The 121,896-nt window shown below is 42.8% G+C and overlaps 2 protein-coding genes across 2 annotated transcripts; one reads left to right on the forward strand and one right to left on the reverse strand.

Annotated features, from left to right (window-relative positions):
* Positions 1 to 53,744: 53,744 nt before the first annotated feature.
* On the forward strand, positions 53,745 to 74,743 carry metap2a (methionyl aminopeptidase 2a). Its single transcript, XM_052033420.1, has 11 exons — positions 53,745 to 53,943; positions 57,726 to 57,833; positions 57,927 to 57,992; positions 61,248 to 61,350; positions 64,076 to 64,237; positions 65,196 to 65,377; positions 65,476 to 65,570; positions 67,196 to 67,292; positions 69,516 to 69,619; positions 73,243 to 73,358; positions 74,293 to 74,743. The coding sequence occupies exons 1-11, from the start codon at positions 53,775 to 53,777 to the stop codon at positions 74,543 to 74,545; spliced, it is 1,455 nt and encodes a 484-aa protein (XP_051889380.1). The 5' UTR covers positions 53,745 to 53,774; the 3' UTR covers positions 74,546 to 74,743.
* A 147-nt stretch (positions 74,744 to 74,890) lies between these two features.
* On the reverse strand, positions 74,891 to 121,645 carry usp44 (ubiquitin specific peptidase 44). Its single transcript, XM_052033418.1, has 6 exons — positions 121,503 to 121,645; positions 111,766 to 113,221; positions 98,572 to 98,770; positions 88,221 to 88,329; positions 87,929 to 88,134; positions 74,891 to 86,545 (listed from the first exon to the last, which is right to left on the reverse strand). The coding sequence occupies exons 2-6, from the start codon at positions 113,164 to 113,166 to the stop codon at positions 86,397 to 86,399; spliced, it is 2,064 nt and encodes a 687-aa protein (XP_051889378.1). The 5' UTR covers positions 113,167 to 113,221; positions 121,503 to 121,645; the 3' UTR covers positions 74,891 to 86,396.
* Between the last annotated feature and the right edge of the window lie 251 nt (positions 121,646 to 121,896).

The following is a 121,896-nucleotide window of genomic DNA, read 5'->3' on the forward strand; positions in this document are numbered from 1 at the left end:
AGACCTCACCGGCAAACTTCTGCCAGGAGGTCCTGCAGTCTCCTTATGCAAAGAACATGCTTCCTCCATGTCATGTTTTCCCAGTGGAGAACCCACCAAGCTCTCCCTCACACTTCCTATCTTTGTTTAAATTCATTTCAGGGGTTGCTTTCAGGGCCTGTATTTATTGCCATCCTTATGGTTGTGAGCTGCCTGCTTGAGCTGCTCTGGTGTAGTTATCCCACAGCACTGCTACGTAGGGAGTTCCAGGATTTAGACCCAGACGGCCAGTAATAGATTTCCAAGACAGGATAGTGTGCAACTTGGAGGAGAATTCGTAGATGGTGATGTTCCCATGCCCCTGCTGCCCTTGCCCTTCTCAGTGCTGGAGGTCACGAGATGCTGTGGCAGTAACCCGGGTGATTCACTGCAGTGCATGTTACAGATGGCGGACCCTGCAGCCGCTCTGTGCCTGTGGTGGAGGGAATGCACGTTTAGCAAGGTTGACTGGCAGTTTTGTCCCCAGATGGCACTGACTATCTTGAGAGTTACTGGCACAGCACTCACCTAGGCAAGTGGAGAGAATGCCATCACATTCCTTGTGGATGGTGAAAAGGCTTTGGGGTGTCAAGAGGTGAGTATTTAAGTGCAGGATACTCAGCTTCTAGTAGTCTTTGTATTTATGTGGCTGGTGCAGTTCAGTTTCTGGTCAATAGTGATCCCTAGGATATTAATGGTAATGCCATTGAACGTCAAGAGTAGGAGATTCACTTTTGTTGGAGATGGTCATCGGTAATTGGTTTATTATTTTCACGTGTACCCAGATACAGTGAAAAGCTGTAATCTAATGAATATGGTCATCTTCCATGAATTGCAGCATCCTTTCTTGAAGCGGCAGCACCCTCCAGCACTTGGAAGAGTGCTTCTGTCATGTGTAATTCCCTTAAGGGCTGGCTCCCAAGTTCACAGCTGTCAAGCTAAGAATTGGCAGCTACAAGATCCTGAAATAGATCAAAAGACTAGTGCACGCTGAAACTGACAGAGGGAAACCCAACAACACTGTAGTGAACAGTTTGCATTTGAAGACTGATCTTTATGGGACTTAAAAGAACAGTGTTAGTGGGCTACACAAAGCTGTCTTCATAGGATTTCTAGGCTACTGTCACAAAGGCAAACATTCGCACACTCATACACAACAGATTCATACAACCATTTACAAAGACACAAACAGATTTTTGTCTCTCACACAGACAGGCACACACACAACATACAAATATATTCTTACACCCACATTTCAGATACACAGATTCAGAAACACACGAATGAACACAAACTCACAAACAGAAGTTCCAGCTTATGAACAGATTCACAGATACCTCATAAAATCACACATACATGCACAGAAGGTATTCTCATACAAAGACACCATACACACATTTCCAAACACACTCAAAAACACATACCTGGAAATCAAATTTCACCCACTTTAGGTGTGTTGTGTTTACTACTAATGCTTAGTTGTGCGACCCATAAAATAGTCAAAGTTAACTTTCAAAAATTGTTAAGCTTTGAACTTCTTCCTTTGTTAAGACATTGCGTGTTTCCTGATGTTAGCAGTATGCAGAGCTTGTAGCTGCCATGACATTCTGTACTGATTCCTCAGAAGCGAGTTACTCCCTTAAAGTCTTTGTCTTCTCCTTAGGCAGTCCTTAGTGATTGAGTGTGACTTGCCTCCACTTAACCTTTACGGGTTTCTGGGTGGCCAAGAAGGCCAATGTGGGAACTGCTGACTCTTCTTGAGGTGGCTGACGGGGAGGGCGGGTGGGTAATTTGTGAGGTGGTGCGCTCCTTCCTCCACTTATGGTCACGAGGTTGTCAATACTATCCCAAATGCTCCTTCTGTACTTTGAGTGGTCATGGGCCAGAAGTTCTCAAGAGTCAGTGGGGATGTTGTACGGCTTCAAGAAAGCTTTGAACATATCCTTGGATCACTGTCTCCATCTGCCCGGTAATCAGAATCAGGTTTATTATCACTGACATATGTCGTGAAATTTGTCGTTTTGCGGCAACAGTACAGTGCAAGACAAAGACATAAAAGTTACAAAGATAAATAAATAGTGCAAAAGAGAAATAATAGGGCAGGCACGGTAGCGTAGCAGTTAGCATAACGCTTTACAGCACCAGCGACCCGGGTTCAATTCCGGCCGCTGTCTGTAAGGAGTTTGTGCGTTCTCCCCATATCCGCATGGGTTTCCTCCGGGTGCTCCGGTTTCCTCCCACATGCCAAAGACGTACAGGTTAGGAAGTTGTGGGTGTGCTATGTTGGTGATGGAAGCGTGGCGACACTTGCGGGCTGCCCCCTAGAACACTCTATGCAAAAAGATGCATTTCACTGTGTGTTTCGATGTACATGTGACTATTAAAGGTATCTTATCTTAGTGTTCATGGACCATTCAGAAATCTGATGGCGGAGGGGAAGAAGCTGTTCCTGAATCATTGAGTGTGGGTCTTCAGCCTCCTGTACCTCCTCCCCGATGGTAGTAACGAGAAGAGGGCATGTCCCAGGTGGTGAGGGTCCTTAATAATGGATGTCGCATTCTTGAGGCACCGCCTCCTGAAGATGTCCTTGATGGCGGGGAGGGTTATGCCCATGATGGAACCAATGAATATATAGATACAATCTCCCATGACAGAGCTTGGAACAGAGTGTCTGTTTGGAGAGTCTGGTATTGGATGTGGGAATGACATAGCCTGCCCAATGTAATTGACTGAGAGTAACTGGGGCCTCAGTGCTAGGGATGTTGACCTGGGAGAGGATGCTAATTATGGTTCACTTATCCCTCCATTGGATTTGGAGGATTTTTCAGAGGCAGCATTGGTGGTGACCCTCCAGTGCCATCAATTGCCTGCTGTATATAGTCCAGGTCTCAGATGTTTACAGGAGGGCAGGGATCACAGCTGCCAAATAGACCACGGTTTTGTGCCAGGTCTGAGACCTTGATCTTCGAATATCCTTTCCTTCAATCCACCAAAGGCTGTGCTGGTGCATTGAAGACAGCGGCAAATTTCATCATCGATGTCTGATGCCTCCTCCTAGAGCTGGCTCCAAGATAATGGGAAGTGGTCCGTATTTTCAGAGGTCTTGCCGTTAACTTTTATTGTCGGAGAGCAGTGTGGTGCAATCGGAAGCAGGTTGATAGAGGACCTTACTCTTGCAGAGATTGAATGTAAGATCCATCCTCTCATATGCTTTGGTGAATGAGTTTACAAATGGCTTGGTATGAAAACACAAGCATCATCTGCTTGTGGCAGCTCTGTTACTGAGGTTCAGGTGACCTTGGTTCTAAAGTGCAGTCGCCATAGTTCGAACAGCTTCCCATGAGACCTGAAGATCAATTCCACTCCTATGTTGCACCTCAACTTTACAGGGCGTTTGTCCAGGTTGAGGTGCAACTTTATGGCAAGAAAAATTGAGAAGAATGCTGGGGCAATGACACAGCCTCATTTGACATCAGTCTTAACTGAGATTGGCTTTGCTGTAGACCTATTAGTTAGTATCATGGCTTGAATGCCATTGTGGGGCAAACAATAAGATGGGGATGTATTGGAGGAGGATGTTCAACAGTTCCTCCCGAATGAGAGAGTAAAAGGCTTTCATGAGGTCAAAGAAGGCCGTAGCGGCTGGTGCTGCTCCTTGCATTTTCTCCAGGTGAATGGAATCTACCCTGTGCATCGCTTCAGCCACGGGGAGGGGGTGGTGAGGAGCACCCTGCAATGATTCTCCTGGCAGTCAGCAGGGACATTCCTCTGTTGGTGCACAGGTGGACTTGTCTCTATTTGTTCAACAGCGTAACACAGCTTGGTAACAGGGCCTTCAGGCCACCACACTGCATTGGCCTTCAAGTACTTATCTATTCTAATCCCATTTTCAAGTTCTCTGCTCATAGCTTTCTATGCCATTTCAGTTCAATCGCTCACTTAATCATTACTTAAATGCTGTGAGAGTACCTGTCACCAGCGTTCCCTCCAGCGATGTATCCCATACTTCAAACACCGGATGAAAAAGGTCTTCCTCAACTTAAACCTATGCCTCTATCGATGCCTCTGCTAAAGGGAAAAGTTCCCACTATCTACCTTTTCCATGCCCCTCAATTTTGCACAGGTCAATATGGTCACCCCTCAGCCTTCTCTGCTCCATGGAAAACAAAACCATCAAGTCTATCTTCATATCTGACACTCTCCATCCCAGCAACATCCTGGTGAATGTACTCTGCACTGGAGAGGGTGCAATCACATGCTTCCTATAGACCAGAAATGCACACAGTACTCCTGCTGTGGCCTCACCAGTGTTTTATGCCATTGGGCTGTAACCTCCCTGCTCCAATATGCTATGCTCCAGCTAACGAAGGCAGTTATCCTGTATGCCATCCTCATCACTTTGCCTCCAGGGACCTCAGACAAGGTGCCACTGTTCCTCAGTACTTCTTAAGATCCTACCATTCACGGTGTATATCCTGGTCTTTTTTTGTTTACAAAATACACTACCTCACATTTTTCAGAATTAAATTCCATGTGCCACTGCTCTGCTTGGTTTACCAACTCATCAATATGATCTGTACCCGAAGATTACCCTCCTCACTACCGATCACATTAACAATCTTCACAACATCTGCAAACTTACTGATCATACCTCCTTCATTCACATCAGATCATTAATGTATATAACAAACACCAGGAGTCCTAGTACTAACACCAAGGGTTTTAGCACTGATCCCTATGGTACACCAATAGTCACAGGCTTTCAACAGCAAAAACAACCCTGGTCAACCATCCTCTGCCTTCTATCACAAGCCAGTTTTGTATCCAACTTTCCAAAGAGCCCTGGACCGCATAGGCTCTTACCTTTTGGATCAGTCTCCTATGTGGAACCTTGTCAAAGGCCTAACTGAAGTCCACGTAGACTACATGAACTGCACTGTCCTCATTGACACACTTAGTTACCTCTTCAAAAACTGAATCAGATTAGTCAGACAGGATCTCTCCTTAACAAAGCAATGCTGACCACCCTTACTTCTCCAAGTGCAGATTAACTCTGTTCCTTGGAAATTTTTTTCCAATAATTTCCCTACCGTTGATGTTAGACTCATCGGCCTGGCTTACTTCTGCTGCCCTTCTTGAAGATGGTTTTGTTAACGGCTTCCTTGAGGTCCCGTTATACCCTCCGCTTCTCACATGTGGATCGTGAGATCGTGGACTTGTAACTGAAGCTCTTCACAGCTAAGTTTTAGGATTTCAGTGGGAACGCCGTCAATTCCTGAGGCCTTGTTACAGTTGAGTTGGGATATGACCCTCTTGACTTCTTAATGACCAGGAATGGCTGCAAGGCTGACCTGAATAGGTTGCTGTGGGATGGAGACAAGTACAGAGTTGTGGTTGAGGAGGTATTCGAGGCATTCCTCCCAGCTGGCATTAGATGTCTCTCTGTCCTCGATGAGTTCAACCACCCTTCTTGGCTGTCAGTAGGATGGGGCCTTGGGTAGCTGTACCATAGTTGGCTTTCACAGCACTAAAGAATCCAAACACATCAGGCATGCCGGCATGATGCTGAACCTCCTGTACTCACTCCATCCACCATCTGTTCTGTAGGTTATGGGTTTTCTGCAGGACCTCTGCCTTCAGGTCTCTGTACAGTGGCTTCTTTCCTCTTGAATAAAGTTGGAGCTTTCAATCCAGGACTGCCTTACATTTATGGCTGATTAATTCTTCAATCTCCTGGTCATTATCATCAAACTATTCATGGTTCTTTTTGATAGAGAAGCCAACTCTGATGGACTTCAGGACAAGGCCAGAAGCTGTGGACGACTTGCAGCTTCTGTAGGCTGGGCATTGACAGACTGTGAGGTGCTGAAAAACACCACGCTGGAAGAACTCAGCGAGTCATGCAGCATCTGTGGAGGCAAAGGTGCGGAAGTTAATGGTGTCTGTGAGGTGCTGTCTAAGGAGATCTGCCTTGGTGGGGTCCTTGACAGCTTTGATATTGATCTTCTTGTAGTAATGCTTCCGTTGATGCTGATGTTTTGGGGCCAGGCTGATCGAGGTAATAGAGCAAGTTAGGCGATGGTCAGTCCACCAGTTTCTTCATGGAGTTTCTTCCTGCACTACTCCCACGTGCAGGGTATCTGTTCTGGCAGTGAATTTACCAATCACCTCCTGTTCTGGGGGCCTCCATAGAAGCCTCCTCCTCTCAAGGTTTTAATTTCATAACCAAGCAGGCCTCAACTCATATAATCCCACATACTCACAAATATAGTCACTGACATTCACAAACACAGGCTCACAAAGTCACGCACAAGCACTTGGTCATACACACTTAGGCTAACCTACACACAAAGACATGTATTTGCAAGAGACTCACACTGACAAACAGGGATTCACACACACAGACACACACGTTCACAAACATTGAAATATTCTCAACAGGGCAGACATAAATTTAGATTCACACACACAGACACAGAATCGTAAATAGATTCACACACATTTACCTCCTCACAAACACACTCACTTACACAGATCCACTCACACTTAAAATCTCTCAATTACACATAACACATGGGAACAGGTTCAAATACTTGCAGGTGCTGAGTTCAGATCTCTCCATGGCAGCTGTGGAAGTTACATTCAGTTTATAATCTGCAACTTAGAAAAAACCCCAGTCATCAGTAACCTACATACACTCTGAATAGCCTAGTAAGCCACTCAGTTACATCATAACCATTACATTCAAATAGAGAGAAAATAAAACTAGACAGACTAGACAGCATTGACTTAGGATTTGGTCATGGCGATACTGTTCCCAGGAGAGTTGATCTCACAAAGTCCTTCGCACAAACACCAGTAGACTGGGGACAAAGTTGGCAAGTCCTCCTACAGCCTCGGCAGGGATAGCCTCATGTAATCGTACTTACAGAATCATACCTTACAGGCAATGTGCCAAACTCCTCTATTACAACCCCTGGGTACATCTTGTCCCATAGGCAGAACTGACTGTCTACACGAGGCGTCACAGTGATAAACAGATGGGAGGGATTAGTGCAGTGATTCCAAGACCTCATTGACTTCAGAGTCCATAAAGTCTCAAGACACCAGGCCAAACAAGAGCAAGGAAACGTCCTTCTGATTACCACCTACTGTACTCCCTCAGCTAATGGAAGAAACACTGAAAGCAGTAAGGACACAGAATTTACTCTGGTGTAGGACTTCAATATCCATCACCAAAATAGTGGCTCAGTAGCTCCACCACTGACTGAGCTGCCAGTCTGGATCTGTGACGGGCAACAAGTGAACCAACGTGAACAATAAGACAATCTAACTTTGTCCTTACCACTCTTCCTTTGCCAAATAAGTTTGACCATGATGGTATTGAGAACTGATATATGGGAAGTGCTCCATGTGTACTAGTGATCCAGGGTCTTACCTTGTACCTTTATTGTCAGAGGGCGCAGCTGTACAATGGGGGTAGGTGGGTAGAGGACCTTGGAACGGTAGATGTTGAGTTTAAGGCCCGTCATATCGTATGCTTCAGTGAACCAGCTTGGATTTTGGTCTCCTTACCCTGATCTCACCCTATCAAACGTATAACCATTGTCCTATCCATTCCTCACGCTGGCCTCTGTGCCACTTAAATCTAATTTGTTTTCTCAGTTTCCTAGTTCTGATGAAGGGTGTTTGATGTGAAATGTTAACACTGTTTAACTGCCCATAGATGCTTCCCGACCTGCTGAGAACAGGTTCTTATGATTTCGTTTTCACACACCAAGCCATGCACATATAGTCACTCACTCAACTTTCACTCAGACTCAAACACAGTCATTATCACACAAACTCAAATGTAGACACACTTACAGATTCACACTCAAGAACTTAAAATTCACATTTACTCATTCACTCGCTCCCTAACACATACTCAAAGGCTCATTCAAAAAAGTAGACTCAAAAACATGCACAAATTAACACACAACTCACAGAAATGTTCACACACATACAGACTCAGAATATATTCAAAAAGGAGAATTAGAAAATCAGAATAACCACATTCACAAACACAACTTACACACTCTCACTCAAAAAGATTCCCCAACAAACTAACACACATTCAGACGTATGCTCATATACTAACACAGTATACTTAAAATATAAACTAATGCACATAGTTGCACCTGCATTAACTCCCTCTCTCACACATTCACACACACCTATAGACACTAAAACAGACTCCCGCACACTGACAGAACACAAATGCATTACACAACACATATTAATACATAAATACACTATAAAACGAACATACTTTGACTTTACCCGAGGTAGATTGCGCTGGTGACCATCTCTGAGTGAAATCACGCCATCGCAGAATTAGACCAGGCACTTCCTAGTCACAATCCAAGCCAGTCCGTGTGATCTCACTGCAGCATTTGAGAGGCATGAAACGGTGTAACGTAGTGAGCGCTGCATCTTTGATCCTGTTCCAACGGGAATTCAAGTTCCAGCATTGGGAGATCGACTATTTATGGCAGTCACAGAGAAAGAAGGGGCACAACAAACTGAAATTCGCAGAGACACGAATTAAAACATCTGCATCCTGATCTCAACATCTGATAGACTTATATTCCAATAGTCAAAATATTTTTACAATGATTTTTCCATCCTCCTTCATTGTATGAACACTTCAGAACATCATCTGCAGCAGATTATAGTGCAGTCTCTGCCTCACTCATCACATTTACTCTCCCACATTCATAAATACAAATTCACACACACTCAGAGACAGAATGACGGACAATCAAAAAAAGAATCTCCTTCTCAAAGACAGATTCATGAACAAGAATTCTCACATAACTTTAAACAGCTTTACACATTCATTCATAAACAAACACACATTCATAGATTCCTGTACATAATTTACCACACACACTGATTAGCCTACTCAAATACACGCAAGCTTATTGAAAAGTATACACACATGGATACATTCAAAAGTATGCACACAAAAACAAATGCACAAACAAATTCTCACATTTCCCGAGTCACAAACATACAAACACACTTGGAGTCAAACAAATTCACACTCACTCAATGTACACGGGAAAAATGATGCATACATATTCAAGTAGATTCTCTTACCCACACAAATGCAGTCCTGCATACATTTAACCTCACTCACACACAACACAAATTCATGTTCACTGGCATACACACTAATGCTGATGAATATAGTCTCTCACACAAATACTTTCACTACAAACTTGCATGATTATACCCAGAGATTTATACATACTCATTCAAGCACACAAACCGACACTAATACATTGTCAAATATAATTTTCACTTACATGCAAACTACTGAGACAGACTCATTTAGTCACTATCAGGATGGAGATAGGAGATGACTTATTTATGGAGATAGTGACCAAATGAGCCTATCAGGCTGATGCAGAAGGATTGACTCACAATCACAGACTCCAAATACTTAAAAACTCACAGGCACACAGAGCACAGTCATAACACACACTCACAACACAATATCCAGACTAACATTCATACACACATAAACACAAGCTCACATTTTCACAAACATTGACCCACTCTCCCAATTCCAACTCTAACACATCTCTCTGGACCATGGGCCCATTATCATTTCTGAGATCAAGTATGCACATAGAATCATGCACATACCTAGATATTTGCATTAAAGCAGCACTATAGACCAATGCCAGTTTTGTGGAAAGTTCCAGGTTTAGATACTGATGTACACATCCAGAATTGGTAGTAATCTTTCAAACTCACACAAAGCTCCTCAATCTCCCATCATACAAAATAACAGCAATCATGAAGGGGGTTGTAGACTTATTTGGGGACCTGGTGGAAGATAACCTGGTGTCTGAGTGGGAAATGGGTTGTTGTGGGGAGGGATCGGCCAAACTGGAAAGAGACCTGGATGTATAGTCAATATACAGTCACATCTGGACAAAGAAGATCTAGTTATCATCTGGTCAATAATGAAATTCCATAATACTTGTATGGCTAGAAATTCATGATTTCCTTTTACCATGTTTCTGCAGTGTACTTTTGATGAATCTAAGTGGACATTGTCAATGGCCTCAGGAAGAGTACAGAGCAGGGCATTAACACTGGCTACGTATGAATGTCTTGCACTGAATCAATTGCCAGATGGTGCACCACTCTGTGAGACCCCAATATTGGGTGACATTGTGTCATTGCTGGAGTACTTGGGGAGCAGACCAATCACAATGCAGCAGCTTATTGTAGCGACTCACCGCACCGGCATCGAACCGGCTCCCGACATCGCAACGTCGTCGGAGGCCCCGATCCAAGAATGGCGCGAGGCCCTCCTTCTTCCCCAGCGTGGGGCTGGGAAAGCCCGTGCGCGGGAAGGTCAGGTGACCCGCGCGTGACGTCAGCGCGGGAAGTTTTCGGCTATTAAAGGCGCACCATGCCCTGAGTCTGCATTCGACCTCTGATTTCGAAACCAGCGACTCTGTGTCTTCATTTCGTGGTGTGTAGTTAGCCGCTACATTGGTGACCCCGACGGGGCCAAACGTCTTTGGACCCACGATGTCTGCACAGCAAGAGGTACAGGCAGTAGCCCTTAAACTGCCCACCTTCTGGACCCTCCGGCCCAGTGTCTGGTTCGACCAGGCCGAGGCCCAGTTCCAGGTTCGCCAGATCACCAGTGACGACACCAAGTACTATTACATGGTGGGCGCCCTCGACCAAGACACCGCCACCCAGGTCGAGGATTTCATCCAGGCGCCCCCAGAGGAGGAGAAGTACGATAAGTTCAAGACCCTCCTTCGAGACTTTCGGCCTTTCCCGACGTGAACAAGCCTCCCGCCTACTCCACCGCGATGGGTTGGGCGACAGACCCCACTCCGCGCTCATGAATGAGATGTTGGCCCTGGCAGATGGGCATAAACCCTGCCTGCTCTTTGAGCAGATCTTCGTGGAACAGTTACCCGATGACATCCACCTGCTCCTGGCGGATGCCGATTTCAGTGAACCCCGGAAGGTGGCTGCCCAGACGGATGTCCTTTGGCGGGCGAAAAAGGAGAGCGGGGCGTCCGTCGAGCACGTTGCTACGCCACGTACCCAGCGGACCAGCAGGCTGGCCACCATGCAGGTTTCCAGGAAACACCAGAGCCAGCTGCTGCTGATGGCTACGGCAGCTGGCCACCCAGATAGCCTCTTGTATGTGTGGGACAGACGTTCTGGACGTCGGTTCCTAGCGGACACTGGAACCAAAGTCAGCGTTGTGCCTCCAAACAGCCGCGAGACTCGCAACTGCACACCAGGACCCACCCTCAGAGCCGCCCACTGCAGCGCCATTCGGACCTTTGGCATCCGGTTGGTACACCTCCAGTTCGGCACCTGCAACTTTACTTGGAGGTTCATCCTGGCCGCCGTCGCACAACCACTCCTTGGGGCAGACTTCCTTCGTGCCAACAGTCTGCTGGTTGACCTGCGGGGTAAGCGTTTGGTACATGCCAGGACCTTCCAAACGTTCTCATTGGGTGAGGCCAAGCTGCCGGTTCTACACCTCGACTCAGTCACCACGTCGACCAACGAGTTTGCCAGGGCCCTGGCAGCGTTCCCGTCCGTACTAACGCCCCAGTTCTCCACCACCTTGCCCAAGCACGGCGTCCAGCATCATATCCTCACCCAGGGCCCTCCCCTCCACGCCCGTGCCCGGCAGCTACCCCCAGACAAGCTCCGCCTCGCGAAGGAGGAATTCAAAAAAATGGAGGAGCTGGGGATCATCCGCAGGTTGGACAGCCCATGGGCCTCTCTGCTACACATGGTCCCCAAGGCAGCCAGAGGCTGGCGGCTCTGTGGCGATTACCAACGCCTTAACGACATTACTACCCCGGACCGGTACCCCGTGCCGCACATTCAGGACTTTGCTGCCAACCTACATGGGCGGTCCATTTTTTCCCCCAAGGTCGACCTCGTCCGCGGGTATCACCAGATCCTGGTGCATCCAGACGACATTCCAAAGACGGCGCTGATCACACCTTTCGGCCTCTTTGAATTCGTCCAGATGCCCTTTGGTCTCAAGAACGCGGTCATGTTGGTGCATCCGCGCACGGACGTCCCGACAGCCCTCACGGTCGACGCCTCCAGCACAGCGGTCGGAGGCATGCTAGAACAACTTATCGAAGGGCGTTGGCAACCGCTGGCGTTCTTCAGCAGGCATCTTCGACTACCAGAGCTCAAATATAGCACCTTCGGCCGCGAGCTGTTGGCGTTGTACCTGGCCATCAGACACTTCCGTTACTTCTTGGAGGGCAGGCCATTTACTGCTTTCACCGACCACAAGCCATTGACCTTCGCCTTCGACAAGGTCTCAGATCCCTGGTCAGCACAGCAACAGCGGCACTTGTCGTACATCTCAGAGTTCACCACTGACGTCCGCCATCTGTCGGGGAAAGAGAACGTGGTCGCCGATGCACTGTCACGGCCCACCATCCAGGTTTTTTCCCGGGGGTGGATTTCGGCACCTTAGCAGAGGCACAGTGAATGGAGATGCCCAGCTATCGCACCACAGTCTCAGGCCCGCAACTGCAAGACCTTCTGGTAGACCCCGGTGAGCGCACCCTGCTCTGTGATATCTCCACGGGTAGACCCCGCCCCATCGTCCCAGCTACCTGGCGCAGACGGGTGCTTGATGCCATCCACGGCCTTGCACAGCCATCCATCCGGACTACTGTCCAGATGGTGTCAGACAAGTTCGTCTGGCATGGCCTGCGTAAACAGGTTTCCGAATGGGCCCGGTCCTGCACTCACTGCCAGACCTCGAAAGTACAGCAGCACATCAAGGCCCCCTTGCAGGATTTTCAGCCTACCCACCAGAGGTTCGACCACATCCATGTCGACCTGGTCGGCCCCCTTCCAGTCTCCCGAGGAGCGCGGTACCTCCTCACGATTGTCGACCGTTTTACCTGCTGGCCTGAAGCCATTCCCCTCGCAGATACCTCTGCCCAGTCCTGCGCACGGGCCCTTTTGTCAACTTGGGTGGCCCGTTTCGGTGTCCCGGCACATATCACTTCAGACAGGGGAGCTCAATTCACCTCCGGCCTGTGGTCTGCCATCTCCGACTTGTGGGGTTCCTGGATCAACCTCACCACCGCCTATCACCCGCAATCCAATGGGCTGGTGGAGAGGTTCCATTGCCACCTGAAGTCGACACTCATGGCCTGCCTTAAGGGGCCCAACAGGGTAGACGAACTCCCCTGGGTCCTGCTGGGGATACGCACTGCGCCAAAAGAGGACCTGCATGCCTCGTCCGCGGAGATGGTCTACGGAACGCCCTTAGTCGTCCCAGGCGAGTTCCTACCAGCCCCTTGGGGGCCAGAGGAAGGACCTGCCGCGGCGCTCAACCGGCTGCACGAGCAGCTTGGAAGCCTGGCCTCGATTCCCACCTCGCGACACGGACAGGTCCCAACCCATATGCCGACTTCCCTCCGAGACTGTAAGTTTGTCTTCGTCAGGAGGGGCGCGCACCGATCACCGCTGCAAGGGCCGTACGAAGGGCCATTCCGGGTCGTCAGGAACAATGGATCTACATTCCTGCTGGACATTGGGGGGCGCGAGGAGGTGTTTACGGTTGACCGGCTGAAGCCGGCTCATTTAGACTCGGACCAACCCATGGCGGTACAGCGAGCGCGGTGCAGGGGCAGGCCACCCGAGTCATAGTTTATTTAATTCTGGTTTTCGCGATGGTATTGCCGGTTCTGGGGGGGTTATGTAGCGACTCACCGCACCAGCATCGAACCAGCTCCCGACGTCGTCGGAGGCCCCGATCCAAGATGGTGTGAGGCCCTCCTTCTTCCCCAGCGTTGGGCTGGGAAAGCCTGCGCGCGGGAAGGTCAGGTGACCCATGCATGACGTCAGCGCGGCAACTGTAGCACAGGAAGTTTTTGGCTATCAAAGGCACACCACGCCCCGAGTCTGCATTCGACCTCTGATTTCGAAACCAGCGACTCTGTGTCTTCATTTCGTGGTGTGTAGCTAGCTGCTACATTATTAACCTGTTATAGTATGATCCTCTCTTTTAATGGGTGTGGTAATACATCCAGTGTGAAAGGAGAGGACAAAATGACAAACTGTTATCATTTCAGTACAAGTTTGCCACCCAGATAGGTATGGTTCCTCGGGGATCCAGGATTCTTGTTCTACCACAAGGAAGAGTAATTATTCTGAAGGTCTCCAGGTAAGTGAGTTTCTAGACGTTTTCTTATGGTGGCCAGGAACAGAAGAGCAACTGGAGGACACTGTGAAGGAATACATGTATCATCGAGTGCATTCCTGGCTGGACAACCAAGGTCCATTTTGCATGTTCATTTATGGAAAAAATTACCATGGTCGTAGTAGGTGCACATTCCAAGAGGATAGAAGCAGTTCCAATGGATACTTCTACATTTCAAAGTTGAGAATGATTTTCACTACAGGAATACAGAAGCAACTTCACTGCTACTGAGTTTGCTGAGTCCCTCAGAAGGAATGAAGCACGTGCTTACAGCTCTGTACCACCAGACTTCAGTTTCATGGAAAGTGGAGTTTACATTTTGAAAGAATGACTGAAAAAGATGAAAGTTGAAACTGAAGCAAAAGTTGTGCATTTCTTATTTCATTGCCAGATTACACCACATGCAATTGGTGGACAGACACCTGCAGAGTTATTGGTGGGGAGGTATGTCAGAACAAGTTTGGATTTGTTGAAGGAAGAGCTTAGTGCTACTATCTGTTCCAAACAAGCAAAGCAGGAGGAACAATGTGATGCTGGAGCTCTTGATTGCCATTTTGAAGAGATGTTCCTGAATTTGTATGAGATGTCACACAAGCAAACTAGTTATTTGGACGTATCATTGATTGTACTGGATCAGTTTCGTTTGTGGTTCATCTGGGTGAGAGGCACGTGATGATGTCTCATCAAGACCACACAAGACATCGTACTTCACTGTCATAATTGAATGAGGAGTTCCAGGACCACAAATTTCTTCACCTACTTTTAGAACTAATATAGTGAAGGAAAGCAAATCTCAAAAAGAGGTGGCTACTGTCTTCTGGTGATGCCCCAGTCCAACTCAGCTACATCATTCACAGTTGGTGAGGAAACTACCAGATAAATTAAACTTATAAATTTGTTAGTGTAAATTAGATAGTCTTGCTGTAGCACTGTATTTTCTTTTACTACGTTTTGTGCACATATGTTTTCATCCACATTAATGGGGAAGAGATGTGATAATAATTGGAGAGAAAAAAAGGATTTGTAATTCTATTATCAACTCCCTCTGGTGGTCATATCATGACAAATATAACAAGGTTTCACACGCACAGAAACGCATGGAGAAACCTGAACTGTGTTATTTTTAGTGGATGTTTGCTTACAAGGAATGGTGCCATTAGGACAACAGTCATACAATTCTATTATTTATCATACAAAAATGTTGAGTTACATTAAAGAAATTCAAGCCCAAACAGATATGTACAAACAATCAGAAATATAGACTGACAAATGCCCACACATACACAAAGACATTGACCACAGACCCTTACACTCAACTTTACAGACATCACACATGCATAAAATTAATTCACACACCCACAGTCACTGATACACACTCACAAATGAAGACCCACTGCCCCCCACACACGTGCACACTCAAACACATATACATAAAGTTACATATGATCATACGGAAACACAGTTTCAAACACCAACTCAGTTCACACCTGTAGATATAATACACACACATACACTCACAGAGGGTGTAATAGTTGATGGAATAATATCCAGAAACAGGGACTACTGATCTAGGGACAAGTTCAAATTCCACCATGAACACAGACATAGAACATAGGAGGAGGAGGAGTCCATTCACCTCTTCAAACCTGCTCCACCATTCAATTGATCATGGCTGTTCAAATTCAGTAGCCTTTCCATGCATTCTGCATATATCACTTGATCGCTTCAGTGTCTAAAACAATATCCAATTTCTTGAATACATTCAATAATTCTGCTTCATCACTGGTTCACCACTCTGGGAGAAGAAATTCCTCCTCATCTCAGGCTTAAGTAGCTTACCCCTCATCCTTAGACTGTGAGCCCTGGTCCTGGACTCCCCACCAATGGGAATATCTTTCCTGTATCTAATCTGTCCAGTCCCATGAGAATTTTGTAGGTTTCTATGAGATTTCCTCTCTCTAAATTCTGCTTATAAGCCTAATTGACCCAATATGTCTTCAATCATTAGTTCTGCCATCCAGGAATCAGTCTGGTGAACTTTCACTTAACTCCCTCCATAGCAAGAACATCCTTCCTCAGATACGGTGACTAAAACTGCATACATTACTCATGGTCTTGTCTCACCAAGATTCTGTATAATTCTGGTCACCTCACTACAGGAAGGATGTGGAAGCCATAGAGAGGGTGCAGAGGAGATCTACAAGGATGTTGCCTGGATTGGGGAGCATGCCTTATGAAAACAGGTTGAGGGAACTCAGCCTTTTCTCCTTGGAGCAACGGAGGATGAGGGGGGACCTGACAGAGGTGTATAAGATGATGAGAGGGATTGATCAGGTAGATAGTCAGAGGCTTTTTCCCAGGGCTGAAATGGTTGCCACAAGAGGACACAGGTTTAAGGTGCAGGGGAGTAGGTACAGAGGAGATGTCAGGGGTAAGTTTTTTTTACTCAGAGTGGTGAGTGTGTGGAATGGGCTGCTGGCAACGGTGGCGGAGTCGGATACAATAGGGTCTTTTAAGAGATTTTTGGATAGGTACATGGAGCTGAGTAAAATAGAGGGCGATGGGTAAGCCTAGTAATTTCTAAGGTAGGGACATGTTCGGCACAGCTTTGTGGGCCGAAGGGCCTGTATGTTCTGTAGGTTTTCTATGTCTCTATAACTGCAGCAAGACATCCCTGTTCTCACACTGAGTCCTCTCATTATGAAGGATAACATCCCATTTGCCTTCTTACTTGGCTGCTGCATCTGCATGCTTACCTTCAGCAACTGGTGCCCAAGGACACCCAGGTCTCATTCCACCTTCCTCATCCCAATCTATCGCCATTCAGATAACAATCTGCCGCCTTGCTATTTGCAACAAAAGGGTAACCTCATTTATCCACATTATAGTGCATCTGCCACGTATCTGCTCACTCCCTTTACTTGTCCAAATCAACCTAGAGCTTCTCCGTGAGGCTCACCCTCTCATCCAGCTTTGTGTTATCCTCAAACCTGGAGATGTTGCACTTAATCCCCTCTTCAAAATCATCAGTGTAAATCGTGAATATCTGGGGTCCCTGCACTGATCCCTGTGGAACCCCACGTCACTGCCTGCCACTTGGAAAAAGACCCGTTTATTCCTACTCTGTTTTCCTGTCAGCCAACCAGTTCTCTTTCAATATCAGTACCTAATCACCTAATCCCATGTGCTTTTATTTTGCATGCTGATCTCTTTTGTGGCACCTCATCGAAAGCTTTTAGAAGGTCCAGATATACTACACTCACTGATTCTTCCTCATCTATTCTGCAAGTTACATACTCAATAAATTCTACGTCAAAAACAAGACAGCATAGGTTTAAGGTGTGAGGAACGAGTTTTAAAGGGAATTTGAGGGTTTTTTTTTACACACACACACACACACACAGAGTCGTTGATATCTGGAACTTGCTGCCAGAGGAGGTGGTGGAATCCAATACAATGTTGAGGAGATATTTAGGCAGACACTTCAATGGGCAAGGCATGGAAGGATACAGACCTAATGTGGGCAAATAAGATTACTGTAGATGGGCAAACAAGAGTTGGGCAAGGACGTGGTGGGCTGAAGGGCCTGTTTCTGTGCTGTACAACTCTATGACTCTAAACACATGCATTCTTTCAACGAGCAAACAACAAGCTGCTGGAAAACTCAGCGGGTCAGGCGGCATCTGTGGAGGGAAATGGACAGTTGACGTTTTGATCTTTCACAGAGACCTACACATGCAAATACAATCTTATACGAACTACACACACACACACAGTCTCAACACAATAACTACACAGTCAGAAACATACTGTCTCAAACTGACTACAAATACACAAAAAACTCACATGCTGCAAATTTGATCTTCCTCCTGTGGAGAGACACAGACACAAAATATCTTGCACTACCTATCCACTTACACTAACTCAAACTAACTAAAAGATCATGCACATTCAGAGGCACACACAGACACACAAGCTCATGTCCACTTCAGACATACAATCTTGCACAGATAACACGCACACTCACACACAATTGCAAACTGTTTGTATGCTCATGCACACACCAGTACGGGCACGCACACACAATCGAGGTCACACAGACCACCACGAACTTGGAGTGTAGCACTACAATAGCGTGCAGGCTTTGGTGAGTGAGGGGGCTTTGGTGAGGAGGATCCGTAGCATCTTCTCAACACTGGCCTTTCGTTGGATTGTGTGACATTGGTACCACTCAGGCAGATGGTTGGAAAGTTTTTATAGTTTAAATAAAGTGTGGGTACTGATTTGATTACACAGTAAGGGGTTTTATTAAATTGAAAATATGGCAGTGAGCTCAGTGCTGTGTGTTGTACAGCTTACACCATATGGGAATTCTGAGACACTCCTTGAGGTCTGGATGACTACTCCTGTGGGAAATGCCTCCAGTTTGGCTTGAGTGCTGGTTTCAGAGCTTGAGTTTGGACATGAGGCACTGAAGTGTCACTGGGAGAGCACATAAGCTCACAATGACAAATAAACAATCACACACACACACACGTGCAATTGCAGAGCAACTATAAACTCACAACACACTCATGCACACAAACTCACACAGATTACGTGCACAATCTCACATTGATTATGCATTCAAACCTATAATCACACACTGACTTCACTTACCTGCAAGCATACACACACCAATATTACATGGATGACACACATACAAACTCACAATGACTAGACACATACATACACACACACTCATGCTCTCACACTGACCATTGAAACATCCAGAGTCAAACATATACACATTCACACACAACATCGAGTACTCACACACAATCTCACACCAACCAGTTGGAAATATCACACCAACTACAAAAGCTGATTACACACACACAATGTCACATTAACCGGTCAGACATGCACACACAATGTCACATTAACCGGTCAGACATGCACACACACACACAAACATAATCCTGCTCACACCCTCACATACAAGACACACAAACTCACTCATGTCACTCATATATTATATATATATATATATAGAATTTCACACATAATGATGCATACATAAATACATACACAATCTCACAGACTAGACTGAGACACATGCAATGTTACTGACTACATACAAGCTGGCATATTCTAATTCAGACACTATCTCACATTCATATAGGAAAAACATCAATAACTGCAAGATCAATCACACAGTGAATCTTACACTATCGATGCATGAACAAAAATTCACAACAAACTCACAAACACACAATCTCACATCAGCTACATGCACTCAGATGCGCACACAATGCCACACTTACCAGTTGAACACTAACAGATAAAATCTCACAAATAAATATCATCTCACACTGCCTACACTCACTCAGACACATACACTAACTACTTACTCATATACACACAGCTTAGTGATTCCACCTTCACACAAACTCACACTAACTGCACACACTCAAAAACATAATCTCTCACCACCTGCAAAAATACTATCTCATACTACCAGCCAGGCACACACTCACAGACATATGGCCAAACTCATACTTATCATTCATACACAGACAATTTTGTGCACTGAAACCCATTTACACATGTGACCTGTCCACAAAAACAAACTCACACACATATGCAACAGACATTTAGTCTCACACTGACTGCACACTCACACAAATACTCAATCTCATACGAACTACATGATCACGGGCTCACTATCTCTCTCCCCCACATTCACATGCACAACCTCACCCTGACTAAACACATACACACACAATATCACACTGGCTGCAAACTCACACTTCAAACTGACAACACACTCATATACATAAAATCTCACATTGACTGTATACTCACACACAAACATTCATCCATTGACTAACATTCAAATGAACATGCAGTCTCAGTGACAACACAGACACAATCTTACCACTAATTACAGAAAGATAAACAATCATACATGGAGTATATGTGCACAACATCACATGTAGAGAACGACACACGTGAATCTCACATTGACCATATACGGACACAAATTTACACTGACCATTCACACATATTAGTAAACAAACACAGACATGCACCTTGACACTGGTTACACAATTTCATACTGACTACACCTACAAAGGCAGTCTCATATACACATAAGCATATACCTCAACATATCCAGATATGCAGTCTCCATATTGACCACTCATACTCAAACATAACCTGACAAACTCACACACACCATGTCATACCATCAGTCAGACAAACCAACACAAATTCTCACAGACTACAAACATAATCATTATTTCACAATTCTCATGCAAACAGAAGCTCAGTGACTACACATTCACAGAAACTCACAGTAACTGAACATAGTCTCACATTGTGTACACAAACAGATGTCATACTGACAAGTCACACACATAGACACACCAATTTATACTTGTATATACAATTTCACATAATACACAATCTCAAACTATGAATTAAAAACAGAATTTTACATTGTATTTTCATACAATCTCACAGTCTACACATACAAATATAGACACACAGTGACAATCTCACAATGGCAACTGATTCACCTACATAATCTCAGTCCACACACACACACAAACATACACACAACTGAAGACTGACTGCAGGCACATGCACGTACACATACATGCACAAAATTTTACACAGCCAACACACACTCATGCTCACACTGACAGTATTTTCTGAAACATACAATTACACAATGACTATACACACGGACATATATTTTCATACTAACTCCATACACAAAGAATCCAACAGTCACTTCTTCTGAGGCAGTCCCTCAGGATCGAGAATGACTTGTTTCCACTCCAGTTTTGTGAATTCTGAGGTGTTTGATGTGGGAAACACACTCTTCCACAGATGGAGTAGTAGGTGTCTGACAGTTGGTTTGATGTGGGGGTGGGGGAGGAGTGGGTAGTTTGTGAGGTGGTGCGCTTCTTCCATCGCTTTTACAGAGATTCTATGTGCTCCCACTGCATAGACTTGAGGTTCTCAATACCATCCTGGCCACTCTCCACTTTGAGCTATTATGAGCCTGAGGTTCCTACATTTGCACTTCTTCGAGGAAGCTATGAGTTTTTCATCTCTCCGCACGGCAACTTCTTCCTATGAAAGAGCTTGGAATAAAATGTCTGCTTCTGAGTCTGGTGTTGGGCTTGTGAAAGGCACGGCCTGCCCAATGTAGCTGACCAAGTGTAATTCGTGCCTCAGTACTGGGGATGTTGGCCTGGAAGAGGACATGGCCATTGGTTCACTCATCCTTCCAGTGAATTTGGAGGATTTTTTGGAGGTAGCATTGGTGGTATTTTTCCAATGTCTTGAGGTGCCTACCATCAGGAGTCTAGGCCTCGGAGACACGTAAGAAGGCACAGATCACTGTGGTTGGTATACCATGAGTTTTGTGCCATGATCTGAAGTCTTGTTCTTCAAACACCCTTTTCCTTAATCAGCCAAAGGCTGTGCTGGTGCATAGAAGGGAGTGGTGAATCTCATTATCAATGTCTGCCGTCATCAAAAGGTGGCTCCTCGGATGTGGCCCATGCTTTCCAGGGGCTCACCGTGAACTTTGATTGCCAGGGAGCAGAATGGTGCAGCAGGGCAGGCTGGGAGAGGTCTATGGTTGAGGATGTTGAGTGCAAGGTGCATTCTCTTGAAGTCTTTGGTGAATGAGTTGATGATATCTTAGACCTCTAAGCATGCAAAAACGCAAGTATCATTTGCATACTGCAGCTCGACCACTGATTGGGTGACCTTGGATCTGTAGAGTAACTGCCATGGATTGGACAGTTTCCCATTAGTTTTGAAGATCAGCTCCTCTCCCGTGGGAAGTTTGTTGGAGGTGAAGTACAGCACTGTGATGAGAGAGATTGAGAAAAGAATTGGGGCAATAATGCAGTCAGTTTGGTCTTCACTGAGATTGGCTCTGTAGGGAACTCATTGGTTGGTATCATATCATGGAGAAGGTGCAAAACGGAGACAGATTTCTGTGGGCAGCTGAATTTGAGGGTGTTCTACAGTCCCTCGAGAAGTCAGAGGCTTTAGTGAGGTTTGAGAAAGGCCATTTATAGTGGCTGGAGCTACTCCCTGCATTTTATTGTCACACAGTGAAGATCATATCCACTGTGCCTCTGGATGGATGGCCACTGGGAGAAAGGAGCAGGAGCCTGGCAATCACTGTCCCTGTGGCTGACAGCAGGGACACCCCTCTGTGGTTATCATGGTCGGACTTGTCTCCTTTCTTGAAGATGGTTACAATTATGGCATCTCTGGCGTCTCTTGGTTTGTAGAGTTATGAAGCTGTACTGTACAGAAAAGGTCCCTTTGGACCAACTTTATCCCAGGTGCAGAAAATACGACTGTGGATTTGTTACTTCACTACCAAATTTTAAAATTCCAGTGGGGATATGGTCTGCTCTTGAGGCCTTGTTATTTTTGAGTTGGCATATGGCCTTAGCAACTCTTGTCAATGAGGGGTGGCAGCAAGACTGGCCTGAATGGGTTACTGAGGGACAGAGTTAAAGGTGTTCATGCCAAGGACAAAGTCACAGTTTAGGAGGTCTTCATAGAGTTCCATCAGAGGCTGCTGACTCTTTTGTTTTGTCCCTGATGAGTTTATTTTATGTTCTTGGCTCTCAGTAGACCTGTTTCAGCGGTAAGCAAATTGCAGTGGGTCGAGGTTGTCTGGGAGGCTGGAGATGATGTGTGCCATGACCAGCCCCTTGAAGCATTTCATCACGGTGGATGTCAGAGCCACCAGGTGATAGTCACTAAGGCACGATACCTTATTTTTCTTTGACACCGGGATGACAGTGATCTTCTTAAAGCAGGTGGGAACCTCAGATTGGAGTAGGGAGAGGTTAAAGATGTCTGCGAATACTCCCGCCAGCTGATCCCTGCAGGATCCGAGGACAAGGCCGGGGATTCCATCCACACCCTGTCGCTTTCCACGGGCTCACTCTCAGGAAGGCTGTTCTGACGTCTGCGATGGTGACCGTGCGTGCAGGTGCATCAAAGGTTGTTGAGGAGGGCGGTGTCACTTCACTGACCTTCTGTTTGATGCATGCTTAGAATGTGTTGAGTTCGTCAGGGAAGGATGCATTGTTGCCAGCGATACTGCCCGACTTCCCTTTGTAGCCCGTTATTGCATGCAAGTCTTGCCACTGTCGACAGCTAGTCTCAGACTCTAGCTTGGTCTTGTATTGCCTCTTGACCTCCGATGGCTTTGCAAAAGTGATACCTTGATTTCGTGTATAGGTCAGGGTCACAAGACTTGAACACCTCAGACCTGGACTTCAGTAGGGAGTGAACTCTCGGTTCATCCATGGCTTCTGGTTAGGGAACACTTGGATTGACTCCTTTGGCACGCAGTCTTCTATACACTTACTGATGAAGGCTGTGACAGCAGTGGAATACTCATTTCGGTTGGCCATTGAATCCTTGAATATGGACCGGTCCACAGTTGTATCATAGTATGGAGTGAAAGTTGCCTATGAATTGTTTCTTACAATGTGGGGTAAACCTTGCACACCAAGTACCCCACTTTCTTCACAGAATAAGATCTTGATCCGGTGGCAAGGGAAACAAGACAACTGGAGGCCACACACACAATTTCACACCTATTCGCACATATTCTCAAGCTGACCATTCAGGCACATGCATACAAGCAAACTCATTTAAGCAAGTCAAAAGTACCACATTGTGTGTATGTCTGTGTGGACAATCTCTCACTTAAGCAGATACATTCACACAGTCTCAAATAACTAGAAATAACTAATCACACATTCACATGCAAGCACTCAGATACGCACACAGATGCACAAACACGCATAAGCAAACTCATGGAGACATGCACATACAATCCAACATTCTCTGCACTTTCATACAATCTTACACTGACTACATATCCAAACACAGGCACAAAAATCCTCACAGTCTCACAATGACACCCATTCACCCACAAACACAATCTCACACCAAACATTCAAACACAACTGCGCACTGGATGCATGCTTAAACGCACATGCCTACACACTCATAATGACTGTGTTTTCAGACACATACAATCTCACAATGACTACACAGGATCAGATTCTCACACTACCTACATATGAATCTTATACCTACTACACATTGACCTCATACTCACATATAACAATACACTGACTACACTCACAAAAAACATATTGTTTACACTTTCACATACATGCATACAAGTTTACAATGACTACTCATTTACAGTACTCACACTAGCTGTACACAAACAAATTATCAGTGACCACACATACACACAATCTCACTGACTATACAAACACAATGTCACACTGACCAGTAACAACCTCCTCACATACTAGTCACACAATCTCACACTTATCACTGATGTAGACATGTTATATAATGATACATACTCACAACCTCACAGACAACAAATACAGAATCTCATGTAAACAACCACTCAACCTCACACTGACCACTCATACACACAATCATCAAATACACACCACACATACGTTATTTTGTGCAGAAATTGCCAAAACAGAATCTCTTACACACACATGAAAAGATTCAAGACCTTGCCATTACCACTCATACACACAACCTCAAATTACTATGTATATATATATATATATATATATATATATATGTATATATATATATATATATATATATATATAAAACAATATAAAAATACACGTTATCTTGTAATGATTCACTCAGACAGACATACACAACTTCACACCAACTACATGCCCATGCAATCTAATACAAACAAACAATCTCACATGCTCAGACATAGGATGTCACATTGACTCACTTATGGTCGTAAAATCTCACTGACCATAAACATAGTGTTCCTTCCAGTGGGCACTGATTTCCTCTGTATCCCTAATGAGTTCACCCTTGTGCCTTGCATGGTGGGATGGACCCTTGGCTGTTGGAGCCTCCTGCGTTCTTTCCATCCACCAGGCTTTCTGCTGGACCTTTGCCTTCAGGTGCCTGCAAAGCCTTCAGTAAAGGAGAAGTTTGCGATCCAGGAATGTCACGTTTGCTGTTGATTAGCTCCTCGATCTCCCAGTCGTTCTCATCTCACCTGGTTCTTGTTGCTAGAAAAACAAAGAATCTCTTCAGTGTCAATTATGGCAAATGTTGGGACAACCTGGAAGCTGCGGATACTTTGCAGCTACTGTGGGCTGGGAATTGACAGGTTGTTTCTGAGGCACTATTTGAGAAAACAGCCCTGTGAGAACTCTTATCTTTTTGTGGCAATGCTTCTGTTGATGTCGATGTGTTGGAGACATTAGAGTGGATTAGGTGCCAATTGTTTGCTTGGACGATGATATAACCTGCCAGTTCTTGGACAAGGGCAGTGTTGCCATGAAGTCACGAGAAGGACCTTGTTAGAGTTCGCCTTCCCAATTCCCTCCTTGCCGATCACGCCATGCCTGAGCTAAAGTTGCCCAGGATACAGGTTGTCGCTTTTTGGATGCAAATCAGGGATTTTTCAAGATCAGAGCAGGTCCTCCTTGGCCTTGATGAGGCTTCCAGGGTTGGGGTGTGCGCACTGATGACCACAGCGTGCAGGTTCCACATTAAGAGTGAGCCAAAGGGTCATATAGTGCTCATTAATTCTTCAGGGCGAGTTGCTGAAAAGGCAGACTAACTCAATCTTGATGAAGCTCAGTCCGTGCCGATGGGGTTCCTGTTCTGAAATGCCCCTCCATAAGGTGGTGGACCCACGACCTTGTTCTTTAAACTGGCCACCTCCTGCCCATCACGTCCCACTCAGTGCGACAAAGTGGCTGAGTTCCCGAGATATGACACTGACTGCAATACACTAACACCTGTACGTACTCACAATCTCACATGGACTGCACATTCACACAAACTCGCACATAAAAATATTCGTGACTACTCAAACTTTACATACGCAATCTCATGCTGACTTCACACACAATGTCGCACTGACAAGTCAGAGACAATCTCATAAACTACCAGACAGAATCTCACAAGATGACACACATTATCTCATTGATTACACATACAAGTTCATGTCTGTTTCAGGACTCTGGTGACAGGCATGTGAAAGATGTAGCCTGCCCAATGAAGCTGGCCGGCAGTAACCAGGGCCTCAATGCTGGGGATGTTGGCCTGGGCAGGCAAACAAGTATCAACGTGTGATCAATGATATTTTGGTGCACTCACCTTTCCAGTCAATTGGGAGGATTTTGCAGACACAGCACTGGTGGTACTTTTACAGTGTTCTGGGATACTTGCTGTAGGTAGTCAGAAGCTTACAGGAGGGCAGGGAATTTTGTGCCGGGTCTGAGGTCTAGTCTTCAAAGACCTTTCTCCTCAAGTGAACTAAGGCTGAGCTGGTGCATTGAAGCTGATGGTGAAATTCATCAGCAATATCTGCCTTTGTTGAAAGATCGCTCCCGAGATCTGGTAAGTGGTCCACATTTTCTAGGGTCCTATTGTGAACTTTTATTGTCAGTGGGCACCATAGTGCAGTGGGGGCAAGTTGGTCTTGTGGACTTGACTCGTTCATCAAAGCATACCAGACGATGGTCCTCCGCTCAACATCTGCAAGACCTATGGGCTCTTGAGAAAAATCACAACAACACACACACACACACACACACCATAAACATAATTTCACATTAAGATACATTTGTATACACACACAATCTCACAGTAACCACACACTTGCACAACTCACACTGACAGCACACAAATATCATAGTGACTACACACAGTCATGCAAAATCTCACAGCACGTACTCACGTACTTGAGCATTTAACTATACATAGATACAGATATGAGCATTCAGAAACAAAATCTTATACTCAGCACTCAGGCACACATGCACACACACAGACAAAAAATAAAAGCAGTATCTCACATCAACACATACAGCAAGAAACACAATCTGACACACATTATCTCACATCTATACATACACACGCACATAACACACAGATCAATTCGCATTGACTACAAACTTAATCATTTACAGAGAACCTTACATCATCCATGCTGACGCAAAACTATGCATACATACAGAAAAACTTATACTGAGCGTGCACACAATCTTATTCTTAGCACAGCACTCAGACACGCTGACACAAACGTGTGTTCAGTCTCATACTGACTACACCATCTCACATGCACTACATACTCAGACACACTACCCCACGTTGCTCATACTCACAGAAAGAAAAACTTACATTGCTTGCAAATTCAATCTCATAGACACACAAAATCCTACACTATCTACGTTCACACAAACTAGCTGATTACAAGCTTTCAGTCACAGACACACATATCACAACTACACATCCACGCACATATAATCTCATACTAACTATACATGCACAAACACAGTGTTATCCTGACTACACAGACACACAATCTCACAATGTCAGCATACATGTTCAGTATCATACCAACTATACAAACTCTCATGCATTCACACAATCCCACATTGACTACATATATACACAAACACACAATAGCACACTGAGAAAAACACACTGACTACAAACACACACATACATACACAGAATCTTACACCATTTACACACACACAAACTCAAGCTTACAATAAGTGTGTGCACGCACGTCCGCACACACACAAAATTGATTTTGATCCCATTTTGATATTTTCTTCTTAGGTACTCCTTCACGATCAAGGATAACTTGCTTCTACTCTGGTTTTCTGGATTCTGAGATGGTTAATGAGGCCAATGTGGAAACCACAGACTCTTCCACAATGGAGTGGATGTGGCTTATAGGGCGGGTGGGTTGGGGGGTTGTAGAAGGGTCTGCCCCTTCTGCTGTTTACACTGGGCTTCTGTGGACTCCCCATGCCTGACCTTGAAGTTGTCAGTACTATCCCAAAAGCTTCTTCTCCACTCTAGTCACTGGCCAGAGGTTCCCAATATTTAGTGGGAAAGTAGTATTTCTTTGAGGAAGCTTTGAGCACACATTTGAACCGTTTCCTCCTCCTGCCTGGTAAACAGTCAGTTTTAGGATTCTGGTGCTGGGCATGTAATTGGTGTGGTCTACACAAAGAAGTCAACTAATTCAGGCCTCTGTACTAGGGAGATTGGTCAGAGAAGGCACTGATGCTGATTTACTTATTTTTTCCTAATAAATTTTGGAGAATTTTGAAGGGATATCATTGGTGATAACTCCCCAGTATCATGAGATGCCTGCTGCAGGTAGTCAAACAGAGTCATAGGTCTCAGAACACTATATAGGACAGAGAGCAAAGCTACATGGTAGACCATAAGTTTTGTGCCAGGTCTGAGGTATTGATCTTCAAATCAACTTTCTTCTCAATTAACCAAAGCCTGTGCTGGTAAATTGCATCATTGTCATCTGCAATCACTGAGAACAGGTGGCTCCAACGGGATGAGAAGAGGTCCATGTCTTCCAGGGTCTCACCTGAACCTTTACTGTTAGAGGGCTGTATGGATGCAGCAGAGGGAGGCTGGTAGAGAATCGTTGTTTTGTGGATGTTAAGTGCAATGCTCAACAGAGTTCAAGCATATGCAACTATCTTCTGCATTCTGCAGCTTGATTACTGAGATTTAGGTAACTTTGGTTCTGGAGTATAGTTGCTGTAGGTTTAAAAAATGCACACACACACAAATATACACACACAGAAACATAAACAACACACACTGACTTCACATTCACACATTCTCACAACGGGTGTACATAGAAAGTCACATGCATCCACACAGTCTCTCACAGAATGAACAAAAACAGAATCTCACACATGTCCACACAACTGGGGACTCAATCTCACTGAACACTCAAACATACACAACTCACATAACCACACACAATCTCACACTTACAACAACCTCACACTGACTACACTCATAGGAACATTACCTCAAAATGAGCGCGCGCACACACACAGATCCTTACACTGAAAACACACTCAAACACTAATATTTGTCTACTGACCACACTCAAATGCACACAATCTCATATATGTCACATTCACTCTCATGCTGACTGCACACATACACAAAACATCAATCTTACTCTGACTACAAATCCACAAACACACACACCTACACACTGTCACTTACAATCAGACACAACTTCACTTATCATTCATACACAGAGACAATCTCACACAGTGACACAATCCCACTCTGAGCACAAAGTCATGTACTTATATACACAGTCTCACACATACACATGCAATCACACTGACAACAAACTCACAATTTTCATGCTGAGCAATCAGACAAACACACATATAATTCATGCTGAACTGTGTAGGAGTTCACTTAAGAGGGAAATCAGAAGGGGAAAAAAAGAGGACATGAGGTATCTCCAGCAGATGAAGTAAAGGAGAATCCAAAGGGATTCTATACACATGTTAAGAGCAAAGGGGTAACTAGGGAGAGAATAGGTCCCCTTGAGGATCAGTGTGGTCATCTTTGCGTGGAGCCTTGGGAGATGGGCTAGGTCTTAAATGAATACTTCTCCTCTGTATTTAAGGACATAGAAGCTAGGGAATTCAGGGAAGAGAATAGTGATGCCCTGAATTTATCCACATTACAAAAGAGGAGGTGCTGGCAGTCTTAAAGTGCATAAAGGTGAATAAATCACTGGGGCCTGACCAAGTGTAACATAGGACATTGTGGGAATCAAGGGAAGAAATTGCTGGAGCCATGACAGAGATACTTGTGCCACCATTAGCCATGGGTGAGGTACCAGAAGACTGGAGGGTGGCTAATGTTGTGTCTTATTTAACAAAGGTTGCAAGCACAAGCAAAGAACTACAAGCAAGTGAACCTAACACAGGTGCTGGGAATACTGGAGGGGATTCTGAGAGACAGGATCTACCTGCATTTTTGAAAGGCAAGGACTAATTGGAGATGGTCAGTGCAGCTATGTGCATGGGAAATCATGGCTTACGAATTGATTGTTCTTTGGAGGTGATCAAGAGGATTGATGAGGGCAGGGTGGTGATTGTTTCTACATGAACTTTAGCAAGGCTCTTGACAAGGTGCCACATGGGAGGCTGGTCTGGAAGGTTAGATCCATGGGATCCAAGGGGAGCTGGCCAATTGGATACAAAATTGGCTTGGTGGTAGGAGTCAGAGGGTGGGAGTGGAGGGTTGGTTTTCAGATTGGATGCTGGTGACCAGTGGTGTGCCACAGGGATCTGTGCTGGGTCACCCGTTCTTTGTCATCTATATTAACATTTTGGACAAGAATGCAGGTGGCATAGTTAGTAAGTTTGTGGATGTCACCAAAATTGGTGGTATGGTGGACAGTGAAGGAGGTTGTCTAAGATTACAACAGGATCTGGATCAACTGGGAAAGTGGGCCAAGGCATGGCAGATAGAATTTAACTTGGACAAGTGCAAAGAGTTGCATTTTGGGAAGTTAAACTCGGGCAGCACATACACAGTGAATGGCAGGGCCCTGGGGAGTGTTGTTGAACAGAGGCCTAGGGGTTCAAGTACATAGTTCTCTGAAAGTGGCAGCATAAGTAGAAAGGGTGGTGAAGAAGGCGGTTGGCACACTTGCCTTCAGAGTATTAAATGCAAGAGTTGGGATGCCAATGCAAGAATGTACAAGAAATTGGTTAAAATTTCTGGAGAAACAGATTAGTCTTTTCTTCAAAGAGAATACGTCAGAAGAGATCTATCGTCTTATTGTATGGGATGCTTTTAAAGCCTTTATTAGAGGACAAATTATTTCTTATACGGCAAGCATTAGGAAAAAAGCTAACAGAGAGAGAGTCAATCTAGTTAATCAGTTGAAATTATTAGATCAAAAATACGCTTTGGATCCAGATCCAGCTTTATATAAAAGGCGAGTTGAAATTAAAACTAAATACAATCTTACTTTCACATAGCCAATTGAAAGTCAACTTTTAAAAGATAAAAGTCAATTTTATATTCATGGAGATAAAACAGGTAAATTACTGGCTAACTAATTAAAAATCTCTAAAGCTAGATGGCAAATTAAAGAAATTTGCCAAGCCAATGATGAGAGGACAACTGATCTTTTAGAAATAAATGATACTCTTAGAGAATTTTATTCTAAACTTTATAGCTATAATTTTCCTAAACATGACACTGTAATGAATAATTTCTTTGACCAATTAAACGTTCCTACACTTTCTACTGATAACCGAAAACAGTTGAATCAATCTATTACATATGAGGAAATCGCCAAAGTTGTACGATCTTTACACTTTGGAAAGACTCTGGGTCTTGATAGATTTCCTGGAGAATTTTATAAGGCCTTTTCCTCTTTGCTTATACCTCATCTATGTTCTGTTTTTTTCAGACTCTTAAATTGGGTAGGTTACCACAATCTTTTTATGAAGCTTCTATTTCACTCATTCTTAAGAAAAATAAGAACCCAACGGAATGTGCTTCATACAGACCAATTTCGTTACTTAATGTGGATGTTAAAATTTTATTCAAAGTTCTGGCTCACAGATTGGAAAACATTTTACTTCAACTATATCCGATGACCAGACTGGTTTTATTAAAAATCAATATTCTCATTATAATATTCATCATTTATTGAATATTATCTATCCTCCCTCTAAGGAAATATCGGAATGTATGATATCTCTAGATGCTGGGAAGGCCTTTGATTGGACTGAATGGATTACTTATTTAAAACTTTAGAGAAATTTAACTTTGGGCCCGATTTTATACAATGGATTAAATTACTTTATTTATCCCCTTCTGCTCAAGTTCTTACTGACTTTCAAAATTTTAAACCTTTTAACCTTCAACGTGGAACCAGACAGGGTTGTCCTTTGAGCCCTTTGCTCTTTGCAAAAGGGAGGGCATACAAGGAAGCAAAATTTAGTGGGAAAACAGACTGGGAAACTTTTAAAAACTTACAGAAAGAAACAAAGAAGGTCATTAGGAAAGAAAAGATGAATTATGAAAGGAAGTTGGCAGATAACATTCAAAAAGATACTAAGAGATTTTTTTAAATATATGAAGAGTAAAAGAGAGACGAGGGTTGATATAGAACCAAATGAAAACGGTGCAGGAGAGATTATAACAGATAACAAAGAGATGGCAGAGGAACTAAATGAGTATTTTGCATCGGGCTTCACTGTGGAGGACATCAGCAATATACCTGATAGTCAGGGGTCTCAGGGGATAGAACTGAGTTCAGTCAAGATTACTGGAGAGAAGGTGCTCGGGAAGCTAAATGGACTAAAGACAGGTAAGTCTCCCGGATCGGATGAAGTGCACCCTCAGGTTCTGAAGGAGGCGGCTTTAGAGATTGCAGAGGCATTGGTGATAATTTTCCAGGAATCAATAGACTCCGGCATGGTTCCGGAGGACTAGAAGGTCACAAATGTAGTTCTGCTGTATAAGAAAGGTGGGAGGCAGCATCAAGGAAATTACAGACCTATTAGTCTGACATCAGTGGTGGGAAAGATATTGGAATCGATCCTCAAGGATAAGCTTATGGAATACCTAGAGGTGCAAGGCAAGATAGGTCTAAGCCAGCATGGTTTCGTGAAGGGAAGATCCTGCCTGACCAACCTATTGGAGTTTTTTGAGGAAATCTCAGGTAGGGTGGATAAGGGAGAGGCTGTGGATGTGGTGTATTTAGACTTTCAAAAGGCCTTCGACAAGGTGCTGCACAAGAGGCTGATTAATAAGATGAGAGCTCATGGAATTACAGGTAGGATATTAGAATGGGTGGAGCATTGGCTGGTAGGCAGAAAGCAAAGGGTGGGAATAAAGGGATCCTGTTCTGGTTGGCTGCCGGTTACCAGTGGTGTTCCGCAGGGGTCGGTGTTGGGGCCGCTTCTTTTTACATTGTACGTCAATGATTGGGAGTAGGGAGTATTGAAGAAACAGGAAGGTTGCAGAGAGACTTAGATAGTTTAGGAGAAGGGGCAAAGAAATGGCAGATGAGATTCAATGTTGAGAAATGTGCCACTGTACACTTTGGAAATAGAAATAAACGGGCAGAATATTATCTAGATGGGGAGAAAATTCAAAGGGGTACTCGTGCAGGAATACCCTGAAGGTTAACCACCAGGTCGGATCGGCGGTAAAGAAAGTGAATGCTATGTTGGCATTCATTTCAAGAGGTATAACATATAAAAGTAAGGAAGTGTTGATGAGGCTCTATGGGGCATTGGTGAGGCCTCATTTGGAATACTGTATGCAGTTTTGGGCCCCTTATCTTAGGAAGGATGTGCTGATGTTGGAGAGGGTTCAGAAAAGATCTACGAGGATGATTCCCGGAATGAAAGGGTGAGAGTTTGTCGGCTCTTGGACTGTACTCACTGGAGTACAGAAGAATGAGAGGGGACCTCATAGAAACATTGAGAATGTTGAAAGGACTGGACAGAGTAGATGAGGCTAAGCTGTTTCCCTTGGTGGGTGAGTCCAGGACTAGAGGGCACAGTCTTAGAATTAGAGGGTACCGGTTTAAAACAGAAATGAGGAGAAATTTCTTTAGCCAGAGGGTAGTGAAATTATGGAATTCTTTGCCACATACAGCTGTGGATGCCCAATCATTGGGGGCGTTTAAGGAGGAGATTGATAGGTATCTGATTAGTCAAGGTATCATGGGATATGGGGACAAGGCCAGAAATTGGGGCTAGATAGGAATAGTTTTAGTTTAGCTCATGAAGCAGACTTGATGGGCTGAATGGCCTACTTCTGCTCCTTTGTCTTGTGATCTTGTGATTTGGCTTTAGAACCTTTGGCTATTTCTTTCCGAGAATCTAGAGATATCGTTGGTATCTCCAGAAGAGGTATTAACCATAAAGCTTCATTATACGCTGATGACTTATTACTCTTTATATCTTCTGTTGAAACCTCGTTACCTCCTATGCTTTCTCTACTTTCTTGTTTTTGTCAGTTTTCAGGATATAAATTGAATTTACACAAGCGTCAACTTTTTCCTTTGAATAACCTGGTACCACTCGATATTAACCTTCCTTTTAGAATCGTAAGAAATCATTTTACCTATCTGGGCATATCAATTACTAAAAACTATAAATATTTATTTACAGAAAACTTCCTCATACTGCATTATGTGAAAAGGATTTTATCAAGTTGGTCACCCCTCTCTATATCATTGATTGGCTGAATTAATTCTATTAAAATGAATATTTTACCTAAATTCATATATCTATTTCAGGCTCTACCTGTTTTTATTCCTAAGTCCTTTATTGACTCTCTTGATTCAATTATATCTTCCTACATATGGAAAAACAAGCATCCTAGACTAAATAAAGCTCACCTTCAGAAGGTTAAAAAGAACGGAGGTTTAGCCTTACCTAATTTTAGATTTTATTACTGGGCAGTCAATATACGAAATCTTACGTTTTGGTTACATTACATTAATCAAGAGACTTGTCCAGTAAGGGTTTCTTTGGAAGCTAACTCTGTTAAAAAAATTTTCTATTATTTCTCTGCTTGGTTCTTCACTTCCTTTATCATAAAATAAACTGATAATTTGGTAGTTAAACACGCTTTGAGGATTTGGTTACAATTTAGAAAATACTTTGGCTTATCGAGATTTTCTTTGTCTAGTCCCATTTTTTCTAATTTTTTTTTAAACCTTCTATGACTGATGTAGTTTTTAAAAAAGTGGGACAAATCCGGTATCAGTTGTTTTCAGGATCTGTTTGTTGGAGGAAATCTTTCTTCGTTTGAACAATTGTAAACCAAATATAGTTTACCCAAAACTCATTTTTTCTGATATTTACAAATTAGAGATTTTCTTCGATCTCAATTACATTATTTTCCTATGAGTCCTGATAAAAATATACTAGATGCAATTTTTAATTTGAAGCCTTTTCATGATGGCTCAATATCCAATATTTATGACAGGTTATTAGCAATGAGTAAGGTTCCACTAGAAAAAAATAAAAATGCCTGTGAACAAGATTTGCGGATGTCAATTTCTGAGGAAAGTTGGAATGAAATTTTTAAATTGGTTAATACTTCATCATTATGTGCCCGTCATTCTCTCCTTCAATTTAAAGTGGTCCATAGAGCTCACTTGTCTAAAGACAAACTATCCTGTTTTTATTCGGATATATCTCCTTACTGTGATAAATGCAATAATGGAGAGGCTTCTTTAATTCACATGTTTTAGATGTGTCAGAGTCTTAAAAAATATTGGACAGGTGTTTCAAACTTTTTCTGTGCTTTTTAAAACAAATTTTAAACTTAATCCTTTGACTGCATTATTGGGGATTGTCAGAGAAAAAGATACAACTTTGGAGGCTTCTGATCTACACATTCTGGCTTTTATTTCTCTTATAGCCAGGAGAGCTGTGTTGCTTAAATGGAAGGAAGTTACTCCGCCTACTCACGCTCAATGGTTACGGGATGTTATGTCATACCTGAATCTAGAGAAGATCCGTTGCTCAATTCTTGACCCTAACTTAGACTTTCAAACCCTGTGGGGACCTTTTTTGAATTCTTTTCAAAATCTTTGACTCGGTGACTAAAGTACAGATATTGGCATGGCTTTTCCTTGTCTTTTTTTTAAACCAAACAACTCTGATTTTTGGTAGTGGGTGTAGATTTTTTTTAAATATAATAAAATTATTCCAATTTTTTCTTTATTAACTATCACGTGATTATTAATTTAGAGTATTGTGATCTCAAGTACTATTTAACACAATGTATTCAGTAGTATTTTTACTCTCTTTTTGATGCATGTACTCTATTTTTTTGTGGAATTAATAAAAAATATTGTAAAAAGAAAAAGGAATTGGTGCGACGACACTTGGAGTGTTGTGTGCAGCTCTGGTCACCCGGCTATAGGAAGGATGTCAGTAAAAATGGGAAGGGTGAAGAAAGATTCACAAGGAGATCGCTGGGACTTGAGGGCTTGAGTTATGAGGAGAGACTGGATAGGCTGAGACTGTTCTCCTTGGAGTGTAGCAGGCTGAACGGTGACCTTATAGAGGTATATAAAATCATGAGGGACGTAGATATGGTAAATGGTCAGCCTTTTTTCCAGGGTAGGGGAGTCTAAAGGGGACTTAAAGGGCAAGTTTTTCCACAGAGGGTGGTGGATATATGGAATGAGCTGCCAGAGGAAGTGGTAGAGACAGGTATAATTACAATGTTTAAAAGGCATTGAGACAGGTAAATGGATAGGAAAGGTTTGGAAGGATAGGGGCTAAATGCAGGCAAATGGGACTAGCTCAGGTAGGCACCTTGGTCAGCATGGATGAATTGCGCCAATGGCCCTGTTTCTGTGCTGTCTAACTCTATGATGCTATGACATCACATTGACAATACACACACACAATCTCACCTGACCCACTGACACATCCACACCCTCACATAATTATACATGCACATACAATCTTACACTGAATGTACTTACAGACACAGTTACGCATTCACAATCTCACACTCACTACTCACACACATGCACAATCTCAGACCAACTACAAACTCACACATCAAAAGGACCACACTCCCACATGGACACATACACAGAAAAACCTGCTTACTGCTAACTCAATCACACACATATTTAATATCTTACATGATCTATACACCCACAAACTCAAGCTGACCATAGCTTCACACATACATATAAATGTATATAAACAGGCAGACACACAATGCACATCGACTACATGCAAGCGCACACATACAACACTCTCATACTCTCTAAACACACATAACCTTACATTCACCAAACACATACATACACACAAAAATCTCACATTACACTGCAAACACATAATGCAATCTTAGATTACCAACGGTAAAGCTCCAATAATCCACTATCTGACCACTCAGAAATCCCGATGGTTCGGCATCTAGCTGACCAGGTAAGGTTTGTCACTCTTTCTTCTAACCTGCCACACGAACATATGACCATATGCTCCCTTCTGACTCGCAGGGGCTGCAGTTCCTGTGCTCTCTTACGACCCGCTGGGCCCAGTTCATATGCTCCCATCCAGCTCACTGGGGCCCCATTCCCAGCCTCTCTTTAAACTGACCAGGGTCCTGTTTCCCACATTCCCTCTAAGCTTATCCTACTCAATTGGAAATTTGTTATAACCTGGCGTTCGCATAGAAAAAAGTGAATTAAGTGATGAGGTATTAATAGGATCATCCAAAAGTCCGGAAAATCTGCTCATCCAGCACCACCAAAGTCTTGAAGGTGCCAAGTTATTGTTGTTTTACTGTACAACCTCACATAACATACAACCTACTGTACAAATCACTCTAGCGGACACACACACAACCTCACCCTCCTGACCACTGACAGGATCACTTTCACATGCAGTCGGAAACATCACACTGACTACACATGCACACACACTGAATCATTGTCTACATAGGCAGACACCAAAATTCATACACTCAAATGCACGTAATCCCAGTCACAGCACAGACACACACGTAATCTTACGACAACATAAAGACAGATATTCTCACACTAACTACACATGTACATCTACATGCATACATATACATGCTGTCACACTGACTGTACAGATACACCCACACACAAAAACACAATCTTACCCTGACTACACATATTCAAACACAATCCCACACTGACTGCACATGTACAATTCAGATACACATGCATATACACACACTATCGCACATGAATACACAAAAAGATGCTCACTCTCAGAATAACTACTTCACATAACATCCAATTTACATCAGTCACACACTATCTCACCCCGATTACACTTACACAAACAATCTCACATGTATTCACACAAATACAAATCCAGAAAACAATTACTGCAAATTCAATTCCACAATCGTTCAGTACCTAACATTTCCTATACACTCAAAGCTCACACTCATACACACGCACATACACACAAACTCAAACTACACACACACACACAATCTTAGACTCACCTCACGCATGCACACAGACATACACAAAATTTCACGATTGCGTAAACACACCCACTCCATCTCAGACTAACTATACACTCACAATATATCAGACTTACAACTCACTCTGTGGTCAAGCATGTACAGAGTAGTTCACCCTGACCACTGATAGATCTGCACGATCTCACATAATAGTGCACACAGGACTGCATGTTACACAGACAAGCACAAACATGCAAACCATCTCACATTGAACAGAAAGAAACATAAACACACACAATGAATCACTGACTACACAATCTCAGACTGACTACGCAAACTCTTACATATTAATTCACTGACTATACACTCAAAAGTACATACACTCAGTCATTGCACACACACAATCTTAGACTGACTGCACAAAGTCGAACCATCCCATATTGCACGTGCACAAACACATTCATATGTATATATGCCACACTGTCTCCAGTACAGAGACACAGACACATGGACAAACTGACATACTTGTGCACACAGGACACATAATCTCATTACCAGCACACACTCAATCTCACATTGACTATACACAGTCATGATTACGCACTGTTATGTATACACAAACGCTCACATATAGTGCAAACAAATTACAAATATCGCATGGACCACTCACAAAATAACTCTCAGTGACTACACACAAACACAGATACAAACCCACACAATGCCAAATTGACTATACCCTCACTTGTGCACACATACATTCACACAGTATGTAAGCACATAATCTCACATTAATTGCACAAACATATGATCATACACTCCCCAGGCATGGGCACACACACATATACAGTCTCACATAGCTCTACACAGACACATGCACAAACTCACAAGTGCTTATACACCATGTTTATGTGTGTGACTGTATGTGCACGTGGGGGCATAGTCAATTTGGCAAATTCACATGCACTACACTCAGATGCGAACGCACATTGACTTCCTACTCACACGCATACTCAGAATGTCACACTGACTACATTTACAGAACCTCAAACTGACCACATAGTACTTGTGTGTGCATGTTTTACTCTTTCAAACATGCATATACATATGATTTCACATGCAATACACACATGATCACACACAATCTCACATCCGCACAAGTACGCACAACTATATATTGGCTACACAGGCATTGATTTTACACACACACCTTACCCTCCCCAATCAGGCACATAATTTCACAGACCAGACATAAACAATCTCACACATAGAAACTCAAACGCACACAAATATACATATTACACACAGACACGCAAAACCTCACAACTATCCACACACAAACATCACATGCATTCAGACACAAACACGATCACAATGAGAACTGACACACAATCACACACCAACACAATCACCTCACAATGACAACACACAAATATCTCACAATAACTATACTAACAAACTGGCTCAAATTCACATATAGTACACACAAAGACTCAATATAGCACATACTCACACACAACTGCATGCACACTACATTAACATATACACAAAGAAATGCATACATTTAGAAAGAATCTCACATTTATACCCTCACCCATCATGGTGCCTACACGCTTACAGACATACAAACACAAGACACTCACATGCTTGTATGCAATCTCATAATGATCATACACACCTGTAAGGAAAGAGTTAAATTAACCAAAAATCATTTCTGATTCCTCTTTAGTGTGTGCAGTAGTGTGTAACACAAAATGGTGGTTGTAAGATAAAATGGTGTCAGCTCAGAATGTGGGAATGCTTTGAGAACTTACGGGAGTACTGATGCACATCCTTGAGATTAAATACTGGAGAAGAAGGTTTTCTTTTTTGCAGACCTGCTGTCTCTGTTTCTAAGTTATGTGCCTAGGCTGAAGATCGCAAGTGATAAGAACATACAGCTGGTACCATCAAGGAATGGAAATATACTGGGGTAAATGTTAAGTTTTTAAAGGGTATAAGAAGGGGTAATTTCTTTGTGCAAATCAGAATCTTCCCTTAGGCTGGGTCGCGACCAGTGCTGAGAGACAGAGAGAAGGCTGCATGAAAGGCTGTCGGGCACCTGAGGTTCCCTCCAGCATTATACAGATCAGTTCATTGATTGGTTGGTAAGTATTACATTGCTTCCTTCTGTATTTTAAGTATTCTGCCTTTCTGTATTTTATTCTTTATATAACTCTAATAAAGTAGTTTCTATAACCCTTAACACGTGTACAATATCTCCTTTGTTTGTGAATACCTCTTGTTGCTGAATCAGGAAAGAACAAGGAATGAATTTTAAAATATTTTCATTACAGCACCTCGCACTGACTAAAAACACACAATCTTACATAATGCAAATATAAAACACACCCAATCCACTGATGCATACACAATCTCATATTGATTACACATATACACACGCACACAATCTCAATGACTGTCGATAAACTGCACACACATCCTCACAATGGTGACAACTGCATATACACAAAATCTCACACTCTGCAAGTACACACACACACACCACATTGAATACACTCACATATGCATAAGCATGCACAGCCCAGCCTAAGTGGTACACATTAAAAAAAATGCACACTTACGCATAATCTCACACTGACCACTCATGCACACAATCTCAATCATACTGAGCACTCAGGCTCATATATACACACAAAATCTCGCACTACACATGCACACAACCTACATACAATCTTGTGCTGAATCCACACCAATACATGACGACCCATTCACACACAATTTCATGCTGACTACACACATACAATCTCGTATGCACTAAACACTCACATGTACAATCCCACATTGACTAAACACCAATACACATAACATCTCACAATGACTACACACACAATTGCACAATCTCACACACGTGTGCACATGCAAACACATAAAATCTCACATTGACTGCATGCTCAGACAGAATCTCACATCAACTGCACACATACATAATACCTCACACAGCTTAAACAGTCACATTGACACTCATTTACAAACATCATTTCTCATTCACTTTCAAAAACAAAGCTTTTCACAGCCTCACATTAATACTCCCAAACGCTCACTTGAAACAAATGCTGACTCACAATCAAACCTGGAAATTATATAGAAACGCACCCTCGTAAAACACAGAGGTAAGGCACAGTCATATAATGCAGAATACACGCAGCCACATACATCCAAGCACACACGTGTGCATGTGCACACACACACAACCGCGAACCCACAGAATTTATAACACACAAAGAAATACAAGGTCAACACACATAGTTTCTCACACACACACACACATTCATAAACAGAAATTTGCTCACACACTCATATATTGCCATGCTTATACATCTGAACTGACAGTACAAACACATACACCCACAAACACATACACCCACAAACACATACAGGTATGCCCACAGTGTTTAACAGTGGAGGACTCACAAATTTGTAACAGATATAAAGGTTCATTCAAGGAATATTCATACACAAATACACACACATATATTTATATTCTTACACACCGAAACACCAGAAAACAAGTACAATCTCACATACAACTGTAAACAGACACAGACATATGCACATTCAAAAATACACAAGACAGAAACACACAAACAAGCACAGGCACAAGCACACTAGTAAATAAAAACTCAATACATACTAAAAGTGCTTACAATTACACACTCAGTTTCCCATTCATAAACATATGCTTAACACAAGCATACTCAACACACAATCACAACCATATACTTGCACAGATGTATAATAACAAACAAAAGATTAAAAAAAGAGGTTCACACAAACAAGAATACGCATAAACACTCGCAAAAACTGGTTTTTGCAATTTATACTTACAAACTAATTTTAAAATGTCAGGGAGTATGAGAAAGAAATTTGTAGACATTACGAAAATGTGTGGTTGGCACTGACAAGCAAAAATTTACACTGCGGGAAGTTATAGATGTTCTGCTCTGTCAGGCAGGAAACTGGCAATACAGGAAAGTGTGAGGTAATGCTCCAAGGGATGTAACAAGGGGTATTGGACAAAATAACCTTCAAGTGTATGTCCACAGATTCTTAAAGGTAGCACGATAGTTCAATAGAGTAATTAAAAAGATATGCAGTTTTTGTCATTTTCTAGAACTGTATACAACAATTGTTAGACTACAGCTTATGTACTGCATTGACGGTTAATCACCAAATTATAGGAAAATTGTAAATGCACTAAAGAGAGGGCTAAAGGGATTCGTGATACTACTGCCTGGATTGGAAAATTTCAGGCATGAGGAAAGAATGAATAAACTAAGGTTATTTTGTTTGGAATAGACAATTTAAGCATATAGATTATGAGCTGCCTAGATAAAAAGGGAAAACCAATTTTCTATGCATCCAGAAGATTAAGATTCACGGGATCCATGGAGACTTGGCAGTTTGGCTTCAGAACTGGCTTGCCCATAGAAGACAGAGGGTAGTGGTGAAAGGGTGCTATTCTGGTTGGAGGTCCGTGACCAGTGGTGTTCCGCAGGGATTGGTGCTGGGGCATCTGTCATATATAAATGACTTGGATGAAAATATAAATTTACCAGATTGATTCCTCGGATCCCCGCATCACGGCCTTTCAGGTAATGGAAATTCACTCTTAGAGAATTCACAAATTGCTACCCAAAAATTTAAGAGACAGAATAAAAATCGTTCTCAGGCAATTTACATGAGAAGAAGTAAATAAATCAACAATTTTTTTTCAACTCACATTTCTTGACACGTGCAGATGACGGGGCTTCGCATTATGGAAAATTGTGGCATGGTTCATTTTCTACCAACACAACCCCTCCTGTAACACAGGGGTTGCCTGTAGACAGATGGGGACTGCTCTCTCTCTTGAATTTAGAATGGGAAGTGATCTCATTGAAAGATACAACATTATTAAGGTCCATAACCGGGTGATGCCGAGTTGATACTTCCCGTCTGGGGTGTCTAGAATCAGGGGCCATAGTCTGAGAAGAAGGGATGACCCATTCAGGACAGAGATGAGAATTTTTTCCCCACTTCGACCTGCAGTGAATCTTTGCAATTCTGTAACTAAGGAGGTTGTGGAGTCACTGATAGAAATCAATGTTTTTTTTAAAAAAAACTATTAAGAGAATCAAAAGGTATGAGTTTAGTACATGAAAATGCCGCTGAGGCAAATGATCAGCTATGATCTTAGTGGCCGAGGTAGACACAATCGTGGGGGTGGGGGGGAAATGGCCTACTCCTGCTTCTACTTCTAGCGTTCTTATATTCATTCGGACACAGAGTCACTGCCTCACCTAAACAGACCACAACATTCCGTCGCGATGCAGGGTCTTGTCCGGACCTTCTGTCCCCACCCCACCACCACAGACGCCGCCTGACTCATTGCGTTTTTCCCGCGCTCTGTTTCTTTCTGCTCCAGATTCCAACATCTGCACAACGTCCATCCAGCCCCTCACACGGCACTCACACACACTGACACACTCAGTTACACACCTCACAGCTCCGGGCAAAACACGCCCACGCCATCTTACAGGGAGCTCCCGCAAAATCACAGAGACACCAACTGAACCATTCATACTCTTCTGACCATCACGTCCAGTCAGGACTGAGCTCTCACTCTGCTGCTCCAGGATACAGGAATCCCATTGGTTTGTCGCACTTGGCCCCGTTTTAAAACTTCGAAGAACAGCACCGACCTTGGCTCAGGGTTCCAGCTCCCGGACCGCTTCTCTCCAGTGAAGCTGAAGCGGACTGGACTGGTGTGGGGTGGAGTGGAGTGTGGGGTGTAGAGGGGAGGGGAGGGGAGTGTGGAGGAGGGTAGGGTGGGGTGGAGTGGGCACAGCAGCTGTAGTCAATCGGTTGGGTCCACGCCCTCCCCGAGTGTTGCGACGTCTCTCCGTTGCTCGGTTGCCAGCGCCTTATATTCGAAAGCGCAAACGTATTGGGCTGGCGTTCCCAACTGGGCTAAAGGGTTGGATTGGACGTGGGGCTCGAGCTAAACTGGGTTTACGGAGGAAAGCCACGATGGAGAGCTGAGGGGAGGCGGACCGGTCAGCGAGACACACTGAGGGGGACCCAGGCGCCGCCGCCCGGGACCAGGACACAACTGTTACACCGCCTTTCACTGCAGGGCAACAGCGGCTGACGCCGCCCCTCTTCACAAAGCCCCCGGGAACGTCACCTGAGGCAGGCCTGCGAAGGGTTAAAATCTTGACACGACCCAACCATATGCATGATAGCAGTAACTGGGGGGGGGGGGGGGCAAGAATATGGTATTAATCATATTGTTTCATTTTTTAAATCAATTTTACATTGAAAATTTTAGAGTTACATTGAAAATTAAAAATTTCCACACTAGGGGGAATAGTCTATAAATTCCATAAACAGTAGCAATGTTGTGTGACGAAATATCAGGGCTTACGGGAAAGTCACCGCAATAATTGTGGGTGAATTCACAGAGTTTGGAGAAATCAACCTGCAAAGTTAGTCTTGTGGACGTTATATGTAGTCCTTAATGCATCCGGATAGGGTGCTTTTTATGATGCATCTATAAAAATTGGTGATGGTCAAAGGGAACAGTTGGCATGTCTCCTTTCACCCTCACCAATTTTTATAGATGCACCACAGAAAGCACCCTATCCGGATGCATCACCCTTGGTATGGCAACTGCTCTGCCCAAGACCGGGAGAAACTGCAGAGAGTTGTGGACACAGCCAGCACATCACAGAAACCAGCCTCCCCTTCACAGACTCTGTCTACACTTCTCACTGCCTGGGTAAAGCAGCCAGCATAAGCAAAGACCCCACCCACCTTGAACATTGTCTTGTCTCCCCTCTCCCATCAGGCAGAAGATACAAAAGCCTGAAAGCATGTACCATCAGGCTCAAGGACAACTTCTATCCCACTGATATAAGACTATTAAACTGTCCCCTAGTACAATAAGATGACCTCACAATCTACCTCATATGACCTTGCACCTTATTGTCTGCCTGCACTGCACTTTCTCTGTAACTGCAACATTTTATTTTGCATTCTGTTATGGCTTTCCCCTTGTACTATCTCAATGCACTGTTGAAATGAAATGGTCTGTATGGATGCCATGCAAAACAATGTTTTTCACCGTACCTCAGTACATGTTACAATAATAATAAACCAACCAATATAATAAAGTGCAGTTTCTTAGAACAATACATTGGAACCAACCAGTTATCTGAATACTTTGGATCTAGTCGGGGCAATGAGACAAGATTAATTAACAATCACTGGGGAAGAGTGATCATAACAGTGTGACTGCATATCCCAGAGTTCCTGTGGAGAGAGTGGAGACCTACACCTGTGTTCTGACCAGGGGCTGTGGCTCACCCAGACATCCAGCCAGAACAGCAACCTGCCTGCTCTGGAGCTCCAGCTGGGAGACTGGCCGTCCACCTGGCTGTGTGTGCTCTCGCAAGGGTGATCAGAGGGTCAGACCCAGGGCTAATGATGTATGCGGAGTGGGGATTCTGGGTGGGGCACAGCTACCAGATGATCGAGAGCCGATAGTATTAATTCCATCCTACTAACCTGTTTATGTTCAGTTCCATTCCATTAGTATCATCCTCACTGTTTGCTCCTTCTGTGTTCAGTAACATCAGCAAATTTTGAAATTTTACTCTGCAATGTCCAAATGATTTATCTGTATCAATAAACCATTGGCCCTTGGGGAATATCACTACCATTAACCATGCTGTTTTCTGTCCTAAAGCCAATTTCTTCTTCTAAGCTGGCACTGACCCTCATTTTCCAAGACCTTCAATTTTGTTAACCAGCCCTTTATGTGGTACTTTAGTTTGATTTATTGAGGAAAGGGGTGTTTGAATGTCAAGATCTCAATAATGGAACAAAACTCCTGGTCTATTGGACAGCAATGATCCCTGCCCTCCTATTTGTGTTTGAAATATGAACTGTCTACAGCAAGTATCTCAACATACTGGAAATGTACCATCAACTCTGATTCTGCAAAATAGTCCAAATTCACTGGAAGGATAAACAGACCAACATCAGTTTCCACTCACTCAGCTCTTAATGCAGGCCATATCATTACCGTGCCCAACACCAGATATCTAAAATAGACAATCTATTCTAAGGTCTGTCACAGGAAGACATTACCAGGAGGGCAGAGGAAAAAGATTCAAGACTGTGCTCAAAGCCACCTCGAAACAGTGCAACATTTCCACCTTCTCCTGGGAATCCCTGACCCATGACCACTGAAGGTGGAGGAAGCTCATTTGGATTAACATTGAAAACCTTGGATCCATACATCAGGACTGCACAAAGTGCAGAAGGATTGCTCCATCTTACAAACTGCCTACCCTGTCAGGCTCCTCTTGCCGGATCTGTGGAAGAGGCTGCACTTCTCACATTGGCCTCCTCACTCACCTCAGAGCCCACAGAGTGGAAGCAAGCCATTCTTGATCCCCAGGACTGCCTATGAAGAAGAATTCGTCAAACACGTCCTTAAAATCTGTACAGACAACATTCACTGCATTCATAAATCCCAGACAAACCGGCAATGGAGCTACAATTGTCAAAGAAAAAGCCACAGCATTGCTGCAGCTGACACTCACACCCACTAACTCAGGTCCCACAATTATGCATTAGAGGGGAAGGTGGATTAGAGGCATGACGTCTAACTTCCAAAGGCTAGGACATACAAATTGAATAGTAATGCCAAGGGTGTATTGAGGTAAAGAATGATATTTGTGTACAAGTCCAAAGATCCCTGGAGATGGCAGTACAGGTAGATAAAGTGGTAAAGAAGGTATATGGGATACTTGCCTTCATTAACCAGTTTCCAAAACTAGAGGGCACAGGTACAAGATAAGAGGGGAGAGATTTAAAAGAGACTTGAGAGGTAACTTCTTTACACAGAGGGTAGTGAGTACCTGGAACGAGCTGCCAGAGGAAGTGATCGAGGCAGGTACAATTGATCTGTACGAATGGTATGCAAGTCAAGTTTTTCACTGTACCTTGGCATAAGTGACAATAATAAACCAATACCAATTGCAAATTTAGGGCAACTGGGACTAACAGGGAGGATGCTGTGGTCGGCATGGACCAGTTGGGCCGAAGGACCTGTTTCCATGCTCTGTGACTCTATGACCTGCAGTTTATTCATTTACAAGATGTGGGTTTAGCTGGCAAGCCTAACATTTATTGCCCATCTCCAATTACGCTCAAGAAGATGGTGGTAAACCCCCCTTCTTGAACCACGGCAGTCCCCGTGGTGAAGGTTGTTGGTTAGAGAGTTCCAGGATTTAGATGCACTAACACTGAAGGCAACATATATCCAATTCTGGAAGATGTGGGGATTCAAGGGGAATTTTTAGTCAGTGGCATTCCAATCCAACTGCTGCCTCTCTGCTTTGAAATGGCAGAGGTTTACGGTTTGGAAGTTGCTGATTGCATTTTGTAGGTGGTATATACTGCTGTTAGTAAAGGAATAAACATTTAGGGTGGAGAACTGGTGTCAATCAGAGATGGAGAGTTTCAGCCAAAAGGTTAGACAAGGGAAGCTAAGGTTGTTTTCTATGGAGCAGAGGATTTTTCACAGAGATGTAAAATATATACTTTTTAACTTTAATTTAATTTTTTTTCTGATTTGGTGGCAAGGTCAGCATTTAATATTCGTCCCTATCTGCTTCTGAATTGATGGTTGCTGACCCACCTTCCTAAACTGCTGTAATTGGTCAGATAAGCAGAGCAATGAAATGTGATCCTGATAAGTGTGAGGTGATGCACTTTGAGAGGACTAATAAGGCTAGGACATTACAAATTGAATAGTAATACCAAGGGTGTATTGAGGAACAGAATGATACTTGTGTACGTCCAAAGATGGCAGCCAGATAGAAAAAGTGGTAATGAAGGTATTTGGGATACTTGCCTTCATTAACCAAGGATAGAATATAAGACCTGGCAGATTATAGTCCTTTGGAGCGGAGAGGGCTGAGTGGGGACCTGATTAAGGTACACAAAATTTTGCAGGACATACAGAGCTCAGATAGTAAGAAGCTTTTCCCCATAGCAGAGGTGTCTAAAATCTGAGGGCCTAGGATTAAGTTAAGGGTTGGGAGGTTTAGGGGATGGTTGGAATCTGGAATGCACTGCTTTTTGGGCGGTGGAGGCAGAGACTCTCACAAATTATCAGAAATATCTAGATGAGTACTTGAATCGCCAAGGCATAGAAAGCTACGGACCATTGCTGTTAAATGGTATTAGCATTGACAGGGAACTTGATGATCAGCATGGACATGATGGTTTCCATGAAGTATCACTCTCACACTCCTTCTGATAAAGGTACTCCTATAGTGGTGGTATTCCTACATGCTGCTGCCTTTGTTCTTTGGTGGTAGAGGTCACAGGTTTGGAACGTTTAAATAATGTAGACAGACAAAAACTGTCCCCTTTAGCTGCTGATACAAGGTCTAGGGGTTTTAGGCAAGCAATACAGTGGGATGGGCATGACAGTGGTACAGCTAGTAGAGCTTCTGTTTCCTCACAACTCCAGCAACCCAGTGCTGTCTGTGTAGGGTTTGCATATTCCTTCATGATAGGGTAGTCTAGTTATTCCCAACATGCTGGTTGACTGTAAATTGCCCCTCATGTATTGTTTGAGTGGTAGAATCTTGGGGGAGTTAATGGGATTGTGGGGAGAATAGGTTACTGGGAAAATTAGATGAGGAATGGGATTGCTCTTTAAACCAGAAATGACTCCAAGGTCTAGATGGCCTCTTTCTATGTTATAAGGAAATTTGAAATATGATGTGAAGAACTGTTTATGCAGCAAGTGGTAATGACCTACAATGCATTCCCTACGTGAATGGTGGAAGTGAAGACTATCAGTAATCATCTGCAGTCTCCTGTGGGGGATATGGGAATAGAACAACTTACTGGATTGCTCCACATGGGCTAGATAGAACAAATAGTCTCTCTGGCCTGTAATGACACTCTTAACAACTATGAAATCAGAAAAGGTTCAAGGGTGAAGTCACAGTGAAGGGAGTGGTAACTTTGAACTAACAATGTTCTAAACCATAAGAGACTAGTGGGTGAGTGCAGCTGAATGCAAGAAGGAGTGTTAGATATGAGCATAACAATTCACTATTAGCCACAGGTTCATAATTGTAGGTGCCTCTCCTTCAATATTACTGAACCTGAAGATATGGTAGACCCCCTACTACTGGAACGTGAGGTTGCAAACAATCTCCTCTTGCATGACAGGAACAGCTTTACCGAGTGTGTTGTCTTATTTATTTGGTTGCCTGTCATGGTTTAATAAGTGTGTGTGTTTGGGATTTTGGTTGGTGTTTGACTGTACTTGTACAAGTACTGGCACATGGAACTTATTGCTATCTCCAATGATCTTAATGAGGTGATTAAACTTCTTGCAGCACTTGGACCAGGATCTAATTGATTTTGTGGGGCACATCTTCCTATTGATACTGCTGCATTTCTCCCTTAGTGTTTCCAGGAGCCATCCGTGTAGAACCTCCTTCCAGGTGTTCATCTTCCACCTGAATCTTGAGGTTGACATCTGTGAAGCGGGATGCCGCTTTGCATGCTTGTTCCCTGCACCCATGTTTGGACCCAGGTTGTTGTTATGAGACAAGTTCGAGGTGTTGAAAGTAAAGGACTCTGAACACAGTCTGGCAAGGAAGGATTTTATTTACAAAGACAAGCTTGGGAAAAGGTAATGAGGGCAACACATGCACACATGCACCGGTGATAGCACGAGTGGTAAAATCGCAACAGGGGTAAAATACACACACACACAATGAACTGGGTACAAACAATCAAGGAAAAGCACTACGCTACTCGACACTCCTTGACTCAGTGCAGGCATGGCTCCACGCCCCCGGGAATCCTATCTTAAGATGCTTCTAAACCTGTGGAAGTACACAGCATACTGGTGGTCTCTCCAGCGTTGTTGCACGATTCCTCCAGGGCAACAAAGAGACAGAACCAACACATGGAGCACTCTTTACAGTGCTGGAGGACTGGGGGTGGCCCAGTCCAGGTAGCTCAAACAGGCCAATGGCCCGGGGCCAGGTACAGAAGTGTTTACCGAGGCCAATCATCAGGAGTGCCCTGATGGGTGGGGGTGGGGCCAGGCCTTGATTGACAGTTGTGTGGCTTTCAACCAGGTGCTGGGCCGTGCTGTCACTTGACAGCCTTGGCCCTCCACAATACAGTTGTAAAGTTTTCTGGAACCAGGTGGCCCTTGCAGAATCCAAATTGAACATTAGTGAGCAGGTAGTTTGATGGGGTGTGACCTGATAGCACTGTTGATGAACATTTTCATCACTTGAGTTCAGACTAAAGTTGTATTAATTGGTCATTCTGGACTGTGAGGGATTATTTGGGACATCTTTCAGGAGTTATGAAATTATGTGGATTGCTGGCATGAATTCAAATGAGAACCAGTTTTCAAAATAAAATGTTCACAATTTAACGTGCTGATACTTTAAGGCCATTGAAACCTATCATTAGGCACGTGACATTCTAATTCTATACCATTGTAAATACACAGGGGAAGACAATCAATGAATGTTCATGTCAATTGGCCCCATTGAAACACTCATGATGAGATCGGGGAAGACATTAAGTGGCCACCTCCTGAATTAACACATCGTTAAAGACATATCCCTGCCACTTAATACACAGTTCAGGACATGTCTGTTTCGTCACGTAATATTCTGGCTGTTTGTATATCCAGCAAGTCATTCCTCAACACTGTAACAGAAGTAGTGTATTTTGGGTGTCCAGTGTTTTGTGTATTTGAATATTCAAAGGGGTTCTGTTAGTTGGGATGTGCTCCCATTGTAAACATGTAATTCTGCAAAGGTTACTTGCCTACACTCAAAAATGGTAAAGTAGGTAATTATAGCCATTGGAACTGTAATTGTCTATTGTTGTCCTTGTGTTTAAAAAGTATAAAACATTACTGTACTGTTGAGTGTCAGGAGAGGAGAAATAGATTCTCAGGAAGCCCACTTGTGATGAATAAAGACCTTTTATATCTACCAGCTTCAATGTCCAGTGACTCAGTCATAATCACAACATAGACATGTGCTGCTTTTCATAGACATTTTCACTCTTAAAAATTTCTTTTTTTCACAAGATGTGTGTGTGACTGGCAAGGCCAGTATTTATTGCCTACCTCTAACTTCTCTCATGATGAATGGCGAGAGCCACCTTCTTGAACCAATGCAGTCCTTCTGGTGAAAATACTCCCAGAGTGCTGATGGGTTGGAAATTGCAGGATTTAAATTCATTGATGGTGAAGGAACAGTGATATATTTTCAAATCAGAATGGTTTAAGACTTGAAGGGAAACCTGAATACAATGACATTTCCATGCACCTTAAGCTCTTGTCCTTCTTGGAGACAGCGGATGCAGTTTTGAGCGATGCTATCAGTGTAGCCTAGGCTAGCAAATGCAAAGCATTTTGTAGATGTTACTCACTCTAGACGAGATGTGCCAGTGATGGAGGGAATGACCATCTAGATAGTTGGAGAGGGTGCCAGTCAAACTATCTGCTTTGACCTGGATAATATTGAGCTTCTCGCATGTTGTTGCCTTCAGGCAGGGAAAGAATATTCCATCACATTACTGACTTCTGCCTTTGAAAAAGGTGGGAAGCCCCAGAGTGGCAGAAGGTGAGTCGGACTTTAAGATATTCAGCCTCTGACTTTGCTTTTATTACTGCAGCATTTATGAGATTGATCCATTTGAGTTTCTGGTCAATGGTGATTCCCAGGATGTAAGTGATGAGGGGGGAGGTGCAGGTAAAGCAATGGTAATTGTTGGATTGTTGAGTGGTTGGATTCTCCCTTAGAGAAGGGTTTTGCAGTGTTTTTCTGTGAATGCTCATTGACCAGTTTAACCAGAAACCTTTCCCAAGTAAATGCTAATATTATAATTGTACCAAAGACATCTTGGGTAAGTGCATAGCTATTTCCATATTTACCATATTGCCTTACAATGTGGAAGCAGGCTATTGCAGCCCATTGAATCAATTCCAACTCACAGAGCAATTCCATTTGCCAATTAATTTTCTCTGCACTCCTACCAATTCCTCCCTGTCTACCCATACACCAAGGGCAATCTACAGTGGCCAATTAACCCACCAACACACCTTTGGGTTGTGGGAGGAAGCCAGAGGAATCCCACGTGACCAAAGAAAAACACACAAACTCCACGGGGAGAGTATTGGAGGTCAGGGCTGTACCTGAGTTGCTAGAGCTCTGCTAGCTGCATCACTGTGTCACAGCACAAGTCTTAAGTATTACAACCCGAACTTTATTAAGGCCTGTAGATTTTGCTGTCTCTGTTGTACTCAGGGGTTTCTTAATGTCCCCAGACCGAACTGAATATAATGAACATGGAGTCCAGATGTAGGGTCTTGACCCAAAACGTTAACTGTCCATTTCCCTCCACAGATGCTGCCTGACCCGCTGAGTTCCTCCAGCATCTTGTTTGTTGCTCTAGATTCCAGCATCTACAGCCTCTTGTGTCTCCATCTTGACTGTGTCTGGCATCTGTGGCAGAAGGTACCTCAGGAGAAGCTGCAGAGAGTTGTGGACACAGCCCAGTGCATCACGGACACCAGCCTCCCCTCCTTGGACTCTGTCTTTACAGAGTCTTGGTGAAGCAGCCAGCATAATCAAAGACCCCACCCACCCAGGACATTCTCTCTTCTCTCCCCTTCCATCGGGTAGAAGATACAGGAGCCTGAAGGCACGTACCACCAGGCTCAAGGACAGCTTCTATCTCACTGTGATAAGACTATTGAACGGTTCCCTTATACGATGAGATGGACTCTGACCTCACGATCTACCTTGTTGTGACCTTGCACCTTATTGCACTGCACTTTCTCTGTAGCTGTGACACTTTACTCTGTACTGTTATTGTTTTTACCTGAACTACATCAATGCACTCTGTACTAACCCAATGTAACTGCACTGTGTAATGAATTGACCTGTACGATCGGTATGCAAGACAAGTTTTTCACTGTACCTCGGTACAGGTGACAATAATAAACCAATACCAATACCATTCGTTGCATATTCACGGAGTTCTTCTGGTTGAAAATTATTCAGGTCTATCAATAGCTCAAATTCACATTTATTTCTCCTTTGATGCTGCCCTCCTGTCCTTGCCTCAACCGCCAACCATCCAAAGTCCCTGCACCACTGGCACTCATCTCCCGCGTCCTCTCCCCCCCGCCCCCCCCGTCACTGAACCGGCCTTTGCCTTGCCCCCTTCCCTGGGACACTTCCTCCCTGAATCCCAGCCCCCTGCACCCACCGTGTGTTCATGGTCACCTCACCTCTCCACATACTTGCCGGGGCCGGTGGTTGCCGGGGCCGTCCCGCCGTGTCCCGGGGTGACAGTTGCCAGGTGACGTCACCTCCCCGGGCCCACGTGCGGCCTCGCTACCCCATTGTGGCCGTGACGTCACGGGGTCCGCGCCTGCGCGCTGGCTCCCCCACCCATCATGGCGGAGCAGGCGGCGAAGGTGAAGGCCGGAGGCGGCGGGGAGGGAGGAGGCCAGAAACTAGCCGAAGCCCGGCACCTGGTGAACGGCGGCCCGCAGGACAAGGATGACGAGGTGGCCGAGGACAGCACCAAAAAGAAGAAGAAGAAGAAGAGGAAGGGCAAGAGCGGTAAGGCGCGGCGCCGGAGAGGAGGGTAGGCCCCGCCGGCGTGGGAGCGCACCCGGGGCCGGGCCTGCCGGGCGGCTCCCCCCGCTGCCCCAGCGGCCCGCCGGCCTCCACAGGCACCCGGAGCAGGCGGCCCGCCGGCCACACGGCCCTTCCGCTCCTGTCTCCGGTATCTGATCCCCCCCTCCCTCCCCCCTCCCTCCCCCCTCCCCCCCCTCCCTCCCCCCTCCCCCCCCTCCCTCCCCCCTCCCCCCTCCCCCCCCTCCCTCCCCCTCCCCCCTCCCCCCCCTCCCTCCCCCCTCCCCCCTCCCCCCCCTCCCTCCCCCCTCCCCCCCTCTCCTCCCCCTCCCCCCTCCCCCCCCTCTCCCTCCCCCCCTTCCCCCTCCCTCCCCCTCCCCCCCCTCTCCCTCCCCCCCCTCTCCCTCCCCCCCTTCCCCCTCCCCCCCTTCCCCCTCCCCCCCTCCCCCCTCCCCCCCCCTCCCCCCCCTCTCCCTCCCCCCCCTCTCCCTCCCCCCCTTCCCCCTCCCCCCTCCCCCCCCTCCCCCCCTCCCCCCCCCTCCCCCCCCTCCCCCCCTCCCCCCCCTCCCCCCTCACCCCCCTCCCCCCCTCCCCCTCCCCTCCCTCCCCCCTCCCCCCCCTCCCCCCCTCCCCCCCCTCCCCCTCCCCCTCCTCCCCCCTCCTCCCCCCTCCCCCCTCCTCCCCCCTCCTCCCCCCTCCCCCCTCCAGCTCATCTTTTCAACACCCACCACAAACGTGGAAGCTGCCACTGTTGCGGGGCTAAACAATGTGGGTGCTCCTCTGTGAAAAGTTCTTGAATGGCATACACATTTAAGGTGGTAGAAGGCTTGTGTGGAGCACTAACGTTGCCTCAGACCAGCTGGGCTACACGTCTGTGTTGTACCTATTAAGCAAAAGGTTCAATAAGCTGAAAGCACACATTCCTAAGCTGCTGACCATTTTTACTGCGGTTTTCAGAGCCCATCCCTGGTCCAGAGCTCTTAAATGAAATTGTAGTGTGTGGGCTAGAAAGATTGATTCTAGAATATCAGCATTAAATCAATTTCATGTCCAGAAATATTCATACAATGGTAGGGCCAGACTTATTACTTTTGAAGGAAGCTTTAGTAATGTTGGCAGTAAGGTTCAATAAAACTGGAATGATTTCTGCAGATGTTAAGGTTCTATCCATAAAAAACAGGGTTGCCATGTAACACAACCTTCTAAACGTAATGTGGAGTGAATGATGTGTAACAGGGTGAATAGAGAAGGAATTTTCAATTTACTTATTTATATATCTGAGTACATCATCAATAAATTAGTTTTGAAGTTCAGTCATTTATGAACATGGACACAACAGTTTGCACCTAATAGGATCTCTCGAACTGAAAGTGATTTGTGGTTTCTGTGGTGGAAGGAAAGACTGAACGTTAACAAGATTATCCACTTAATCCTTTGCTTCCACTACCTCCTGAACAGTGTGTGTTGCAGACTGACGAAACAGACCATTAAATGCTTATTATTATAGTTCCCCTCTCCTTGGAGGAGTGGCAAGAGCAATTTTTTTTGCAATGGAGCTTTATTGGGGAAGAATAATACAGGACTTTCCTGGTCTGCTGGGCTCACTTTATATGGTTGGAAGATTTCAGATTCAAAGGCCCAGTTTATGTGAGCCAGCTTGGTTCACTGGCATGGGTGCTGCAGCTTGCCACATAATTACAAGCATACTGTCTTGGAGCAGAGCAGAGCAGAAGATGTGGCCCCTTCAAGCCTATTCTGCCATTTAATGAGATGATGGCTGCGCAGTTTACCACTCCCATTAACCCACAGTAACCTTTCACCCAATGCTTATCAAGTGTCTATATACCTCTGCATTAAAAATATTCACCCTCTGTTAATGCTGCCCTCTGAGAAGGGGATTACCAAATAAACTCGACCATCTGATGGAGAATAGCTTGTCTCATTTGTCTTAACTAGGAAAACCCTTGTTCTAGATTTACTTGCATGAGGAAACATACTCTCCATAGCCACCCTTTCAAGACCCCTCACAATTTTGTTTCAATGAAGTTTCCTCTCTTCAGTCGATATAAGCATAGTCTACTGTATTTTTCAAGTAAACTGAATCATTCTGAGCTACATCCCAACTATTAAGCTTGTTACTATGAAGTTTACAGTATTTTTAAATTGCATTTTCTGAGTAAGATGTTAGAGTATTTTATTTAATTGAAATTTTGTTCCATCATTATGCTTTTACTTAAGAACATAATTTCTACAATATTTAACATGAAATGAGTCATAAACCAGTATATTTCTTCTGCATGACTTCAAATTCAGAAGGGATTATTGTTGAAACAGATTGTTGTTTTACATAGGACATGATCTGGAATTGTTAACTCACTGAAGTTGCAGTTCTCATCATGGAACTGCAGCAAGTGATGAAACGTAACCCATTGTTTAACATGGTTTACTGAAACCTGTCTCCAAACAATGAAACATCCTAAATTTACTACAGGCCTTGAATTTTCTGGAATTTGTCAGCATTTGCACTTGTAAATGCTAACAGGTTCAGGACTATATGTAAACTCAGAACTCTTGAAGTTGGTGCCAAGTTCCGGTGGTGATTTTCCAGCTGCACTCTACTGCATCATTCACGGTCCATCGGTGGTGTGCCTTGTTGAGATTCCTCTGCTTTTGCACTCTGGATTTTACGAACCTGCTGTTAGATCCTGCTCCAGAATTGACTTGGTTTGAAAGCCATAAGCATTTTAATGGAGATTTTACAGATATGAGGAAAAGTAGTAGGAAAAAGTTACAATTTTTTTGTTTGGTATTTTTTAAACTACTTCAAAACTGTATTATCTTTTTATGTCTAATTTTTACAATTGTGTTTGTTTTAAAATCTTAATTGAAAAACTGTGCCATTATTTTTAAGAGCCATTTTGTGGACGGGGTTTATTCCAGACTATATAGTTGTGTCAAGTGTGGACCTGGCATCTGGTCCACTACTTGGCCCAGGGCAGTTTCACAGCAAGATTATCTTTCTGGATGTAGGCAAAGTGTGCAATATCAGTGTAGTTCAACAGCAAGCCCCAATGAGATGAATCAACTTTCCTTGGTTTCAGAGAAGAGCAGGACTCAGCATTTCCAGGTTCCCTCCATTAAGCTATTGTAGTGTAGCTTCTGGTGAGGGTATAAATGGAACATGTTGTCTGGGGACATCAGTTGTCACCAGTTTAGCATTTCCATTACAGAGCTGTAATATTAGAACATCTGAGGATGCATTTCTGGTTGTCACACTACAGGAAAGATGTGATTAAGCTAAAGAGGATGTAGAAAAGATTTGCAAGGATTTTGTCCAGATTGAAGGGCTTGAGTTATAAAGAGAGATTGGATAGGTTTTCCCTGTAGCAAAGAAGGTTAAGAGCTGACATGTTAGAGGTGTATAAAATTATGATAGTTATAGATAGGGTAAATAGCCAATGTCTATTTCCCATGGTAGGGATGCCTAAAACTAGAAGGCATAGGTTTGAGGGAGGAGGTTTAAAGGGGGTCTGAGGGGTAAATTTTTCACTCAGATGTTGGTATCTGGAATGAGCTGCCGTAGGAGGTGGTGGAGACAGGAACAATAACATTCAAAAGGCATCTGGACAGCTACTTGAATGTGCAAATCATAGGGGGATATGAAATGAATACAGGTAAGTGTAGTGATGCATGATGCTGTCATAGATACTGGGCTGAAGGGCCTGCTGCTGTGCTGTACTATGACGATGACATCTGTTCTTTCGAAGGAGGACAAAATGAATGTGAAAAAGAGCCTGTGGGAGTTGATGATGTAACAAAACAGCTAGAAAAACAGACGCTTGAAGACAAGGAAAAAGAGGAAGAAGGTGAAGAAGGCAAGTACGCTGTGGAAGGAGAGGAACTTAACTGTGATTGCTTGTGTTATGCATTACACTAAAGTGGAACGCGCCTGTTAATTTACCCAACAGAGGGAGATGGTGAAGGTGAAAATTCTGTAGCCAAGAAAAAGAAGAAGAAGAAAAAGAAGAAAGGACGTAAGTGGATTTTGAATGAATCTGAGGAAGTCGCTGCGGCAGTTAGGATCCACTGTCTCAAATGGATCAAATTATACATTACACATACAACACAAAGTCTATTCTATCCGAGCAGACCATGCCATATTGGTCTGCTCCCTTCCTTTCTTGTCTAACTTGACCCACTCTTCCTCTCTCCCTCTTGTATGTGAAAATTAAAAAAAAAACTGTGGCTAGACTCTTCAAATACAGAAAACAGGAAATACTCAGCTGGCCAGGCAGCATCTGTGGAAGGAGAAACAGAATTAATATTTCAGGTTGAAGATCCATTTTCACAACTTTGTTTGGATGGTCTTCAACCCAAAACATTAATTCAGTTCGTCTTTCCTTTGTCTTATTTAAGGGTTTCCAGCATTTTCTGTTTGTGTATCTCATTATAAATGCATCAATGCCATTAACTCTTGTGGTAGCCTTTGGGTAAGGAAATTCCTTCTGCATTTCTATTTGCTTTCAGAGTGACAATCTGAGTGTTAGCGTTTAAATTTTGCTCAGCCCCCACTAAATGGAAGCATTCCTAGTCCTTTCCATTACAACCTTCTTAAAGGGTTTTAAAGGGACCTACTTGGTCATCCCAAGGCCGCTATACGTACTTGCATTCATTCCTATGAATGGCAAAACTAGTCCCTACCACCCCCCCCCCCCCCCCCCCCCCCCCCCCCCGACTTTAATTTTTGTTCTTATCAGCCTTGTGCGTTTTTGATGCTATTCATTACAATACTATGGAGGTATGGTCACCATATAGAGTGTTTTTTGTGTATTTTCCAACTTGCAGACAAAATCCACCTAAGGACGTCTATAAAATCAGAACCAATTCTTTACCCAGGGATGGCCTATAAATGTAAACCTTTAGTAGGACTGGAAAAAAAGTGTCGTCTATTCAGTTTTGAGCTCTGCATTAACCAAAGGATATTTAGTCGATAGAAATCAGGCAATGTGTATTTACTAGAATGTTGCCTGGAAATATTAGATGAGAGATTCTCATTGAACAGGAGCTTCCTGTGACTTCAAAACATGGTTAAAATTATGAGGATGCAGTAGGTAGGAGAAAGGCTTTTTCCTGTAATCAAAAGGACTAAAACGAGGGAATGCACATTTTACTTCTAAGCTTCTGTTTGCATCAGGGAGAACATTATTATTTAGACAGCTGTGATGTCAGAAGGCACGGGCAGAGTTTGCAACTGCAGCAAAGATGGTCTTGAGATTAAAACCAATTTTAAATAAGTGTTGAAGGAATTTGGGAAAAGGAGATGGGAATACTGCTCCCCTGGAGGGTAGACACTAAAAGTGGCCTGGATGAGCCAAACATTTTTTCTGTTTTGTTATCTCTGGTGTCTTTTTCAGCAACAGTTGTTCCAACTTTGGTAGGAAAAAGTTGAAACTCTTCAACTATTTCGTCACACAGCTAAAAATAATTTATTAAAACTCTCATAATCACTGTGTGGCCTAGAGTCATTGTAATATAAACTCAGAGGCCTGGAGTTCATTTCAGGTGGACATACCTCTTGAGTTTGCTGGGCAGTTCCATTCTGGTTCGTGTCAGACTGGGCAGCACTTTGGCAGGTTGACAGAAACTTTCTGCTGAGGGTGACCTCTTATAATTAAACAAGTGAACATTTATAGCTAACATTTATATGAAGCAGAGTAATTATCTTGACTCTAGTAAAATGACTGCTAAAAACCACATCTAAGAAAGATCCACTGTAATTTTCAGTAAGTTTTGATAATGTAAACTAACTTGTCCAGAACTGTGGCCAAACCCCATTCTGCATCAAATTTTGCTTACCACCCTCCTCATTGTATCACTGAATCCCCTGTTTTTACTGATTTTTAAAATGTCACCTTGTTTTTAAATTATTTTCCAACTTCCAGCTTTCACTGGAATTCTACCCTGTTTCCTGTCCAGAATACTCTTATTTCAGGTCTCGTGCAGTGCTGACGCCCTATTTGTTCTCATTCTTTGAACTTCCCTCCCAAAAACTCACCTTTGTGACCAAGTTTTGATCCTTCTAATTTCTCCTCCTCTGGCTAGGCATCCATCTGATTTGCCTCTCTGAAGAGTGTGGTATAGTTTTATGTCAAAGATACTGTTTAAATGTATTTTGCCAGTTTATGGTATATTAAACTATGTTGGAGTTAGATGTATTATCTCCAAAAAGAGAGCATCTTATTAAATGGCAAGCCCATTTTTTTTAAACACTATTTTATTCCACAACTAAGATATTTGATGTTGGGATGTACCTCTCCATAGAGAGTAATAGATATTCGGAACACTCTCCCACCAAGTGTTAAGATATGTAGTTTGCTGGCATTGCTTCTTTTGTTTTCCTACAGAAAAACTGGTAGAGATGGTCAAATTGCCCAAATAGAAATTCAGGGCCTGCTTAAATGCACCATGAATGTTTAGTTTCCTGTGTGTTACTCCCATTTAGAGATTATGTGCTTTTAGCCTTTGTCTGTGTGTCGCTATCAAAGTTAGATCTCAATAATCTGACTGGGGAGAAAATCTTCACAGAGCTTCATCCTGCTTATTGAGCCATCTTTGCCAAAGATGCATAGATCATAGTTGTTGTAAAAGCAGTAATCGGGAGCAGCAATCTTGGCTATTTTCCCATATTGTACAACCAGGATGTGGCCCTACAATTGCATTAAATTACTGACATACAAATAGCCTTTGGCTAAACAGGTCTCTGCCAGAGATTGCTTAACTGCAGCTCGGGCTTTTGATAAATCTTGCAGTGCAAAGTGGATCTAATCTTTGATACCCGGAGCGATTTGCCAAATTCTAACCCTCTGCACTCTGAGAATTCACTTGGGTGAAATGCACTTACCCTGTGTCAACACACCCATTTAAGGCGATGGAAGAACTTTGCAGGATTGGTAGAAAAACTTGCCTCTGGGGGAATACAGAGCAAGAGGGCATAAACTTAAAATGTGAACTAAGGTATTTGATGTTGCGATGTACCTCTTCATAGAGTGTAATAGATATTTGGAACACTCCCAAAAACAGCTGGGGCTAAGGTTCAATTGAAAATTTCAAAACTGAAATCAATTTTAATTTGGTAAGGGCGTAATGTATGCAGTGCTAGATAAGCAATGGAGTGACATAGATCTGCTAAGATCTAATTAAATGACTGAACAGTCATGAGATGGATCTTAATACAATTCAGTGTTTGTTATAACCACTAATCCATGTCTTAATTCTTTTATTGATGACAGCAAAAGTTCAGACTGATCCTCCTTCCATTCCTATTTGTGAGTTGTTTCCTTCTGGAGTATTTCTTAAAGGACAGGAGTGTGAATATCCACCTTTACAGGATGGGTAAGTTCTCAATTCAAGCATAATTTCCCCTTCGAGTGGTAAATGCCTTATGACATCCCTTTAATAGTCTTTTGGTATACATTGTTCCATGGAGGGTGTAGTGTCTTCAGTAAAATTGGTAAATTGGTTTATTATTATCACATGTACCAAGATACAGTGGAAAAACTTGCTTTGCTTGCCATTCATACAGATCACTTCATAATAACAATGCATTGAGGTAGTACAAGGGAAAGCAATAAGAGAATGCAGAATAAAGTGTCAGTTACAGAGAAAGTGCAGGCAGACAATAAGTTGCAAGGCCGTAATGAGGTAGATTTTGAGGTCAAGAGCCCATCTTATCGTACGAGGGGACCATTCAATAGTCTTATAACAGTGGGATAGAAGCTGTCCTTGAGCCTGCTGGTACGTGCTTTCAGGCTTTTGTATCTTCTGCCTGAAGGGAGGGGAGAGGAGAGAGAATATCAGGGTGGGTGGGGTCTTTGATTATGCTGGCTGCTTTGCTGAGGCAGCGAGAAGTGGAGTCCATGGAGGGGAGGCTGGTTTCCATGATGTGCTGAGCTGTGTCCACAACTCTCTGCAGTTTCCCCTTGATCTTTTGTGGTACTGATCACTAATAACATCACATAGTTTTTATTATTTTTGAAGGACATCATAATTAATGTTTTTAAGACTTGCTTATTTATAACACTGGTGTTAAGCATCCCAAGTTGAGTATAATATGTTGCATGCAATTTAATCTCCCTCTGCTCTTCAATGTTTTCCTTGCTCCAACCATAAGGCATTTTAAAATTTGCATTTCCTTTAAGCACCCTATTCCTGACACGTTTACTTTGAAGCATTTGAGATTCTAATGGTTGCTTCTGATTGAGGTTTTTGTTTCAAAACGATTTCAGATCACCAGGTTGTTGTCAGTGTTGACATCCAATTTCCAGAAATGTGTCACTTAAGGAACAAAAGTAGTGAAGGGTGTGCAATTGTAAATGTACTATTTTAAAAAAAATGTAAAAGTAAGACAAAAGAATGCAGGTTTAAATCAGTGAATGAAGCACACAAAAAGGGTTGAATAATACTGAAATTTAACTCAAAAATTATCAGTTCCTGGGAGTATGGTGGTGAGACTCCTGGAACTGAGAAACAATTGAATGCAACAATGGGGCAGGTGCTGTAGTACCTTTCTAATGGCTTATTGAATTGAATGTGCCAGCTCCCAGATCAATCCCATTCCTCTACTTATTATCCTGCAGCCTATTGTCTCTTGCATACCCACCAACTTCTTGCTGATATTTCCTATCGCACACCTAGACGAGGTGTATTTTACAGTGGACAATTAATCTACCAAGCAATGTGCCTTTGCGATGTGGAAGGAAACTCGTGCAGTCACAGGATCGAGACCTGAGGCAGCAGCACTACCTGCTGTGCTACTGCAAAAAAAAATCAGGGCAAGTAGGGATGGATTTGGATAGATTAATTACTCCTTGTCTAATAATGTAGTAGACTTGTGTTTCAGGTAAATGCACAATGACGTACTAAGTATTTGTTCCACCTTCAATTCCGCATCCTGAATTTTAGCTCGCTTTTGGACTTTTGCCGCTGGTTTAGTTCAAGAGTTGTCATTTTATTAAATTGAGCTCATTCCTAGTTTTAAGAGATTGTGCTGGCCTTCTGGTCCATCAGAACATCTTTATCTGTTCTTGAAGATCAAAAGTAGACCTTTCTCTCAGAAACTGAATGCTTTAGGGAAATGTACATTTTAAAATGATTTATTCTGTGTTGGAAAAATATGGACAATAAACTATACATCTCTAAACAATTTGTAAATTCTCTTGAAACAAATTGCAGATAACTGCTCAAAGACAAATGCAGGACACTGTTGTGGATAACAGCAGATTCTGAGGTTGGGGCTTATTTTGTAACTGGCAAGTAATGTCTATCCTGACTATTGCTTCTCAGCTAGTAGTGGGTAAACATTGTATTGGCCATCAAAATATTCTAGAGGTGGAGCCAACCATGTGTCAGAAGACCTCGCTAACTCATTGACCATTTAAGAGCCAGCCTCCTGTTTGAAGATTGAATCACGTACCAAAATGGAGAAAGAATGTGTTGTCGAGGGCAGGCAAATAGTCTGCTCTGGTGCATTTTCATCAGAAGGTCTGGCTTGTTTGGTTCTTTTCATTTATTTTTATTTGCAGCCATGGATTGTATTTTACCTGTGGAGGAGCAAGTAGCCATGTGCAGCTAATGCATATGGGACATAGGCATGTCACTGAGACAAACTGAGGCCACAAAGGAAATGAGAATCTTCATCTCTGAAGTTGACTTGGGCAATTGTGTACTGTAATGAGGAAAATTAATTACTGGAGTGGGCACTTTAACATGATTTTTGTTGTGTTTTTCTTGCTCAATTCAGAATTCAGCATGAAGTACAGAGCATGATGATTCCTAAAATGCATTGTATTTCTTCTGTATTAGAAGAAATGAGGATAAGCATTGAACCTTCCAACTTATACCTGGTGTAATGAACAATACACCGTGTGCATGAGACTGAGTTTTGATTCATTAAAGATGTACACAAGTAAAGTGTGTTGGAGGCAACTTGCTTACAAAATAAGGATCTGGAAGTTCTTGTAGACTTACCTTTGTATTTCTTGAGTTTGCTTCTAGTTGGCTGTTCTGTTGAGATCGGTAATCTTTCTTTGTCTGCCCCTTTCTCGCTCCTGACATTAAGGCGTACTTCTGCTTGGCGCATGACCAGCGAGGAAAAGAAGGTGTTAAATCAAGCCAGTGAGGAGATCTGGAGTGATTTTAGACAAGCAGCTGAAGCTCACAGACAAGTTCGCAAGTATGTTAGGAGCTGGCTTAAGCCAGGGATGACCATGATTGAGATCTGGTGAGTAAAATGTCATACCATGCAAACTGTTACTGATTAGCAGTGGGTACAGTTTATTAGTTCAAGGAGTGTGAAACTTGCCGGCAAGGCCAGCATGAACAGTTCATTCCTAATTACTCCCAAAACACTGGCTGCTAGACCTTTAAAGAGGGTGGTGCTAAGTCAGCTGTGGTGCTGGAGCTGCATGCAGACCAAGAAGGGCAGATTTCCTTTTGTGACGTCTATCTGGTAGTTTCATTATTACAATTATGTTAGATTATAATTCCTGACATATTTTAATTATTTGAATTTAAGTACTCCTGCCATCTTGGTAAGATTTGAACTTGTCTCCAAAGATTTTCTTCCTTGAAATGTGTTGGTGACATCCATCTGTTAGCTTCATGATCACTGTTCATGATACTGGTTTGTCAACCACCTTTCTAGGATTGGTATTTGTATCCCTGGAGCAATAGTTCATGCTGTGGTTACGAATTCATTAGCTTTATCACGATGCTACCGTGCCCTTCTGTTTCTGGGTTAGTAAACTAAAAGTCAGTTCAGATTCCACTAAGGCACCTTGAGAATTTAAATTTTTCTGTTTGAAGTGATATTGGAGCAGAAAGTTATCAGGTTGATGTAAAGTACCTTTGACCAGCTAGGTTTCTGCAACTGACTTTTCGGGTTCCTTTTTGGTTACAGTGCAAAGACCGTTGAAGTAATTTCTTCTACTTTTAGTGTAGGGCATACTTCACACTTAAATAGCAAAATTGTGCTGAAATTCAGATATAAAACTAGAACGTACTAGGTACACAGCAGATCCTTTACGTTTCTTTGATCTTCTGGACAAGTCATGAAATGTTTTCCTTTACCGAATAATCTTTAAACCTGGATTTGCCCAGTTACGAATAATGTAATGCAAAGTTGTGTAGTGACTCCTTTGCACACCAGGAGATATTAATGGCAAGCTTTCAATTTACAGTGAAAAGCTGGAAGATTGCTCCCGTAAGTTGATCAAAGAAGATGGACTGAGTGCTGGGCTGGCGTTCCCAACAGGCTGCTCTCTGAACAACTGCGCAGCCCACTACACACCAAATGCAGGAGACCCAACAGTGCTGCAGTATGATGATGTGTGCAAAATTGATTTTGGAACCCATATCAATGGTTGGTCTGGTTTTATTTTAGCCTGGACCTTCTGAAATGTTTGAGTTTCTTGGGATTTGATTTCAGTAACTGCTTAATTTGACCTTTTTCTTTTACAGGCCATATTATTGACTGTGCTTTCACAGTTGCTTTTAACCCCAAATATGACAGGCTTATAGAAGCTGTTAGAGATGCTACTAATACTGGTATCAAGGTAAGCTAAAAATAAAAAAGAAATTCTGCTCAGCAGGTCAGGTGAGCTCGTGGTAGAACAAAGTGTTCACATCTGAAACGTCAACTCCTCCATTCTCGCACATGTACTCGCGCCTGCTGATTAAGCAAGAAATACCTTCAAAGTGTTACTTGTTGATCATGATTGTAGTTTTGACATTGAGCTAAAAGAAGGCAAATGGTGTGCTTGTCCTTTGCGAGGAGGATTTGAGTACAGGAACAAGTTATACAGCCCATCTGGTGGGTTTGTGTGCTGCTTGGGTCTCCTTATCTGAGGAAGGATGTTCTTGCGGTGCGGGAGAGCAGTGAAGGTCTGCTGGACTGATTCCTGGGATGGCGGGACTGACGTGGGAGAGATTGGGTTAGTTAGGCCTATATTCACAGTATAGAAGAAAGGGGATCTTGTACCAATAAAATTCTAATGGGTTCAGACAGATAAAGTAGAGGGAGGACCTTCCCGAAGGTTGGAGAGCCCAGAACCAGGGGTCACCCAGCCCCCATCAGGAGAGATTTCTTCACCTAACAGGTGATGAATCTGTGGAATTCTCTGCCACGGGAAGTGGAGGCTCAGTCAGTAAATATAGTCAAGGGAGTAGATATGTTTAATGCTCAAGGGATAAGGGAGGAAAATGGTAAGATGGTCGGCCATGATTGCATTGAATGATGGAGCAGATCTGATGGGCTGAACAGCCTATTCCTGCTCCTGTGTTTCTATGTTACAAATGTTACTTTCCACAGACCAATTTTTAAAAAATCTTCTGTCCGTCAACCTTCTACCGTGCTCTTATCCAGAAGGTCACGGCTCCCCTGGCTGGTGGATTGAAGGCAGGAAATCCTCCTCCGTCCTTCTCCACATTCCCGAGGATCTGTAGACCATGTGCAGATACTGGAAAGAGGAAATCCCCTATTTTTTTTTTGAGGCCATTGGCAAGCGTCATCAATGTTCCATTGAACTGATGAGAAAGCATAAGGACAGATTACAGCCTCCATTTGGAAAACAGGACCTAGAAACAAAAGTGAGAACAGGCCTCCTGTGCTTGCTCTGCAGTTCATGGATAATCTTTCACCTTGGTGTCGCGCTATCGTCATTTCTTTTAATATCTGAAGATCTATAGGGCATACATTCCATACAAATGAAGAGAGAAGAGACTGCAGATCTTCAGATACGAAGCAAAAAAAACCACTGTACTGCTGCTGCAGAGCAACAAGTTTCACGACATAGAAGTCAGTGATAATAAACCTGATTCTGACAAACTGCTGGAGGAACTCGGGGCTGGGTGGGGTGTAGATTCACGCAGATTCTGTGGGGTGGAAAAGGAACTGTCAACGTTTTGGGTCAAGACCCTGCATCAGAACATTCCACACAGATGCTGCCCGACCTGCTGAGTGTTTCCAGCATTTTCTGTTCTTATTTCAGGTCTCCATTAAATGCAGTTTTGTTTATCTTCCAATGATACTTCTGTTATTGGTAGAGTGGGAGGGGAGCTAGATTGTGCCAGGAATCTGTATCCAAACCTTTCTAAGACAGCTTGGGCCATGCAAGTGTTGCATTTGTCAGAAATGTGCTGCTGTTATCTGACGTCAATCTGAACGCATCTTTTATTTTAGAACGCAGGAATTGACGTTCGCCTGTGCGACATTGGTGAATCCATTCAGGAAGTCATGGAATCCTATGAAGTTGAAATTGATGGCAAAACATACCAAGGTATCAGCTATATAGATGGTTTGAGTCTAGAGTTGTAGAGAGGCACAGCATGGAAATGGGCCCTTCGGCCCACGCGTCTATGCTGACCATCAACTACCCTCCTTGCACTCGCCCTACCATTTGATTCTGCCGACATTTCCATCAACTCGCTCTCTCTCTCTCCCCCTGATTCTACCCCTCACCTACACACTAAGGACGATTTACAGTGGCCAATTAACTTAGCAGCCCACATATTTCCGGGATGTAGGAGGAAACGGGAGCATCTGGAGGAAACCTGCATGGTCACGGAGAACGTGCAAACTCCACGCAGACTGTGTCAGGGATCAGGATTTACTCAGCTCACTGTAGCTCTGACTTTGCTTCCTTTCCTTGGACTCTCCTTTTTATTTCCATATTCACTACAAGCCCGTTGACACATGGCTGTCTTGACTATACTTCCTCCCATCCTACGAGGATTCCATTCCATTCTCCTGTTTCTCAGTCTTTCTTCTGGGGCTGCCACCTTCCAATGCCTTTCTCCTCAATGTTGGATTCCTTCTGCTATGGTTGTCAAGGCCCCAAAACACGTTCCATTTGCTGCTCTTCTAGTCTTGTTTCTTCATCCCACTCTCAAAACTACAATGTTTCTTACTCTCTTTCCATCTCAACAGATTTTGGCAATTGCCGCAATCTTCAATGTGATGGTATCACCAGCAGCGCTCCTTCCCCATCCTCCGCTATCTGCATTCCAAAACAACTGTTCCCTCCAGGATAATCTGATCCATTCTTCCATCTCCACCAATACTCATTCCCCATGGAATCTTCACATGCAGCTGCAAAAGGTGCCTGTCCTTTTACCAGCTCCCTTCCCATTATCCCGACTTTGAATACACTTTCCATTCGAAGCAGGCATTTGCTTGTACTTTAAATAGAGTACTTCTCACAATGGGGTCTCCTGTACATCAAGCAAGCCAAAGACAGATTGGGTGATTACTTTATGGACAAGTGTGACCCTGAGATTCCAGTGAGTTGTTGCTTTAAATTCTCCCTCTCTCCTGCGCCCCCTCTCTCTCGCTCTCTTTTTACCCCCCCCCCCCCCCAACCTTTCTGTTCTCTGCTTTCTACCCTCTTCAACATAAGCTCGAGGAACAGCACCTCATCTTCTGACTAACCGTGCTTTGGTTTTCTGAAATTGGCATTGAGCTCAAATTTCAGATTTCCAGTATTCATGTGGAATTACTAAAGGAGAGAGTGCAGGGGAAGTTCACAACAATGATCCCAGGAGTGAAAGGCGTAACATATGAGGAGCATTTGATGTCTCCGGGCCTGTACTCGGAGTTCAGAAGGATGAGGGGGGGAAACATACTGGATCCTGAAAGGCCTGGATAGAGTTGACGCGGAGAGGATGTTTCCATCAGTGGGAGAGTCTAGGATCCGAGGGCACAGCCTCAGAATAAAGGGACGTCCCTTTAGAACTGAGATGAGGAGGAATTTCTTCAGCCAGAGGGTGGTGAATCTGTGGAATTCATTGCCACAGGGCTGTGGAGGCCAAGTCATTGGGTGTATTTAAGGCAGAGATTGATAGGTTCTTGATTGGTAAAGGGTTACGGGGAGAAGGAGGTTGGGGGAAAAAGATCAGCCATGATTGAATGCGGAGCACTCATTGCCTGATTTTTCTCCTGTATATTATAGTTGAAATAGTTAATAGGTACTCTACGTTTACGTACCCACTGGACTTTTTAAACATTGTCACCTACCTTCCAGCCTACATAGACCTTCTCTCCACCACTCCACATCCCCACTCTGCTGAATAGACCCTCTTTCTCTGCATCTCATAACCTGTTTATTTTAAACTATTCCCGGTTCTTCTGGAAGGTCACCAGCCCAAAATGTTCATACTGTTCCTCTCTCCGCAGATACATCCTGACCTGCTGAATATACGCAGCATTTTGTTTTTGTTAAATAGAATGGCTGATTATTTAGAATGGCATTTTTCCCCCACTGTCTAACCAGAAGCATTGATGCAAGTTGAATCCTTCAACTGAGACCAGAGCAGGTGCCAACCCTGGGATCTTCCTTTAGAAACTCTGATCTCCTCTTAATGTTTTGATTGTGCTTAGAATTTGGCCACTGTATTGCTTTCAAGGATGCATCACATTGCTATTCCAAAGACTTTCTACATTAGACTAGTGTCTTCTATGAAGCACATTCTCACTTGCATTTCTTTTCTCTTTATCTTAACAGTAAAACCAATCCGCAACCTAAATGGACATTCCATTGGGCAATACAGGATACATGCAGGGAAAACTGTTCCAATTGTCAAAGGTGGTGAAGCAACCAGAATGGAGGTGAAGTCAATTTCTCAGCATACTAGATTAAGCTTAAATCGGTAATCTTCTGATAGTCCTTTGGCAGTTACCCCCATAATACATATTTTTTTTAGGCAAGTGACCTTTAGAACCTTGCAGAATCTTCCAGCCCATGTGTTGGTTGGCAGTCTCGGTTACGGTTGTCCTGGGCAGCAGCAACTACTGGGGTAGGTTGCAAGGAAATGAGTGGGGAAATGGGATTGATGCAGTTGTTCAGAGTGTCAGCATAGACTCAGTAAGCTGAATGTTGTGTCATATGAGAATGACAGGAGACCTTGGTCTTGGAGTGAGATTGGAAGCTGTATTTTTTTTACTTTGGCCTAAAAACCTGCCAGTAGTAAAGCAATAGCAAGGGGCTATAGGGAAGGAAGAAGTAAAATAAAAGAAGAGCCACTATCTCTATCATTAGACAGAAATACTAGGGGCTGAAGATGAACAAATCCTTTGGACCCGATGGTCTGCATTCCAGGGTTCTAAAGAAAGTGGCTGCAGACGTGGTTGTAATTTGCTAAAATCTTCTAGATTTGAAGATGTCACAGAGGATCGGAAAACTGCAAATATAACAAAACTGTTCAAGAAAGTAGGAAACTATAGACTAGTTAGCCTAATGTCTGTCATTGGGAGAATGCTGGATTCCATTATTAAAGAGGTACAGTATTAGAGCTGCTGTAATGTGCGTTTCCATAATGTGAATTGGTTATAATGCGATTGATGGATTAGGAAGCACTATTTATATTATGCAGGCTGCATTGGTTATAGCAAGATTGGGAAAATATGTGCTTTGAACGCAACTATAGCCTGTTCTTCTACAGCACTACGTTCTATAACGTGGGGTTTCTTAGGAATGTAACTGTTGTGTTATAGCAGAACTACCTGTACATAAAAGTCATCGACAATTAAGCAGGGCCAGAACGGCCTTGTGAAAGGGAACTTCGCTCGAGTTCTTTGAAGATTAAACAAACAGGGTGGACATAAATGAACCATCAGAAATAGTGTATTTGGCTTTCCAGAAGGCATTTGACAAGGTGCCACATAAAACATTCTACATGAGAGCACACGGCATTGGGGGTAATATATTGGAGTGGATAGGGGAATGGCTGACTGACATAAAGTCAGGACGAATGTGTCATTTTTGAACTAGTGGAGTTCAGTGCTGGGCCATTAACTGTTCAGAATCTGTAATGACTTTGAAGGGACATAGTGCACTTCAGCCAAATTTGTTGTTGATACAAAGATAGCACATTGTGAGGAGGAAGCAAAGAGCCTGTGAAGGGGTTTAAATGGGTTAAATGGGTGGGCAAGAAATCAGCAGATGGAATATAATGTGGGGAAAATGTGAAGTTATCCACTTTGGAAGGAAGAATGAAGAAGGAAATATTTGTTTTTGTGGAGCGAGACCACAAAATGTTGTAGAAGAAAGGGATCTGGGGTCCTGGTACATCGTACCCAAAAGATTAGCAGCAAGTAATTGGGAGGGTTTTTATTGTAAATGGTATAGAGTTTAAAAGCAGGAAAGTTTTGATGTGACTTTGCATGGCACAGGACATAGAGAACTGCGTGCCCCTTTGGTCTCTTTGAAGCTGGAAATCTGATATAAAACAGAAAATGCCTGAAACACTCAGTAAGTTGTGCAGCATCTGTGGTGAGAAAAACAGTTAACATCTGGTCTGGGAGCCTTTACCAGAACTAGGGGACGGGGTGGGGGGAGGGGGGGGAGAGGGGTGGTGGGAGAGAGAGAACGGTGGCAGGGAAGATGAGGGAGGGATGGGTAGAGCAAAGTGAATACCTCTCATGGGATGGGATCAAATAGGTTAACGTGACGGCTAGAATCTGGTCTTGCTGCTTTGTCTGTAGTAGGTGTTAGAATAGAATATGCCCAGTAGGCCACACTATGCTAATGAAAAGAGAACAACAGTTCAAAATCACAAGGAGGTTTGGCAGAAATGGCCAGTTCTGAACTGACAGGAAAAAAGGCTGAGTTACCCAGAGCTGGAGAATTCTATATTGAAGGTTATTTTGTTCTACAGAGTCCAAAGGCTGCCCAGGTGGTGTTCCCCAAGCTTGCATTAGGGCCTGTTGTAACAGTGCAGGAGGACCCAGGTCAGATTGGGACAGTGAATTAAAGTGGTTTTTGACTCCCCCTACTAACAAGAATAGGTCCTTCCCATTTACTGTGTTACCTTCGTAATATATACACCTCATCTGAGTCTGTTTCAAAGAAAACAACCGTAACTCATCCAATCTCAACAACAATTTTTATTCTACTTATGTGGTCAGTTAAATAGCGTATTTGTATTGAATAATAATCCAAGAAATCAACAGGCACATAGTTAAATAGATGTTAAGTATTTATCTTAAAATGATAACTTTACACCCTCTAGAGTTAAGTGTTGAAAAGGAACTTTACAAGTTTCTTACAGAAGTAATTATTTGCAATTACAGATACTACCTGCTGGCTTTGTGGTTGTCACTCATGGACAACCTCAAAGCATTCCTTGATTGCCATAGGAAGTCAGATAAATTTGATCTATTTTTGCCAAATAAACAGCAATACCTTTTGCATCTGTTAAGAGATGGAATTAGGATGGTATATAAGGGTGTACAGAATTGCCCTGTTTATCAGGTTTACTGGAAGGCATGGATATGTTAAGGAAACACCAGCTCAAAGTTACTGGCAAGAGGCGGAGACCCTGTTCCTTCCCGGGGTCTCTCTTGGACTGAAGCACCTCACCAACGCATGGTCCAACTATGCCGAAAAATCTTGGTGAAACCCATGTTGCTGGGAAAAGAGGCTGCCTCCCCCTGCAAAGGCTGTTGTATTCTGCTGCCAGCATTGTGGTAAGGAGCCTGGCGAATGGGCGGTGAGGTTCATCAGTTTGGCATCCCTGAGGGATTCCTACCTAAAATGCCCATCAATTGTACAGCTGGAAAGATCACTGGAGTACCTCTTCCCTCCATCCTGGATATTTACAACACACGATGCACACGCAAGTCTGCAGAATCACAGGTGACCCTTCTCATCCCTCCCACGACCTATTTATCCCACTGCCACCTGGCAAGTGGTACTGGAGCATCCGGGCCAGAACTACTAGACTGTACAACAGTTTTTACCCCAGGCGGTCAGGCTCCTGAATACCCTGGAGACAGTTTCAGACAAATGCCGCATCAAGAGCCCTGGTTTGCACAATGGCGTATAAGAACTCTGGCTGCTGCTGAACATGTTTATACAATTAGTGCAACACACTGAGCTCTGTATTTTCTTTGTCCAACTCGGTTTTGCACTAACTCTGCACTAAATTGTATTCTGTGTATACCGTTTTATTGCACTATTTGTACTTGCAAAATTTTTTTTGTCTGTGTTTATTTTATGTCTTCTGTTTTATGTATGTCCTCTTATTTGTGAGAGTCTGGGGCAAACGACATTTTGTCCCGCCATGTGGGTGAATGACAGTAAAGGAACTTGAACTGTTGGGGCTTAAAGCCATGTAAATATTACTTATTCCAATATCCGCATGGGTGGGATTCATACCTTGTGGGGAGAGATGTCATTTGACCTTTTGAGTAAGATTTAAGCTTTGAATATTTTGTTTCCATTCACATAGGAAGGAGAGGTGTATGCAATAGAGACATTTGGGAGCACAGGGAAAGGAGTTGTTCATGATGATATGGACTGTTCACATTACATGAAGAACTTCGATGTCGGCCATGTACCAATAAGGTAAATCTGTTAATATTTCGGAGCTGGCAGACAACAGAGATCTAATTTTTCACCATGGTTACTTGACTTCAAAAACACATGGCCATAGAGAATTTGTCTCGAGTCCTTCATTATTTCTTGTACTTCTCACCGGATAAAACCCAAATTCAGGTAATGTGTAAAAATGTTCTACCGATATTGACTATGCAGTAATAATTAGCTGGTGGTTCTTCATTTAATGCTAGAAGAACTGATTGATCTGTAAACAATAGAATCTGTTGTTCGGTTGCTTTGAGTTTTTCAGCACAATTGGTGAGCTAGTGCAAATGACTGTGGAATTTTAAGCCTCCAGTTTGACCTCCAGATTCTACCCACTCTAGCCGTCAGTGGCTATTCCACTGAATTAATAACCTTTGAATTTTCCAGTAATTATGCACTCCCATGGGCTTTTGTAGGAGCTGTTTAAGTTTCAAGAACATGTCTTTTTAAAAGCAGGGAACTAATCATTTCATCCATGTTAAAATTGTACTCTTTTGTTGAGATCATTTAGGTTAACATTGTGATGTTCACAAGTGATGAACTGCAAGTTACCACAGTTAAACATAAATCTTTTGATGTAAAAAAAATTGCAAAAATTTCTCAGAAATCCCTGATTACACTGGTATTATGGCAACTTCACTGTCAGCACAGATGAACTTGAGAGGGAATTGATGGGCTGGGGGAATAACAGCATTAAAACTAGTGCACTTGGTACCTAGGTCTCAGATTATCCCCCAAAGAGAGAGCTTTGAATTAACTTGAGATTGAAGGGTTTTGAAGTCCTGGCTGATGATCTCTGCTGTTTATTTGATACTGAGTGATTTATGACTTGATGCTGAACAATTGCTTCAGGTTTGTTGTAAATTATTATTATTTTGAGCAAATCCCTCAAAGTTGTTTGTTGTCTTGTTCATAGACTTCCACGAGCAAAGCACCTCCTGAACGTTATCAATGAGAACTTTGGGACACTTGCCTTTTGCCGTCGATGGCTAGACCGTTTGGGTGAGAGCAAATACCTCATGGCCTTGAAGAACCTGTGTGATCTGGGTATAGTAGATCCATACCCTCCACTGTGTGACATCAAAGGCTCGTACACAGCACAGTTTGAACACACCATCCTGCTTCGCCCGACGTGTAAAGAAGTCGTGAGTCGTGGGGATGATTATTGACCTTGCCCGTCATTTGGCTTTGCTGCGCTGAGGCTGTGTGAATGGTTTCATCTTCAAAGTTCTCCCGCCTGTTTGTTTTAGTAATGGACCAGGTTTAAGTTTGCCATGTTTTAGGGAGGGTGGCAATAGGGAGGAGGAGCAGCTTGTATTACCACCCATCACACAAATTTTTAATAAAAGGTTTCTGATGTCTAGGAACTTTGTTATATCGATGGGGTTTTCTCCTTAACACTTGCTGATGGATTAATAGAGTACAATTGAAATACGGGCATTGGAGCAGAATGTGATATCTCCCCCATTAAACTGCTGCTAGAATGATTAAAAACTGTAATCTGGTACTGACGTTTCAGGAGTGTGGGATGCTGCTTGTTGTAGAAACTCGTCTCTAGCAGAAAGTTCTACTAATATTTCCCAGAAGCTCCTTTTTACCTAAAGAGTGTGTTGAATATTACTGTCACGTCAGTACCTGCACTCTCAATTGTCTTCTAAATTCCCTGGCAAACAATTTAATGGAAATAAAGATTAACTTCCACAGTGAGTGACCTTTGCCGACTTAACATCTTATGTGGAAGGTGGAATGATGGAGGAGAAGGAAATACAGGAACTCGGTTTTGTCATTGATCAGAATTGTTTTGTTTTTAATAAGTAATTTGTTCACAAATACAAATGCTCCAAAGCAAATTACCACCTCGGGCTGGATTGGCACCTCCTAACTAATTTGCAACCTGTTCATATGGCAAGAGTGAGATCTGTAACTCACCAGTCCAATTCCTGTTGGTTTGAAGAAGTTTAGCTCTTGAGTGGTTTCACTGCCACCAACTCTAGCTTGGGCTTTGGACTGTAGTGCAATGGCCAAGGTTGTGCAAGAGGCTGGTCTAGACCACTGAAAAAGGTCAAGTCTATTGGTATTGGTTTATTACTGTCACTTGTACTGAGGTACAGTGAAAAACTTGTCTTGCAAACCGATCGTACAGGTCAATTCATTACACAGTGCAGTTACATTGGGTTAGTACAGAGTGCATTGAGGTAGTACAGGTCAAAACAATAACAGTATAAAGTGTCACAGCTACAGAGAAAGTTCAGTGCAATAAGGTGCAAGGTCACAAGGTGGGTTGAGGTCATAGTCCATCTCATTGTATAAGGGAACCTTTAAATAGTCTGAGATGTCTAATACTCTGAGATGGATGCAATTATGAAGTATTGGGAGTTTGAAGTTGGTATTTATAAGCACTAGTTAAATGTTAGGGCAGTTTAAAAGGATTTTAATTTAAGTGAGGGTTGTGTGAACTTTCACATTCTGTAGGGAAAAAGTTGTCAGGTCTTTGCAGTCTGCACTTGGAGTCGAATAAGTGAAGCAAGAGAACGGATTAATCTGTAGCCTTTCTGTACTTCACAATCTTTTATTGGGGGATTCGTTCTTAAGATATGGGCTTTTGTGGTTCCATGTAACACATTAATGTGTAGTTCATGTTGACACATGTTTCTATTCAGTTTGTAGAAGAAGTCACTCCTCTGGCACAGGTATTTTCATTATCTTTTAGACCTTGCCCAGCAGTGGCTCATTAGATAGTGAACTCTAAATTAGAAGGTTGAAAGTTCAAACCCTACCCCAGAGATTTGAGAATATAATTCAGACTTTATGCTGTTTGGGGTGGGTAGCTGTTAGAACTGGTTCCCTTATTGAGAAGAAGAATATGGAAGAGTTTGAGATGGTAGGATTGCTTTGTTGGCATTTAAAATTTGTATGAGGCCAAGCTTTGACCAGAAGGAAACTTGAAAGAATCTTGGCTGGGGGTCTCAGGCTTTTTATGTTGTCAGAATGTTTCATATTTTTGCATTTGTGATATGCAATGAGACAAAATGCCTTTTTTCCCTTCTGCTGTATTGCTATAAATTTTGCATGGAATAGTTGGGCCACAGGTGAGTTAGCACATCATGAATGTTTAGTTGCCCTGGTGTATCAAGAGAGGCTATCTTTCAATATAATAAGGGAGCTAAGCAGGTAAGAATGCTATAGTAGTCAGTTATAATGTGATTTTTTTTTAAAAATTTGGAGTTCTGTGTGGTTTTAGCCTCCATATGGAAGGATGTACTTTACTGGAGGTGTTGCAGAGAGGAGTCACTAGATTGATTCCTGGGATGAAGGATCTCTGGAATTCTCTTCTCAAGAGTTATGGAGTAGGAGTCACAATATATTCAATACAGATTGACACTTAAACTAAAAAGGGTTGGGGGAGAAAGTCATGTTGAGGCCAAACTTGGATCAACCAAGATCTTAGTGAATGACAGATCAGGCTCAGGGCAACTATTTCTCTATTTAGTTTTCATGTGATCATTATTTATGGCAAAACTATTTCAAGAATGTCAAAATACAAACAGGAGAGGGACTGTCCCAATGCCTGAGCGCTGCTAGAGAGGTAGGTTTAAAAAGGGGATAGACTTCTGCAAGAGATGGGACCCAAGAGCCGCCTTTGCTTTCCCCATCTCCATAATCTGACCCTTGTGCAAAAATTATGATTGTGTGGCATAGCTATTGCTGTCAGCTGAGAATATTGGAGTTAGTTTCTGCTGGTGCAGATTGTTAGAAGCATCTGTTAAATTGCTGGTTCAAGAGTAGTGGGCCATTGTGCGTCAAATACCTCCAGTCATATTGATGCTTCCAGTGGACCTGCTTTATAGTAGCCGACTGCAATTACATAAATTTATCTTCGCTGGGCAAACTGAATAATGGTGGCTGACGGCGATAATGAGTGGAATCTCTTATGTTCTGTGGAGTTATAACCACATAATTATCAAGACAAGCTGAAGTCTGTTGCTGCCTTGCAATTAAAGATGGGTGGCTATCATGTTGATCCACCAATGCTTGCATCACTCTTTAGTATTAACATAGGGGTTTCTTCCCTGACAGACTGGGCCATGTCTAACCATGTGAGACTCTAGCTCCAACCAGCCAGTTTGTATGCAGTATCACATTTTGTTCCACTGGCATTTGCATAGTTTCTGTATTTGAAAAGGTAATGAGTGCAATGTGGCAGAACCAGAGGGGCCTGGAGGTGGAGTAGTCATGAACTGAATTTAGTTATGGTCGGGCAACTCCTTCAACCACACACAGAGCACCCTCCTGTTCCCCTAGCTGCCATGCCAGTTCCTCCTCTGGCTCACTCAGGTTGACTTCTGTTGCTGACCCCATCACGTCATTGTCATATCCCTCCATCAACACCATCTACAGCCTGTGTGTTCAAGGAAGCTTTCTGCCCATAAAATGAGTAAAACATTTGTTAATGGTGAACCTGCACCTGGAATATTAAAGCAAAATAATTGTACAACTTGCAGCTGACAAGTTTGAAAGATGCAGGTGCCAAAACCTCAGCTGACTTTCCTTTGTTTTTACCTCCTTTGGCTGAGACACCACAAAATCATCAGCAGCAGCAATAAGGCATTTGAATTTCATGCTCAGTTGACTCGAGATTGCATTTGGATCAGTCCACCTGTAAACAACTTAAGCTATTCATTGCACCAATAAAATGACTGCAAACATTGTTCAGCACTCTATGGTACAACAGAGAGCTCAAGGTTCTTTCACATCAATATATTTTTGTGCTATAAACTCTTTTCCCCCAAAGTCACTGATTCACTTATTGCAACATGGATATTATCACAAACGTTCTCACCCCTTAACTATCTCACCCTTTATCCTCTGGAAGTGCATGCTTTTTAAAAATCAGCCTTTTTGCAAAGTTAATTTCACTTTTACTTAACTGTTTATCTTTTAAAATAAAATGGTAGAGCTCTTAATGTTTTTCCATCATTGTGATTAGAGATCTTTGAAAGATTGCTTACCCCTCTAGGTCAATGAACAATTCTTACTGTAATGTCCAGATTTCTTTAGTGTTGCTGTAAGTACTCGAGTTTGAGAATGGCTTCCCTTAGTAGAAAACATTCTGTTGGCTCTGACGTATAGTGTCATACCACAAGGTAATGGTCATATACAATTAGCGTGTCAAGTTTTGTGGGTATCTGCTTTTAAAAACCCTGAAATTGATGCAGTCAAGTAGACTAAGATTATCCTTCCCCAACAGAGCTGAACAACACAGAATTCATAATTCTTATAGTGAAAGCCTGAAGTAACTGGGATGGCAAAGTTTGTTCATTTTGCTGCTTATTCAATATGTTCATTGCCCCTAGCAAATTTAAATGTGGTCAATCTTTAAGTAGAAAGGCCTTGGTAATAGAAATGGGGAAGAACCATTTCATGTGAATTTATGTCTACTAGATTGAAACAGAGGTCAAGTAACTCTTAAGTGGGACATTTCAGTTGGAACCCAAGTGCTACTATTAATATTATATGCCATTGTATACAACCCTTGCTGCTGCAGCAGATGACCAATGATCAGTTTAAATAAGTGGCTTCCTAAAACAGAAGCTGCAATAAAACATCTAAAAATTACATAAGTATTTGTAAATGTATTCATTTGTCTTTAGTTACTTCAGAACTAATCCCCTAGACTGCCTTGGTCACTCCCCACTCCCACCTTCCCCAAGGAGTACAGAATCAATTCCTTATTTTTTCCTACCAAATAAAGTGCATGACCTTGCATTTATCCATAATAGAACCTATTCACCAATTACACGTCCATGGGAAATAGTTGAACAGCATTGTGTAGTTAACCGAGATAGAAATGCTTCTCATCAAAAAATGGCAATGCAATCTTCAACAGACCACTACCCCAACTTAAAAGAACTCACTTAGAATTAAAAATGTACACAACTATTCTTAAAGTATGCAATGCATGGAGAGCAGGGACTGTGAATGGATCTGATAGCAGAGATGTGAAAGTAGTGCATGGGAGGCCACAACTTCATTGCATTCACATTACAACAGAGCTTACAGAAAACCAAAAATTTCTATCTGGAAATTTAAATGACAATTACACCTGGAGGTCGTGTTTAGTTAAGAATTTTATTGAGGTAAAGTATCTAAAGTTGAGGTAACAATTTTGCATAGCATTACTTTATGACAACCAAGATTTTTCAAACCGCAAAATGAATAATTTCATCTATTAACAAAGTCAGGTAAAAAGCTATTTTTTTCTATTGTATAAAATGCTGCTATGATATAGGTCAACTTGTCAATTGAAGCTAGTTGCACATATATGCAAAAATTCATGTTATATCTGCATATTTAAAAAAAATAGAACCTTGAATCCAAACTTTGATTGTAGAAAACTTCTGAGACACATTCTATTCCCATTTTCATTATTCTCTCATTTTATGTCACAACCATATTAAATGATAAACTCTCATCTTAGATACATTTTAGAAAAAATATTCAAAAATTCACTTCTCTGTATTCTGCTCAAAATAAATTTCAGCAACATTGGAATATGCATATCACACAAAGGTCCCAGAGAGGAGAGAATTCAATAGCCCATTAATGAGAACTGACAACATTAAGTCCTCTCCTCACCATAGTTTAAAATCTTAAAGCATCATTGCAAAACAGTGGCATAGCAGGTTCTGCTGTCTCAGCTCTAGAGACAAGGGTTCAATCCTGACCTCCAGTGCTGTTTGTGGAGTTTGCAAGTTCTCCCCATGACCCTGTGGGTTACCACGGGGTCCACCCATTTCCAAAAGACACGTTGGTTGCTAGATTATTGGTCACTGTAAAATACCCGTAGTGTAGCTGGGTGGTAGGAGAACTGGGGCAAGGTAATAGGTGTAACAAGACAACAGAGAAGGAAGTTGGGGAAAGGGTGGAGTGGAATTGCTCCAAGAACTGGCATAGACCTCAATGGGCCATACGGCTTTCTACGTCATTTCATAAGGAAGTATGAACAAGGATTATCAACAACAGCCGAGTTTATGTAGAAACCAACCAGACCACTGGTAGCACAGTTACAGCTCCAAGCAATAAACACAGCATGAGATTAGCAAGGTTGATGCAACTTTATAAACACCAACTCTTGCCTTTGCCAAGTCTGCAGAAGATAAATGGAACACCAAAAAACCCACACAACAGGTTGTCATGAATTATTTATGACATGATCAAATATTCAATATAACATGATGCTTTAGAACTCCCAGTGTGCTCACAGTAAAAAAAATCCATTACTAGTTCGGAAGTCAAAATATTGGTATGAAGCAGCTTTAAACGTCTGCCCTAATAGTCAATTTTGCAACAATTTGGAACTCATTCCCAAATCTCACCTTGGCACTCTGGGTGGAAGATAAAGATCTATGTAACAAGGCGGAGAGAGAGAGATAGAGAGAGAGAAAAATAATCTAGGATTAACAGACTGCTCAAAAATCAGTCAGGCCACAACAAGTGTGGGGAGATTCAAACCAGGCAGTACCTGGAGCAGGACTTCGAAGAAAGGAAAGACAATGGTGTAGAAATAATGATCCAAAGCAGACTTGACAAAAGATACGAATCAGTAAGAGTGAAAAATCACATCAAGAGCAAAACTCAAACATTAAATGTCCTATGACAAGGTTCCATTTTTTGAACCCTGATACAAATTTAAAAAACATAGACGTTCATTCTTTTCTAGCTGTGAATTTTACATGTTCTTACAATAAATATATAATGTCACACTGACTTAGAAACCTTGCCCAATTAGAGCTATCAAAACAGATGCTTTATAGTTCAAATTATGATTTGGCTTTCCTTTCAGAAAGATGCAAATTCAAAAAATGAAACAGTGAACAGACTGGTACTTTGTGATGGGCACTGCACATGAGAAGCATGGAACAAAAAGGAATAAGCTATCTTCATTATTAACTTTGCACTGGCACTAAACACTTTATTGCACAATTACCCAAAATACCCAAAAAGTGTTCACTGATGTGGCCACAGAGACCCGCACAGGATTCATAGAATTTCATTCCCTTCTATGAAGCCAGTATTTTGAACATAGTTCAAGAGTGAAAGGGCACTTTAAAGAACTGGGCATCTCAAATGACCCCCTGGCTTCCCAAACTAATCCCAGTCACCAATAATTTACAAGACCAAGTACCAAAGAGCCTGTTTCTGTGCTGTACAATTGTATGACTCTAAATGCTGGAGATTTAAAATAACAGAATCTGCTTTCTAAAGCCATCAGCTTATGCAGTATGTCCACAGACACTGCCTAATCTGATGATGCAGATTCTGTTTTTATCTTAGTTGCTAATTGTTATATTATTCAAAATGATTCCCGACATTAAAGCACAATGTTATTATTTCAACATTTTGCTTAAAGTACACTTCCAGCACATTACATTCAAGTTCAGAATTTCCCCACTGGATTTTCATCAGAATACACTATTCTCACTTAACTGCAGGTTTGTTATTTCAAGGCAAAGACAGAACTGCATAAAACCAAATCAGAAAGGTAGCCCATAAGGCAAAGGCCATTAATCACTGTCCCTGTGCAGAAACAACATTGAAGCAAAGGAAGATGAATGGCGTAAGGAAACGCATGTAGTGGGATTACTTTTAGGTGTCAAGAGCAAAGAACAGGATTGATACAATATACATTATTTTATATTGTAAACACCCGAGGCTAAATAATTGAAGGTGATGGGATACTGGGTGAAAGTCTCAGTAAAAGCTGCAGCTCTCGTTATTGCCTTTAGTTTGTACTGTGTTTCCCTCAGACCTTTCCGTAAATGACTGTACCATGTCAGCAACATTCTCCTGGCTCTAACATGGCCACATGTTGGCATCAGCCAGTACTGAGTAGACTATATTGTCGTGGGACACATCAGCATCTGTCAAATACAGGGATATTGTATACCAGTGTCAATTCCTATCCAATTTTACAGGCTGGCAGGATGGATAAATCCAATTTAAAGAACAAGATGTTGATTAAAGAAAAAATATTCAATGCATTGAAGTTTTTCTCTTATAATTTGTGTTCTAAATGGAAGAGTTTTTAAATTATAAACATAAAACATTAATTTTCCAGAAGTTGGGGAATACAGAATGAGCGGTCACAGGAAAGTGCAAGAGATTTTGATCAGAGGAAAAGTGAAACACTAAGAATGAAATTCATTTTCACATTCAATAGGCGAAGCAGAAACTTAACATTCAAGATTAGACTGAATGGATGAATCAAGTAAAGATAATGAAGGGATATGATAAATGTGCGCAGAAATATTTGCTCAAATGACTGTGGTCTGATGATCATTGGTGGGGTTCTAGTCCAGGGGTAGGTATGAGGTGGTGAACAAGAGCTGCCGTCAGGCCTCTTCGAGGTAGAAGTCAATTACCAGACTACAACAGCACTACCCTTGTCTGCAGGTTTGACGGCAGGGTTGGGATTGGCACAGAGAGCAGTACGTTCGGATGGGGCGAGGGAGTGGAGAAGTCAGGACAGTTGCTGTTGCATCAGCAGTTGGAAGTGAAAAGGTCGAGCAGGGGCAAAAGGCCAGAAGATGGGAGAAAGGGTCATCAGTGGGGGGCGAGGTCTCCTTACCAAAGAAATAGGCCTAGAAACAGGGGCTACAGAAGAGCTCAACATCATGACAGGCCTGCACCTCATTGAGCTGTGGGTGCGGGGGCCTCTGCTGAGGACAGACTACTCTGCAGCAGAGAGAGGGACGTCAGAGGGGATGGTGAAGACTCTGTAGAGCTTGGAGCAGGAGTCAGGCATGGATCAGAAGAGGGCAGTGGGATGCTGGGGGCAAGACACTTGGAAGAGAGGGGAGGGCAAGGGATTGGGGGCAGTGTATGGGTTGGGGATGGGGTATGAGATCAAGGGGGAGGGGGGTAGGTTTGTGGCACGATTGGTAGCAGGGGAAGAGCGGTGGGACCCAGCGGCAGCATCATGGGCTGTAGTCTGGATGTGTGCGAGATTGCGATCCTTCGTGGATGCACGGAAGGAGAACCACAGGTTGAAGACACGCTTCCAGTGGAGGATGGAGTGGAGGAGAAGTCCGCAGCAAGTTTGGGAAAGCGAGGCCTGGAGCTGGAGCAGAGTGAGGCCAGCAGGTTCCACGCATGGCGGAGAGGATAGAATGCAGGACCCAAAGGGAAAACTGCCAGGAGATCCTGACTGGGGCCGAACTGGGAGGCCTGGAAATGGAGCTGGAAGTCACATGGGACAAGATCGTGGCAAAGACGAGTACGGAGGAAAGACACGTGGCTGAGGGAGTGGGTCCATGTGAGAAAATGGTCGAAGAGCAGGAGAGCGGTAGAGATCACAGGGAGGCAGTGAGAGAGGGTCTCACAGAACTCCCGTCAAAGAGAGGAGAAGCAACAAGCACAAAATGCTGGAGGAACTTAGCAGGTCAGGCAGTATCCCTGGAGGAAAATGAACAGCTGATGTTTCGGGCTGAGATCCTTCTTCAGGACTTTTTGAGTAAAGGCCTGGAGACGGAGAGGAGCTCGGCGACGTGGCGGGCACGGAACCCGCCAAGGTGCGGGCGCAGGGGGACAAAGGTAAGGCCCCTGCTGAGGGCAGAACGTTCAGCCTCAGAGAGGGGAAGGTCGGAGGGGATGGTGAAGACACGGCAGGGGTTGGAGCTGGAGTTAGGGGAGGGTAGAGGGCTGGAGGGGTCAGGAAAAGTGGGGTGGGAGGAAGATGGGGGCTCAGAGAAGTGAAAGGGGGACAAGGGGCAGCTTGAGACACCAGGGGTGGGTGGGGAGTAATGATGGAAGAGGAGGGGCAGTAGGACCCGGCAGCGGCATGAGAGGTCTCGGCCTGGAGGCAGCCGGGGCCGAGGTCAGAATCCTGATGGAGGGTCTCGGCCCGAAACGTCGACTGTTCATTACCTTCCACAGATGCTGCCTGACCCGCTGAGTTCCTCCAGCATCTTGTGTTCGTTGCTCCAGATTTCTGGCATCTGCCGTCTCTCTGTTCTTCAAAGGGGGCACACCTTGAAGAGTGGAATAAGAAAATGGAGACACAGGAGACCGCAGATGCTGGAATCTGAAGCAACACACAAAACGATGGAGGAACTCAGTGGGTCAGGCAGCATCCATGGAGGGAAATGAACAGTCGATGTTTTGGCTCAAGACCCTTCATCAGGATTCATCCCAATGTTTTCCAGGTAATTGGGATATTTCTGGGGAGGATGTGCAGAATTTTCCACTGACAACAAGTGAGACCAAGCACCTGGCTGAAGTAAAACACTTATGAAAATGTTCAGAGTCGGTGTGGGTCAGTGGGATTCCAATATATTGAAACTGCACAGTCAACATTTTGCTTATTAAGTTAGATATATCTATCTGCTTGGTAAGATCAGCCCAGAACCTCTTACCACTACATATCAGTTCAAAGACAAAGGCGGCATGATGAAAGGGAAAATGGCATGAATAGCTAGACATCTGAGGGGCCATGGCTATCAGGAGCAGGAGGATTGGATTCCACACAATTCTTAACCCGTCAACGCAGAGGACCATCCCCAGTTCTCTGAGGAGTTGAACCATATCCAAATGAACTGGAGCTGGTAGCTCCTTGTCCACTTAAACCACAAAATGTTAAGTATGGCTGTCGGCAGCCAATCATCTCAGCTCCAGGTCATTGCAAGAGTTCTTGAACTTAAGTTCTCCTCCACAATAGCTCTACCACCATGATACAGTCAAATACCTTTCACAATTTCCTCAAAAGGTTCAGTCCCATGTCTTCATGCAGCTAGAGCTGGACAATATTCAAGGTGGGGCTGAAGAGGTACAAGTAACATTTGAGCCAGATAAACATCAGACAATGACAATCTCTAGCAAGAGCGAGTCTTACAGCTCTCCAAAGTGATGCTGGAACTCCCAAATCAAAACAGAACATGCTGGAAATAATGTTCTGACCAGCTGAGCTTTTCCAGTATTTTTCTGCTTTTACTACACGCCCCCACACATTTAAGTGACCAGAAGGATTAAGTGAAATTATCTCGCGAATACTGCCCTTTGCTTGTGGGAAATGCTTCTAGAAAGGACTGGTTATAATTTTTAGGATCTGCTCCCTGGCTGTGGACTGGTCAATAGACAGAAATAGTTTCTCCGCTTCTATCCTAGCAGTTCCCTTCAATATTTTGAAAACTTCAATTAAATTACTCTTTACCTTCAAACTTCCAAAAAAAATATAACCCTCATTTATCTAATCTCCCTTGTAGTTAATCCCTTTCAGTTTATTTACTATAGTAAACCTTATACTGCAATTTCTTCAAGGCCTTCCCAAGCTACAGAATCCAGAATTGAACACAGTTCTCCGAAAGTATTTTCACCAGAGCGCTGTTGAGCTGGACCATAACTAACATTGTCTTTTAATCTAGAAATAAAACTAAAGATTACTTTTCCATTTTGACATCTGGGAGAGGGGTCACTTCTTTGAATTTCCATTAATGGAAAAATAGTGCATGTACAACAAAAGATTTTAACATTGCAGATAAAATGTTAGCGATTTAAAACCAAGGATAACTGCACATTCTACATCAAAGACCATTATAATACAATTAATCTGAAAACATTGTAGAAACAGTTGTGTTCAATCAATGGTGAACAGATCTTTTTAAGAGACAAAATGGAAATATTAACACTTACACCAATGAACTGTCCAACTGTATGAGGTCTCCATTAGTGAGCTACTGAATTCCACTTATCAAATGTGAAAATTATAAGTGCTGTCCTGTATGTACATATTATAGGAAGATTATTTAATGTGAAGCAATGGAAAGCATTCATTTCAACACGCAAATATTCTCTTGATTGAAAAAAAAACACACAACAAAACTATGAATGAACTTGTTCAAAAAGGGAAGTCCCAACATCAGTGTAGTCATCAGTAAAATGTATATCCACAAAATCCTTGGGCTGGGCTTGTGTTGAGAAGGTAATTATAACAGAGTATTCAAGCTGTAATTGTGTTGCTGGTGTTCAGTTATTACCAGGTGAGGCAGGTGGTGATGGTACTTTAATGCCGTGAGGAAGTCGTCGAATATAGAAGAGGATGTAGGCCTGCGCTTTGCAAACTTCATCCACAGTACAGATCGTCACCGTCGAATCATTGCAGTGGACCCACAATCCTACAAAAGCCAAAATATTCATATTGCAAAGTAAATATAACACTGAACATCAGTGCTGTCATTTACAATATAAAGTGATCTATTCATGTTCCCTAGGTGCCACTACATGCAAGCAAAATAAACAGCCTATTTGGCCATGGAGAACATCAGATCCAGTCCCCAGAAAGGGCTGTGACATAGCTGCAGTAAAGAGATAGGAGGGAAGTTTTCCTAGAGCTAAGGCCAACTGCAGCAGGACAATATCAGTCAGCCAAGATCAGTGTTTCACCATTTGCTCTGAACATATCAGTTACTCACAAACTGAAACTGGGTGGCAAGAGGTCAAGAGATCCTCATTTTACATTTTAAACTTAATTTAGGAGCGGGCAACTGCTTTAGAATAAAGCAAGCAGAACCTTAAGTTAAAACACCCAAATGTGCACAGGAAACCATGAGCAAAACAGCACAAGAGCCAAAAAAAGAAATCGCATGATATCAATGGCAATATGGGCTGACATAGTTTTTGGTTCAATACTGCTCAAAATTAGAACACTACACTAATTTCATTTTAAAGCTTAAATCAAATTTGCTTCAGTCCAGAGTTCATTAACTCAAATACAGTTCGAAGCACTGATCATTTTTGGGACACTGACCTCAAACTCAGCCAAATCCATATACTAATCCTAGACCCTTGCCCATATGCAAAGCTCCCCTCTGCAGTTTTGAGCCTTGGAGGAGCCAAAAGTGAGCCATTAATGCAGGTTCTACTTTTGCCAGTCTCTTATAAAATGTGGAATGAAGGTTATGGGATCATTCCCTTTAACTAATATCTGTACGAAATAATGCAGAAAATGGTAAATATACCTGACTGAAAGGAAAGGCTGAGTCTGATGGCACACATTTTGAAACCAGTTACTAATGATCAAGAGCCTTAATCAAATACTGCTCCAGTTTTCAGACACTGAAAATTACTGATGAAGCAGAACTATGGCAAATATTTGGAAAGAGATCTGATGCGTGGGTTTCACGTGCAACTCCCACTCCCACCTACCAACACACCCCCACCCCTGAAGCTAAGGGTTTTAGAAATGGGGCAGTTACAGTTGCAGCTTCCAGCAATGATGGAAGACCCAGGATCGGGCCAGATTCTGACTGATAAAACTCTGATGGATATTGCGAGGGAAGTGGGGAGGGGTTACAGCAGGAGGAAAGAGTAACCACAAAACAGCTCTCTTGCCCTGCACAGATCTTTCAATGCAATTTGATTGGTAGCCCGCTGACGGCCACTGCAAATAGAATTATGCTCAATATTTCTGAGCAAATTAACATTTATTACCGTCTTCACTTCCCAGACTGATTTGTTTACGATACAAGCAGTTTTAAACACATTAAAAGCACACACACCTCCATCTGTATTGTAGCAATATGCTGTATAATGTCCTGAGCCAAAGCCCTTTCCGTGATGCATGACCACAGCAGCCAGATCATATATGAAGCAATTGGTCCCCAGAACTCCAGTTGACTCTCTGCAGCAGTATGGTTCCATATTTAATACCTGGTCGAAGCTGGCGTGGACTCCTATCTTCTCACGGTGATTGCGACCTGACCACCTGCAACAAGAGTCATTGAAGGATCAAATACAGGACATCAACCTTGAACATGAGCAACTCCTTCTAGCCATTAAAATCTCAATTACCTAAAGCGTTTGAGGTGCAGACGCAGAACATGAGGTAGCTTGTGGATCATTAGCTGCTTCTGTGCTTCGGTTAGGATCAATGGTTTAGAGGAGGACTTCCTGCGCTTCCCTAAGACAAGAAGCAACTTTTAAACATCTCACTCTTTAAAAGTTCCAATTTAGTTCATCAAATGTTGCATCACATAAAATGAGTGAACACGAATGACTGGATTTTGCTCCAGAATTTGAGTTTAGCAGTGCAGTCTGCCCAACACTGCTGCAAAATCACATGTTTAACACCAAATGAATGAAGCAGCTCACATGTGAAGCAGACACAAAAGTCAGTCTACAGTAAAAATTGCCAAAACAAAATACTTCAAAATCCACAGCACACACCTTCAACCAGGATTTAAGAATCCAAACGGCAAGTACTGCTGGCTGCTTTCCATTCTACAAATTACTACTTCATTGTTTCCCTTTCTGTGAATTAAAGGTTGTGAAAATAAGACAGGCAACCAGCACCCGAACTGAGGTGACAGATTATGAACAGATAAGTTATAAATAAAGTCGCAGGATATGGATGCCACTGGCAATGCCAACATTCACTGCCTATCCGTAAATGCCCTGAACCAAGGAGCAAGTCAACAGTGAACCACAATTGTAGGTCTGGAGTGGCACAAGCTGGAAAGGGCAAGGGCAGAAGGACATTAGTGAGTCAGGTGAGCTTTTACAACAATCTTGCAGTTTCACTGTGACCATTACTAAGCCTAACATTTTCTATAAAGAAAATATATCTAATTATTAGAATTTAAAATTCTACCATGGCGTCTGGGGATTTGAATGTATCACTGGATCAATGATACTCTGGCTATTGATGCAATCACTTAAAACTATAGGACCTTTGATCAAAATTTAGATGCAAGGATCCTCATTTCACCCCAAGTCAAACAATAAAGAACACCTCCCACAGCTTCAACATCAAGATTACTAGATAAGCATATGGAGGAATTTAAAATAGAGGGATATGTGGGAGGAAGGGGTTAGATATCTTAGGCGAGGTTTAAAGGTCGGCACAACATTGTGGGCCGAAGGTCCTGTATTGTGCTATGTTCTATCACCAGATATACCAGCCTCGGTCTGCTACTGGCGTGGGAACTGCCTGCAAATTCTAATCACTCAGGAAGCAGGTTTAAAATGCCCAGTTAGGGCCTATTTAAGGCCTTGGCTCTAGGTGAGACCAAAATTCCATTTGGAGCCACAGAGTCATGCAGCACAGAAACAGGCCCTTTGGCCCATCATGTCCATGCTGACCATTATACTTATCTAGAACAGTCCCATTTACCCACATGGTCTATAGTCTTCTACGACATGGTGACTGCCTTGCCTGGATGCCTCTTAAATTCTGTGAATGCACCTGTCTCCATCTCCTTAGGCAGCGCATTCCAGATTCCAACCACTTTGTGGGAAAAACAAATTCCCCTCAGATCTCCTAAGCCTCCAACCTCTTACTTTATACCCATGCCTCACTTTAGATACCCCCATCAAGGGAAATAGATTCTAACTACCCTATCAATCCCCCTCAATTTTTGTAAACCTCTCAGCCTTCTCTACTCCAGGGAAAACAAACCCAGCCGATCCATTCTGTTGATCCACTGGGTTTTCCTGCATTCTCTTATTTCAGATTTCCAGCAATTGCTACGTTCTCTACCTCAGGTCCAGCATAGTTTTGTGTTTCCCCTCTCTGTTCTCGTTTGTCACCTCCTATTCACACATCCACCAGACAGCTCAGCTGCAATTAACAAGCCTTCTGCAGCCTCTCACTCAGTATTAACAGCATGCCCGGCATTCGGTCTCTCAATCTACACCTTTCACATTCTGTTCTCACCATCCTACCCCTTCCCTGCAACTTAAAAAGTCTATTTTTACTCCCCCAACCTTTTCTAGTTCAGAGTCTTTCTCCAAAGATGCCACCTGCCGAGTATTTCCTGAAGTTTCTATTTTGATTACGAAATCTGCAATTTTTTGGGCTTTATTCTACTTTGTTTCTTGTTATTTCAGCAATTTTCTACACATACTATCATAGCCCATTTTATTCCATGACCTTCAACATTAATGGTGCCTATTATCAAGCACCTTATCAAACAGTTTTTGAAAGTCTATGCACACCACACAATTACAATTCCCTCTTTGTTACTTAGATAATTTGACATTAAACTCAATGCTGGCTTTCTCTGACCAATCCACACTTGTCCATGCAAGTTAATACAGTCTCAGATCACTTTCACTGGAACATTCCCCACCACTGAGGGCAGACTGATCTGTGTAACATGTGCAAACTCCATCTCTAAATGTGTAGATGTTTGGAAGATTATAAGATATCTTTATTACGTGATTATTTATTACATGTACATCGAAACACACGGTGAAATGTATCTTTTGCGTAGAGTGTTCTGGGGGCAGCCCGCAAGTGTTGCCACGCTTCCGGCACCAATACAGCATGCCCACAACTTCCTAACCCATACGTCTTTGGAATGTGGGAGGAAACTGGAGCACCCGGAGGAAACCCACGCAGACACGGGGAGAACGTACAAACTCCTTACAGGCAGTGGCGGGAATTGAACCCAGGTCGCTGGCGCTGTAATAGCATTATGCTAACCGCTACACTACCGTGCCTGCCCTCTGCAACTTCCCCTTCCTCTCCCTCAGCAACCTGGGGTGGATTCCATCAGAGCCAGTGATTTATTCACCGGAAGTACAGATAACTTTCCCAGCACCTCATTTTTATCAATTTTTAGCCCATCCAGTGTCTCAAATGTCTGATTTTATGAAAGTAAAATTACATTTAACATATATTAAAAGATCTGTTTTTAAGGATCTATCTAACAAGGTAGAAAAGAGTGAGCCAAAGGAGGAAGTATTTCTGGACCTTCACAAAGCATTTGATAAAGTACTACATACAAAGAGAGGGCCCCAGGTTCAAAGCAATATTTTAGCATGCACAGATGGAGTGGTTAAATCTAGAAAAAAAATGGTTGGGATAAACTATCTTTCTTAGGTTGGCAGGCTAATATTTTCAGGTGGGAGCTGCAAGTGCAAGGTCCTCAGCTATTTAAGTCTTCCTCAACGGCTGGAATGAAAAAATCAGCATGCAGCATATGCAAGTTTGCTGATACAAAACTAGACTGGGAAGTGAGTAATGGAGAACGCAGTTTTCAGAAGGGTGGAGACAAGTGAATGAGCAAGACAGTGGCAGATGGAGTTTAATGTGGGAAAATATGGAGTTATTGAGTTTGGTGGGAAGAACAGAAGAACAATACTTTTTAAAATGGTAAGAAAGAAACGGGTTGGCACACAGTGGGATCTTAATCTGCTAGTTCACAAAATGGAAGAGATTACCATGCATATTCAGGTCGCAGTGGAAGTCAAATTGCAGGGGGATTGGAACAATTGTACAGTGGTTAGGAGACACCGAAGATGGAGTTTTTGTGTCCGCATCCAAGGGAAGTTACCTGCCTTGGAAGCAGTGCAGCGGAGTTGCTAGATTAATTTTGTGGATGAGGAGTTTGTCCTCTTAAGGGAGAGTTTCTGTAAGAGTCCATAGGAGTTAAGAGAGAGAGGTGATACCACTGAAACACAAGATTTCGGAAGGCTATTTCCACTATCTCAAGCCTAGATCTAGGGATCAGTGTCAGAATAAGGGCTGTCGTTTAAGCTGAAAGAGAAAGAGAAATTACTTTACACAGTTGTAGACCTTTCGAATTTACAGCAGAGAGCTGTGGCTGCTCAGTCAGAACACAGTCAAAACTAAAAAAAGTTTATACGTTTTTGGACAATAAGAGAAGCAGAGAACGTGGGGATCAGACGAAGAGATAGGGTCCCCTAAGATACTGAATAGCAGAGCAAACTACAGAGGCCACAAAGATTATTATACGTTATTTTCTTATCCTAGGCTTTTTGAACCTAAGCAATCAAGGGTGGGCGATAATAGGGGCCTTGACAGTGTCATCAATATCCCAAGAACTGGTAACTGTTTGGGCAGTTATGTTTTGAGTGGTTTTCAACTGGTCAACAAGGTTACTGGGCAGATGGAGGCACCAAGCTATGGAAAGTATTGAAGCTCAGAATACTCACATGGAGAATTATTACTATTTTGCTCTCTAGAGATTTTTTGGTGTTAAAAATAAACAGCTTCAACAACAGGCCAATTAAAAATCACACAAAATCATTGCTGAAGGAAATTCCTTTGGCTCTGTCACCTTAAGTCATTGCTTTTTTTTAAAGCTATTGCTAAAACTCTAGGCTCCCAGGGATGGAGGCTGTCTGTGAGACTCTCAGACTGGTTTTAATAAAACAAAACACAGGATATTTCAGCTACAAGTATCTTCCAAATTTAATTGCACCAAAATAAATTTTCATAATAAATATTTCATGGTCAAATGTATGACAGCTCAGTCACTTAAATAGAAAGATAACTGAAAGGGAGATGCAGCTCAACAGAAAATGTACAAGCATGCTTCATAAGCTATTTTTACTGGGTTCAATACCACTCTATAGCTTCAAACAGCTCTTGCTCACCTTACTTTATCTCATGATACCCTTCAATTCCCTTTTCCTATCATGTACTTACTCAGCTTCATAAATACATATGTAACATGCAATACTGCCACAGATGTTGCAGGACACATGTTTCTAACCAAGAGATAATGGAAAAAAAAGATCAAGAAACTGCAGATGCTGGAAGATCAAACAAAATCAGAAAATGCTGGAAACACTCAGTAGGTCAGACAGCGTCTGTGGAAAGAGAAACAGAATTAAGATTTCAGATTACAAACCCTTTCTCAGAACCAGGAGAGAGAGAAAAAAACACGTTGCTTTATAACAGGGATGGTAGGGGAGGGAAGGATAGAACAAAGAGAATAGGATTGCTCTGGGCATAGTTTGTGAAGGTCATCTGGTCAATGGGTTAATGTGACAGTTATAGAGAGCAGAAGATAAAAGGGGAACAAATGCTGTGAAATGAGGCCAATTAGAGAGTGAGAAACAGACAAAGGAACAGGAAAAGGTGAAATACAAGGCTGTAGAACGTACCCACGGTTCAGGCTGTGCTAATGGAGAAAGAAAAACTGAGCCAATATCACAAACGGATGACTTACAGCAGAAATGGCCAGTTCCGATAGAGACAGGGAAATCCTGCTATCTGAAGTTGGAGAATTTGATAGAGGCCACAATGCTGCAACATGCCCAGATGGAAGAGTTGTTCCTCAAGCTTACAGCGGGCATTGTTATAACAGTGCAGGAGACCACGTATAACTAGGTCTGAGTGGGATGGAGAATTAAAGTGGCAGGAAACAGGGAACTCTAAGTCACAGCAGCAGACTGAACAGAGGTGCGCAAAGCAGTGACTCAATCTGGTTTCTCCAACATAGCGACCACATTGTGAACACCAAATACAGTACATTAAATTAGAAGTGCAAGTGATTCACTGCTTCATTTGAAAGGACCGTTTGGGTCCCTGAAGGGTGGGAAAGGGCCAGGTAAAAGGACAGGCATGGTCTGTGATTGAATAGGAAAGTCAAGTAACAAGGAAGGTGGTTTTGGGGGGCTGGGGGTACAGAAGGAGAAGACCAGAGAGTCATGAAGGGAACAATCTCTTTGAAATCCTGAAAGCAGAGGGAAAGGGAAAGTGTACAGTGGAATCTCATTAAAGGTGCCAGAAATCGCAAAGGATGATCTGTTGAATGAGGTGGCTGGTAAGATGGAAGAGGAGGCAGCTCTTTCCCTTGCTGCGTCCAGGAGAGGAGTGGGAGCAGAGGTGCAGGAAATAGATGAGATGTGGTCAAGGCCTCTGTCGACTAGGGTAGAGGTGAAGCCGTGATTCAGGAAGATGGAAGACATCACCAAGGTACTCTGTGGAAAGTCTAGTTATCAGTGCAACCACGAGGTGGATGGAGGAACTGGGAGAAAAGAACAGAGGAAGTACACCATCAGGAGAGAGCAGCCCTCTTGACTGGCAACCCATCAACCACCCACCCTAAATATTCATTGCCTCCACAACTACTGTACACAGGACTATTTGAAAAATGCATTGTGGTTACTCAGCCAGGCTACTCTGACTGCATCTCCCAAACCTGCAACCTCCATCAAGGAAGACAAGAACAGCAGCTGCACAGGAACACCAACAAGTCAAAATTTGGTAGGAACAGGACGGAGAATAGGAGGACGGTGGGAATGAATGTAGAAGGAAACCCAAACGATTAAAATGGGAAGAACAGATATAGACTCAACAAGGCATATGGAAAAATGCAAGGCTGGATTGTGTCTATATTAAGGCAAAGAGATTGACAAGTAAGACAAATGAATGGAGGGCATTGGATAACAAATTGGAACATGATATTGTTGCCGTCACAGAGACGTGGTTGAAAGATGAGCAGGACCAGTAAGTCAGCATTTCAGGGGTTAGAAAGTTCAGGCACAACAGGGAAAGGGGGGCGGGGTGGGGGGGGGTGGAAGAAATGGGGTGTGGTGTAACATAAAAGACTAACATAATGCAAAAATCACATTAATCAGGGAGTCCATTACAGTAGTAAGGGACGTGGAGGAAATATACTAGGTCCTTAAAATGAGGCCATATGGATAGAACTTAGAATCAAAAAAAGGGGCGATTGCTTTTCTAGGGGCGTACTAAAGGCCTCCAAACAGGCAGCAGGAGGTAGAGGACAGATATGTAGGCAAATCACAGATATGTAAAATTAATATGGCAATAGTAGTTCAGGATTTCAACTTCCCCATTATTAACCAGGATCGCCTTGGTGTGAAAGGCTTAATGAGGGCAGAATTTTTAAGGTCCTTTTGAGCCCTGTTAAGGAAGGGGCAGTGGAACATGGAACAGTACAGCATAGCACAGGAACACCCCACAACGTCTGTGCTGAGCATGATGCTAAATTAAACTAATCCCTTCTGACTGCACATGATCCATACCCCTCCATTCCCTGCATGTTCATATGTCTATCTAAAAGCTCCTTAAACACTGCTTCCACTACCACCTCTGGCAGCGCATTCCAGGCGTCCATCACTCTATGTGTTAAAAAACTTGCCCCACACATCCCCTTTAAACTTTTCCCCTCTCACAAACTTATGCCCCCTAGTATTTGACAGTTCCACCCTGAAGAAAAAGATCCTGGCTGTCTACGCCTCTCATAATTTTATAAACTTCTACCAGGTCTCCCCTCAACCTCTGAAGCTCCAGAAAAAACAATCCAAGTTTGTCCAACCTCTCCTTGTAGCTAATACCCTATAGCTAGTCCAGACAGCACCCTGGTAAATCTCTTCTGAACCCCCTCCAAATCCTCCAACATCCTTCCTGTAACGGGGCAACCAGAACTGCACGCAATACTCCAAGGGCGGCCTAACCAAAGTTTTATACAACTGCAATGTGACTTTCTGACTCTTATGCTCTATGCCTTAGCGATGAAGGCAAGTATACCATATGCCTTCTTTACCACCCATCTGCTTGTGTTACCACTTTCAGGGAGGTATGGACTTTGACCCCAAGATCCCCCTGTACATCAATGCTGGTTTAGAAGACAGAAAACAGGAGAGGTATTACACAAGTACAGCATATATAGTTAATTAGGAGGGGAAAGAGGGAGCACTAAATAGCACTTACAACAAGATTAGCAGGATCTAGGCAAATTCTGAAATAAGTACTTCTCATCTGTATTCACTATGGAGAAAAATGTTGTGGCTGGAAACTTCAGGGAAGGGGCAAATCTAGAACAAATTACTATTAAAAAGGAGGCATTAGATGTCTGTGAAGGCTTAAAAAGGTGGATAAGTCTCCAAGACCTAGTAAGATGTTCCCAGGCTGCTATGGAAGGCAGGGGAGGAGATTGCTGGAGCTCTGAACAAAGTTTTTAAATGTTCTTGGACCACAGAAAGATGCCCGATGACTGGAGGTCAGAGTGTATGGTAACTTTATTCACAAAGGGCAGCAAGGATAAACCAGAAAATTACAAGCCAGTGACTCCCAACATCAGTGGTAGCGAAATTACTGGAACACATAGAACAGGACAGTACAGGAACAGGCCCTTCAGTCCACAATGTTGTGCCAAACTAATTAAGCTAATGACACCTAATTAAACTAATCCCTTCTGCCTGCATATGATCCACATCCCTCCACTCTCATCATATTCATGTGCCTCTCTAAAAGCCACTTAACCATCTGTATCATATCTCTAAAATTTGAGTGATAGGATTGATCTGCACCTGGGGAGGCAGGGATTGATCAAGTATAACAAAGTCATGCTGACTAAGAGGTGATCTTGTTCGCGTAAGATGAAGACATTTTGAGGAAGTGACTAACTGTGTCAATGAGCATGGATTGGTTGATGTAGTCTCATGGACTTTAAACAAGGCCTTTCGTGAGGTTCCATGTGGGAGACAGGTCCAAAAGATAACAGGCCACGGGATCCAGGGCAAGATACGAGATTGGTGGTGGTGGTGGTGTTGATAACGAGGATGGTCTTTGGTTACACAACTATACTGTAAAGTTGGTAAAATGGACACAGATGGAATTTAGTCCTGAAAAATACAAGGTGATGCATTTTAGGAGAACTAAACAGGCTAAATAAACAATGAAAGGTAGGACCACAGGAAGTACTAAGAACAGAGGGACCTGGTATACGAGTCCAAGGATCCCTGTAGGTGGCAGCACAGGTTGATAAGATGGTTAAGGCAGCATACAAGATACTTGCCTTTATTAGTCAAAGCAAAGAACATAAAAGCAGAGAGGTTATGGTACAACTATACAAAACAATTAGACCGCGGTTGGTCTACTGAGTGCAGTTCTGGTCATTGCACTTGGAAAGGATGCGACCGCACAGGAGAAAGTGCAGAGGAGATTTACCAGAGTATTTCCTGCTTTGAGCATTTAATTAATGATGATAGGCTGGATTCTTTTCTTTGAAGCAGAACAGGATCTGATTAATAAACAATTAGCAGGAGCATAAATAGTGAGGAACCTTCCCCCTGAGCAGAGATGCTTTTGACCAGAAGCACAGGCTTACAACAAGGGATAGAAGATTCAGAGGGGATCTGAAAAGAATTTTTTCACCCAGAAATGTGGGATGCAATGCCAGAGGACATGGTGATGGCAGATGCTCTCCACATTAAAGCAGCATTTAGACATTGAAACACCATGGCATAAAAGGTGGAAAATGGAATTTGTAAGATAGACACTTGATGGCCAGCACAGACATGGTGGGCCGAAGGAGACGCAAAACTGGGTCTATGTGTAGGGTCTCAATCCGAAATGTGTCGACTGTCCACTTCTCTCAACAGATGCTGCCTGACCCATTGAGTTCCTCCAACATTTTGTTTTTAGGTCAAAGGGTTTGTTTCATGTGATTCTATGACCAATACCTGCAAATTCCCTCCAAGTCACACACCATCCTAACTTGGAAATATATTGCTGTCCTTTAACTGTCATTGGGTTCAACTCCCGGAACTTTCTATCTAATTGTACTGAGGGAAAACTTTTGCTAGAAAGACCGCAGTATTTTAAGAAGGCAGCACACCACCATCTTCGACAGGGCAAGTAGGGATGGGACATAAATGCTGGCCTTGTCTGAGATCCTCCAAATACACAAAAAAAAATGCAGGTACAAAACAATACAAACAGCCTGGGTCACTTTTCTGTTGGAGAAAGAAGGCTAAAGGCTGGCCTTAGGAGGTCTTTAAGATTAAGGAAGGTTTTAATAAAGCAAATATTTGTGTGCAAGTGCAAAATTAGAGGCAATGGAAGATAACATTCAAGGAAACGATAGAGTTTGGAAGAAACATAATACAGAGCGTGGTTATAATGTGGAACCCGATACCACAGAGCATGATTGAATTGAATAGCATGGATCCATTTATGATAAGCTTGAACACATACACAAGGGAGTAAAAAAACAGAATGATTTTGAAAGAGTTAGGCAGGAGTATAAACACAGGCATGGACGGGTTGGGCCTATTACCCAGTTTCTGTGAAACACATCCTTTGATATGCATTTCTTGGTTCACATTGCTTGCAATGTTACTGAACAATCAGGTCGACAACCATACTTTTGACCAGCAACTTCCCTCAATTAAACTGTCAAATGATTTTACTTCAACTGATAGAATCTGATATTTAGACAAGTGGGGTAGGGAAGAGGAATACAAGAGCAATCAGCAAAAAAAATTAAACGAAGTTTAAAGTTTAAAAAAGTTCTCGCCACATTTTAACAATTTTATATACAAGTGAGGTGCAAATTCAAAAGAAAAATATCATTGTTCTTTAATGATTAAATCTTTGTGCAGTGTGCAATCACATTGCATCCCCTTTACTCACTGTTGCATTGTTCACAGGCATAAATTTTCCCTTCCAAGGCCTCAGTCTCTGTGAATTTTGCCAACATTTCCGTCAACAAGCAAGGATACTGGGAAGCATCTTCTTTTCCACTGCAGTGGTATCTTTCAGGAAATTCTAGAGAAAGGTCCCAGAAGGATTCAATTGTGTTGGATTTGTTGTCGCAAGTAAGGCATGTAACCTGTTTCAAAGGATATGAGTCAATTATATAACTGGTGACTTCAACCTCAATTAATTCACTCCCATTTAACTGTTTAAGTAAAAGAGGATCCCAAGTAGACCTGAACAGATTTTGTTTCAGTGGAAACCCGGCAGTACCTCCATTATAAAGGGTATTACTATGAAGCTGGCTGAATTTAATTTGAAAGTGGCAAGAGAGAAATTTTTATTGTTAATATGTGAAATAACAACACATTTCCCAGTTTTGAAATGGTGTGTAATAAACTAATTGATGTTAACAATTTAAAGTATTTTCTCAGGTTTTACGGGTCAATTGCACAGAGAATGCTTAAAAATAATGAAAAATAGTGGTACCTTTATTAATACTCCAAGGAAATTGATAGCAGCAAGAAATTGAGAAGTTCTGTGCAACTGGAAATTCCCTAAAGATAGGCATGCAAATATGCCAGGGCATTCCCTGTAATAGAATAAGCTTTATTCTCTTACAGGGAATGCCTTAACATAAAACAAATAATGCAGTGCTCTTTAGGAGGTCATTGCTACCTTCCTGCTGCATGATACTCTGGAAGCACAACCAAGTAACTTTGTTTTACAGGATGAGAGAGGCCACATCAAGAAGTTCAGCAGGCACTACTGCACAAGATACCTGTAGGAACACCATCAGAATGGCCATACCAATAATGCCAACCACATTAGAAAGCTCTAGCACAGCACTCTGAAAACTACCATGGGGGAACTGACACCACAGCCAGTTTGGAGCCTGTTGCAGACTTGCTTCATCTCCTGCACTTAATCGGACATAGAGAACAGTCAGTGGCAGGCTAAGTTTAAAAAAAGAGCACAGTCTCCTTCCAGCATACCAAGAGGATCATTTGCAGCATTAGCCAATATGCTGTTAATGGTTGTACAAAACAAGTGACAGACACTTTCAAACTGCTTTCACTCGTCTTCCTCACCCAATGCCTCCACATGTTCACTAACTGCTGGTACTTGCAAACTTTGACAAGACGAACAAAGGATGGAGACGTTCAGTTTTTCTGATGATCCATTAGGTGTTCCAGCCTTACTATGACAACATGTCACTTTCATCTCCATAAGACAACGCTTACTTTCTAAGTTACCATGATGTAATTTATAGAAATCCTTTTAGTTTCCTCTTAAAAACACAACTATACTGCAAGTATTTGGCAATTTCTAATGAAACCCTTTAAAACAGGACAGGTTTCAAACTCATGTACATAATTAGTGTTTACTACTGGTCCTCTGATAAATTGCAGCAACTTTATATTTGAAATGATTGTGAAGAGCTTGTTTAAGAGCCAGCAATCCACCCTCACATTGCTGATACACACAATAAGTTTTAATAGATTGCCCTTCACTTATAATAAATCCCTCAGCAGATGCATTTGAAAATAATAGGGTAATAATAGTGTTTTTAACTTTCCCAATATTAAGTGGGATTGCCTTAGTGTGAAAAGTTTACAGGTGGCAGAATGTTTAAAACTTGTGCAGGAGAGCTTTTTGAGCCAGTATATAGATGGTCTGACTCGGAAAGGGGCAATACTGGATCTAACTTTTAGACAAGTAGGCAAATGGAGGGAGTGTAAACATTCTGGAGATGGTGACCATACACTTCAAGTTTTATTGTCAGTATGGATAAGGTCAAGGATAGACTGGAATTGAAGGTGCTGAATCAGAAAAGGCTGATTTCAATAAGATAAGACAAGACCTGGCAAAACAGAACTTGGAGCTGCTACAGGCAATCAATTATAGGCAATTTAGTCTCCAGGCAATCAGTGGGAGGCATTCCAAAAAAGGACTGCTATTTTCGAATAATGGTGAAGGGCAAGGTCAGAGGTTAAGGCAAGGGATAGGAAACTTGGAGGAGACTTGAAGAATTTTTCACTTAGAGAGTGGTCGTAATCTAGAACTCGTTGCCTGAGGGGATGAGGGCAGGTACTCTTACAATATTTAAGTTTTTAAATGAGCACCTGAAATGCCACGGCACAGAAGGCTATGGGCCAAAGTGCCTGTTTCCATTCTGTTTGACTTCATCACTACATGAACATATATATATGGTAATATTCACCATGTCCTTAAACAGTTGTGTGCACACCTCTACACTTGCCGAGTTTTGTTTCCTATACAGTGGCGCAGCTAACAGAGCTGCTGCCTTGCAGCTCCAGCCACCCAGATTCAATGCTGACACCCACTGCTGTCTGGGTGGAGTTGGACAGTCTCCCTGTGGTCACCTGGTTTTCCTCCCAAGGTTAACTGGCGACTGTAAATTGCCCTTAAGTGTGCAAGCAAGTGGTAGAATCTGGAAGGAGTTAAAGGGAGTGTGTGGAAAATAAAATGGGACAAGTGATTGATGGTTGGCATCGACTTGGTGGGCCGAAGGGTCCCGTTTCTGTGCTGTCATGGCAATTGCTGCTATAATTCCAATCAACTCACTTGTTAATATACTTTAAATATCCCAAGACGCTTTCCTAACAGTAGTCGATCTTGCACCCATCACTCAAGTTGCTGGGAAACAATTCCCTGGCCTTTCTGGTTTTAGATGAAATTCAAGACTGAACCCAGTCTGGACCAATACCTGTCGATATCGAAAACTCACATCTATCTGTAACCAATCATGCATACTTGACTTCCAACAAACACTTAAAAGCTCAAAAAAGAAAGAGTAATATGAATTGTGGTTCCAATTTTCTAAATTCCAATGTACTTTCTTACGTTAAATTTGTAAAAAATCCATGCATCATTACAATATACAGTTTATACTATTGTATTGCTGCTAAAGTGGAGTCCTTTTAACCCCAAGGGGAAAAAAAAACAACTTTCAAGGAAACTGACTCAGATCAGAAATGCTTAACTGTTTATAAGGAAAATGAAAGGTGGTCAGTTTAGTTGCTCTTGGGTTGCAAATCAAAATCCAGGAGATGAAGTATCTGCCTATTTAACTTATCAAAGCAAAACCCTGGTAATCTCTTTATTTTGATACAATTTTCAAACATGTTTCAGTCCAGTAGGATTAAGACTGCACACTTGTGGTAGTAAATGTCATAGCCAGAGAGATTGTTCAGCATTAATTATAACTTTATCACACCTTTTAAAATTTACCTCTACTCAAATGGACAGGGCCCTAGACAGTTGGATGCAACCAGGCAAGACATTGGATAAGGATCATCTAGAATGGAAGTGGGATAAGTTCAAGAGAATTGGGGCAGATTTTGGTAGCAGAGGTTAGCCCCAGGGTTTGATACAAGAGCAACACATGGAAAGTTAAGTATACATACTGAAATACAGATTAGGCAAATCCAGTAAACTTGCTCTGATATTGGCATTTCCAGTGAATTTATCACCAGCCACTCTAGCCCCAGATGACGGTACATTAGACTGCATTTTAAATCAACAGAAAGCAAAGCTTTTCCTCTAGAAATGGTACCTTCTGCTGGGAAATGCCCAGATCAAATTGTCAATACAAGGTAATATTCACGGACTCACCCAAGCAGAGACTCAGGAGACTGGCAAATGAAGTGGTACATGTGCACATTTCATATCTGTCACATCATAGTTCCTGTCACACAAAGGAGAGCATTTCTTGCAGTTTAAATTTTCTCCACTTTTAAACTGAAAGCCAGTCACCTGGAATATATAGAAAACCCTACTAACAAAGTAATTTATTATCAGTAAAATCAGCCTCAATAAATTTAAATGACTAATCACAAAAAATCTGAGAAGAATCTACATGTCTCTGTGGGATTTAGATTTAAAATTTGAAATTTTTTTTTACGGAGGGAACTTTTCTATATGGATGCAGTCAAGTCAATGCATGCAGAAAACAGGAAAATATTGGATAAATGAAAATACTAAATACCTAGAACTGGGTGCAGGGAATGCAGTTTACACTACAGCCCATTCTGGCATTGCTTACAGCAGGAATAGGCTGAAGGGTCCTTGAGCATGCTTTGCCATTCAATATCATGACCAACCTTGTATCTCATCCACTTTCCCACCTAATTCCCCAAGCCCAACTTCCTGAAAATCCAACAAAATTCCATCATAGCCTAAACTCAACAACCCACTTAAGTACAGAATTGCAAAAATTCACAAATCTATGCAAAGAAATTTCTTACATCTTAGTTCTAAATGGCTGACCTCCCAATCCTGAGGCAACGCTCCCTAGGTTCAACAGATGGAGAAAGCAGCCTTTGGTCATCTATCCTGTGATTCATTTTCAAGATCTTATTTCTCAATGAGATTAACTGTTATTCTACTGAACGTCATTCAGTATAGATTAACATCTCACAAACGGAACAATGCCCTCAACCCAGGACTCAATCTGGCAAGCCTATGATGCATCAGCTCCCAAAGCATACATCCTCTTTAAGGACTGAATCAAACATTAAACATACTACTCCAAGTGGTCTTAACAAAGTCCTGCACAATAGCAAACCCTTGTTATCTTTACAATCCCATCATGATTTGCCTTCCTAAATGTTTGTTGTATTTGCATATTTACTTTCTACATTTCATGAATCAATTACACTAAGGAACTACACCACTCCTAACTGTACACCAACATTTCTTTCTCACAATTTACGAATTCTACTTTTATTCTTCCTACCAAGGTACACAACTTCTTTATTCTCCATTTGCCATTTTACTGTCCATTTGCTTAACCTAACCACTCTCTTTTCCACAGTGGTAGACTCTTACAAATTCCTTCCCCCTTAGGTTTCAGATCTGCTATATTCACAATTTATTACCACCAAATAAAAGATAACCATTGAATGGTACTTCCTCCTACAATGACAGGATGCAAAATAATGCCCATGGTATTCATAACAGAACGGGGAAGCATGATAAAACATTCTCAACTGGTCCACAAGATATCCTGCTGAGGAAAAATTACTAATTATAATGCTTAATACAACCAGCTTTTCTTTAATTATGTTACTTAAACAACTTTGCTGACATCTTACAAGTGTTGGGTCAAGGACTATATTTAGAAACCTAGATGTCCATACTGCAGACCTGACATGCAGCTTGACAAGTGCCATTAACATTCCCATTCTATAGCAGCCAATGTTTAAAAATTGGACCTAGATTGTATTACAAACAATTACATTTCCATTCATTTTTTACTTCACAAGTTTTGTGGCTTAACTACACACAAATTTAAATATGCAGCATTGACACATTAATATTAAAAGTTCTACTTAAACCAGTCTAACTAGGATATCTATCAGACAAAAGTTGTTAATTGGCTCAATACCACTTCAAGCACTTTATTGTCGTAATCAGAGTGACTTAAGCACGTGGCTTACTTCTTCTTAGTATCAGTCCTGGTTCCGTTTATAGACTGAAATGATATCGTAACTTTGACGACTCAGACATGTTAATGCAATTTGCCTAAGAAAATGACTTTTGTACTTACATTTATATGATACTCTCTCAGGTTGAAACCTCTGAAGTACTTAAGCAATGGAATTTAATAGAATAATTTATACAAGGCCCTTGTTTTCAAATTTTTCTACAAGGGCCCCCTGCCACAATAAAGGACAAACCAGGAAATCAACATCCTAATTTCCATAGACAATACTAGCTGATCAAAAAGGGAAACAGGAAGCAAGTGTCAATGGAAGCAGAGAAAAAAAAGTTGGATAATATTATACCTCCCCAGGATCATTTTGCAATTTTCTTGGTGTCAATAAAAATAGCTTTAAATTAGATACAACAGCGGGGTATAAACACAGAATTAACCACATTAAGCCAAAAATCAAGTCTGAACTGGTGATAAACATCAAATCAGAGATAAATTGTTTTTTTAATGTATTATGCTTACCGTTGTAGTAGCCTAGGAATTTAGTGTTTGGTATTACAATAAAATGGACAATTGCCCAGGAAACAATCTTGGAATCACACTTCCACGTTAATTTTATACAGATCAGATTCTCTGTAGTACATTTTTTGCTTAACTCCAGGCTTATTTCCATTCCTATCATGCCAGAAACCATTAACAGAGACCACATCCTCCCAAATGCCATTTTTGTTTCCATCTGGATGGGATTGAGTCATAAAGCAATACAACATAGATACAGGCCCCTCAGTCCAACCAGTCCATGCCGTCCACAGCGCACACCCAGCTAGTCCCAATTTCCTGCGTTCGGCCCATATCCCTCCAAGCCCCACCCTTGCATGTTCCTATCTAAGTGCTTCGTAAATGATACTGTTGTACCTGCCTCAACCACCACTTCTGGCAGCGTGTTCCATTTACTCACCACCCTCTGCATGAAAAAATTGCCCCTCAGGTCCCTTTCAAATCTTTCCCCTCTCACCCTGTCTATGCCCCCTAGTTTTGGACTCCTCTACCCTGGGAAAAAGATCGTCACCATCCACATTCCCTATGCCTCTCATCACTTTAAACACTTCTATAAGGTTGTGCGTCATTCTCTTACATTCCAAAGAATAAAGACCTAGCCTGGCTAACCTCTCCCTATAACTCAGGCCCTCTGGTCCTGGCAACATCCTGGTAAATCTTTTCCTCATTCTTTCCAGTTTAACCACATCTTTCCTATAACAGGATGACCAAAACTGTACATAGTACTCCAAGTGTGGCCTCACCAACAACTTATACAACTACAACATAATGCCCCAACTCCTATACTTAATGCCCTTGGAATAACTTGTATTTGCATGGTATCTTTGATATAAACATCACAAGGTACTGTATGGTCATGTTACCTTGGTCAAAAAGCATGCTCGAAGCATAGCTTCCCTCACTTTGTTTCATCCCTACCCATTCAGTTGGAGCTACAATAGCTCCTACAATAGCTCTATTTTCTTTTCCTGGCCTTTGGGATCTCCAATAGCTTATCCTTTTCCTTCCATTTTTCATGATGTCCCCTGCTAGCATCATCAGAAAACAGCAGTTTGGACTCATCATCAACAAAACTCAATCTTTCCTCAGCTCCATCTCTCGCTTAATCCCTTCCAACTAATTGTTAGAAAGGCCAAAGCCAGTGCCTCTGGAGCCCATCACAAATTTTGTTCCCCGGCCACATCAATAGCAATCTTGGTGTCCGATGACCTCAAGCTATGCTTCGAGAGTGCTTTTTGACCAAGGTAACATGACCGTACAGCACCTTGTGATGTTTATATAAAGGGTACTGTGCAAATACAAGTTATTCAAATTAGATATTGCAAACATTCTAAAATTCTTCTTTCCAAATCAGACTTGCTTCCCTTCCAAGCCAAAGTACTGGAATGCTAACAAGTTTGAGTACAAGCACCAACAACCACAGGGAGAGTCAATTTTCATGAAAGTAATTTGCGTACGTAAATTGGAGAGAAGGACAAGGGAAGAAATAAAATGTAATAACAGTGCCCTAATATGCTCTTTAAAAAATGATTAGTACAAGTTATCGCTAAAGGACTCAGGACATATAAATATGTCATCAGCTTTTTATAGCATTATCCAAGTAAAAGGTAATTCATGTTGATGAGAGGGCAAGTGATTTTTATTTTTAAAAAGAAAGCACTTTCAACACTATTTTCTACAATAATTTGGATCCTCCATTTATTAAGACTGGAAAATTTGCTCTAATTATTTTATCCAACATCCTTTTTCCAAACTACAGCCTCTCAATTACAAGTAATATGCATTGTGTAACTCAAACATTGAATGCTCTTTGATGAACACATTTTTGTGTGTCTTCATTTAAATGTAGTCATTTGCTATAATCTCACCAAATCTTAATGAGTAAAATCTTAATTTATGGATATTAGGAAAGTGAAGTTGAGGCCAAGATCAGATTAGATATGATCTTACTGTATATGGCCTATTGCTGTCAATGACACAAAACCAAGTCCTGGTGTTGAACATACAAGAGATTAGATTTAGACATAAATGGAGAGTACTCAAGAGACGTGCAGAGATCAAAAGAACACAAGAGATAGGAGCAGAAAGAGGCCACGTGGCTCCACTTTCTGACCAGATTCCCACAACCCTTGGCTCACCTGGAGCCAGGAAAATGCTTATCAATCCTCAGAATTCAGCAGTGGTAACATGCTGCTGCACAAGCGATAGCCTGATACTATTATCAATCAGATCAAAAGTTTTGAAAATGGATTCAATTTGTCAACTTAATAAGTTCCAAGTTTCAGAGAAAGAAACATGAAACATCAGATACATAGGTAATTAATGCAAAATCCACAAGATATAGTAGTCATATTTAACAGAGAACGTCAACTGTTCCACTTGCATAATCTGTACTGCTTTTCCTCCAGTGTCAGACTCCATTGTAGTTTTAACTGTTCATTAGGATGCAAACCATCCAAATTAAGCTACATCACAACAAAAGAAAAAGTGGTTTAACCAGTTGTCAAAACAATTCTGTGAGCTGGCACTTCCTATCCGGGTGACCAACTCTCGCTGAATGAGTGCAGGAGGGCATTCCCCAAAACAGCACGTGGCCATGAACAGAGCACATTCACCGTATGACCACATTGGAGCCAGTTTCATTCAGGAAATTGTTACTAGAAGATCCACTTCAGATAGCTGTGAACTAACAAGTAGAGGGGTAAAGGGAGTGGTGAGTGGACCACTACTAGGAAATTCTACAATTTTTCCAAGCTTTGGTCATCAGTGGAGTGGCATAAAAAAGGAGCTGGACCCTTTAGTGCAGCGGGGATGAACAAATTGAAAACTTTTAAAAAATGGATTTGGCTAACAGGAGCTGGTAAAGAATAAGGGAAGTTATAGGGTTTGGAGGAACTGTTTACAAACTCATGTTCTCTCATTTGAGACGGGCACTTCTGTATTGATAGATACATCATACCCATATTTCTAGCTTTGAACTGTGAATTAATGACTTGGATACACATTTATTACTTTTTCTCTGGATGCAGGCACTTGCTGGCAAGATTGGCATTTATTGGACTCCTTAAATTGCCTTGAGAAGGCAGTGTTAAGTCACCTTCCTGAACTACTGCAGTCCCTCTGGTGAAGGTACTGCCACAGTGCCATGGGAGGGATTTCCAGGATTCAGACTCAACAATGATAAAAGAGCAAAGATATGTTTCCAAAAGTCAGAATGGTATGCATCCTGGAAGGGAAGTTAATGGTGTTCCTATTTGCCTGCTGCTCTGGTCCATCTCAGTGGTAGAAGCTGTAGGTTCAAGAGGTGCTGTCAGAGTAGCCACACAGGGAACTGCGGTGTATTTTGAAGATGGTACACATTGCAGCCACTGTACACCAGGCTGCTTTGCCCTAGATGATATCATAAGTGCATAGTTCGTTGAAAGCAGTGTTACAGATAGACAGGGTGATTTAAAAAAAGGCATTTAGCACACTGGCCTTCATTAGTCAGGACACTGGGTATAGGAGCTGGGATATTATGTGGCATTTGTACAAGTCATTGGTGAGGCCACACTTGCAGAGTACTGTGCACAGTTTTGGTCACCCCGTTTTAGGAAAGACGTGGTTAAACTGGAAAGAGTGCAAAAAAGATTTACGAGGATGTTGCCAGGACCAGAGGGCCTGAGTTATAGGGAGAGGTTGGCCAGGCTGGGTCTTTATTCCTTTGAGCATGGGAGAATGAAGGGTGACCTTAGAGAGGTTTATAAAATCCTGACTGGCGCAGATAAAGTAGATGGTAACAATCTTCCCCAGGGAAGGCGAGTCCAAAACTAGGAGGCAAAGACTTACGGTGAGAGGGGAAAGATTTGAGAGGGACCTGAGGGGCAACTTTTTCCACACAGAGGGTGGTGCGTATATGGAACAAGATGTAAGAGGAAGTGGTTGAGGCAGGTGCAATAGTATCACTTAAGCAGCATTTGGATAGGTACACACAGGGGTGGGGCTTAGAGGGACATGGACTGAACGCAGGAAATTGGGACCAGCTTGGGTAGGCATCGTGGTCGGCATGGACTTGTTGGGCCGAAGGGCCTGTATCCGTCCTGTATTGCTTTACGACTTCTTGAGAATTGTCAGAGCTGCGCTCATCTGGACAAGTGGAGAATATCCCATCACACTCCTTGTACATGGATACTTAGCGTCTGACCTGTTGTCACAGACACGGTATTTAAATAGCCGGTCCAGTTGAGCTTCTGGTCGATGGTGTCCCCAGGATCATGGTGGGAGGGGCACTTGGCAATTCCATTTTCTCTTTATGATGCAGCCGGTCATTTTTGCCAGTTTACAAATCGCCCCATTCTCTACTAATTTTCCCCTGAGTAAACGATTCTTCCCACATTCCCAACAACTCCCCAGATTCCATCACTCACCTATGCACTAGGGATAACTTACAATAGCCAATTAACCTACCAATCCACAGGTCTTTGGGATGAGGGAGAAAACCAAAGCACAGAGAGGAAACTCATGGGGCCACAGGGAGAATGCACAAACCCCACCCAGACAGCACCAGAGGTCAGGATTGAACCAGGTCACTAGAGCTGTGAGGCAGCAGCTCTACCATCTTCAACAGTGTGTTGCTCAATGGCAAAGCCATCATTATCAATACTCAAGGATAAGTGGTTAGATTTTCTCTGGGCAGAGACTGCCATTGCCTGGAACTTCCGTGGCACAAACACTATTAGTCCATGACCGAACACTGTTTATGCCTTGTTGCAGCCAGGCTTGCACTGCTTTGGAAGTGAACATTATTCCTGGATAATTGCACATCCCCCTTCTGACATTCTGAAGCGAGGAAGATCATTGAAACAGTAGCCAAAAAACAGTTGGGTCTAGGACATTGCCCTGATGATTCCTGCAGTGATGTTCTAGGGCAGGGATGATTGCTTTCCAATAACCACAACCACTGCCCTTTGTGCGAGAGACAATTGCGACTACAGTTGTTTTCCTCTTGATGTCCCATCAACTTCAGTTATCCCAGAACTCCCTGATGTCACACCCTTGTCAAATGCTGCCTTGATGTTAACAAAAATAACTCTTGCTTCACCAAAGGAATTCAGCTCTTCATTCCAAGATTGGACCAAGGCTGCGATGATGCCTGGAGCCAAGTGGTCCTGGTGAAACCCAAAACGGGCATTGGTGAGCAAGAGCCCCTCACTGCCACTGAGGACAGTTTCCATCACTTCACTGATAATTGAGGGTAGGCTGATTGGAGGGTAATTAGCCAGATTGAATTCCTCGGGCTTTTTGTGAACAGGACATACCAGAGAAATGTTCCATTTGGTCAGGTAGATGCTAGTGTTGTAACTTCTAATACCACTAGCTCTAGAGCACAGATCTTCAATGCCACAGCTGGGATGATGTCCCATTGTTTCTGGTTCAGAGACCGTGGGGTATTTCAGGAGGAAGCCAAGATAGATCTACTCAACATCTCTGGCTGAACAAGGTTGTGAATGCTTCAATCTTTTCTTTAGTGCTCATGTTTGGACCTCACCGTCATCGAGGATAGCATTATTCCTGGAATCTCCTTGTCCTTTTAGCTGCTTAAACATCCTTCGCTATTCAAAGCTACTCGCAGGTAGCATTCCCAGCATGGCCTTATTTTTATTGCACCTGACGTGCTAGTACTAGTAGACCGAGGGATCTGCCAAGCATGAGGTTATAGGTTGTGGTGATGTACACTTGTGCTATGGTTTACGACCTTCACCACATCAAGGATATCCAGTTTTAAGCTCTGACTTGTTTTAAGTCTATCCCATTAAGTACTTTTATAGTGCCACATAACATGACAGAGGGTGCCCTAAATGCAAGGGGACTTGGTCTCCCCAAGGACTCTAGAGTCATTATTTCTCCCAATGTTATTATGGACAGATGCATCTGTTACAGGTAGATTGGAGAAGTATGATTATCCCTCCCATGGGTTTACTCACTACATTCCACAAATCTAGTCTGGCCGCTTTGTCTTTCTGGACCCAGTCAGCAGTGCCACAACCTGGTCAATCTGGGTGATGGACATCAAAGTGCCCCATCAATGCTCTTGCTTCGTTCGGTGCTGCTTCCAAAAGTTGGCCAGCATGGAGGAGCACTGAGAAAGGATGTTAGGGAGAGATCAGATGGATTCCTTGCCCACATTTGACTGAGGCTGTCATGAGACAAATGGGTCTGGAGTCAAGTTTGAGGACTCCCAAGACTACTGCATTCTATCATGTTGCCACTTCCAGTGGGTCTGTCCTGCTGGTGGGACAGGACAAATGCAGGGATTGTGAGGAAGCTTTGGCACATTGTCTATAAAGGCATGATGCTGAGAGTACAACTGTGTCAGACCATTGCTCGACTAGTCTGTGGGACAGCTCTCCTAATCTACATACTGGTCCCCAGATGTCTTGAGGACTTCATTAAGTTGGTGTCAGGATCATACTCTGAAAATTTATAGATACTAAGACTTGTTTGAATGTTCAGACTCAAACAATGCTGAAGTGCTTCAGCCACACCTTGGATCTCCTTGAACTTTAACAGAAAACTTCTCAGGTCATTTGATCATGCAGCATTTCACAGTCCCAGACTTCATCTAAAAGTGGCCCTTTGCTGAAGGGAGCAAAGGGAAGCGGGACTAGAACACACATAACCAATATTCAGTGATACAGAGCCAACTCTAACTGATCTTTTAGTCAATGCTCATTCTAATCTTGCCAAACTCAGCAATAACTGGGGATTAAGCTATGGTTTTCTAGGCTTCAATTAGCTGAGCAATAAGCAATAGATTTCTTAACTACTCAGGACTTAAAATTTTATTTACAGTTGTTGTTTCAAATTCCCAGTGTAATTATGCAACAAGTAATTAATATAATAAGATAAATACATAGTAAGATAATAAGTTCTTCAATATGTTATTAACCTTGTGTAGCTTTCTGTCTCTAAGACAACAGAAAAAAAGTAGGAAACTAAAATATTTTCTTTATTCTGAAACCAAAATTGCAAAATAAATTTAGGCTAAAACTTTGATCAATTTTTACCACTACATAACCAATAAATATTCAGAAATTGACACAAAAAAGCGTAACAACTAACACGATCAATACCTGACTGAGCAGCTGCCCATGGAAAATGGTGTTAATCACATTCAGAACTCTTTTGATTAGCTTTTGCTGTGATATGGGAATTGATGGCGTATACATTGTTCTTGCAGCTTCCAACTCCTGCTGAACTTTATCCAACAGCTCGCAGAGAAACTCCTGAGCATCCTGCTGGGCATATCCACGGAATGTTGGAATAAGTCGCCAGACACAGTGTAACATAGAAAAGGGCGATACCAATGCCCATTTGCCAGACCACATGACCAGAAAGAGAGTATGGAGCTCATGGCATAGGGAAATATGTTTCGAGTTAGGCTCCTTTAGTTGAATGAGCTCCCTATTTTGGCTCCGAGATGCTCCCCCACTTAAGCCTTCCGAGAAACTGGGTCGCCTCAAACCCTTTTCCTCATCCAGAGATGCACTTGAATTGATGTCACCAACAAAGTATCGCTTGCTAGAAGACCTGGTTTTCCCATTTGCTGTACCAGCCAGCAGATCTTGGGAATGACTTAAATCAAGATCCAAGAAACACTCACAGAATACTTGCAAGTGACTTAGCACCTGTAGAATGGAGTTCATATAGCAGGTATTACCCAAATTCCTCAGTCCTGTCACACCAGGCGTGACGGTTGGCCTCCGCTTAATAGGAGAATCACCAATTTTTTTCAATCTAACTGTACCTGAAGTAAGGCCAGCTGTTACTGCTGGATATTTTGCAGGTGTACGTTCAGTTGGTTGGTCATTTGTACGAGGGGGTTCTTTTATACGTGAACTCTTACGTGGCGGCAAACTTTGAAACTCTTCGTGCAGCTGCCGTTTCAGCTCTCGTCGTCTTTTCCTGGCGTCTTCTCTTTTAATTTCAGCCTCCTCCTTTAATCGCTCTTCTTCAAGTCTTAGTTTGCCCGTGGACGTCAGTGCAAACCAAGATTGGAAAATTTTAGACATAAGTGATCTACGCCGATGCCAAAGTGCAGTGAACATCCTATCTTCATTTCGCAGCTGTGCTTGTGTGCACCCCCGAGAAAGATAAGAGTCATCACCACCTGCCATCGATCGCAACGTCCTACCACTTCGGGTTGTACAGTCATAGTTTTGGCTCTTGATTGCACTTAACGTGCTCCTCAATAGTTTTAGATCACCTGTGGCATTGTCATTTAACACATAGTCATCACATATATAACAAAACACATATAGTTCATTTACTTCCAAGGCCACGGGGTGTTTACTTTCCTGAAAATGTTTGAGTGCATGTTCTTCATTGTATCGTCCACAAGCAACATGTGAACAGCTGAGACATGCCCACATTGACTCTGTAGTATTGCAGTCCATACAATGCCATTTCTGAGGATTTAATATTGAATGATCCTGGGCAAGCCGAAGCCGCCCTACATGCTTGCACTTATCCATCGATTACAGGCAACACCATTCTGGAAGTTGCACGACAAACATCCAACATGATAAACTGCAAGAAATAAACAAGAAGCTGAGCATGAGTATCAACCATAAAGCATTCATGAAATCAAATTAACCTTCAAATAAGTAGGATGTGGGACATAATATGGACTTCAATGTGGGAAGGGGTTTTAATATTTACAATTTGTCCACTCAACACTGTCTGCTGAACAGGCAAGAGGAGAGACCAGACACATTTCAGATAAGGATGAAAATTTACTAAACTCAAAGATGCAAGCAAAGCTGCATCCTCAAAACTGCACTGCTTAAATCCTAGATACATATTTACCAATCTCCTCATTCAACTAAACTTGGTCAACTAAAATAATATGTCTAAAGTTCGACACTTTTTGGTCATCTGGTCTCACCCAAAAAGGCATGAGAGGGTACGAAGCGTAAAAAAAAAGATTGGATCCAATTGTTATTTAGCTGCTTAAAGTGAATATTGTTCTCTAATTGTACATTTTTGAAATTATTTTCAGAAACACTTTACAACAATACTGTACTGGAAATTAAGCTTAATCACTTTGCAAGTTAAAGTCTCTAAAATAGGAATAAGCTTGCCTTCATTAAATATCTCTTTCCATCAACTCTACACATTTGGTAAGGTTTCATTCAACTTAACTGTTCTCTCCTCAAAATAAATGGTCATCTATTAACAGGCATTTTCTCCTGGTGGTGGTGGGGTAAAAGAAAGGTTGCCTTGGGTTGTCATTTAACTTCAATTCTACTTCTTCAAAAGCTGAACAAGTTTTAGTATTCAGGAAACTTTGAATTAATATTGTGGGATGTGGTTCTTGATTCCCCCCAACCATTCCAATCCATGGAAATCTAGTCAGCAAAATAGTCCTCTAAAGCACCCTCTAAAATTCACAAGTATCACTCGTATTGAATAGAACTGGAGGCCAGTCAGTTGGCCTCAACCATTCCTGATGTCACTCACTGACAAACTGAAGAGTCTTCTGGATAAGTTATGCATATATTGCAATGCCCACACCCATTTATCTACTATTACTTTCCAAAACTTACACCAGATCAGGAAAGCAATAGCTAAAGGGAGAAAAAATTTGGACAAAAATTGTTACTAGGTTTTCCCTAAACTGTCGAGATTTTATCAAGAAATCAATTTCCCTTATTAATATGAAGCAAGCACTCGCTATTTTCTACACTGCATCAAGAGCTGTATACAGGAATGCAACAAACAATGGAAACCATAACCACAAAAGTGGTGAACCTAGCAAATCAACTTCAAGATCCCAGGAAATTGGGTAATATGGTGGGAAACCTACAACTCTGGCAACTTGGTTCTTTTCTTCATCACCATCTGAACATCCCCTAATGAGATCCACTGCTTTTCAAACCAGTGGAAATACTTAATAGCATTTGGAGAAAAAGACCAGTCACCCTTTCATCAGAACTGAAAGTCAGAGATGCAACAGGTTTGAACACAGAATAAAAGGGCTCAACATCTCTCTTTCCATTAACTTTCCACACACATTTGGTAAGGTACCATTCCACCACTGCCACCATCTTTTCTCCTCAAGTTCTATCCGATACGAGTGAGACTTGTGAATTGAGAGAGTGTTTCATAGGACTATTTCAAAGTATAGATTTCCACGGATTGGAGTAGGTTCCACCTTTAGAATTCACATTCCACACAATTACCTCCCTTTGCAATCAACCTCTCCAAATCTTTTCACCGCCATGCAGACAGTTCATATCTGTCGTCTTAACATTTCTACTCTGCTTACTTCCTCTAAAAAATATTTCTTTGAACTTGCAGCTTTCAGTTTGATCATGAGCTGCCATTAAACCTGGCGCTACCTCCTACTTCTCTCCAAGACCACGAGCCAATGCCAAACAGCAAACCATTTCCCACACTGTAAATGACCGAATCTTTTCTGCAGGTCTTCCCCTCCACCTTCTCAATCCTCCACCTCTGCCCCTACCTTCCCAACATCCACAAGAAGTGCCCTGATAAACTCAATTCTTTTATCTTTTTCTTGCTCCATGGAACTGGCCTCCTTTATCTTGACTATTTTGCTTCTGTAGTCCAACTGATTCACACCGACATCTGCAAAACTCTGGTCTACTCCTCCACACTTTAAGAGTGTCTAGCTTCCTGGCTTAATAGTCCAATCCCTTTATAACATCCATGCTGCACCACAGGCCTTCCCTGAGCAGAGGTCACATCAGATCCTGTCCATCACTAACATTGCCTTCTTGGTTGGATCGGCTCTTACAGCGAACAACTTGCTTCATTTACTGCCTCCAAATAAAGGTAATTTAATGTGAATCAGCATACTCCTTACCTATGCTCGTCCCTGACTGACGAATTGCATTCCACTTACAGATAGGTCTAGCAACAATGCCATAGCCAAACACACTCCCCTCCACATATCCTGAAGGAATCACTCCATATACTCTGATCCACTCAATACCCTTCTTCCCTTAAAGGCATCAGAGATGCAATGTCACCAAGATCCACTAAGATGGCCTGGTGAACTCAGCCACTTCAATGTCTCCTTCCTCAACAGAACTGATTGCTTACAATTTTGACTATTTCAAAAAGATGCAACATGCAGGTCTTCACACTAATACTAACATTCTATAAAATGTAGCGCTGTATGTGTGTATGTGAACTATATGCTCTCACTCATTTGACTGCACTGCCCAGTTCCATGCAGATTGAAACAGAATGTTTTTTTTAAAAACACATCCTTTGATCTCTGCTTTGAACAGAAAACATTCCTATAATACTTTCATGCTTAAAATGTTACAATTAATGCTGCCACCCTTGTGGTATGGTTAAACAGTGTTGGATAGAAAATACCATTATGAGAATGAGTACTGAGTGTCATCGCACAGGATCCTTTTTTTTTGCTTAATGTACATAAATAGATAGAAAAATGGTGTATGGATAGATTGTTTGCAGTCAATAGTAATTCCCACCTTATTAACAAGGATTATAATTCATTAAGGACAAATATAATTACACCATTTACTGTCAGTTCAGCAAGTATTACAAAAACGTGAATTTTCTGTAATTAATTTCTGCAGAATTTTTAAGCTGGCATCCCAGTGTGAGCAATTCTCACACCAGTTACTATCAAAGGGAGGAACACTACTTTCAACATGGACATAACCTCTCAGTTATACGGAGAGAATACAAGCTATCAAAGAATCAGTGAAGCTCCTGCACAGGAATTTCATTAACCTCACCAGTACTCACCCCAATGTGCAAGTGTCACCCTGGGTTATTTGCTCAAGTCTGTATGGACCAAAGATCAACAAACTACCAACTGACATGAGATGAAATTATTGAAGTGGCTAGAAGCAAGTCTTTTCCTACTTTCTTAAGCCAAGGACATTTAAATAACACCTTTGTAAATACTTGCAAAGGATAAAACCGACAATGCTTTTTCAAGCCAAATGTCTGCAACGGAGCCTTTAATATCCACTTTAAACAGAACACCCCATTATCCATCAGAAAGGATAAAACTGACCAGAAATTGTGAAAATGTCCAGAAAAAACAAAGTTAGTGCAGACGTAAAATCTACGCCACTCGAAGGAGTCCTGTATAATGAAATGGTTTAACCTTTCAGACAAGGTAATGAATTAAGTTCTGCTGGTTCAAATGGACATTAAAGATTCCATGACACTATTTGAAAAACAAGTATTTTGTTCCCTGCATTTGCCAATATCAATTTCAACTAAAAACAGACCACCTTTCATCTGATGGTTGTCTGCAGGATGTTGTGGATTTAAAACAGCTGCCTTGTCTACCTTGATACCCTTCAATGCAACTCAAAAATTAAGATTCAGTTCAAAAGTCATTTTGTGGTACATCCTTTGCCTGGAATAAGTATACAAAAAGAGTAGAATGATACTATTTTTGTTCAAGGGTTGATGAAATAGTGGGTGGGAAGGATTGCAAAAATTGTGGTAAGTAACAAGGATAGTAGATAATTGTTATATGACTAATTGATTTCCAGTAGCAGCGACCAATAAAATTGGTTTGATTGGCACCACAAGGTTGCATCCAAGATCCACAGGCAAAGTGAAATAGATTTGAGTGCCTTTTCCAAGCCAGCTAACCGCAGTCAGTTCAAACTGACTGAAAAAAATATCTTCAGTATGAAAGTGTACTCCTTTTGACAAAGCAGAAAAAGGGAAAAACAGGTCACAAAAGAAATGATGAATGGACTTGAAACAGGAAATGAAATTAAGTAGCACCCACTTTCAGAATGTATTTGCGATTTTAGTGCAAAGGTAAGCAATATACAAATCCAAATAATTGTACAAAGGCCTGCAAAATAAACCATAGAAGTCTGAAGCCACAAATGTCATTCAAGTGCTCATCAGCCTCCCATCCTGCACCTTCAGTAAACCACAGCTTATCAAAGTGCTGCTGCTGTCTCATAGCCCTAGTCACGCTAGGTAACATTCACTCATCAACTGAGTGTTTATAACCTCTGACAGTGAGTTTTATGGACTGGGAGCCAAATTTAGTATTTTAATCCTGATTTCATAATCTCCTCCAGGCAGAATACCCTCAGAGACATCTGCACTTCTCCAATTTTGGCTGCCTGCATATACTCAAATTTTTAAAAAAAGAGCTCAACTATTAACAGCTGTGCCTTTTTCTGACTCAGCCCCAAGCCCTAGAACTGCTTATCTTACCACAGCTCTCTTAAACACTCTTAAATTTTACAAAGCTTTGATAGCCAATCTATTCACTCATTTTGATTCACTAACTGTCAAAACACTCCAAATTCCTAAGGCTGTCTACGTTAAAGGCATTACATAAAGGCAAATTATTATTACTGCTGATTTTTTTCAATACTGTTCAAATGTAAACATATATAAAACAAATCTGCCTCGCGTACTTGGGAAATCAAATGATATGACATAAAATTTGCGTAACTAACAAATTCAAAACTATATGATTCCAATACAAAATGTTGCACTACCTCAACTGATCAACCAGTTTGATTTTTCTTTCTTGATATTTTGACTAAACAAATCCAAGGGAAATAATCTTTCCAAAAAAGTGCAATTCAGTATGTCCAAGACCCAATTTACAAAGATCTGATCATCTGCAAAATGCTACTCATCAATATGAAGGAGCACCACAACCAATTTCACTATTTCCCCTGTTTATGAACTGTGCCAATTCTACTTTTGTTGTAGTATTCTATAATACAAAGTGCAACCAGATCTGGGACCAAACAAATCAAAAACAGGTAACTATGTAATAATCAAAGATTATGACAATTTTCTTTATATTAGCAAATATGGTAAAAATACATTCCAGTAGCAACAAAAGTTTCAAGATAAGCAGAAAAACTTGATGCTGATCAGAATGTTTTGGCATAACAGTATATAAATCACTAAACCTTGTGATCATCCTCTCCTCGCTGACAGATTTAAGTCAGCTTTCTGTATATACCAACCCCACCCCCATATTGCCACACTTTTCCATCACTCAACTTTTCAAAGTTGCCAATCTTCAAATTCAGGACAAGCACATTGCAATACGTGAAAGTCTTTGTATTCTATACAGTCAGAACTTTGAACCACTCTCAAAGGGGTTACCTTCTAAAAGGATATAATTTTTGAAAAGTAATAGTTCCAAAAACATGGAAATTTTTCCTACTCATCATCTCCAAAGCAATTTTTGAGAACAACAATGACAGAATATCAGGATAATTCACTGTGTTATCATAGAATCATAGAACATTACAGCACAATAGAGGCCCTTCGGCCCACAATGTTGTGCCGACATTTAAACCTTGCCTAAAACTATCTAACCCCTTCCTCCCACACATCCCTCTATTTTAAATTCTTCCATATGTTTATCTAGCAATCTCGAACTTGACCAATGTACCCGCCTCCACCACCACCCCAGGCAGCGCATTCCATGCCCCAACCACTCTCTGGGTAAAAAACCTTCCTCCGATATCTCCCTTGAACTTCCCACCCATTACTTTAAAGTTGTTTAAAGGATTATGTTGTCCAGAACACTACACAGTTCAAAGGTTACAAGTTTTTTCTAAACAAAAGGAATGTCATACAATAAAAGCAAATCACATTGAGATAAGACATGTTGGGAAAAACCCCTTGTCTGTGGACCAAAATAATATCACAACAGTTCGTAAAGCTTGACTGGCTCAGGAACGTGTCAAATTATTTCCTTATATGGCGAGAGAATCTACTCACTTTCAAATGAGAAATAGGAAATGTTTTCAAGCCTGGAATTGAAATATACATTTTGCAATATTGCCGTCATAAGATGCAAAAAGAAATGACAAATAAAAAGGTCGAGCGACAAAGACTTACGAACAATACAGCCAGCAAGTCATTGAGAAATTGCTTCACACAGTAAGTTATGACCTGCAAATGTTGTAGGTGATGGGAATGTGTGAGGGACTGAATATTTATGTAACCAATTTCAAAGCCATAACCTGTCAAAATATACATCACAGTCTATCGCATTTTGGAAGTGAAATCACAGTTATAATTCAAAGAAACACAGCAGCCAATCTGCATTTGGCAAGACCCCACAAAACAACATGTGAAGAAATCACAATATTGGTCATGGGATAAATACTGCCAGAAGATCAGAACTCTCCTACACTTCTTCAGAAAGTGCAATGGGATCTTCCACTTAAAGGGTAGAGCTGCTGTGGCTTTAACGCTTTGTCCAAAGTCAGCACATCTGATGGTGCGGTGCTCCCTCAGCACTCACTGGTGTCAGCCTGGAATGAATGCCTTAAGTGGGCCCCCAACTCTGAAGATTTAATGTCCCCCTAAAGCTAGGTGCCTAGAATCAAGCACAATTTAATTGAGTCTTAAAGGATTTCCTGGCTTTTGAACCCTGTTGATAAAGCTAAGAATCCTGTACGATCAGTTTGTAAGACAAGCTTTTCACTGCACCCCGGTACAAGTGACAATAATAAACCAATACCAATAATATTTTGACATTTGGATTTTCTAAGATTTCTGTGCACATACCCTGTTATCTGCATCTTCAACTACTACTTAATTAATATTACATCTTCATCACTTTTTAAATGAATCACCTCACTTTCCTTCAGCGTAAATTTCATCTACCCAGTCTGATTGTCTTCTGTGGTTAATTTTCTTTTTATATTTTGAGCTTTATATCATCTGCAAACTTTTAAATTATGCCATGCCGGTATATCCAAGTTCAGGTCATGACAATAAATCAAAATGTGCAATGGTCCTAATACTCATCCCTTGGGGGAGGAGGTGAGGGATGGCTGGTGCGGGGGAGAGAGCCAGCAAGAGTGGGGGGGGGGGGGGGGGAAGAGGGAGAAAGATTAGGGAGCTGGGGGGTGGGTGGGGGGGCATGGGGTAATGAGGGAGCAGGTTGGGGGAGGAGGGGGGAAAGAGAGCAAGCCAGTGTGGGGGCAGAGACAGAGAGAGAGAGGGAGAGGGGGAGACAGACAGACACAATGTGGGGGAGTGAGCCAGGTGGGGGCGGTGGGTGGGTCAGGTTGGGAAGGCAAGAGTGAGCCGGGGTGGGGGGCAAGAGTGAGCCGGGGTGGGTGGGTCAGGGTGGGGGGGGGGGGGCAAGAGTGAGCCAGGGGGTGTGGGTCAGGGTGGGGGGCAAGAGTGAGCTGGATGGGGTGGGTCAGGGTGGGGGGGGCAAGAGTGAGCCAGGGTGGGTGGGTCAGGGTGGGGGGGGCAAGAGTGAGCTGGGGGTGTGGGTCAGGGTGGGGGGCAAGAGTGAGCTGGATGGGGTGGGTCAGGGTGGGGGGGGCAAGAGTGAGCTGGATGGGGTGGGTCAGGGTGGGGGGGGCAAGAGTGAGCTGGATGGGGTGGGTCAGGGTGGGGGGGGGCAAGAGTGAGCTGGTGGGGCAAGAGTGAGCTGGTGGGGCGGGTCAGGGTGGGGGGCAAGAGTGAGCTGGTGGGGCAAGAGTGAGCTGGGGGGGTGGGTCAGGGTGGGGGGGGCAAGAGTGAGCTGGGGGGTGGGTCAGGGTGGGGGGGGGCAAGAGTGAACTGGGGTGGGAGGTGGGGGTGCGTGGGAGCCAGTGGGACCGAGGGCACCACCGGGGGCGGATTTCAGCGGGAGGACGGTTGGATCGGATCCCCGGGCCCGGCCCCACCTCCCTCCACCCCACGGACGGGGCGGGAGGGGGGCACCGGCCCGGGCAGCGTGCCGGGGCCCGGAGAGAGAGAGAGAGGGGGCGGCCGGCCTCTCCTCTCCGCCCTTATTCCCCCCCCCCCTCCTCCGGAACGAACGCACGGGCCTGTTCCTTACCCGCACGGCCCGAGCCCCGGGTGAGCGGCGGGCCGGCGGCTCCCGGTGCCCGTCCCCGGCCGAACCCGCTCCATCTTCCCCTCACACCGCCGCCATCTCGCACGGCTCCGCGGGCGGCAGCCGGACGCGCCTGCGTCAGCCGCCGGGCCCGTGACGTCACCCGCCGCGCTCCCACCTGTGGGCCGACGTCACGGCCCAAGCCCGGAGCCGCCTGTCAATCACTCGACTGATGCCCGTCTTTGCAAACCGGCCTTCCATGAGCTCCGGTCTTCCGGCATTGCATCAGCCGTTCGCCACCACCTCACGCTTTTACTCCTGAGGGATGACTATCCGGACCATTGCACTTTTTGTTTCACGGTGATGACCTGAATTTGGATATACCCGCATGGCATAA

Source organism: Pristis pectinata, chromosome 19 (genome assembly GCF_009764475.1).
Source record: "Pristis pectinata isolate sPriPec2 chromosome 19, sPriPec2.1.pri, whole genome shotgun sequence".
NCBI classification, from domain to species: domain Eukaryota; kingdom Metazoa; phylum Chordata; class Chondrichthyes; order Rhinopristiformes; family Pristidae; genus Pristis; species Pristis pectinata.

What these genes read in the sequence shown, in the direction of transcription:
- metap2a (XM_052033420.1), top strand. Translation starts at nt 53,775, where the DNA reads ATGGCGGAGCAGGCGGCGAAGGTGAAGGCCGGAGGCGGCGGGGAGGGA. An exon ending in CTACTAATACTGGTATCAAG is followed by an intron (nt 65,571 to 67,195) that starts GTAAGCTAAAAA and finishes CTTTTATTTTAG; the next exon opens with AACGCAGGAATTGACGTTCG. An exon ending in GTGAAGCAACCAGAATGGAG is followed by an intron (nt 69,620 to 73,242) that starts GTGAAGTCAATT and finishes CCATTCACATAG; the next exon opens with GAAGGAGAGGTGTATGCAAT.
- usp44 (XM_052033418.1), bottom strand. Translation starts at nt 113,166, where the DNA reads ATGGATAAGTGCAAGCATGTAGGGCGGCTTCGGCTTGCCCAGGATCAT. An exon ending in TGCCTGTGAACAATGCAACA is followed by an intron (nt 88,330 to 98,571) that starts GTGAGTAAAGGG and finishes TTCTTGTCTTAG; the next exon opens with GGAAGCGCAGGAAGTCCTCC. An exon ending in CTGCACCTCAAACGCTTTAG is followed by an intron (nt 88,135 to 88,220) that starts GTAATTGAGATT and finishes CTCTTGTTGCAG; the next exon opens with GTGGTCAGGTCGCAATCACC.